The sequence below is a fragment of the Gallinula chloropus genome (genome assembly GCF_964237585.1).
Source record: "Gallinula chloropus genome assembly, chromosome: 2".
Taxonomy (NCBI): domain Eukaryota; kingdom Metazoa; phylum Chordata; class Aves; order Gruiformes; family Rallidae; genus Gallinula; species Gallinula chloropus.
The window spans coordinates 8,611,177-8,755,355 of NC_140086.1; the positions used below are offsets into that span (position 1 = coordinate 8,611,177).

Consider the following 144,179-nt stretch of genomic DNA (forward strand, 5'->3'; position numbering starts at 1 on the left):
TTGATTTTTACACTTAATTGACTATAATTCATTGCTCTTTTGCAATACCACCTAATTAGCAACTGGTTAATCAATTATCATTTGCTTATCCCTAATCTAGTTGTTTAGGTCTGTGCTCAGCATGGTTTATCCTCTGCTTTATAACCTCCTTTTCCAGTCATTCGTCTTAAAATAATATCTGTACCCAGTTATGTTTCCATCGCACCTCTGAGCAAAGCACATGCATCTTCTGCACGTTCTCCTGGTCTTTCTGTGTCTTCACCAGCACCCACACTGCTCTCTGCCACCTGGTCTGATGGTTTCCCATGGCTTTATTACTCTGTGTAAATCCTGAAAGCTTCTCAGAGAAAAACTTAGGAGTTTGTGTGGTCAGTCACTTTAAACAACCAAACACACTCTTGTGGATTCTTCTTGCTTTTCTGCCCCTCTCCAAGTCCTCAGTGGGAGGAGTGAGAGGTAAAGTTGTGGTAGAGTACTTTGTAAAACTGTTGGAGGAAGAGACAGGAGAGACAGAGCAGTGGGCCTGAACGTTTCAGGAAAATACCCAGCAGGTCAGGAAGCAGTGGCAAATAAAACCTCAGAAGTGTCAGTTGAATCCTGGGATTACAGTGTTTGGTGTTAGTTAAATCTTTATGTAGACACTCATAGGTATTGTAATGTGAATCTTAAATCTGCATTTACATTTATAGACAACAGTTGTCATCCTTTAGGTCAGTAACAGGCTTTAATTTGGTTTTTTGGGTATTTTTAAAAAAAAAATAAAAAAGGAAAACATTATAAACATACTGCAGTCAAAATAGAAATGCATTTGTGCTTGAGACAGCAGAATGCCTGAGAATGAACCCTGCTGAGTTCCTAAGGACATGTTGAGTATATTATACATTTCACAGAGCTGCTTATAGATTATATTTCAAACAGCAGTGGTGTTTGTGCTGTTTTTCAGAGGTGTTTTAAAAGAGATGAAGGTGTACTCTGAATTTTAGTTTTGATGCACTTGTATTACTTCTGAAGATGAGGATGCTTTTGTTCAAGTTTCAGGTGCAAGTAAGTGTAAGAGTGAGCCAGCTCTCTGGTTCCTGACACCTTAAGGATGGGTTTTTCTTGATTGAGGTGGACAATATGAACGTGTTATGAAGGAAGGGGAACAATGTTGAATAGGAGGTGTGATCTTTGCTTCGGGTTGTCTTGAAAACAGGTCCCAAAATAGAGCTTTCCTGCTCTCTTCCTCCCCAGATTCATCCCAAAGTTTGTGAAATACCATTTTATTTCTGTACTTAATGCAGCTAATCTGTGGTTTGAGACTGCAATAGCGTTGATTGAGCATATGTCCCTAATTTTCCATAGGGGTGGCAGAGCAGAGAGGAGCATTTGAAACTGATCTCTGGGTCAGGAGTTTATATATGTGGCTGAAGAACAAGCATGCTGTTAAAACTAGTTCCTGGTTGTTGTTAGGCTTCGCAAGATACTGAAGGGAGTGGGGACTGTTGAAAAATGAAACCATTAAGACAAATGACAGTTTTGGAAAGCAAACACACTCTGCCAAATTAACTCCTTTACAAAAGGTTGTGAGCTTTTTTTTTAGGTGGATTTTTTTTTTCTGAATGATTAACTTTTTATTAACCCTTATTTATTGCTACTTATTCTCTCGTGGCTTTGCTTTCTCATCACACCTTGGTACCTGTAAATTAAAAAAAACCAAAACCACCACCAACAAAACAAGCCTCACTCAGGCAGGTTTGTCTAAAAGATTCTGCTGTAAAATCTCTGTTTAGAGCATTGAAGTTTAAATGAAATTTTTCATTTGTTGCTGCTTCAAAGATTTTAATTTGTTGGGGTTATTCGGATTAGTAGGGATTTTTCATAGAACTTGTATGGCAAAGCATATGAAATACTAGACATTTTTGTTAATCTAAAATGTTAATATTTCCTGAGACCAAAATAATATATTTTGTTTTGAGAGCAAGACTTTCCCCCTCCTTAAATTTTCTTCCTTTTCCTGCCCATTTTTCTCCATGTAGATGGGTCAAGATGAGGCCTGATTATTATTTTTTCCAAATACTGGGGTAAATTTTGTTTGTATAGCTCTGAAGTGAGTAACTGGAAAGATAAAGGAAGATGATGTGATTGTGTAGCTGTGACTGTCATAGGATGTAATATTTTGTGGTCAGCGGTGCTGCAGATGTTTTGTTCTTCCTCCCCACTCCTTCATTAGTGGAAGAGCCACATCTAAGGATAATGACCCTGAAACCAAGCACTTGACATTTTTGACTCATGGTGTGTGCTTGTGGTAACATGCAGGCAAAAATAGCATACCAAAGCATACATTTATTATGAACTACATTTATTTTCTAAGAAACATTACTACAGTGAAAGAAAAGTTTCCTTTTATCTTTTATGAGATTTAATCCTTTCTTTTGATGGTTGTTCCTTTTGTTTCCAGTACTTACACAGGTAATTAGAGATTTAATCTTGCTTAGGTGAGGTAAGCAGAAAAATTAAGTACATGTGGGAAGGAACAATGAGGTCCATGAACATAAATCAGTTCCAGAACTGGTCTGACTGGGCCCAGCTTCTCTGTATTTCAGAACTACTTGGAAAAGGATAAGGTCTTTTGCATTTATGCCAATGTGATGAATATGAAACTTGGAAAATGACTTGATTTATGTAATTTCATAATTTGTTTGAAAAAATACGCAACTGTAACATTGAGGCTGGAAGGGGAGAAAAGAGGTCTGAATCTGACCTGCTTCCTTTTGGGTCTTAGAAAACATTGAAGATTTGATACAGAATAAATTTTGTACTTTGTGAGTATCTGGGGAGAATTTTAACTACTTCTTACATTAATCTTTTGGGGGATTTATTATGAATGTCTTAATGGTGTAACAGTCTTCATTTCAGCTTGCTTGTTACTGTCTGTTCAGTGTATGAAGTTAACTGATAGTTACTGTGTAGCTGAACTAAAATGTCAAGAACTAGTGATAATATAAATAACCAACTGAAATTTGGAAATGTTAACTCCTCTTTTAAAACTTATTTTTCAGGGATCAATTCCATCTTCATGTGTAAGCTTTGTAACTTATTTTCACCGAATCAATCTGAACTGTTGTCTCATGTCTCTGAGAAGCATACAGAAGAAGGGACCAATGTGGATGACATCATTATTCCGCTCCAACCTCTAACAGTACCCACAAGCATAAACAAAGATGGAGAAGGTACATTCATAAATTGAGAGGAATGTAATTTTTTTTAAAGTCATTTAGTTGTTTAATAAAACCTGTGGTGTGATGGTTTTGCATTGTGTATAGAAGGGTTATCACAGCTGCTTGTTACAAACAGCTTGTTTTTATAATGGTCACCATACAACCACCAATCTGAATTTCATTCAGTGCTGAATAGATTGATGGACAGATGTGGATAGACTCAGCATCTGATAGGGGATGGTGACATTGGTCCATTAATTTTAGATGCCAAGTGTAGCCAAGTCTGCTTCCTACAGGTTTAATTTGAGCTGTGTGGAGGCAACCGTGACACCGTGGATGGGGGTCTTGAGGCTTAGGAGTGGTGGTGTGCTTTGACTTGTCTAACTTGTTACTTGTTGTGCTTCAGATAATGTTTATAGCTCTATTCCAAAAAGGAAATGGCATGATTCATAATTCATAACTGTACTTCGATATTGGCACTAGTAAATAATGCAATGTAGTAGTTGCAGATTGAATTAGTTACACAGAACGATTTTAATCTGCAGTAGAAGTAGTTGCATTAATTCAATTTTTAACTGATTATAATTGCAGTTCTTTGTAACATCAGCAATAGGTTTGTAATAATTTAGACTTCATAATTGTGTTTTGTGCTTGGGGTTGCCCTGACCTTGCACTTGACTTTGTTGAACTTCATGCAGTTCACATGGGCCCAGCTTTCAAGACTGTCAGGGTCCTTCTGATGGCACCTCTTGCCTCCACCATGTTGACTGCACCACACAGCTTTGTGTCATTGGCGAACTTGCTGTGGGTGCACTCAATCCCACTGTCCATGTTGTGGAACAAGCATGTTAAACAGTGCTGGTCCCAGTTGCAACCCTTGAGGAATGCCATTCATCGCTGGTCTCTGCTTGGACATCGAGCTGTTGACTACAACTCTTTGAGTGTGACTATCCAACCAATTCTTTATCCCCCTGAGTGCTTCATCCATCCAATCCGTGTCTCCAATTTAGAGACAAGGATGTCATGCAGTACAGTGTCAGATGCTTTGCACAGCTTCAGGTAGGTGACATCAGTTGTTCTTCCCTTATCCACCGATGCTGTAAACCAGCCAAAGCAAACAAATTTATTGGGATCAGTTTGGCCTTAGTGAAGCCATGTTGGCTGTCACCAGTCACCTTCTTATGTTCCATTTGCCTGAGCATATTTTCCAGGAGGATCAGCTCCACAGTCTTGCCAGGCACAGAGGTGTAGTTCCCTGAAATTTCTTTCTATTTAAAAATGGGGGTCATGTTTTCCAGTCAATGGGAATTCAGCACAACTTCTCAGACATGATGGAGAGTGGCTTAGCAATTAATCCACCAGTTCAGTCAGTACCCACAGAGGCATCTCATCAGGTCCTAAAACCAAACTGCTGCACCGGACTCTTGTCTGTGCAGGTGTTGGGGGTGGCTGTGGTTGCTCTGGCAGCGCCCCCTGATCTCATCAGCTCTTCCTGCCAGAGCTCCTATCATTCTGTCTGTCTCATTATTTAAAGATTATTTTTTTATCATTAATATAGGCCTGTGGTATTTCTTCATTTATTTATCACTAATAATTCAGTATTTACATTTACTTTATCAACATAAGAAGATAAGTCTAGTGATGGTCATTCAGCTGTAGCTGCTATCTCTTCAGGTGGCTTGGGAAGGAAAACTCACACCAGATTATTATTTCACACAATGTCTAAAATAAACAGTGCATCAAAAGAAGATGAACAAACATCAGATCTACGTCAAGTTTCAAAATGCCATTCTTGTTTGATTTTAATTGTACAGAATTAATTTCTTGGGCATACAGAATGCATCTTTAAGCCCTTGTTTCCTGTAGGCCCTTCACTAAACACTGTTTCTGAGCACAGTGAGACTGCTAGTTGGTAACATTCTTAGTGCTTTCAGTAAAAAGACTCTTCTGCATACTACGTTTTGTACTTGTGTTTGGGGCTGCCTGCGCTTTCTGTATTGTATATTGCTAACCATGCATTGTGCATTTATGAGAATATTAGATAATTACTGCTGTGATCTGAAGCAGCAGAAGTTAGATAGATATAGCTTTTAGGAGGAAACTTTGCACATATAATTGTGTAAAATAAAACATTTGAATGTTAAGTTACATATTCATAAGTTACCTTTTTCATTATTCTTGGTGAATACTTCTTGTCATCTGCTATCATCGTATATTGTGCCAACTCTGCCATCAGCTGTCAGTGAGAATGCCGAGGTAAATGACTCTCAGATAGATTTCAAGTCCTATTACAGACATACTTTAGTATTTCTTCTTGCACAGATTGACTTGGAGAAGAAGGTAGTCTGTTCTGAGGCACTACTCAATTATTTCCTGTGTTCTATTAAAAAAACCCAACAAAACAACAAAATAAAAGTATTTCACAGTCGAATTTAGGAATTTGAAGAGTTTGCCTTTCAAGGCATTTTTTTCCCTCCTGTTATGGAATCTGCAGCAGATAAAACTTCAAAACTTTACAACATACCATTTTTTCCTCAGTGAACCCTTCTTTGTAGTAATTCACTACTGTCACAAAAGAAGTGATTGATGGATGACAGTCTCAGAAATTACGGCTTTCTTTTAGTACTTGTTGGCTGACAGATGGACATCTTTTTGTCTTTTGAAAGCTTAGTTTTTCTTCCAAGCACTGCTAAACACTAACTTCTTCAGAATTGGTACAGACGAGTGAATTCTGTGTTTAACGGACCTCTCTGTTCTGCCTGAGTAATAAATTAATGATTTTATAAATACTCTGAACAAGTAAAATGCTAGGCAAGTAATATGTGTTTATTACTTTAATGTTGTTTTATTGGCAGTGCTTCCTACTGAATTTCATTTAGTCATGCCACTTTCCTGCAGTTAGGTCATGATCTAGTTGAAGTGTTCTAACCACTTTGGTAGAATGATGTTAGACTTATTTTTTTTTTATCAAGTGGAACCGGTGGTAGAGGAAGAGGAAAACAAGGAGCAAGGTAATGAAATGACTGTCATAATCCTCAGAAGATGTGATGATCTATCAGTTTTCCATATGTGTCCTCCTGTTCCTGTGTATGTTGCCACCCAGTCCTTGCCACCAGGTTTTTAAGTCTTTGAGAAGTGCTGTAAATTCTCCTGGTGGTAGGCTCAGTTACAAACAGATGTAAATTTACATATTTGGTGTATCAATCACTTGCTGCATCATTAGCAATCACAGTGGCATGCACTACAGTTTGTAGGCTCAGTTGTTCCAGCAACCTGCTAAAGGAGCAGTTCTCACACTTCCATTGCTACACGAGAGTCTGTTTCCATTTCTTTCTTAATGTGAAAGGGCTGTTCTGGTGTTTAAGCTTATATTAAGACAGTCAAGGGGAAACGTACCTCTCTTATCTGATTCTGCTTCCTGTCCTTTTGGATAACACATTGGGTAATCTGATGTATCCCTGTATCATACACAGGGAATATGGTGCTTGCAGTCACTCTTCAAATCCTAGGATTTAATTATGTTATAGTGACCTGAGTAGTATCCACAGCTGTGTTCCTCATACTGTGTTTGATACATTGGTATGCTGTGCCCTTTTTACAGGTTGACATGAAGATAAATGATGTTTGTTTCTTTGCTTGTTTTAATTGCATGTAATTTCCTTAGCTCAAATCACCAAATACTGATTGCTTCAATTTCTGGTATCAAAATAACATGAATGTAGCAAAGAGAAGTTTGAGGGCATTGATATTGCCCCTCTTTTTGGCTGATAATTGAGAAAACTACTTTCACTGGAGTACAGAAGCACAGAAGTTCAGAACACTGCTGATTGATGGATTGCACAAAGTTATGTAAAAAGGTTGTTTCCTTCCTATTCATACTGAGGCCTTTAGTGCTCTTATTACACTGTGTTTAGACAGGTACTGAAGCAATCCTTTTTAACAAGACAGAATGCTTTATTTTTCTCTTGGTATTATTACTTGTTTAATGCAAAGATACGATCTCTGTTTGTATCTTTTTGTTTGTCTGTAATACTTAGGAAAGCGTTGAACAAATTTTTAATAAGATGCTGTGTGGAGCCAGGAGTTGGACTTGATTATCCTTATGGGTCCCTTCCAACTCAAGATATTCTACAGTTCCACTACCACCTCTGGTTCTCTTGCATCATCCTCCTTTAAGATTCATTGAAGTTGTTTATTTTTCTATATGGTCTAAGCCTTCCATTTTAGTAAGGTCTTCTGGCACATTCAGGTTTCTGTCTAGGGCAAGAGGAAATGACCTCAGGTTATGCCAGGAGAATTTTAGATTGGGTGTTAGGAAAAACTTCTTCACTGAAAGGACTGTTAATCATTGGAAGAGGCTGTCAGGGAAGTAGTTGAGTGACCATCCCTGGCAGTATTTGAAAGAGGAGTAGTGTGATGCTGAGGGACATGGTTTAGTGGTGACCTCAGCAGCACTGGGGTAACAGACTTGATGGTCTTAACGGTCTTTTGCAACCAGAACCGTTCTATGATTTGATGTACTTGAAAATTATTTGGGTTTAAGTTTTTTCATGTATTTTCAGTGTTTTCCATGGTCATTCTCACTTTATCAGGCAGAAGGTAGGCTATGGGTGTGATGAATACTTGATAAAAAGCTTTAGCCAGTTTTTAATCTCTTATTCTTGATGTACACTGGTTTTGGTGAAAGTTTCTGGAATAAGACCAGGAGAAATAGAAGTTTTCCTAAGTGGCACAGTTTGTGTCTTCCTTTTAGCTTGAATAATTTGAGGATATTTTCAAGCCTTTGGAACTGCAAGAGTTAACTTAATCACTGAGCATTTCTCTGATAACCCGGAAGATATATCTCATTCTCCTCCCTTCTGTGCTGTGCAGAAAAAATTCTAACCAAAAAGCCCTGAACTATTGGTAAAAAGTATGAAATTCTGAGGAGAATAATTTTATTTTTCTTTTTGTCCAAGTCTCAAGATTTGGAATTATTTTGGGTTGAGAAAACATCAAGGACTATGCTCTGGCTACCGTAAGCTGAAACATGCATGAGATTTAAATTTGCTTGGTTTTATTGTGGGGTTTTTCTGGTTTGTGGTTGTGTTTGTTGTTTTTTTTGTTTTTTTTTTTTTTTTTCTGAGCACTACAACCAAAGTTCAGGGCAAAATTTTAGCATATGCATGCTAATTTTTATTTCTGTGCAGAGTAGATCCGATGCTTCACCAGATGTCCGCTCAGACTCAAGAAGACAGTTTAAATGCTGCTGTGCTTTGCTGTTTAACTGAGGGTTTCTTGCAGAAAAGCTTCAAAGTAAATAACTAAATGTAAACAATAACAGTTGGGTACTTCATCAAGAAGTAAAGAACTGAAGAAAAAAAAAAAACAACTAAGCAACCCCTGGGATTAACAAGCAAGATGCAGAGTCAGAGAGATCAATTCTTGTATGATTTGTATGGAAATAACTTGTGTCTAGGATGAAATCACATAAAATAACTTGATCACTACCTGGAAAATTCCCCTCTCCCCCCTGAACATCTGCTTTTGTGGACTAGAAGTTTTCATGTGGTCTAATTGGTTTGGTCAGTCTTCAACAGTTACATCTGTGAGCAGGTGATAGCAAGTTGACTTTTGAAGCACTTAGAGCAGCAGTGGAAGAAATCTTAAGCACAAAATATGAGTGTGAAGTTTTTTATGTTGTCATGAGTTTCAATGTTCAGTATGTCCCATTGATTTTTACCAGTTTCCTCTACAGAAATGTGGAAATGTAAAGTTCTGCTGTATTTGTTAAGAACTTTGGATGCCTTCTGATTTCAATTACTTGAAATTTTTATCAAGGAAACATTTTTTTGCACGGTTTCTGGAATTTATTCGTTGCCAACAATGTTTAATAATATTGATCTTTGGCTGGAAATTACCACTGGAAGCGTTAGAAGAGTAATTGTTCAATTTCTTGAAAGGGCAATTAGCTTTTGGTTTTAAAATATACATCTCAATACTTAGGCAGTTCCTTTGAGAGTGATTTTAAAAGGCCTTTTGTAGAAGGTCAGAACACAGCAGAGGAACTTTGTAGAATGTGCATACTGATACAGTTATGTGACAGTCTAAGAGAGTGCTTGCAGTGTAATGTCTGTAAAACTGCAGCACTTTGGTACCTCCTGATCTCAGCAACACAAATGTTGGTGCTTTGCAGCTAGCAGAAATGCCAAATAATACTGTTGCTTAAAATAGGTTTGTGAAGTGACCCTTTTTTTAAGCTTTAGGGACGGAGGATCTTGAACTTCATTTAATATTCTTATTTTTCAAAGATCAGATGGATATTAGCTACTTAGCTGTGGAGTTTATCTATGGCTTCTTTTTAAACTTTCTTTTCTAGAGCTTCTTACAGTGAAGAGGAAAAGGGGCAGACCGAAAGGGTCCACTAAGAAGTTTTGTGTGGATGAAGATGTGGCGGAAAATAACCCTGTTCCCAGCGAAGACACTTCACCCGGGACAGAAGAAGGTTCAGAGCCATCTGAACTCTCACCAGGCAGCTTGGAATGTAGGAAATGCAATCGGAAGTTCTCCAACACACGTCAGCTGAGGAAACATATCTGCATTATTGTTTTGAATGAGGGAGAGGAAGAAGGAGATGGAGGTAAGAAAGTTGCCTTTCTGTCCTGTGGCCTGATTGGTAACAACTCTTAATCCCTAGTGTTAATTTTGAATGGAATGAACTTGTCTGTCTGTTTTAACATAAAAAAACTTATCTTAAACTCCCTGAAATGCTTCCTTTGGGTAAGCAACTGCTCTGTTTCTCAGAGGAAGGATTATAGTTTTCCAGTGACAAGTGATCCACAAGTGGTCCAAACAGGTGAGTCTCACACATAGGTGACGAAAGATGGTCCTGTAGAGGTGTTTCTGTCTTGTGACTTATGAAACCTGAATTCTGTCCTGGTCTTGTGATAGATTTCAATACTGCTTTTTTTGACTGTATAAACAAGAATACCAGATTCACCTTTTTTGTTTTACAAAATGTCATGCAAATTGACTACCTTTGGAGTACAGAGTTAATTGGTTAAATTTAGCTTTAAGTTTGGTTTGAATATATTCAGCCTTTCATAGTTACGGATTAGAGTACCCTCTCATTTGAAAGGGACCTATGAGTATCATTTGGTCCTACTACTTGACCATTACAGGCTAACCAAAAGATAAAGCGTGCTAGTAAAGGTATTGCCCAAATGTCTCAAACATTGACAGGTTTGGGGTATTGATGACCTCTGAGGATACCATGGGCCAGCAAGAGGTTTGCCTGCCATCCCGAGCATGGACTTGCCACTGTTCACATCTTTCCCTTAAGCCACTGCCTTCATCCTGGCCAGGGGAGGACACAGGATCCCCTTGACCTTGGGTTTTGTCTTGTGTCTGTCCCTGTTTCCATCTGAGGCAGGGCAGAGCATGGCTCCACCAGCCTCTGTCTTCCCAGCCTCCCTGATGGTCTTGACCCTTTCTTTGTACTTCATCCTGTGGCTCTGCCAGCAGACTGAAGGGGCAGAATTGCCTCCCTCAGACTGCTGGTTGCACTTCTTTTGCTGCACCCCAGGATACAGTTGACTTTCTGGGCTGCAAGTGAATATTACCAGGTCATGTTGAGCTTATTATCCACCAGTGCCCCTAAGTCCTCCTCCTCAGGGCTGCTGTCAATCCACTCTGCCCAGCCTGTAGTTGTGCTTGGGATTTTCCTGTCCCATGTGCAGGACCTTGCACTTGGCCTTGTTGAACTTCATGCAGTTTGCATGGGCCCACCTGAAGCCTATCAGGGTCCCCCTGGATGGGTCCCATTCCCTCTATTTTGTGAACTGCAGCACAGCCTGGTGTTACTGGCAGCAAGATCTGGGAAATTCAGTCTTCAGCAGTCTTCTGAGTACTGTCCCATGACAGGAAATATTTTCACTTCTAGCTTGAACTTTTCAATTTCTGAATATTTAAATAAAAGCAGTTTGCATATTATTATTTTCCTTCAAGGAAACATGAGTGCATTGCGTAGCTCAAAACTTTGAGGATTAGATAATAATAGGATCTATCTTGAGGGTTTTTTCATACTTATGTTGCTTTGTAGCTCAGAAAACATGTTCTTTAGTTTGAGCTGTTGAATTACTACAGGACTTAAATATAGTTTTGAAGCAGTTTTTGAGGACGATGGATGAACGTTCTAAATGTGAACAAAAACAGTCTAAAATTGAAAAGGCAAGCAATGAATGAAATACAAATGTACTTTTTATAAGCTGATTTAATTTCATGAGGACCTGTTCATAATTCAAAAATAAAAATACTTAGACAATTGCACCAAGATTCTTAGTTGTCAAAATGAGGATTCACACAACTAGTATATGGGTTTCACTCATATCCTTGCCAAGTGAAAGCTGTTAAACTCTTTATTTAACTGGGTTACAAAGCTATCAGGTTTCTGTTTTTCAATATGTTCTGTGTTAATGAGTTTGGGAGCAATATTACATATTTAGTGAAATAGTGGTACTTATGTTTGTTAAACCTGATACTGCTTATTTAATTGGGTATCATCTTGCTCTCTAGTTCCCTGAAGTGGGGGATAATGATTCTGTATAACCTCTTGCACCAGGTTCATAATTTAGAAATCTTTGTATTTACATTTAAATTATTCTTATCCTGCCTAAATCTTAAGTAATAGATGAACTAGACTGTATGGACATTGCTTATGCTACTGAGCAGTCTTACTCTTCTCAGCAGCTCTGGTGTAACTGGTTTGAGTTGAAGGGCCAGAAGTACAAATGGTGTTGCAGGCACAAGAGCATGCCTGGTTTTACAGGATAGCATTTTTTCTGTTCTACTCTTTTTTTTTCTTAATGATCCCTCAGATTGTTTGCTCTTCTGACTACTGCTGAGTATTGAGCTAATGTTTTCAGGGAGCTATTTAGAAAGACAGCCAGATCTTTCCTGTGTTGTAAGAGTCAATTTAGAGCACATTGTTTCATCTGTGGAATGTTTGTTTTTTCTTTGTGCTTTGCATTTATTGCCACTGTAGGTGGGAATCTGTTCCAAACTAGCACCTGCCTGCATATATGAGTTTATGCACTAGGTTTTCAAGCTTTAATTATACTCAGCAAAGAGCAAGTCAGTACTTTAGGGGAGCCTGTAGAGGGACATAAGATTAGCTGAATTGCTTGTAGTGTCCACTGACTGTGTTAATTAGAGTTCTGTCTATAATGGCAATTTAGAAGTGTAGCTTGTGGGTGCCTTAATCTGGTTTAATTCCAGGTTATTCTGTCACCAGTTACTGATTATTCAGAGGCTTTCTGTAGCTTCATTGTCATTGAACAGTGTTGAATCTAAGTATGCCATACAGATAATGGTGTTGCTGTTCAGCACATAGTACTGCAAGTGTAACACCATGTATTTAGTTTTTGAGTGTGTATAATGTTAAAAAGAAATTTCAGTTACTTGAGCAGATGTGGCAGATACCAACATGTTATAGAGTAAACAATCCCTGAGAAATCATACTTATGTTGCTGTTATGTGAGAAAAGGAGTGCTGAAACTTCTCATCTGATCAAATTTCTCTGTTGCTAAAGCCCTTAGAACTAGCTGGAGACCTCTCTTGAGGGACTTTGAGAGTTACAGAGTTGAAGTATCTTCTTTCTCATTTCAGACACATTAGTTCAGAACAGATGGCTGAAAGTCATGGAGCTTTGACTGCAAATTCTTCTCCCTTAGTCTTAGACCTCTTACCTCATACATATAGGTAGTTTTTTTCCCCCTCTTCTTATCTATGTCTTTCCAACTTGAAACTACTTTTATCTGTTTTTCTAATGCTTCCTGCTTTCTCCTATTTTCAGTTTCTTGCAGAGTTTAGCACTGCATGGACGTGATAAATAAACAAGTACATTTTAACTTTGTACTGTGTCTGACTGGGATGGAGTGAACTTTCTTTGTAGGAGCTCATATAATGTGGTGTGTTAGATTTGTGACCAAAGTAACACTGATAACATATTAATGACTTAGCTATTGCTAAAGTATGCTAAGCATATACATATTGAAAGAGTATGTGTTCATATCTTGTGTGATGTTCTTTATTGAGAGAAATGTAATACGTTTTTTGAGCTGAAGTTGAAATACTGGGAAAGGTTTCGGAGTAATGCCATGTTTTGCTGTCTCTTATAGATCCACAAGGGAAGTGTGTTGGAAACCTTGTATTGGATGTTAAAAATGACAGTGAATAAATCACTATAGAACTGTATTGATGCTGCAGTATGCATTGAGCAGAGGAATAATTGGTAGATGTAATAGGCCTCTGCTGTTCTTTGCTTCTGTGCTTAGTGATCCACACTGACGTCTCAGAGATCAGTGTCTCATTGATAGTTCTGCTCGTTCAGGAGTCACCAAGCTTTACTGGCCACTGACATCCTCTGTTCATTGAATTTAATTTTGATGTGTAATGATTCCCTTCTTGTAGGCCCATTCACTAAAATAGCAAGGAAAAAATAGTTACTTTTTTATGTAGAATTAAATAATGTCCATTGTGCTTACAAATCCCCCATATGGATGCTTACTAAATGTATGTATTTAATAAAGGGCTTATTTGCATAAGAAGGTTGCTGTGATTTAAGCAGAGCTGTGTGTATGCCTATTTCTGGTTTTATTTGGTCAAGCCTCATTGAAGGGTTTGGCTAATGATTTGGATCTGGCAGTCATCCATTCTTTCTGTCCGAAGACAAAACCAGAAGAATTGAGAATCTTCCTGAACAGCCATGTGTCTTTACTCTGTCTGCTTCCAGCTGGAAAACAGAACAGCTTCAGCTCCTGCCGCTGGGTTGGGATGGGTTTGGGGATTTTAACTGTTGCTGCATTGAATATTTTGCCCAGCAGTTGCCCCTAAAATCACTTCTGAGAGATAGATAATTATTTTAACCACCATCCCTCTCCCACACTGCAGCATACCTGAATTTCTGGCAGATATAAGAGAGGACACTTGAAGGCTGGGGGATGGGGTTTGGGTAGAAGATGGATTTACAGCAGTGTACAGCCCAGATTCTCTTCTCCAGAGTCAACAATTCATTCCTTCTGATTTAGGAGCCTGCATAATTCTTAAGGATGGCACTTTTGGCCTTAGGTTAAAATGTTTTTGCTATCAGCTGGATTTTGACTGAAATGAATTCTTTCTGTGAGCAGTATGTCAATCTCTGCAGGAAAAGAGTTGCCTGTGTTCATTTTGAATGGCCACTGTACTTTTTTTTTTCCCCAAGCTACTCTCTTGATGCTATAAATGCCAGCATCTTTAAGGGATAAAACCCAATAATTTGACTGAAGAGTATTTTAAAAACATGCCATTTAGGGATGTGTAGCTGTGCCTGGGAAGTGTTGTACATCCAATTATGAATGCAGAGCACAGTGCCTTCAATTAACGACTCAAGTAGAATCACGGGACATGAACAGTCTAGTTGGGCAGGACTCTGAAAGCAGCGATTCTTTCAGCGTTGACAGTAGCTTTGCTTGTCAACACAGACACAAACACTTCTTAAATGTGTTGGAATGCACAGACAATGTTCTTGCACAGACAGAAGCAGGCCTTTAAAATGTCTCTCCTGGTTCATTTGTCTCTTGAATCAAAGTGCCAGTTGATAAAGTGCTAGGCCTTGGCATGTGGCATGGCAGTTTGCATGGGAGGGCACACAGGGTGAGCCCTGCAACCTGCTTATAGGTCTGTAGGCCAGGGAAGTGCCTGGATCCTTCTGGTGAAAAGGTACCTGCACAAGGTGTGTGCAGGCTGATGATCTGTTACCTCAGGTGGCAGAGTTGCAGGAAACCATGAAAAAGCTGCACAGTATTAGAGGAGCGAAGACAGAGGTAGATAGGTGGCTTCATAGTTAATTGCCTGTAACAGACTTGACTGAGAATGAAGCCCACACCCTGGTGATGCACAAAAGCAGGACTCAGCTTCAGTCTCCACCATCTACCTTCACATGGGAAGGAGTGGTCAGCATGGATTCACCAAGGGGAAATCATGCCTGACCAATTTCATAGCCTTCTGTGGTGGCATGACTGGCTGGGTGCATGAGGGAAGAGCAATGGACGTTGTCTACCTTGACTTCAGCACAGCTTTCACACCATCTCTCATCAAATCCTGTGATCAAGCTTAGGAAGTGGGGGTTGGACAGTGAGGTGGTTTGAGAACTGGATGAAGGGCGAGGCCAGAGGTTTGTGATAAGCACTGCAGAGTCTAGTTGGAGGCCTGTAGCAAGCAATATGCCCTAAGGGGTAGTACTGGCTCCAGCATTGTTCAACATATATTCATCAGTAACCTGGATGAGGGGACAGAGTGCAGCTTCAGCAAATACGCTGATGACACAAAACCTAATACCCTAAAAGGGCATGTGTAGGGTCCTGCACCTAGGCAGGAATAAGCCCAGGCATCAGTATGGATTAGGAGATGACCTGCTGGGAAGCAGCTCTGTGGGGAAGGACCTGGGAGTACTGGTCGACATCAAGACCTCTATGAGCGAGCAATGTGGTCAAGAAGGCCAGTGTTATCCTGAAGTGCGTTATGGGTTTGGCCAGCAGGTTGAGGGAGGTTACCCTCCACCCCTACTCTGCCCTGCTGTCTCCACATCTGGATTTCTGTGCCTGGTTCAGGGCTCTCCAGTTCAAGAAAGACAGGGAATTACTGGAGAGAATCCAGTGGAGGGCTACAAGGATGATTAGGAGACCAGGACATCTTCCTTGTGAGGAAAGGCTGAGGGAGCTGGGTCTGTTTAGCCTGGAGAAGATGCTAAGAGGGGATCCCATCAATACTTAAAAATATCTAAAGGGTGGGTGTTTAGAGGATGGGGCCAGACTCTTTTCAGTAGTGCCCAGTGACAGGACAAAGGGCAACAGGTGCAAACAGGAATACAGAAGTTCTATTGCAGTGGGTGGAAGAACTTTACTCTCTGAGGATGACAGAGCACTGGAACAGAGTCTTCTCTAGAGATACTCAAAACCTGCATGTTTACAACTTACTCTAGGTCATCCTGTTGTAGCAGTGGAGTTGGTCAAGCTGATCTCCAGAGGTCCCTTCCACCCTGTCGTGGTTCTACCCCAGCTGAGAGCCGAAATCCACGCAGCTGCCTGCTCTTTAAAGAGGACAGGGCCACCCTCTGCTAGACCAAGCTGCCCAGAGCCCCACCCAACCTGGATGCTTCTAGGAGGGGACACCTACAACTTCTCTAGGCAACCTGTTCCAGTGCCTCACCACCCTCAGTGTAAAGAATTTCTTCTTTACATTTAATCTAAATCTCCTGTCTTTAAAGCCATTACCCCTGTGCCCCTGTAAATAGTCCCTCCCCATCTTTCTTGTAGCTTCTTCAGGTACTGGAAGGCTGCTCTAAGGTCTCCCTGGAGCCTTCTTTTCCCCAGGCTGAACGTGCCCACCTTTCTTAGTGTGTCTTCATAGGAGAGGTGCTCCAGTCCTTTCATCATCTTTGTGGCCCTCCTCTGGACTTGCTCCAACAGCTCTATGTCTGTTTGGTACTGGGGACCTGAGACCTGCACACAGTACTCTGTGGGGTGGGGGTCTCGCCAGAGCAGAGTAGAGGAGCAGAAGGATCCTTATACTTCTGTGCATATGAAATAGCAAGAGTTTATTAAAAAAATACTTTCATACTGCAATTTTGTGTCTTATTTTAAAACTTTTTGAATAGCATTTTGGAAAATTCTGTTTTCAAAGCAGGGAGTAAGCCAGATACACTTCTTGTAGCACATCTTTTCTACGGCTTTTACCTTATTTTGAGCTGCAGGAACTAGCAAACTGGGCTGCCTCCCAGTCATGAAATTTTTGTTGTTTTGTTACTGTGGTAATAGGAGTTCATTGTTCACTACTGTGGATAGAACAAACTCAACTCTGTGATTCCCATTTTTGTTCTTTTTCTATTTTTCAGTAGGATTCCTGTATTTAGCAGTTAATAGAGTTGCTGGTTATCTGTCAGGCACCTGAAAGAACCACACAACTATTTGCTTGCTCCCCTCCCCACAGTGGGATGGGCAAGAGAATGGGCAAAAAGAGTTAAATCTCGTGCATTAGGATAGAGACAGTTTAATATGACAGAAAAGGAAGAGAACATTTCTATGATAATAATAAAATAATTACAAAAAATGTGATGCACAGCACAATTGCTCAGCACCTGCATACTACTGATACCCAGCTGGTCCCAGACTTCAACCATCTTCCCCCAATGTTATATACTGATCATGATGTCATGTGGTGTGGAATATCCCTTCGGCCAGTTTGGGTCAACTATCCTGGCCATGTTCCCTCACAGCTTCTTGTGCACCTGGTAGGGCATCAGAAAGTGAAAAGTTCTTGATGTTGTGTAAACATTGCTCAGCAACAAACAAAACATCATTGTGTTACCAGCGTTGTTCTCATTCCTATACCTGCTACTAGGAAGAAAATTACCTCCACCTCAGAATTTCGTGACTCCATCCCAGCCAACACTGGGACGCAGGTTAAGATGAAAAGGCAATAAAATGTTTTTGTGGTCTGGTTTCAGCCACTTTATTTCCTCATTAAACTGACTGAACTTTTAATTTGTAATGTTTAGGAAGTAGGGTTTAGGAGTATGATGCTTGGACTGTGTTTATAAGCCTGCTAGGAATTCAGTATGTGATGCCAAGCAAAATGAAGGAAATCCTTCTGTCCTAGTCACAGCTTTCCCTTCAGTCTCCCTCTGGATTTCTGTTACCTAAAACATGCAAAAAATTACTTAAAAAGTTTTGACCAGAGGTATATATTTTCTTTTCCCTAAGTCTGTCACTAAATCTTACTATCCACTGAATAAAAGCAGTGTAATTAACTCCAATTAATTTCTGTAATTGTTGTTCAACAGTATGTGGAGTAGCCACAGGGAAATCCAAGTTAATAAGGAGCTCATGTTCTTTGTGTATTCTGATTCTTTCTGAGAAGACTTTCTTCTGTTGGTGGCCTGGTCCTGCTGAGAAATTTGTGACAAGTCATTTTGTTGTTGGTAATAAACTAACAGAGGCTGTTTCACAAAGGAAATGTGGGAAATGCAAGTTTCCTTCCACCCCTGTTCTTCCCACCAAAAGAAGACACTGCACAGGCAGTTTCTGTTTGAAGAACATGTTTCATTATATTCAAATATCCCTTTGAATTATTGCAGAGAAATGCCAGTGTTAGGATTACGTGCTTCCAATAGCAAGCAGTAATTTGCAGCTATATTAGGGAGTTAAATGGGGACATAATGAGAGCCTATATATCTGCCTACCAAACAGCCACAATTTCCAAAATCATAGATATCTAAAGAGAAGAAGGTAGCTCAGGAGATGTATATCAGGGAATTCAGTGAAATTGAAGAAATCATCAGCAGTCACTGTAAAGCTGGGGGCTCTCAGGTCACAGCTTAATTTTCTATCATCTACTGGGAAGCTGGGTCAGAAGCATTTTGCTAACATGACTCCACAGAGAGATGGCTTGCTAATGGTCTTTGAATTCAATTTGCTCTGTGGGTTTTGTTCATTCTAGGTCTTGTAATTTTTAGATTTACAGATTAATGTCAAGTCATTAACAGTTGTCAGTGTATGCATTTCTGCCTTGGTCTGCCTGAGAAATTGAAAGTAGTTCCTACATACCTTGTTTCTTTCTGGTTTTGATTCTAGTAAAGAGCTTGGTTTATCCAGGTTGTAGTTAGGTGATCAGTCCTAACTATGATACTTGAATTCGTGAGTTTGTGCTTGTGTCCTTTATTATTTATGGAACAGCCAGAACTCTTGAACCCTGTGTTCCATTAAGGTTAGACCACAGGAGACAGATTTGTTTGAATCTCAGCTGAATATTAACGAAGTATTACTGAAATTAAAACACAGCCATTTCCATCCAGCATATCTTCCCACTGCTTTTGCTATTTACATGCTGTAAACACCTCTAGACACATTACACCTTTGCCATTACTGGTTTTTATTTATATATTGTTTCCTTATCTCAGTAGAGCAGCTACAGCACGTTATGAATATACATCGAATGCCTTATTCTGGAGATTGTGTCAGCTGCTTTATATTTGGGGAAAAAAAATTATTCCAAAATTCACTAGGCTCATTTATAATTTTCTTTCCTCAATCAGTTTTTGCTTTCCTTATTCATTACTTCTGGAACATTTGCATAATGCCTTAATTTGTCAAGAATGTTTTCTCTAGCCTGCGTTTTCTACCACTTCGTTTAATAAAAAGAAATTCTCTTGGTATAAATATGCAAGACTCTGTTTTTATTCTTTATGCTACTAATTCTTTATGCTGCTAATTCTTTGTATGTAACTTTTATTTAATATTATTTAGAATTTCAGTAAGAATTCCCCATTTGCTTTAGCAAAGAAATAGGTTTAAGGAACGATTTAGCTGATTACAGCTTATTCGTTCATATTTCAGATGAGTGATGTGAATACAATTATTGTTGTTGCCTTCTAGTTAACAGGTCCAAAAGTTGTGCAGTTAAAGAGACTGAAGAAATTGTGAACAGTAAAAAATAAGGATGATTTAGAAGTGCAGGTCTTCAAAATGAAGAGTTACATGTCGGTAGTTAGGTTGAATCAAAGAACTGTTTTGAACCTTAATGCTTGAATCTACGTTGAAAAAGAAAAGTATTTTTCTCATTATTGATTCAGAGTCATAGTGGGGAAAAAAAGCCCCATAACCAGAGAGACTAATGGAAGGCTTTCCACTAAATAAGATGGATAACAAATCCAGTACTAGGAGAGATAATCCTAAAGTCATCAGAACAGTTACATATGATAGGGAGAAAAAGAATTTGTTCGTTAATGGTGAAGTCATAAGGAATTCTCTATTTGTAGAACTTCCACAAAAATCCACAGTGATGTCAGGATAATGTAGAAATGCAATGTTTCTGAGATTCCATTTTTAATTTTTTTAAATTTTTTTCTATTTTCTCTATTTGTACAGGTATCACTCTGGTTCAGTAGAGGGAAAAATGTTCCCCTTTACGGGCTCATGCAGCATGCCTTCCTTTAATAACAGTAGTGTTGATTTTTTCTATTTCTTAGAGCCTTAGTGACTGTTACCTTCATTTCTTTTGTACATAGTTACATTCTTTTTGATGTTTACTCTTTAGGTAATGATTCTGACGTTGACCTTGACAGGAAGGAAGATGAGCGAGAAAAAACTCCAAAGAGGCCCCGACTTCAGAAAACAGAGAAAGCTCCATCAACTAAGGAGACTGAACAGGTTCCAGGAGCTAAAAATCCTATTATAAGTGTGGTTTTGACAGCCCATGAAGCTATTCCAGGTAATAAGAATCACCAGTTTTATAATCAAATTTGATTTTATTAATGCTGACACTGTACCAAGTAGTCATTGGTCTAAGACTGGACTGTTTAGAATATTTATTATCCAAGAAGTATTTAGTAGTAATTGGATATCATAATACAGAATCTCTGCATCTGGGAGCTACATAATTTTTGAACTGCCATTGCATTTCTTCATAGGTAATGGCAAATGTTGGACCTGGGTGTAGTTATCAACATGAATATCAGTTATGTTTAGTCTGTGAATGGTTTTAAAGAAAAAACTGGAAAAAACAGTGACCAAGGAAAAGGGAAGTATTTTGTCCCTTAATATCTTTATTTTAGCTCTTAATTTCTAAGTATATTTATGATAAATGTAAATTTTATTAATAGCTTACTATATATAAGTTAATATTTATGCACCTGAATAGTTTGACAGAAAATATGTATGCATGTTTCAAAATCAAGTAATGTTCCTATGTGATGGATTCTTCATTCATAAATTTCTATAGGCCCTTTTCATGAAAGGATTTTGGAATAATTGCAAACTGATCATTTTAAAACTAGACTTGCATTTGCATATTTGTATAAACCAGTCACCTAATTGACAGAATTGCTTAATAGTTTTCTGTGTTATTTTCAGCCTTACAGCTTTATTGTTCTCCTTTCCATTATCTAACATTTCTGAGTATTTGTTTGGCTTATAGCTCTAAGAACAACTAGAATGTGTTTATTTATTATTGCAGTTTGGAAGCTGGCTGGATTTTCTGTGGTGTTCTGTAGTATTCTTTGATACTGAGATCTGTAATATGCTTGGACTTAGTTTGCTAAAGTCCATTCGTAGTTATGGTAGAGGAAGCTGGATGAACTCAATTACATATATGATGTGTGCTTAGAAGGGAAAACAGAATCACAGAATGGTTGGGATTGGAAGGGACATCTGAAGATACTGTACCCCAATCTCCCTGCTACAGCAGGATTGCACAGGTTGCACAGGATCACATCCAGATTTTGAATATCTCCAGAGAAGATGACTCCACAACACCTCTGGGCAGTCTGTCCCAGTGCTCTGCCACCCTCAAAGTAAAGATGTTTTCCATGTTACTGAGATGGAACTTCCTGTGTTCCAGTTTGTGCCTTTTGCCTCTTGTCCTGTCACTGGGCACCACTGAAAAGTCTGTATCTGCCTTCAGAAATTTGTCAGTATTGATAAGAACTCCTTCTTGTCTTCCCCAGGCTAAATAGACCCAGTGCTCTTAGCCTTTCCTCATAAGAGAGATGTCACAGTTCCCTAATCATCCTTGTAGCCCCCCACATAGACTCTTTCCAGTAGTTCCCTATATTTCTTGAACTGGGGAGCCCAGAACTGGACACAGAAGTCCGGCAGGGCAGAGTAGGGGTGGCTGATAACCTTCCTTGACCTGCTGGCCACACTCTTCTTAATGCACCTCAGGATACTATGGGCCTTCTTGGCCATGAGGGCACACTGCACTTCTCAGCATCACCTTCTTGGAAGAAGCTTAGCTATGGTGTCCTCTCATACAGGCAATTACCTACAACACCTCATGGAGGTGGTTGTGATGCAAGGTTGGGCCTTTCTGACCTTGGCAATAGCTCTGGTGTAGATGGACCATCACCCACATCATCCATTGACTGGCCTTTAACATCCAGAGCCTCATACCTGTTGTACAGAGGCAGCTGGGACATTGGGGTGGGCAAGCAGGAGGTTTGCCTGCAACCCTGAACATGGACTGGCCTCCATTCACTCCTTTCCCTTAAGCTGGTGCCTTGATTCTGGCTGGAGGAGGACACAGGGTCCCCTTGATCTTGGGTTTTGTCTGGTGTCTGTCCCTGTTTCTATCTGAGTCAGGGCAGAGCATGGCTCCACCAGCCTGTGTCTTCTCAGCCTCCCTGACGCTCCTGACCCTTTGTAATTCCTCCCATAGCTCTGCCAGCAGGCTGAGCAGATCATCCCCCTGGTCACCCCTCGCACAGCCATTGTCACTGCTGCCATCCATTCCCAGGGACAGGCTCTGGCACTACCCTGAGGCCCGGGGGGCTGCATGTTCCCCTGTCAGCTCTGTCTGGGTTGCCACAGCCGTTCTGGAGAGCTCAGAGGACAGACAAAGAAAAATTTTTTTCCTAACATCTAACCTGATCCTGCCCTGGCACAGCTTCATGCCATTTCCCCTTGTCCTATCTCCTGTCACCTGGCTGAAGAGACCATCACCCACCTCTCTACAACCTCCTTTCAGGTAGGTAGTGATAAGGTCTGTTAAGGCAGTTATGAATTATAATCCTCCTTTTCAGAATTTGGAAATTATAAAAGATACTATATAAGTAGTTAACTCTTTGAAGATTCAAAGACAAATATTTCATTTAACACAACTATTTTTAATTCATTTTTCATTGCTTTTCCTTGTAGTTTTTCATTAATTTCCATGGTCTAATTATATTTTAGTGTCACTGGCAATTCTTAATCTGTTCCCTTTTCTCAGTAATACTTCTATGTTTGGACTTTTATAAAGATTTTTCATCGAATTTATTCAATTTCTTTTGAGATTTATGATATGCTGCAGAGCTGAGTTACTGCTATAGACTGCTGTTGAAAAACAGAAATAGATAAAACATTTCTCCCCTCTCCACTGCTCTCTCTGTGCTAGATCATCTGTGGAGTGAAGTTGAAAATAAAGTTTAAAGCTGCTTAAGCACTATGAAAACTTGGTCATCTTTTCACAAGCTTTAGTGTTCTTTAGCCACATATTCTCTAGCATTAAAGTTGCCTGGAAATATCCTTTTTCATATCTAGTGTGGTAAAGTCCTGTTGATGATGTCAAGTAAGCATTCTATCAGTTAGAAAAATAGAGAAGGCTGTGAGAAATAGTTGTATTTAGAGGAAATAATCAGACCATGTGTCTCCTTTCTTATATATATATATGAAGGGCTTTTATATATGTATATATATGAAGTATTACATTTTGAGTTTGCTGTATTTTTGCTGTATGCTAATTGAGTTTGGGACACTGGTCTTCATCATGTGTTGAGTAGATTGTGACTAAATTGATCTCCTAAAAATTCCTCTGAACAAACAGATCAGTTAGTTTTTTACATTGCAGAAAGGTGAGTTGGAAAATTGATTTTTCCCCATCTTCCTTTTTGGAAATGTTTACTTGGGATGCATAAGGAAGGTAATAGATTTACAGCTTTAGAAATTGGAAAGCTAATGTTAACCCAGAGAGTAAATACAGTTTGAATAAAAGTAATATGTATTTTTTTCTCTGCAGACATTGAAGTACCATGATAGCCTAGATAGATGGGCCCCTGCGAACCTTGTACAGTCCAGCAAGGCCAGTTGTAAGCTACTGCACCATTATCATAAGACACTACCTGGAGTACTATATACAGCTCTGGGGGCTCCCAGTACAACAAGGACATGGACCTTTTGGAGCCAGTACAGTGGAGAGCCACAAAGATGATGATAGGGCTGGAGTACTTCTCCTGTGAAGACAGGCTGAAAGAGATGGACTTGTTCATCTTGGATGTGCCTCCAGGGAGACTCTTGCAGCCTTCCAGAATCTGAAAGGGCCTACAAGAAAGTTTGTTTACAAAGGATTGTAGTGATAGGATGAGGGGTAACAGGTTAAAGCTAAAAGAGGGTAGATTTAGATGAGATATAAGGAAGAAAGTCTCTCTGAGGGTGGTGAGGCACTGGAACAGGTTGTGCGGAGCAGTTGTGGATGCCCCTGCCCTGGCAGTGTTCAAAGCCAGGTTGGATGCAATTCTGAATAACTTTGTCTAGTGTAAGATGTCCCTGCCCCTGGCAGGGAGGCTGGAACTAGATAGACTTTAAGGTCCCTTCCAGACAAAATCCCTTTATGATTCCATAACTAGAGGCATCCAGAGACCTTTAGGATAGGGAATGTTGTGTGCCTGAACATGCACGTCTTGTGTTATATATAAGTGGAGTACAGTTTTACATAAGCATTGCAATTAAGATTGAGAATTAATAACTACAATTATATGCACATCTAAAAATAGTTGTTTTGAATGGCAGATACTTTTGTTCATAGGCTTTTTAAGAAGCACTGAGTAAACTCTGCCAAATGCTCAATCTTTTTTTGTAACATATTTTATTTCCCATGTTTAAATTCTGTAATATTATCAGGGCTTCTAAAACCAATTTCTTATTAATTCCCGAATACTTTGACTCAGGAGAGATTCTACTTTGAACATTTAAATTGTCATTTTATGTGAGTCCTATAATATTTTAATGACTCTATTTGTTACTAGGAGAATTGTTTTAAGTTCCTATAGAGCTGGTCAGTGGTAGAATTCTTGTTTTCTTTGGTAGAGCTCAAGATGTACAAAAATAGCAGAAAGCATTTATGCTTTTGGTCCTTTTTATTTATTTCTAAAGGAGTTGGATTTTTTTCTCCTACAAATTCTTAATACAACACTCTGCAGGTTTTTCTCTCCCTAATTTGCACTATCCATAAAATGCCAGCTACGTTCTCCTGCTGCTATGCTCTGTGCTGTAATTTATTAACTCTTGCTTCCTCCTTCCATTAAGATTTTTGGTAAGCAGGGAAGAGGTAGAAGAATGTTTTGCTTACTGTTTGGGGACTGACTTAGTTTAACTGATGTCGGTCTTTCCTGTTAACCTGATAACAGTCTTTTCTGTTGAAGATTACTTTTTTTTTTAGTAGCTCACAGAACAATGATTGTGGGTTTATGACATACCTGAATTGATTTAATATCAGACTGTTGCCAAGGGAGCTTTCCTGCTTATCTCTTATTTCCCAGTTGACTTCCTGTTTCTTGCACTGGCAGTAATGGTTTTGTCAGCCTGCAGTAAACTGATTTTTAAAAAGAGGCAAAGAAAGTATACATACATGTGCACAACCACATACTCGTTTTCTTAGCTAGAGGATTTGTTTACTACCAGTTATCCTTACTGAAATGTCTCACACTGGGGACACTCAAGTTTGGAAAGTTGGAAAGTCTTGACAAAATGAGTCTTTCAGGGGAAAGGAGGAGAACTGAGACTGCCCCTTTTCAAAGTGGTGGCTTAAGTCATTAAGCCCAGTACAGACTGCTGTCCCAGGGACAGTGGTGTCTTCCCACCCTACCCCTGGCCACAGATTGCTATCTTTTGGAGCATTGCACATGTTTATGCAGTGATGTGGTAAAACATGCTAGAACAGTGATTGTATTTGCAGAAGGAGACACAGGGTGTAGATTTTAGCCTGATCCATTCTTTGGTCATCATCATAAACTCCTGTGCTGGCACTTTTAAGGCATCACAAACATGTAGTGGAGTTAAAGGCTAGAGAAAACAAGCTAGCCTTATGTTGATTTAAATAAAATGTTGAATTAAGCAAGGTTAGGAAAATTAGAGCTTTCCCTCTGCATATGAGCAGGTATTTATATTACCATGAGAGTACAGATTGATTTAGCTGAGCCAATCTAATGTCCAGCTCGGTTGAAAGAGGTACTAATCTTCATCCCACCATACATAGGTCTGTGTTTCTGTTTCTTTGTCTGAGTTAAAAAAGTGTTTAACCTCCTGGTGAGGTAACCTATAAAAAATGTACAAGGTTCATCATGAGCTGGCAGTGTCTGCCAGCAGCTCAGAAGGCCAACAGTGCCCTGAGCTGCATCAAGAACAGTGTGGTCAGCAGGGCAAGGGAGGTGATTCTGCCCCTCTACTCTGCTCTGGTGAAACCCCACCTGCAGCACTGCATCCAGCTCTGGGGTCCTCAGTACAGACAGAGCTGTTGGAATGAGTCCAGAGGAGGCCACAAAGATGATCAAGGGGCTGAAGCACCTCTCCTATGAAGACTGGCTGGGAGAGTTGGGCTTGTTCAGTCTGAAGAAGAGATGGCTCTGGGGTGACCTAATTGCAGTGTGCCATTACTTAAAGGGGTCCTACAGGAGAGTGGGAGAGGGACTGTTCACCTGGGAGTATAGTGATAGGAGAAGGGGCAATGGCTTTAAGCTGAAAGAGGATAGATTTAGGTGAGACATTAGGAAAAAATTCTTTACTGTGAGGGTATTGAGGCACTGGAACAGGTTTCCCAGAGAGGTTGTGGAAGCCCCACCCCTGGAGGGATGATTCAAAAAGTGATTGCAAGAAACAAAGATTCACATCATACTCTTAACAAACTATTTATCTAAACAGACCAAGGTTCCCACGTTACGAAGTTATTTTGTAATTTGAAAAAAAGCCAACCATAGCTTAAAGATTGATCTGTTGGCTGTCTCTAAAGGCAGCTTGCAGCATCTCTATAGGAGGGAAGAAGCAGCTTATTATGTAACGCCTTGCAGATTTTGATAAACATTCAGCTAATTATTGCATCTGGATCATCATATTTAATTCATATCTACTAATTTGTCTAAATCCCTTCTTGAATACATTTCAGTGTCTTTAACATTGTGCAGTAATTATTCCATAATATAATTAAACAGGGGTGAAAGTGTACATTGCTTTGTTTTGTTTTGAAGCCTGCTGTTTATTGCTTTGAACTGCTCTTTATGGTTTATGAGATAAAGAATATTTATTTACCCTTTTTTCCATGGTATTTCTAATTTGAGAGGTCTTTATGATATTCCTCTGTCAGTTATGTCTCTTCCAAGTTGAAGGTCTCCAAGATATGTATCCCTTTTCCAAACAAAATAGTTCTTATTTTGTCTTTGTTACTGTTTTCTAGTTCTACTATATTCTTATTTTGTCCTTGAAGTTGGAGGAGGTTTAAGGAATTTACTTGAATTTTAGTAGGAATTTGGTTGATGTCTCCTTTTTTATTTCTGATTCACTCCTAATAATTCATTATTTGTGATTAAATATTAGAAGGTAAGTATTGGAGAGCTTTATAGTGAAGGTCAAACAGCTTTTCCAAGGTACAGAGGTTAGAGGCCATCACCGAGTTTGATCCAAACTCAGGCCCATTGGGTAATGCTTATCTGTAGAACTTGCTGTCATAATATCATGAGGAACTCAAATCATATTACTCTTAAAACTGATTTACTTAGAACAGATGGTATTGACTGAAAAGAGGAAAACAAAAGGAGTAAATGAAGTCTAGTAAACTCAAGTCCATTTTGTGCTTAAAATAGAGATACACTACTGCTAGAGGAAGGATTTTTTTCAAAGAAATTATCTGTATCATTAACCTCTTTTCCCACCTGCTACTTGTACACTCTGACTTCTTGAAATGATTGTCCAGGGAAACAGCAAGGAAAACTTTTATCTTCCTTATTGGCATATAATTGTTGGAGCAAGTCCAGGGGAGGGCCACAAAGATGATTAAAGGGCTGAGGGCCACAAAGATGATTAAAGGGCTGGAGCACATCTCCTGTGAAGACTCTCTCTCCTGAAAGAATTGGGCTTGTTCAACTGGAGGAAGAGAAGTCTCCAGGGAGTCTTTATAGTGGCTGGAGAGGAACTGTTTACAATGGCATGGAGAGATAGGACATGGGGCAGTGGCCTTAAGTCAAAGGATGCTAGTTTTAGAGTAAGATAGTAGGAAGAAATCCTTTACTGAGAAGTTGGTGAAGCACTGGAAAAGGCTGTTCTGAGATGCTGAAGATGCCCCCCTCCCTGAAAGTGTTCAAGGCCAGGTTGGATGGGGCTTTGGGTAACCTGGTCATGTGGAGGGTGTCCCTGCCCATGTCAGGGGGCTGGAACTAGATGTTCTTTAAGGTCCCTTAAACCTAAACCATTCTGTGATTCTATATGGTATTTTTAGTGGAAAACCAGACCATCCGTCTATTTGTCACCTTATACTTTTCCCATGCCTGTGAACTGCTCCTAGAGACAGGAATATTAAGGACTTTCTCTTGGGATGTGGGCCATGTCAGTTCACTACCTACCAGGTTGGGTAGAGCGTAGAGACCAGGTTTTTCCATTTCTGGGCATAGGCATCAGTAATTAGTTTATGACATAGCAGTGATTGCTGTGGCTACTGGTCCATTAGTAGCCCATACTTAAGCAGCATCTCAAGTGCATAGAGGCAACTCATATACCTAATGCTTCTATATCTTCTAAGGCTAGGAAGTGATTGCCTGCTGCAAGCAAGTACTCTATGAGTATGTTTGAAGAACTGAATCTCCATCTTTAGAGTTTTAGTGCTTCCCTGTTAACTGCATAGAGAATGTGGGTGGTCGTGCTAGAATGACCTGGAGCATTCTGTCCACGCCAAGTCTGAAAAATACTGGAGAGTTAGGACTTAACCTAGTCCACCTAATTTAGGTCATTAAAATTTTATACTCATAACTCAAAAGTCCATTTAGCAGTTGAACAGTCTTCTCAGGAAATACTTAAACATCCTGAAAGGCAGGAGGTCACAGAGGAGGTTTAGTGCAGAGCATTTAATGAAGATCTTTGTCTCATGTTCAGGAAATGGGAGGCTGGAAGGAGGTAGCCATGCATATAGAGCAGATCAACATCTGTTTTCTTTTAACTGAGTCATTCTATATAGAAGAATCTGCTTATATTTATAAAATAATGAAGCATGGGGACACTGATCTGGTGTCTAATATGTGTTTTTACACAGGAGAAGGCTGAAGTACTCAGTAACTGAACCTGGTCTAGTGGATGCTGTCCCTCTCTCTGGTCAGGTCGGGTTGGAACTAGATGATCTTTAAGGTCCCTTCCAACCCAAACCATTCTGTCATTCTGTGATGCAATTGAAGCACATCTGTACTGTAATGACATGCTGCCACTTCACTGGACTACTTACAGTGCAGTTTGGGAGATGCAATCCTACTCTTCAAGCAGGCATTTGTGGGAGGGGGAGTGACAGGTAGAAGAGGAGTTATAGTGTGCTGGTAACATTTAGGTTGAAAACTCCTAAGTTCACTTCTATCAACTGGCAGAACTGAAAGCAGTATTTAAAAACAGTAGTAAGAAATAGACAGTTTTAGATCCAGCCAGTTCAGTGAGCAAAAGAGCCATTAGAGTATTTATTTACAGAGTTGGCTGATGTCCCATCTGATACAGAAAAGCTTCAATTGCCTTAGATACTCCTAAATGGCCTCTTCTCAAAATATCTTTATTTCCCACTTTAAATCACTCTGAAGGACCTGCAGGATCTCCATCTTTTCCCTTGTCTTGTCAACACCAGTGCTTTCCTCAGCTTAAAGTCCCCGAGTCTGGTGCATTTTTGGGTAACCCCCACTTATTACTGAATTTTCCCATGTATTCAACCTGCCTTTTTCCTGATGCTTTTGCCAGACTGCAGGCTAGAAGTTTTTATATGGCTACTCAATTTACTAATTTGCTAACTAGCTACTTTTCTTTGGATAGTGTACTCTCTGTGGTATAGTTTTATTGCGCTTGTAATTGTTATTTCAGAGACTTTATGCTTATACTGCATATATTTTGTAACTAATCTCTTCAGGAACATGTTATTTGAGTGAAACAAGACTTAATTTTATCCCTTTGTTCAGGGCTCATGAATAATTTTTTGAATGTTCTTTCTATTCAGGCTTTTCATTTTATATATAATTACGTATGTTAAAAATGTGACCAGTATGTTTATTTTGTATTTTGCTTTCTAGGCTCTTTTGAGGCTTTTGTGTCTCAAATTTCTTTGATTTTTATTGTACATTCTCTCTGTCACAGACGTGTTCTGTACCTCCCCCTCCTCAGCTTCTAATCAGGTGAATTGAAATGAGATGAGATGCTAATGTAGTATCCAAGAAAAAGAAAACAAACATAAATTTACCAAATTTCAGTTTTCCCTGAAGTTGTTAAATTCAATATTTAATTCAAAGATATTTTCGTGTGCAAACTCTAGTATCCTTGTTCCCAGTACATGATAGAACAATCTTTAATTATAGGTCCTCTAATACTTTTTTCCTAGGATGGATGGGTATTCATCTATTACTACTACATATTCAATATCTTGTTCTCTTGTTTATATTCAGTATGTGGTCCTTCATTTACTGTAGTCCCTCATTTACTGTACATTTTTCAATATCAGACCAGAAAGCAAAATATTTTTTTCAAAGATTTTTCTGTAGTACTTGTCTGTAGAATATGAAGACTTCACAAATATTTATAGAATTTTAATATATATGTGAATAAATATGCACCTCATAATAGTAGGCAGCAGTCCTGGCATTTTATTTAACCAGATCTGTGGTGTAAATACTAATGTCTTCTGGAATTGTATCCTTCATTTTAGGCACACAAATTTTAACATCTGAAACTAAAATAGTTGGACTACTGAGTTTAGTGTTTTGTTTACACTTGCATATTATAGACAACACATGTTTTAATGTGATATTTTTAATAAGTTTTTTTGTTCTTGCTTGCTTTTAGGAGCCACAAAAATTGTTCCTGTTGAAGCTGCTCCCCAAGAAAGTGAACCCACCACTCCAGAGGCAACAGTGCAGGACCCATCACAGCGAAGAGGATATCAAGAATATGCCATTCAGCAAACCCCATATGAACAGGCAATGAAATCTAGCAGGTAATTTTGAAGTACTTATTTTTATGCTCATGCAAAACATGACTGAAATGCTTCCTTATCCATTCTATGAAATACTTTCTGAGCCTTTTAAGTAAAGAACTGGATGAAAATAATCTATGCATGAGTTGTAGAATTTAAAAGGCCTGTGGGGAATACCTTCTTAAAAAACATTTCTGTTCGTTATGAATATCTAGGGAAATTTTGATGTGTCACTAAATTTCAATATCGTCGATATAACTGGCTTGGTTCCTTTTTTAGGTTGGGTCCAACCCAGCTGAAGATTTTTACATGTGAATACTGTAACAAGGTGTTCAAATTTAAACACTCCCTCCAAGCACATCTGAGGATTCATACAAACGAAAAGCCTTACAAGTGTTCGTACTGCAGTTACGCCAGCGCAATCAAAGCCAACCTGAACGTCCACATGCGGAAACACACAGGGGAGAAGTTCAGCTGTGATTACTGCACCTTCACGTGTCTCAGCAAGGGCCACCTCAAGGTCCACATTGAAAGGGTTCATAAGAAGATCAAGCAGCACTGTCGCTTCTGCAAAAAGAAATACTCGGATGTGAAAAACTTGATCAAGCACATCAAGGAAACGCATGACCTTCAAGATAAAAAAGTGAAAGATGTTTTTGATGAGCTGCGCCTGATGACGCGGGAGGGCAAGAGGCAGCTTCTCTATGACTGCCACATCTGTGAGCGCAAGTTCAAGAACGAACTGGATCGGGACCGTCACATGCTGGTTCACGGTGATGAAAGGCCTTTTGCTTGTGAGCTCTGTGGTCATGGAGCCACTAAATACCAGGCCCTTGAGCTGCACGTGCGAAAACACCCCTTTGTTTATGTGTGTTCTGTGTGCCTGAAGAAGTTTGTCAGTTCTGTCAGACTCCGTGCTCACATCAAAGATGTGCATGCAGATTTGCATGAGACGTCTGTTTTTGACAGTTCTATCAATCAGAGTTTCTGCCTCCTTGAGCCAGGAGGTGATATCCAGCCAGAAGCCCTTGGTGAACAGCTTACACAAAGTGCAGATGAATTGACTATCATGAGTACTGATGCTGCTAACACATCACAACCCCCTGCTTGTAAAGAGCAATCAACAGCTGCAGATGTAAACCAGAATGGTCAACATAATGGTGACTTAAAAATTGATACAGTCCCTTTGTTAGATTTTGAAAACCCTACAGTGGAAAATGTAACAGAGACACTGTGTCAGACAACAGGCATAACAGACCCAAACATTCAATCCTGTGAAGCATCAGATTGCTTTCTTCTGAAAAACAGTACTTCGGGTTCTGATGAGTTAAAAGTCTCTCCTGAAAACGAGGTTAATCACTGCAGCTCTGTAAATGAGCAGGGTGAAGAAATTCAGCTTTTGCTGTCTGAAGACAAAAGTTTAAATCCAAGTCAGGACAATGCAGTGACTGAGAACCTTTCTGTGTCTGAAGAGAAAAATCAATCTGTTCCTTCTAGTGAACCAGAAACAAGCGATCCACCAACTCAAAATCCAGCAGAAACCACAAACCCTTTGCAGGCATCAGAAGCTAATGCAGCCATCAGTCCACAGGCAGCCTCTTCTAATGCAGCTTCAGCAGACAGTGGGAGTGGAGCTGTTGCCTTCATGCAGATCTTGGATAGCTTGCAGAAGAGGCAAATGAACATGGAGTTGTGTGAGAAGATAAGGAAAGTTTATGGAGATTTGGAATGTGAATATTGTGGTAAGGAGTAGTAGTAAAATGATGGGGTTTGTTTGGGTTTGGTTTTTTTAGCATTATATAGAGGGCCATATTTTCCTGGTCTACTGATGTATTTGTGTATCTTTGTAGCAGATTAGTTTTGTAGTTCAGTATGGATTCTGGAGTCCAGTGAGATTTACTTTGGGCTATCTAAATAGTATGAAACAACTCACATCTCCTCCAAAACAAACCCACTAGTAATATATAGCATAGCAGTGCTTTGCTAGAGTCAGTTTTCTGTGGATGTGAAATTTGATAGATTATTTCTTTCTACATGCCTCTCCACACTTTGTAACATTCACTTGAGCCAAGCACAGCAGATTTAGGCATGTGGTCAGCATTAGTCAGTCCATGCTTTAATGCTTAAACTTCATTATTGGCTTAATATAAAATTCAGTCTTTTTCATACAGTATGGAATGATGTATGATAAGATACATTCTGAACAGTAGATACATATATTGGCATTTTTTGTGACTTGCTTTGAACCAGTGTTTTGATATGAAAATTTTCATTACATAATGTCAGATCAAGACTGTTGTGATTGTAATTGTTTTTTTTTTTTTTATGGAAGTGGGAAGAATGTACCATTCCCATTATTCTAACTGAAAATTTTTGTATTTGCATAGCTGGAAAGGAAACATTGTAGATTTTACTTTGTAGCCTTCATGCTTAAGAAGGGAAAGGAATAAAAATTTTAAGAAAAACCCAAAAATGCTCTAGCATTGTACATCAGATGAATTTCTGTGCACCTTTTCTTGGTGCCATTGTGTCAGAAAGGCTTGTGGGAAGGAAAAACGTGATAGTAAATGGAAAAGGGTTTGGCAGCCTCTTTCAGTGTACAGTTGCATTCAGGCTCTTTGTATAGGAGAACACATTAAAGGACTTTCTCATTAGGTAGAAGATCACAGATACGGATTAAAGATGCTCCCATTAGTCTGTTTCAGGACATATGACAGTCTTTTTAGACAGAAGTGTGTTTTGTAACATTCAGTAGTGAACGGTCATTAGAACAAGTTTTCATAAAAGATGAAAAGGATGGGATTCAAACTGTGTTTTGTCCAAATAGAGGGCTGAATATGTGTTGGAATTTTCTCTAGCAGTTGTTTAGAAATTGCTTTCTTCATGTCTATTTTCAGGCAAGCTGTTTTGGTACCAAGTGCACTATGACATGCATGTCCGTACACACACCCGGGAACATTTATATTACTGCTCCCAGTGCAGTTACTCTTCCATCACCAAGAACTGCCTCAAGCGCCACGTCATTCAGAAACACAGCAATATTTTGCTGAAATGTCCCACAGAACATTGTGACTACTCTACTCCAGATAAATACAAGCTCCAGGCACATCTTAAAGTTCACACAGAGCTGGTAAGTAGCAAACAGAACCTTATCTTTGTTTAAATTCAGTGTTGTCATCATAACATTTGGGATCTTGTGGCAGTATTTGAAGACATAGGGAAGAGTTCTTACCTGAGCACTCTTTGTGTACTTTTATACAGGGGATACGTAAATTACAGCAACTAGATACTTGGTCCCTCTCATAGGACTATCCACTAGAGTATGTCTGTATCCATTTTCTGCCTTCACTTTTCCTGGTGTTCTCAGACTCTTTGTATCTGGACAGCTTAAAATGAGTTCTGGTACTGTTGTTACTTTACTTCATTCCTTGGAGCTGAATTCCCTTCTCTCATAAAGAGATGATTGAGGTAAAATGAAAAGATGTTCCTCTCTCAATTACTGTAGACAGAAGAAGTTCTAAGTTGTTGTAAAGGATATTTTTTTTTTCTAAATACATCCAACTAGTTGCAGCCATTCTCTTTGAACATCTGTCACTTTCTGTTGTAGAGACAAAGATGAAGACATCATGTTTTCAAAATTCCTGTCTTATTCACTAAGCCTTCCAGATCTGAATTCCATTGTGTTAAAACCAGGTTTGATCTCATTCTTCAGCGTGCCCTGTCACATGTCTTTGAGACTACGAAAGGAATTGCATGCTTGACTGGAAGCATCTTTGTGATCTTTCTCTGATCCATCATTATCACATGAATAATCTTTTAGAGGAAAAACGGTTTCTATATCAACGCTGCTTGCATGTTTCAAAAGTATATATTTTTAAATATATTTTATTCAGAATAAGAAATATTTTCAAACTGAAGAATGAGATTTTATTCTACATTGTTGATGAAAATGCTTTTTTTAGAAGTCAAATTATTTACATGTCTTTTTTTGAAGAATAAGAAAATAACAATTTAATCTTTCTTGCATTAGTATTGCTGCCCTCTCCTGTCATGTGGTAGGATCCTTTCTGCTTACAAAAGTAAAGCTGATCTGGGACATTCTAGATGTACGTACACCCAGGGAAGTTAGAACCTCTGTACACACACAGAGTGTTATGAGTACAAGAAAGTTCCTTCCCATTTCAAATCAGGATCTAGAAGGGATGTTTGGCAAGTGCCTGCTCCCTGAGAAAAATTAATTTAGTCCTGTTTTGACTGTAGTTTCTACTGGAGGCAATATGGAGTGCTTATATATATTATATATGCATTATTACCTCCTTCATTTTTATGTACAGATAGTGGTATTGAATAAAGTGCAGTTTAGGATCTCACACAATATTTGGCAAGCGTGCTATTTGTAAATAGACTTTCTTGATTGATAGTACCAGAAAATTGGCATGAACTACATACTTGCAATTTGGGTTTTTAATGATTTATGCAGTAAAATACTTGCAAAGAGTGATTTACCCTTCTCTGGAGTTTGTTTTTGTTCCTCTTCCAACAGAGGAGAAAATACCAGCTGCTTAATTGCAGCACATACTCTTCGATCCTTTAAGAACAAGGGAATATTCACACAGATGGGGCTTTCTTCATTTTTTTAAACAAAATTTTGTTTTTTGCTGTCGTTGTCTTGTAAGTAAATCGTGGAATCATAGAATGGTTTGGGTTGAAAGGACCTTAAAAACCATCCAGTTCAAAACCCCCCTGGCAGGAACAGGAATACTCTCCATTAGACTAACTTGCCCAAAGCCCCATCCAGCCTGGCCTTGAACATTGCCAGGGAAGGGACAGCCACAGCTTACCTGGGAAGCCTGTGCCAGGGCCTCACCTCCCTCACAGGGAAGAATTTCTTCCTAATATCTAACTAAATCTACCCTCTTTGAACGTGCCCTGCAGGTATGTGCACATCCCTTGACCCCTCTCCTGTATTCTCCGTGCTGTGCCATGTGTGACATATTCTCCCATATCACATATGAAAGGAACATCGCAACTCAGTCCTGTAATAAATATTGTTGTTACACTTCCTTTAACTAGTGAACTGTGATGCTTGAATTAAGGATTTATGTTAATTTCTCCCCAGACATGGTGGGCTACCCAGTCTACCCAGTTGTGGTGGGCTCTTGGCTGATATTTCCAACTGCTGAAGTTACCTTAAAGGTCTTGTACCAGAGCACACTGCTTCACCTCCTACTCTTGTTAAGTAATAGTCTTTTGTAACTGCAGAAGAGCTTTAAAAAACAAAACAAAGCAGGTGACACAAAAGGAACATTTTTTCCTTGTTTTGTCCCTTGATTCTACAGTATTTTAAACAGAAACTGACTTTGTTATGACATGTGCAGAAAGCTCACTTAGGCTGCTTTTGAATTTATTATGTTGATCATGTTCATCTGATAGCAAAAATCTCTGTAAGTGATATCTGAGACGTCAGAGGAAAGAGCCTGTAAGTTAGATATCATCTATCCTTTTGTAAGTACCTCTTGTTCAAGCGTGACGAATGTCCGACAGCTCCCACCAGGGTCATTTTCATGATACTAAATAGAACTGAGAAAATGAATTTCATAATTAAAAGCAGCGTGACAGTGAGATCTTTCAGAAGTATGCTTACTGGCAGATATATTTGAGTATTTAAATGAAGTGAAAGATGGATGTATTAGAATTTATTCAGTAGCTAAACTTGGCAGTTCTCATATGTGCCTTTGTGCCCATTGCTTGGTGTATTTACTTAATGCATAGCTCACTGAACAGGACCACTCATACCAAAATATAGTGCTTTAACAAACTGTGCCCAGTTTTATGTGGAAAGCTACTTTAATGTTAATTCTAGTTTACAAAATAAATTCTTATTAAATATTAAAAATTCCCTGGATATAGAAGATACCAAAAATCTCAGGTCAGTTCCTTGCATGAATGCATTACCTTTTGTTACCTTGTTACTCACTGCTTTTCAACTGGCTCCCTGTATTATTTGGTGAACAGGATAAATGATGGTTATTAAAAATCAGCTTACATTCATCCCTGTCACTCAGTATGTGTGCCACCCATCTTATTCTCTATGCACCCATCCAAGTCTTGCAGGGAATTTGGGATTGTTTATTCCCTGGGGGATGATGGGGACTGTGTATGTGCTTGCCTGTTGCCTTAGTATTGGCTACACATCATCATTATGGGGGGGGAGTTTACTTTTGAAATCTGGGAATTGAGGCTTGGCTTGATTTAAAAAAAAATAAATTTGCATGTATTGTCTGATTTTCAGTACCCATCTTTTACCTTTAAGGCTTGTGTAGTGGTTTTTTGACCATTCTTGGCATTTATGGAGCTCTGTAGAAGTTCAAACCATAACACATGTGAAATTCTTGCATGTTGTAACACCTAGGAAAGAAGTGGGCAGTTTATAATGACTTGAGAATAATTTATAGTTAGGAATGAACTAGTAGTAACATTAGGGACCAGTTGTGGAACTGAACACTGCTGATGTAGGTACCAGTGTTTGTTTACAACCTCCAGTGGGTTTTACAGTACTTGGTATGCTGAGCAGATGATCATCATGGAGAGGTTTATGTCTGAAATTATTTTAAATCTGTGTCCTTAATTGATACTCCAAGATAAGGACATCTGTAAAACTGGAGTTCAGATCCAGAACTGCCACTTGCTCTTAGGTGCCTATGTCAGCATTTGCATGTGTTTTTGGATGTAAATGATTCTTGTCTCTGGAAGTGTGCTTAGAAATGTCATTAATCTGCTGACCTTTCATGTAATAGGTAGTTAGAGCTTTCAGGAGGAAGTGAGATACTTGAGCTCTGATTGCTTGTTTCCCCTTCCTGAGGAGTGTTAATTTTCAGACCATCACTGGTCTGACTGTAATACCTTTACTTTTGGAACAGTGCCCTGTGTAGTCAAGAATGTGAGGTACTGGAGAGGGAAGGAATTAACCAAAAGATCTGTGATCCAATGATGGGTCATTCAGATAGAAAATGGTTCTTGTTCTTGGTCCTAGCTTCCATAATGAATGTCAACTAGCCATACATTTTTACTAGTGGTTATTTCACAAGAAAAATGCTTAAGCAGAACTGTATGCAGGGGCTTGTTGTGAGTTGTGATTTCTGCTGCTTGCTACAGTTCATAAAAGTCTGCTTAATCATTTGTAAATTTTTCTGTAGCCTCCTTTGCAGGTGTGCCTGTCTGCCTCCTGGGTACGATGGATCCATTTAACTAGTTGCATTTTAATAGGACATCATCTTAATTCAGGAATCTTCTGTGAAAATTTTATTTGAACATAATGACAACTGTGGTGTAGTTTTCTAGACATCTTTACTCCTCAGAATTTTAACTCAGGGACCTAATTCTGGTCTCATAGGCATTAGAAATTAAATTTCTGTTGATCCATCTGACTAGGTGCAGGAGCAGGCTTTAGCTCTCTATTCCTTTATAAATTTACACAATTAAATGCATGTTAATTGTGTTGTAGGAACTTTTTGCTGGAAATGCTCTCAGAGTACCAGTATTTAGTAGAGCTTTGTTTTATTTCCTGTGACAAAATCATGTCACTACTGCTAAAAGGAGGGGAATGGATTGCTGCTTTATATAACATCTTTGTCTTAATTTGGGCTTGGACACTTTATTATGGTTATGGTCTTAATTTTACACTATTTAAATAACGAAGCAGGCCAGGGTTCACACAGTCTTTTGAAAGTAGTGTCAGATTGCCATATAGATCATATAATGATCATATAGATTCTGTGTGAGTTCATAAGAGAATGTATTTCTGTCATCAGAATGTCTCTTACTGATGAGTGCAGTAGAATAGCTGCTAATGTTTCTGATGGTTTGCAGTGTAGGTCGTGTTTAGTACTATTTGGTACTGGAGGCCACTCGTGCTGAGAGGGATTTTGGGGTCTTGGTCGACAGCAAGTTAAGCATGAGCCAGCAGTGTGCCCAGGCAGCCAGGAGGGACAACTGTATCCTGGGGTGCATCAATCATGGCATTGCCAGCCGGTCCAGGGAGGGGATTGTCCCACTCTACACTGCACTGGTGCTGCCTCACCTTGAGCATTGGGTGCAGTTTTGGGTGCCACAGTACAAGAGGGACACAAAACTATTGGAGAGTGTCCAGAGGAGGGCAACGTGAAGGATCTGGAGGGGAAATCTTATGAGAAGATTTATGTTCAGCCTGGAGAAAAGGAGGCTGAGGGGAGACCTCATCATGGTCTGTGGCTTCCTGATGAGGGGCAGCGAAGGGGCAAGTGCTGATCTCCTCTCTTTGGTGACCAGTGATAGAACCTGAGGGAATGGGATGAAGCTGCGACAGGGGAGGTTTAGGTTGGATATTAGGAAGAGGTTCTTTCCTGAGAGGATGGTTGGGCACTGGCACAGGCTCCCCAGGGAAGTGGTCTGAGTTTAAGAAGCATCTGGAGAATGCCCTCAGTCCCATGCTCTGACTTGACTGGCCCTGTGTGGAGTCAGGAGTTGGACTTGATGATCCTTATGGATCCCTTCCAAATCAGGAGATTCTGTGATTCTAAATAAACTTCATCGTAGCCTGTTGGTTTAAATGCTGCATGCATAGAGGCTGTTTTTCTTCTTTTTTTTTTGCTTTTTGTGCCTGTGTGGCAGCACACCTATCCCTTGAATTGTCTTGAAACACTTCCCTTAGAGAAAAAATTTCTCTTCAGAGAGCTATAAGTGGGTAATACAATATAGCTGATGCTGTCTTTGCACAATTCAGATTCATTTATATAAAGAGAAAGGCATTGTGATTGCTATGTAAGCGGCCTTACTTTATAATGAAACTTAGCATAAACTGGATTTAAGAATATTTATGGATCTGATTCATTCCTGATTCATGTAATATGAACAGTACTTTCACTCAGACCACTATCTTTGTCTTGGAATTATTTTAAGTTTCTTATATTTTCTCAAGTTGGCTAATAGGGAGATTCAGCAAATCTCAGGAAATATGGAAGTGACTGAAATTTAAGTAGCGGATTGGACTGTGCATCTAGCCTCTAACAGAGGTTGAGCCAACTTCCTTAACACTTTGTTTCTGTTTGTGTCCTTCAAAAAAACCCCACCAAACACCTCAAAGACATTTCAAAGGCAGACACTCTGACAGGCATAGGATAAATAACTTTTATTCTTACCAGAGGAAAACTTGCATGCTGAGAATATAATGGAAGTATTACTACCACCTCAGTTTAAGTCCTTCAGAGTGCCTCTGTCATCACCTGTGACAAGGGCACTCTGAAGAACTAAAGCTGTGGTGAGAGAGACCTCCTCTGGGGCTCTGTGTTGTGACCTGGGTGCTCTGAAATGCATTGTTTGCAACAGAGCGTTTCTTACAGGCTAGTTTTAAGAGTGATGGGATGACACTGGAGGACAAGCACTGTCACAAGCTCTCAGGGCAGCGATAGAAATACATCTAAACATTGAAAACTAATAATGTAAGCTCCAAAAGTCTCTAGCATGGACCTGGACAAACAACCACGAAAGGTTTGCCTTCAGCAGGGTGCTTTTTGTGAGACTGGAGCTTGACAGATACACTTTGAAGGGACACTGCGCTCAGAAGTGCAGTCTCTTAAACTACAAAGGGGTGCCCCTTTTGAAGATTACTTATTGCAGAACTTGGTATAGATAATTTTCTAACTGCTTGGAGAAGGCTGTATGGATTATTTTATTATTGAATGATTTTGTTGCCATGATGCTCTAGAGCTCTTGCTGCATTACTAATAACCTCTCTCAGGCATAGCCTTGCCTTCTGGAAGAGTAATAGCTAGCATGTAAAATAACTGCAATTACTTAATGCAGTGTGTGTGGATTATTTTTTTCTTATTTAACTTTATGAATCAGCAAGGTGTATTTATCCTACTGCGCTGGGCACACTGAGAAATATTTAACACAGTGAGTGAATATTAGAGACCAGCAAAACCCAACTGGACTGATGCTGATTTTTAATCTCATTTATGTATTTATTTGGTCTATATTTTGAAACTGGTTATATAGCAAGTTTGAGGAACAGACTGTGATCTGCCAGCAAATTTCACCTGGCCCCTCAACAGCCTCTAAATGACACTGTCCTTATGTTTTTTTCATGCACGCTGTATTACAAATGTGATTGTGCAGTATAGTCTTTGAAAAGGTGCAAATGTTGCTATAGAGTTTTATTAGAATTATTCTACCACTTTTCATTTGAATAATGTGGTCTGAAATCACAAGTAGCTAGTATTCTCTGCCATTCCTTCTTCACTTGGGATACTCAGGGCTCAAAACGGTGACTGCTCCAACTCTGTCGTAGTAAGATACTCTTCTTGCTCTACTGAGGATGCTAATCCTTTAGAAGCTTCCTGTCTTGGCTTCCTCTCCCCAGTTCCTCTTGTAGTTTTTCTCACAGGCACAAATGACCTTACAGAAGCTCAGGAAAACTCCTCCTTGTGCCATTGCTACTGTTGTGAAATTATTTATTGTAAGTTTAACCCATGACTAATTCTGGTTTTAACTTACAAATATTTGAACATGCTGATTTCTTTCTCAGGGGTACATGATGCTGCATTGTATTCCAAAGCCTGTTTGCCATGAAAAACCATCGATTTCTTTGCTTTTCTTTTAAGAGATATGTCCACTTATAGATGTATAACTGCATCATATAGACAGTAATAACATCCTTGAAACATTTTTTCTTGCTATTCAGAGATACTGTAGGTCAGAAACTGGTAGAGTCCAGGACCCTTATTCTCCTGTTATCTCCTGCATAACACAGGGCTCACTCTATTTTTGATATAGAAATCTTCCACCTATGGTCTTCAGGAAGTTTTCTATCCTCTTGAAATAAGTGAAATATTTGTTCTGTAGCTTCAGCTTGCCTTTTACAGTGATCTCTTGGTAGTTTGCTAGGTACACATCTCCCACGTGCCAAATTGCCAGGACTAATTAGACTTTCTTCACCCTATCTGTTGTTTTGATAATCCATTTGTATGTTAATATGGTCAGTGCAGATGTGACGGATCTAGTGACTCATTTGATTGAGCATCCACTGTGTTGTGTCAGCAGGTGCTTCTGGAAACTACAATTTCTGTAATTTATATTAGAAGGAACAAAGGTTATTTTAGATTTGGTAATTTATGAATTATTTGAGAAAAATACTACATTTTTATGTGGAATTAGATGCATTTTTAAAAACATTAAAGTAACAATTACACCAAAATGGTGTATAGGAACAAATCACATCAAAACTCACCAGTTCAGTGATGTTAAATATTTTATAACATCAGTGACACTGATAAAAGCTGGAGTAGGCTTTAAGTTTTTAAATCAAAATAGAACGATACTTTATTGGTAATGCCTAAATTACTGAATTTTTCATAGAATCATAGAATAGTTTCAGTTGGAAAGGACCTCAGAGATCATGTGCTTCCAACCCCACTGGCCCTCCAACACCCCCAAGTCCTTCTCTCAAGGAGAATAGGGCTGCTGTTAATCCATTTTCCACCCAGCTTGTAGCTGTGCTTGGGATTGCCCTGACCCATGTGCAGGACCTTGCACTTGACCTGGTTGAATTTCATATGGTTTGCATGGGCCTATTTCTCAAGCCTGTCAGGGTCCCTCTGGATGGTATCCCTTCCCCTCAGTGTGTCAACCACATAACACAGCTCAGTGCTGTCAGCAGGCTCACCAAGGGTACACTTGATCCCACTGTCCATGTGTCCAACAAAGGTATTAAACTCTATGAGTGTGACTGTCCAGCCAATTCCTTGCCCACCATGGGTAGTCCATCCATGAAATCTGTGTCTCTCCAGTTTAGAGTCAAGGAAGTCATGCACAACATCAACTGCTTTGCTCAAATCCAGGTAGATGGTGTCAGTTGCATTTCCTTTATCTATAAACTCTGTAACCCACTTGTAGAAAGCCACCAGATTTCTCAGGCATGATTTGCCCTTATTCCATGTGCCTGAGCATAGTTTACAGGAGGATCTGCTCCAAGCACAGAGGTGAGACTGACCGCCCTGTACTTCCCAGATCTTCCTTTTCTCCCTGTTCTGTTTCCCCTTTTCCAGTCAGTGGGAACATCACTGGACTGCCACAACTTCTGAAATACAATGGAAAGTGGCTTAGCCACTTCATCTGCCAGTTCCTTCAGGACCTGCACATGCATCTCCTCAGGTCCCATAGACTTGGACACCTTCAGGTTCCTTAGATGGTCTCAAACCTGGTCTGCTCCTACAGTGACTGGTTCTTCATTCTCCCAGTCCGTGCCTTTGCCTTCTGCAGCTTGGGCAGTGTGGCTAGATAAGTTGCTGGTGAAGAGTGAGGTAAAAATGTCATTGAGTGCCTCAGCAATCTCCATATCCAGGGTAACCAGATCTCACATTTCCTTCCAGAGAGGGCCCACAATTTCCTACTTCTAAAGTGGCTGGAAATGGAGGCACTGTATAAGCAATGGCATCTGTCAGTGTTATCTGTCCTGCTCAATTTCAGGCCATTAGGTAGTATTATAAATACACATCCTGGTGAATGTCCTCAGAACAATGAGATCTGAACCTTTAGGTTTCAGCAGGGCGGACTGGTGAAAAAATTTTAAAAACCTGAATATTACTGCTTATATCAAATCCCTTTTCTTCTGTTCTTTGACTTCATGTTTCCAGTCTTGATTCTCTAAAGGAGTCAGAAGATTATGCTTACATTTATTGTGCACATTCTCATATGCTTTAACTCAGAGCCCTTCATTCATGAGGGTTAATGCTGTGCTTAGAGTACTTGAATATTTCTGCTTCACTTATTTCACTATAAATACCTTCATTTTTTCCTCAAAAACCGAACCTTCAATTATAACATTGTTGAGAACCATGTTTTACTGAATAATGACTTTATTGATTGCATCAGTGGACTGATAAAGTGATCTCTGTCTTTATTAAGGATAAAAAGAGTTATTCCTGTCCTGTGTGTGAGAAGTCATTTTCTGAAGATCGACTTATAAAATCACACATCAAGACAAATCACCCCGGTAAGAAAAAAATCAAGGAAAGTTTCTCAGTCTGTTGCAATAAATGGATAAAGGTTTAGAATGTGCAGAATAATGTGATTACATTCCAAATAAAAAGAAGAGTCTATGTATAATTTAACTGCTTTAGAGTAAGAATCGTATTGGGTTTGCTGAAGTTAGAATTGAGTGAAAAAAGTTACCATTCCAGCTTGTGCCTTGTGGAGTATGTCAGGTTATCGTGCTAAGAAACCTGTCTTCATCTAGCAAAGAACTCATTTCCAAAAGAGGACCTAAGTGAATTCAAACTAAGTACTGGAAAGTTTGGAATTAGCCATATAGATATCCTGTAACAACCCATGAGACATAAAATCCTCACTGGCCATACATAAGCTTAACAGAAATGTGCTTATTGCCTGTTATCTTCTCTGTAGGTATTTCACCTAAACGCAAAGGGCCCCGTGCTGACTCTATATTCATGCTCAGCTAATGTGTGTCTGGGCTGTCCCTCCAGGGCCAGCTGAAGTCTCCAAGAGGACTCTTACTCAAACCAGCTCTGATACAGTTTGGCCATTATTAAGGTGGAGCTGAATCAAGGCTAACCACTGTAGTCCATTCAAATTCTGTTAATTTCTTCCATTCTAATGCCCTGATTTACCTGTGGAAGCACATCATAAAACGAACCCGGGAAGCTGTGCCAGGGTAAACAAGCCCTGCTTAGATCTTGGGAACTTGATGCCAAATCACCCAAGTGACTGGTGCCAGCACTGATTTAAATCTGACTGATGTGAACTTGGCAGGGCTGCACTGGTGTGTGCACACTTTACTCCTCAGTATCTGAATTGTGTTGGATAGAAAGGATTGGTGCTACTGTGAATGAAGGAGAGTTAGCTGCATTGGCCAACATACTTTAGCTCATTTTACAGTGTTACATAGAACCATAGAATTCCTAGGGTTGGAAGGGACCCCAAAGATCATCACATTCCAAGTCCCCTGCCATGGGCAGGGACACCTCACTAGACCAGGCTGCTCAGGGCCCCATTCAACCTGGCCTTGAACACGTCCAGAGAGGGGGCAGCCACCACCTCCCTGGGCAACCTGTGCCAGTGCCTCAGCTCCCTCACAGGGAAGAATTTATTCCTCATGTCAAATTTAATTCTAACCCTTTCCAATTTAAAACCATTTGGCCTCATCCTATCACTACATGCCCTTCTAAAAAGTCCCTCTCCAGGTTCCTTGTACGCCCCTTCAGGTACTGGAAGGTCGCAATAAGAGCCTTCTCTTCTCTGGGCTGAACAAGGCCAGCTCTCTCAGCCTGTCTTCATAGGAGATCTGTTCCAGCTCTCCGGTCACCTTCCTGCCTCTCCTCTGGACCCATTCCAACGGTTCCATGTCCTTCTTATGTTGGGGGCTCCAGAACTGGACACAGTACTCCAGGTGAGGTCTCATCAGAGCAGAATAGAGGGGCAGAATCACCTCCCTCAACCTTCTGGCCACGTTCCTTTAGATGCAGCCCAGGATAGAATTGGCCTTCTAGGCTGCGAGTGCACATTGTTGGCTCATGTTGAGCTTCTCGTCCACCAACACCCCCAAGTCCTTCTCTGCAGGGCTGCTCTCTATCACTTCATCTCCCAGCCTGTATTGATGATGAGGATTGCTCCTGCAGGGCCTTACACTTGGCCTTGTTGAATCTCATGAGGTTCACATGGGACCACTTCTCCAGTCTGTCCAGGTCCCTCTGGATGACATCCTGTCCTTCTGGCATGTCAACTGCACCACTCAGCTTGGTGTCATCTGGAAACTTGCGGCGGGTGCATTCAACCTCATCGTCAATGTCACTGATGAAAATATTAAATAATACCAGTCCCAGTACAGACCCCTGAGGGACACCACTTGTCACATCTCTCCATCTGGACTTCAAGCCATTGACAACTACTCTCTGGGTGCGACCATTCAACCAATTCCTTATCCACCAAACAGTCCACTCATCAAATCCAGATAGTCCCAATAGATGACATCCATTTTTTTTCCTCTGTCAACTGATGAGGTCACCCCATCATAGGAAGCAGCTAGGTTGTTCAGGCAGGATTTGCCCCTGGTGAAGCCATACTGACGGTCACGAATCACCTCCTCGTCTTCCATGTGCCTTAGCATAGCTTCTAGGAGAAGTTGTTTCATGATCTTCCCAGGCACGGAGGTGAGGCTGACAGGTGGGTAGTTCCCTGAGTTGTCCTTTTTACCCTTTTTAAAAATAGGCACAACTGCCCTTCTTCTAGTCATCAGGGACTTCCCCTGACTGACATGACTTTTCATATACAATGGAGAGTGGCTTTGCAACTGCATCAGCCACTTCCTTGAGGACTCTGGGATGCATCTCATCGGGTCCCATAAAGTTATATATGTTGAAGTTCTTCAGGGGGTCACAAACCATACCTTCCTCTACAGTGGGTGGGGCCATACCCCCTTCTGCCCCATCTTGCTACCCACTGACCCAGGAGGGGCGAGGAGAGCTGTTGCTAGTGAAGTTTGGGGCAGAGAAGTTGTTGAGCACCTCAGCCTTCTCGTCATCTGTTAATATGAGGTCTCCATTTTCATTCATCAGGTTAGGAATGCTTTCTTTCACCTTCCTTTTCCAGCTGACACACCTGTATAAGTCCTTCTTGTTATTCTTTGAATTCCTTGCCAAATTCAGCTCCAGCTGAGCCTTGGTCTTCCTGACCCCATCTCTACACAACCAGGCAGAATCCCTATATTGTCCTCAGGCTACCTGTCCCTGCTTGAACTGCTTGTACAGTTGCCTCTTGTTCTTTAGTTTGAACAGCAGATCTTGACTCATCCATGCTGGTCTCTTCCCTTCCCTCCCCAATTTCCTACATCTGGGAATTGAGAGCTCTTGTGCTGTATGGAAAGGATCCCTAAAGATCCACCAGCTCCGTTCTGCTCCCTAATCCCTAAGGACCATTTCCCAAGGGGTCCTACTGATTAACTTCCTGAAGAGCTGGAAATTTGCTTTCCTGAAATGGAGTGTTTTAACTACACTCCTCGGGTCTCCCAAACCCCTCCAGCCCTTGAACTCTATCAGTGCATGATCGCTGCATCCCAGGCTGCCTCCAATCTTGATGTCACTGACAAGGTCACATGCATTGGTGACTATCAGGTCTAATATGGCATTCCCTCGAGTAGGAATGCCTATCACCTGGGCTAAGAAGTTATGCTCAATGTGTTCTAGGAATCTCCTGGATTGCCTACAGCTTGCCAGGCTACTTTTCCAACAGATGTCAGGATGGTTGAAGTCCCCCAGTAGGACAAGAGCTCGTTTATGTGAAGCCTCCTGTAGCTGGAGGAAGAAGGCTTAATCTAAGGGCTCTACTTGATCAGGTGGCCTGTAGTAGATGTTTTCTTTGTTGCCTCAATCTCTTTATTTTCACCCATAGGCTCTCTACTTCCTTGTGGCTATTCTTCAGGGACAGGTCTTCACACTCCCTCCCTTTCCCTTTTACTTATCACCCGACATAATTTGATGTTAAGAAAGAAAATTCCAACCATCCTCAAACCGAGTTTGGGAAAGGGAAAATCCAATTAAAATTACCTAACTTCTATTGTCTTTGCTGAAATACAACATAATGCATAAAGTAGTAGTTTCTTTCCTCCCTACTGCCACTAGATAGTGCTAGACCCGTGTTTTAAACAAATTCCTTCCCTTTCATTTCAGACTTAATTCCCACATTAGCTCTTTAGTTACCAAACTTTTTATTTGCAGACCACTCTACAACAGTGTGGTTGGTGGAAGGCTTGACATCAGAGGACATGTCTGATGCAACAAACTGAGATGAGGAAAGGCACCTGTGCTATTCTGTATTCAGGACAAATGTCACCCATTGAGAGCAGAAATCGAGTCTCAAGAGCTGTGCCTTTATGCTGTCTCAGCCAGGGAGTATATGAGGTCTCCCTAAATAATATGATCTGTGAACTAGTCGTACATTTCCCAGTACTGTGCCCTTGCAGGCTGGCATTGGTCTGCACTGGTCCGTTGACTGATGAATTATTGGTTTATGCTGTGCCTGTGGTTCAGAAATACCAGTTAACTCCAGAGCCCTGACATGCTTAAGTCATGCATTTATGTACCTTTAAACAATTAATTTGGTATCTGAATCCCTTTAAAAATACAGCATAATTTTTTTTTTATAACCCAGGAAAGCAGATTCTTTGCAACTCTCATTTGTAGTAAAGTTAAAAAAGAAAATCTGCATAACCTATTTCTTTGTGTCCTGTGGTTTTAATTCATATATTTTAGGCAAATAGAAGCAAAATGCGAGATTTATTAGATATATCTTCATGGTACTAAAGAAATAATACATCTAAGATATGCCTATTTAATAGCTATCCAACAACACCATTTTAATATATGGAGGAGAATTAATGCACAATATTTTTTCCTGTGCATTCTGTCCTTGTAATCAGGAGGAAATCCTTTATTCATGCAACATACTTAATTACAAGCCAAATAAATGTAAGGGTATAAACTGATGGTATAAATTGTCAAGGTCTGTGGTGGACTGAATGCAGTTGTTTTTAAAAATGTAAATTGAAAAGAATGAAGATGAAAGGAAAAATGGGTACTGTTAAAAGGAATTTAATTTTTAAATGACATATCAAAAATTAATTTAAACTGAAACCCTTACATATTTATCATTAAAATGCTATTTCTAGAGCGTCTCTCTCCTTCCTTTCTTAATATCATTCGGCGTGACCCCTCTCTTGTCTCTTCTATTTAATCAAGTAGAAAATATGAAATAAAAGAGTACTTTTCTTTTTTTAAGTTTGCAGAGAATAGGAGTTGAATTCTGGTCCCACGAAGGTGGTGGGACAAAAATCTCTCTTGAATTTGGTAGAGCAGTATTTCATACCAAAGAGATCAAGGAGCTTGGCTTTATTGCCAAATGATTCAGATACTCAGCAGTGAAGGAGTCTTGGATACCGGTCCCAGCTCTCAGAATTACCTCTCTTTCCATCCACTGTTTCATTTAGTATGAACATTTATAATAGTCCTGAGACATGAGAGGCATCAGATGTCTTAGATCTCTACTGAGCACACATAACTAGCTTATAGTCATGAATGAAGGATCTAAGCCATAGAAGGCAGGTGAGGATTCAGCCTTGTGTTTGTAATTTTTTTGAGGGGTACTTTAGAACATATTTTTACTCAGTTCATGGGGGTTTGTATTTCCTTTTTGAAGTTGTTTTCCTTGTGCATGTGAATTCAGGCAGGATTTTTGATTGCACACTGGGACCAGTGTGACAGTTCAGATTTGGTAAAAATCTAAGTTTGGATTGCAGCTTTTAAATTTTACAAGATTTTGGACATAAGGAGTCACCAACTTTCATGTCATTATGTTTAGATTGTGTGAGTGCTGTACTTTCAAGTCAAGCCATCGCATTTTGTTCATATGAAATACATGGAGTAATTGGATTTATTTTTTAAAAGCATTTGGCAGTGTTTTCATTATGTGCATTTGGGACATTTTAAATTAAACTTCGTTATTTTAAGCTTTTTCACTGTGACAAGGAAAACATTAGGTCATGTGAAGGAAAAACAGAGAGTTGAGTGCTTTGAATAAGGGAATGACAGGAAAGGAATCTTAATTGCTTTCCTCAGCAATCTACTAGGAGATTAAAAAGAAGACAGATTTTCTTGGTGCTGTACAGTGAAGTGACATGAATTGAAGCAAGGAGATGCTGATTAGAAATTAAGAAAATAATTTTGAATCTGAAGGTGGTCAGACACTGGAATTGGCCAAGATAGGTTGGAGAATCTCCATCCTTGTGTATGTTTAGGACTGGATTTAACCCTGAGGAACTCAATGTAACTTTGAACTTGGCATTCCAAAGTTGTCCGTGCTTGGAGCAGGTGACCTTAAGAGGTTCATTCCAACTGCATTATTCTGTTAGTCTGTTGTTGACATTAAAGTTTCTGATTATCAGGCACTTTGATCATTGTAGCTGTGGATGTAGTGAGTTGTATTCAGATCTTTGACATCTGGAAATCTGAGGTGAAATCTTAAATAAAGTCTTTTGAAATTATTGAGGAAAGAAGGTGCCAAATTGGCTTATTGGGAAGGTTCATAGTTGGAAAATTATTTCTAGGACAGTGGCGCGCCCAGGTGGCTTTGTGGTTTGTATTTCTGTTGGGTTTTTTAAACCAGAGTGGAGACATTGAGTACCCTGATCACGATTAAATAAGACAAAGCATCCTAGGGGCTCTAAAGGGAAAAAAGGTCCTCTTTAAGTAGCAGTAGGGGAAGTAGAGCTCTTTAAAATTTGGGGTGAATCAGAATGTAGCTCTTCAGTGTTACTTATATAATATTGAACAAATTCCCTCATGTCCTTCTGGGTTTTATTACCTTTAACTTTTCTCTTAGAGGTTTCAATGACTACTATTTCTGAGATTCTTGGCAGAAGAGTTCAGCTGAAAGGACTTATTGGAAAACGAGCTGTGAAATGTCCCTACTGTGATTTTTATTTTATGAAGAATGGATCAGATCTTCAGCGTCATATTTGGGCTCATGAAGGTAAAACTCTGGTTTTAAGCTTTTGGGCATAGAATCACTCTCATATTCCACACAAGTTTTGCTGATATAAAAAGGAATTCAAAGTTATCACTATACCTGAATCAAAAACTTTATGCTGCAAGAGAAGTTAAATAATTAGTTTAATAGATTCTGCATCACAAATGGAACTTCACATTCATAACATGAAGAGACAGCTTAGATGTTAAGTAATATTAATAAGTTGATGATTCTGGTTTTTTCCCAAAAGTTTCATAAACCTCCATACTCAAGAAAATATTCTGTAATGAATGTGAGTGTGGAGGAGTGAATTAAATACATGCTCAGTCTCTTAAAACAAGTAATTTTCTATAACTTCTCATGAATAACTGCTGCTCCTTTCACATTTTTCCAGAAATACTTGATCTGGAAAGCTATTAGGAAAACAATTGAAATTCAGTTGCTTTGATGTATGTATATAACTTCTGTGTGTTTTAATTAAATCACGCTGAGCGTGGCAGCTAGCTGACATGGACATAAACAGTTGTGAAAAAGCTGTAAGATGATTCTGATCTTATCTATCTTTTTTTAAAGGAGAAATTTCAGTAATTTGGCAACAGCAGTTTAAAAATCCCTTGGAGCTAAAATCTACACCGAGTAAAATCTTGTGTCTACTGAATCTATTCTTTAGCAGGTGGAAGACCACTCATATGCTCATTAGTCAATTTATGGAACAGATTGCCTATGGCCTTTGAGCATTATTTTTGATTCTTTAGCCCTCTGCATAAAGGGGATTATGGGATTTGTTACTTTCAAACTGCAACTTTGGTTCTAAAGTGATTGTGCCTATGCAGATAGTTTAGACTTTTATACTAGCACTGTGTATTTGTTTGAATGCTTTAACCATGAGCTTACCTGTCTGTGTATTGTCGTGGTCCTCTTCAGTAGCCTCTACTCCTTTAGGGAGTTCAGTAATTCAGAACTGTTGGCTTGGAGCAATTGTTTGTGTATTCCATAGATAACAGTTTTTCCATTCTGCCAAGAACACTTGGAACCCATCTCATCTAACTACCAGGAGAAAGAGGTGAATGGAAATCTATTCCAAAATCAAAGTGTGCTATCAACTCTGCCTAAAGTAGGCTATAATTCCTCACGCTTGTAAATCTAGTTTTAAGGTCATGAATATCAATCTAAAACTGCCAGAGCCTCATGAAACTGTTGAACTACTCTGCCAGTTGAGATTTATTCAAGTTTTCTTTGAGGGATTTAGTTTGTTGATGTAGACCTGCTGCTAGATGATATACTGTGCATCTCTCTATTATGCTTTGGACACTTTGAGAGAAGTGAAATTTAAGTTCTTGTATCTTACCAAGGGAAAAAAAATAAGTATTACTGCATGAGCCATTAGCAATCTGATGCTAATTAACAATAAAAGCCATTGAACTTGTGCTTACATATTAAGTACCTAGTGAACTGTCCTCCTAAAACAGGGTTCTTCATTCTTCATTGTAGTAAATAGAGAATGATAGTTATCTGAAGATGTTTAGAAGGAGATTTGGTACATACACCAGCTAGGCATCAACTTAGTCTGGATTCTACTTTCAAATGAAGGACAGACATACCAAGACCAAAACATTTATACTTGCATGGTTAAAGTCAATACCTGGCTTAAGTAGTGATGTATTTAATTTCTTAAACCTAGATAGATACCCAAAATTTAACATTTTGACCCTTTTCTCTGTGGTGCCCAAATGATCTGAAATTTCTTTCAAGCAAATGTCGACCATGTCATCAAATGATACAGCTTGTTTGATTCATATTGTATTTTTTTTATTTTTAGGTGTCAAACCCTTCAAATGTTCTCTCTGTGAGTATGCCACTCGCAGCAAGAGTAACTTGAAAGCCCATATGAATCGTCACAGCACTGAGAAAACACACCTTTGTGATATGTGTGGGAAAAAATTCAAATCAAAAGGCACTTTGAAGAGCCATAAACTCCTTCATACTGCTGATGGTAAGTGCATGTTTATTAAATCCAGGTTCATTTCAGGGCAATAAATACTGGCTGTACTGTAGGACCTTATTGATAAGCATTTTTAGGTTGACCACTAATTGCTATTACAAATTTTGCTTATCCCTAGGAGACACTAATTGCATAATAATTCAAAACTTTGCAAAATTAAGACAGCTGTCTCTGGAATACTTGATTTTTCTGAAACTTCGGGTTGGTCTTACAGCCCCCTTACAGAGTACCGTTGATCTCAATAGAAATTTGAAAGTAGAAATAGTTCCATGTTTAAGTTTGCTGCTTACTTTTATGACAATATTATTAAGAGCTGCCAAATCCAGTAGCCCAACAGAGCCAGCCCTGTTAAGGGGCAACCCTGGCTACATGTACAGACTGGGGGATAAGACGCCAGAGGCGAGCCGTGCTGAGAGGGATTTGGGGGTCTTGGTCAACAGCAAGTTAAACATGAGCCAGCAGTGTGCTCTGGCAGCCAGGAGGGACAACCATACCCTGGGGTGTATCAGGCATGGCATTGCCAGCCAGTCCAGGGAGGGGATTGTCCCCCTCTACACTGTGCTGGTGTGGCCTCACCTTGAGCACTGGGTGCAGTTTTGGGCTGCACAGTATAAGAGGGACACAAAACTATTGGAGAGTGTCCAGAGGAGTGCAACGAGGATGGTGAAGGGTCTGGAGGGGAAGACTTATGAGGAGACACTGAAGTCCCTTGGTTTGTTCAGCCTGGAGAGGAGGAGACTGAGGGGAGACCTCATCGCGTTCTGCGTCTTCCTGATGAGGGGGGAGCGAAGGGGCAGGTGCTGATCTCTTCGCTTTGATGACCAGCAATAGAACCTGAGGGAATAGGATGAAGCTGAGACAGGGGAGTTTTAGGTTGGATATTAGGAAGAGGTTTTTTCCTGAGAGGGTTGTCGGGCACTGGCACAGGCTCCCCAGGGAAGTGATCACAGCACTGAGCTTGACTGAGTTTAAGAAGCATCTAGACGATGCCCTCAGTCCTGTGCTGTCTGACTTGGTTGGTCCTGAGTGGAGTCAGGAGTTGGACTTGATTTGATGATCCTTATGGGTCCCTTCCTACTCAAGATAACTAACTGTAACTAAGGCTGCTGCACCTGTGTGCCCACAGGTCTAGCCAGTGGCAGGCCTGCTCACATGCTCCCTGTAGGCACTCATGCATGAAGAACATGCGTTTGCTCTGTGATTTTAATATTTCTGTGATGATAACAGAGAAAGAGTGAGATGCAAATGCAAAAAACCCCATCTTTTATTTCAAAATTGGGATCCAGTACTTCATTTCTCTGTGATTATCAGTGAAGTAAATTATTTAGCAAGATAAGTTGTATGGACCTTCATTATGACTTAGTAGCTTGATCTTTGTTACTCATGCAATCTTGTGAAATTTTGTTCTCCTCTTATTGATTATTTAAATTCTTTTTTTAAAAAAAAAACACATTCTTTATCACTGTCCTTTTGCAGATGGCACACATCCTCTGTTCCATCTCGCACATATATGTGGAGTTTTTCTGTCAGACATTTATTATGTACACTTATATCTCTATGTATAATTAATGAAAGAGATGCTCCCTTTCACATTGATGCTTTCCAATATTTATAATAACTTGGTCAATAAGGAGCAGATGTTGTACATACATCTAAACTTCATGTGCAAGAACCAACATTTTTACTTATCAGATGCAATCCTCAGCTGATTCCTGGCTGGGAGAAGGAGGCAGGTTGTATTTGAATTAAAAGGAAAATTGGAACATGATCAAACTACAAAGAGAAAAAAAATGTGCCATAAAAAGTTCCCTGCATGGGGTTTCATTTAAAACCTTTCCGTTTTGTTTTCACCATCTGGCACATTCAAATAGTGAAATTTCACAATGGAAGTTGAATTTGTTTCTACCTTTGAGTTAGTTCTTCCTTGAACAATATGTGTGTGTGTGTAAGTAATTACTGCAATTCAGCTGAGGCTGCTTTGAAAATTTGGCACTGTTAAGAATAGGGCTGTAGTCGTGCAGGAGCTAGCTTTGTCTGGATTTGGTTTAGAAGTGTGAAGTTAGTTTTAAACATTTAATTGCACGCAAGGAACTGTATTCTCTGATCATTTACTCTTAGGTCAGGCTGAAGCCTTGACACTAGAGGCAGTGTTATTACCAGGAGCTGTTTTTATCTGGCTTCTGACTGTCATCATCTTCTGCAATAACTGAGGAAACTACATGTTCCTTGTTGATCCACCTCCATTTTTGACTGATATAAATACACCCAGTATTTAATGTTCTCCTGCCTTGCTTTTTTTACTTCCAGAAGTGTTCCAGGAAATTCCCCATACCTCTGGAAAATGCGTTTTGCCACTGGCTCCAGTGGAACAGAATCTCACTGTCAGTGGAGTCTGACATAATTTCCCTCCCTGAGTCCACCCCAATAAACTCTTCATACATTTCAAACCTTTGTGAAAAATAACATTTGTTAGTAAGGATGTAACATTATGATTTGTCAAGAGACTTTCAGCCTCTTAAATGCTGACAGTTTCTCTTTGCCCAGTGTCCCTTCCTGTAGTGGCATCACTTCAAAAGTTCTTAGTTACACACTTCTAGTGTTCTTCAGCTGTTTCACAAATAAATGAATTTGAAAGATGCTTTGCTGTTTATGAGCCTTGTCTTCCTGACTTCTGAATCCAGGCAGTTTTTGTTCAAATATCAGCCCTGCAAGGTCAATTTAACCAGAGGAATATAAAGTAGTTTTCTATCTGCTCTATTCTTCTCCAGAAGACAGACTTCTCAAGGGTGACATGATAAAAAGCAAATCTGTAGTCCAGGTTTATTACTGATTGTGATTAGAAATAAAACAGAAAACCTGGTTCCATTATTTTAATTAGACATTGGAAATTGTCTTAAGGTTTTTCTTAGGCTTTTTTTATGGAAACTTTCACACACAGTATGAAGTGCTTGTAACTTTTTTTGGAGAAAGATACAGGATCTAAAGAAACTTGATCATAGAGTCATAGAAGGGGTTTGCGTGGAAGACACCTCAGAGGTCATCTAATTCCAACCCTCTTGCCATGGACAGGGACACCCTCCACTAGACCAGGTTGCCCAAAGCCCCATTCAACCTGGCCTGGAACACTGCCAGAGAGGGAGCAGCCATGGTTTCTCTGGACATCCTGTTCCAATGTCTTCTCGCCCTCACAGTGAAGAATTTTTTCTTTATATGTAATCAAAATGTGCTTTTCTTCAGCTTAAGGCCTTTACTCCCTGTCGTATCACTTCATGCTCATGTAAATAGTCCCTCTCTGGCGTTCAATCATGACAAAATATGACCACCTTGCCTTAAGAAGGGCTCAAGACTAATCATTTTAGGGCTGAAGGCAGACTCTTACAGGCACAAAATCTGATCTCTTGCAGAATACAGATCATAACTTAATCTAATAATTTTGCATCACGTTTCCATTGTATTGGAGTATATCTTTTTCAGGAAGTACTAAGCAGATGTGATTTAAAGACTTCATATGTCAGGCCATCCATCTGATTTTCAAATAAATTGTCATAGTCATTAATCATGCCCTCTGTTTAAAGTACAGACTTTATTTAAGACTGCAGGTTCTGAGCAAAGGTTTTCATTAGCTGAAATACCAGTTCTTGTTCTTTGGTTTTATTGTTGCTATTTCAGGTTAGAGGGTTAGTGCCGTCCTTATTGATACCTGACTAGAAAGCTCACAGGCATGTAAAGAAATTGCAAGTATAATGTCTTGTCAGTAGAACTTAAAATAACACTTTTCTTTGGATGACACTTCTGAAGTGCTGTTCTTTTCACAAATAATTATAAATTGCAATGTCTCTGATTCTGTTATGTTGTGTAGCAGACCTGCTTGCAACGCAGACTTTCAGTCTGCCAAGTACTCAGGAGACAAAGACTGTCTCAAATCTTCCGATGACTTCTTAGGTTGGTATCTGGAGCATTACTTGTGCAAATATACACCCATTTTCTTTATGGCTCTTCTGATGTATTCTATGATTTTCTCAAATGATTTATGCGGGAGAAGTCAGACAGTCACTTTAGGTCCATACTTTTTTATAAAATTTGTGGCCAGTTGCAGTAAGGAAATAAGAATCAGCACTCTCCAAGAGCAGGTCACAGAACCTACCCGTTATCCCTAGTGCTGGGAAGCTGCCATCGTGTAAGTCACCACATGTGAAGTACAAACTCATCCCCATATCTCGTCTTGTGTGACAGACTATAGGTGAGACTTTGGGTGACTGCAGATATTTTGATGAGAAAGGACAACATGTCATCATGAACAAGGCAAGCAGGCATCAGTCAATCTGATGTTGATAGAGCAGCTTGTGCCCATTGTTTTAAAATTGTGTAAGGAGAAGTGAAAGGATGAAACACAAAACCTCTGTATTATTTGCCATACTAATCTTACTTTCATGTATAGCATGTGTTATTTCTCCCTGTATCCCGGCTAAAGCCAGTGTAGAAAACCTTTTTATGATAGTTTGAATTATTACTGGAAGAGTAGTGCTAAACACATAACCAGATGCTGTGGTAAAAATAATAGGGTGTGTTGTACCCTGCCAGAAAGACATCAAGAAAACTTACAGTGGAAAACCAACAAAATGTAAATGTATTTGAATCATAACAATTCAGTGCTTGGGACAGAAGTAGGTAAAAACACCTATCAACATGACCAAACATCTATGTTTTAAAGATTTACAAATCTACTTAACAAATGGAAAAATAACCATGCCTGAAGTTGGAAATAATTTATTTCCTTCTTCCATTTAGGCTACACAATAACGATACTTCTTTCCCAAGTGACTGTCCCATTTTTTAGCCAAAATTTTGCTGAACAAGTGCCAGACTTCTAGTATTTTTCATTGTTCATTCTTAGCATTTTGGAAATCATCTTTATGAGGAAATGTAATCAGTAGTTTTCTGAACTTATGTAGAAAAAAGTTATCTTATTCTCTATTCCCATTTCAGGAAAGCAGTTTAAATGTACGGTGTGTGACTACACAGCTGCCCAAAAACCACAGCTCCTACGTCATATGGAACAGCATGTCTCTTTCAAGGTAAGAAAACATAGAAATCATGCTTATTGATAAGTCTTTTCTAACTATATAGTACTTAATACATCATTTTTAAAACTGGCACATCTTCCTGTTTGGTAACAATGATGGTGTCTTGACATCTTAATGTTCTGGGAATTTTGCTTTGTACTCAGACTTCTGAGATAGAGTTATTTGTTTTGTGGATGATTTGTACCTGCCAAAAATGTATGTATAAAACAAACATCATTGGGGTTTTTTTGACTATCATCCCTTGGAAGTACTAATCTAATATGTACCTTAACATGTCCTAGGGAAGTGGGATAGCAAATCCTGTACATCACTGTTCATTGCCCAACTTAAATTTTCTTTGACAGTTTGCAAGTCTAATGTACTATACCTGAAATATGGAAATAATTTTGAAACATCCCATTTATCTGAAATGTATTTTGGAAAGAGTTTTGAAGACTGTCAGTGTTTCTGTGAAGCGTTTAGATTACAGATCTGATTTATTTTAATAAACTCTAGTATGGTTTTATTCCTAAATTTCACATTGTATCTCCGCATGATGAATTGTGAAATTTTATATTCAGTAAATAGAAGTTACACTAATTTATATTCCAGAAAAGTCCAGGATTTTGTGTATATGAAAATGTTTATTTTAATATAACAGTTCATCTTGGCAATGAGTGTATTTCTTACTGAAAACATTGCACGATTTTCATATGCAATATCCTTCATTATCTACCAAACATTTTGCTTCTATAAAGAGTATACTTCAGCAATTCTTAGTAAGTACCAATGCTGCATACCTCCATAAAGGAGAAAGGAAGACAGTCTTTTGATTCATATTTTGAATTTTGGAAGACAAGACGTGTAAGAAAACAAAGCAAGTCATCTAAAGAGATTATATGTTTTGAGTATTTCCTTCTTAAGTGTGTAGTTTTGCTGGGGAATTTTCTTTTTTAAAGGATGTTTTGAAAATGGAAATATACCATTTTCCTTTTAAATGGCTAACAGGATAGATGTACCCATAATGCAGTTCTTGAAATAGAGCTGGTTCTGACCTTGGGATCGGCTTTAGAACTGCTGGCTCAGCACCCCTTTTCAGTCTTCTGTCAGCCTCCAGCCTGGCTGTTCAGTGCATTATCAAGAGAACCTCAAAACACAGAAATAGGTCAGGCAGGAGTGTTGTCAAAACGAGTTCAGAAACTGTTAGTAAGCTCTTGCCTCCTTCAGGGACAGCTGTTTTCATGCATATCAAATTCAGAAGAGTGTCACTAGTTAGGTGACCCAATGATAACTTAATCTGTCGTATTTGCAATCTGCTTGAATTTGCAAATCTGCTGTCCCATAGCACATAGCTTACAGGACATGCAAGTATGTAGAGAGGGATACAAGAACACAGTCCTATGTCTGGATTATTTTGGGGGAAAAAAGAGAGTTTCAAGAATAGAAAAGTAGAGCAGCCACCTCAAAAAAATAATAGCTGAATCATGGAATCATAGTATGGTTTGGGTTGGAAGGAACCTCAAAGATTGTCTAGTTCCAACCCCCTGCCATGGGCAGGGGCACCTTCCACTAGACCAGGTTGCCCAAAGCCCCATCCAACCTGGCCTTAAACACTTCCAGAGATAGCACTTTAACACCCCCTCTGGTCACCCAGTACCAGTGCCTCACCACCCTCATGGTAAAGATTTTCTTCCCAATATCTAATCTAAACCTGTCTTCTTTCAGCTTAAAGCCATTGCCCCTTGTCCTGTCACTACACTCCCTGGTGAACAGTCCCTCCCCATTTTCCTGTAGGACCCCTTTAAGTATTAGTATGCCATAATTAGGTCACTGCTGAGCCTTCTCTACTCCAGGCTGAACAAACCCAACTCTCCCAGCCTGTCTTTGTAGGAGAGGTGCTCCAGCCTCCAGATCATCTTTGTGGCCTCCTCTGGACTTGCTCCAACAGCTCTATGTCTTCCCTGTACTGGGGACCCCAGAGCTGGATGCAGTGCTCCAGGTGAAGTTTCATGAGAGCAGAGGGGCAGAATCATGTCCGTTGACCTGCTGACCACACTGTTCTTGATCCAGCTCTGTTAAATTATGTCTGTACAGTCATATAGTACCTTCAGTTATTTTAGCTCTCTTACTCCCCCTTTTCAGACCAAAGTTTATGGCAGCTGAGTCATTTCCTTGTAGCAGAAAGTCTCTGCGTGATCATGACTTATGAAAACACACAGTTTACCAAATTATGAAAAGTAGGTAATATTCTTACTTGTGAATACTTGGTGTCTTGCACATAATAAAAAGTACCAAATTTGAGGTAAAAATTAGTTCCAACTTCCATTTTTATTTAATTTTGGAAGGTCTCCTTGGACAGTACCTAAACCAGAATTGAAATTGGTTTCTCAGGATCAGAACATTGCAGCATAGACTTGTATCCTGAAGAGATGAGGAAATATGTTCTAAAATTTTCCTTTTTCCTCCTAGCCTTTCCGTTGTGCACATTGCCACTATTCCTGCAATATATCTGGCTCCCTGAAGAGGCATTACAACAGAAAACATCCTAATGAAGAGTATGTCAATGTAGGTTCTGGGGAGCCTGCAGCAGAAGCCCTTATCCAACAAGGTACATCTTCACCATATAACACTTCTGGTTTGTTTTTTTTTTCTGAAGTAAACTTGCTGTGAAGGTAAACTTTTGTGCAGTGTGCATGTAGTTCATTGGGTGTTACATGAGAAATCATTACTACTTTTTAGTAATTTTTAAATGGCTACTTTTTACCCTTTTTCAAGTGTTCTTTGTTCTTGGTTTCTGAGGATGGTTTAACCAAAGTGTTGGCTGACCTTGCTGTGCTATTCATTGTTGCATAGATTTATCATTTTCACTTGTTTGTCTCCTTTTTTAAGTAAAGTATCACTGTCTGTTGAAATGAATGATAAATTTCTGTCATTCTACTGATAAATTCCTCTGACAATTTTGCAAGGTTGAACAAAAGGTAAGGTTGATCAAATGTAAGAAAAGAGACTGGAGAGTAAATGGCAGCAAATTATTCCCCCCACTAGAAAAATGGGGGGAAAAAAGAGAACGAGTAAAACCAGTTATAAATTGTTATGTTCAGAAACTTGTTCATGGACAAAGGAAGTGAAATTTATCTATGTAAGTAAAACTAAGACTTTAATGGAAATGTTAGTACTCTACTTCTGGCATAGATCTAATTATTTTTTAAAAATATATAATTACAATACTTATATATAGAACAAGTCTAAATGGTGGTATTATTGCAATTAAAATGGTAACACAATACTTCCTAGTTTCTACTCCTTTTTCTGGTGTTGTGATCACACTTCCACTGTTTCTCTGAGTCTTAAAATGGGTGATTTCCCTTTGGTATTGATGTTCATCTGGAGGTTTCTGTAAGTTTTCAGCATCTGAAGTTCTGCTCTGGGATGAGTATGATTTTCATCATGGTGGTTTCATCTTCCTCTCCCCTTCCAATTGGGGGCATTGTTACAAGTTTGCTTACACACATTTATCTGTTTCTTTTTCATTGGTCTGTAGCTGCAGCTTAAATTCAAATTTGCAGTTTATGGTCCCCTTCATGTGTGTTAAATACTATCTTTTGTTGTTCCTGGAAGCACCTCAAGTTTTGCACATTCTTCACTAATAATTTCTGAATTGTTTGTAGCTGTGGGTTCTTCAGGGCCAAGCTTTTGCCCCACTTCTTATCACCCCATGACTGCTCTCCTCTGTTCTTTTAATGGGTTGACCCTGGCTGGAGGCCAGGTGCCCACCAAAGCCTCCCTATCACTGCCCTCCTCAGCTGGACAGGGGAGAGAAAATACAGTGAAACAAGTGCTTCTGGGTTGTCACAAGGTGAGATATATCACTTACCAATTATTGTAACAGGTGAAACAGGCTCAACTTGGGGAAAATCAATTTATTATCAATCAAATCCAAGTAGGGAAATGAGAAATAAACTAAAATCCTAGATTGAGAGGAGACCTGTAGTACTGAGAGCAACCCTAAGGAAGATTTAGGGGTGTTGGTTGATTAAAAACTCAACATGACCGAGGAGTATGTACTTGCAGCCCAGAAAATTAACCATAATCTGGGTTGTATCAAAAGAAGTGTGGCCAGCAGGTCGAGGCAGGTGGTTCTCTCTTTCTGCTCTGCTCTGGTGAGACCCCATGTGGAGTACTGCATCCAGCTCTGGGGCCCTCAACATAAGAAGGAGGTCAACTGTTGGAGCGAGTCCAGAGCACCAGGAGGATGATCAGAGGCTGGAGCACCCCTCCTGTGAGGAAGACAGGCTGGGAGAGTTGGCATTATTCAGCCTGGAGAAGAGAGTCTGTGGGGAGACCTTATAGCAGGTTTCCACTACTTGAAGGGACCTACAGGAAAGATAGAGGGGGACCGTTTTCTAAGGCACAGAGTAGCAGGACAAAGGGTAAGAGTTAATGGAATATGTGTGGGAAGAGAAAATCAGATTATAGGAGATTTACCACTTATAGTAGCAGAAAAAAGTTATATTCCTGGCTGTTGGGTTTTTTTATAAATTTCATCCCAGCCTGTATCCTTCTGAAGAGATGGTCAGTGCCACTAGTTCCTTTGTTTCTGCTTGATACAGATGTCCCAAATTCTAACTCATCCTTTGCAGTGTCTGGGTGCTAGCAAAAGATTAGTAGACAAGTTATGTGATCCCCATAAGTAGTTTTGTTACTGCACACTGGGCAGGCAAATCAAAGCAAATCATTGACTCTGCACTCAAATACCTTTTTAGGTTCTTGTGCTTCGTGTGGGGGAATGTGGGGAAGAAGATGTGAAAGCCAAGTAAAATATTCAAATGTGTTTCAAATACCTTAATGCTTGGTAGAGTTTCTTGCTTTGTTTCTGATAATTCTAGAAAGTGTTTTCCCTGCTTTTTCAACAGAAATTTCCATCCTTTTTAAAGTATCTTTTGGGATCTTAAGAATGATTTAAAAAGTTTATCTTTGTCTATAAATTTCAGGGCAGGAAAGTATAGTAGAATTTTACGATTATTTTCACAGACAAAGTTATCAGCAAACTTGCAGTCATTTTAAAGAGGTAGTATTTGCTTGGTCAGTACTTAGAACCTCTGTTCTGAAGCCATGCTGGTGAAGAGCCATGCACTGTGGAGAGCTTTGTTTAACTTTCCAAGTATCTGAGCACTGCAAGAAATGATCTGTCCATAGCCATTCTTGAGAATAGGTATCAGAGATTGAATTCTTGTGCTAATATGAAATTAAGGATCATATTTATAATTTTTGAACAAATAAAGTCAAACATCTAATCATATGCTCATTAAACCTTCCTTGTCCTTTGAGAGCCAGATAAATGAACTTCTGAAAGTAATTCTTTTCCATTCAAACAAAAAAATAGTGAAGTTGCTGAGAATGAGGATGCAGGAGTAGGCTTACCATGAAGACATTAGTGGAGGTGACGGAGAATAGGCTTTGATATTTTCTGTGGTGGACATGCTTTGTCCAACACATTGGAGCATTGGGCAGTGATTAATGGGATGAAATTTAACAAGTCCAAATGCCAGATTCTGCAGCTAGGATGGAATAACACTGGGCACAAATAGAAATCAGTGGTGGCAGAGCAGCCCAGCAGAAAAGGATCTGGGGGTGCCGGTCAGCAGCAGGCTCAGCATGAGCTGGAGGTGTGCCCTGGCAGCCAGGAGAGCAACCCACATCCTGGGGTGTGTTGAGCACAGCATAACCAGCCAGCAAAAAGAAGGGATTGTCCCACTGTATTCAGCAGTGTTGCTTCCTAGAGAGGTGGTCAGTGTCCCAAACCTGCCAGTATTTAAGAGGCATTTGGACAAAGCCCTTAATAACATGCTTTAACTTTTGGTCAGGGATGAAGAGGTCAGGCAGTTGGACTAGATGATTGCTGTAGGTCCCTTCCAACTGATACAGTCTATTAAATTCTTCCCACCTCTGACTTTGCATCCTTCTTTCTCTTCCCTTTTTTACATGGCAGTTGTAGTTCCTGTGCTACCACTCGTGCTGTGCATGTTTCCATCACCTGCTGTGTGGAGTTTCAGATAAGTAAAGGATCTTCAAATCCATGTAGTACCAATGAAGTCAGGGCCTCTTACCAGGACTCTGCCCTGAAGAAAGCATTACTAGCAGGTGTGCTTTTCCCACATGCAACCTCCTTTGCCAGGTTCATTTCCTGCTATATGACTCACCATATGTGTCCTTACACATGGGCTTAAAATAAAACCAGAACACCTGCACATCTTACCATGCTCTAGAAACATCTACTTTTGTCAAATTTTTGTTATCTTATCGGGGAAAGAAAATATTCCTTTGTGGAAGGCTTGAGTTAATTATTATTAGCATTTGGAGTTTGTAAACATGAGTCCTGTTGAAGTTAATAAAACTTTTCCTGGTTTTAGAATCAGAAGATCCTCTGTATTTGGGTCACACAGCCCAAACAGATGACTGTGGATGTATTATGCAGTATGACAAGGTATATGTTCCTGAGCTTCTTGGGCCAGCAGTTGCAACTTGCTGCCTGAATAGTCTCTATCAAGTTTCAATTTACCATATTCATAGATCTGAAAAGCAATTTTGGAATATTATTCATGTATTCATATAAGGGAAGAAGACCCTTCAGACCTGATATTAAACAAGTCCTTTGAAATTAAAGGACTACAGACAAAAAGGAAAAGGCAGGAGAACCAGCAAACAAAAGGGTTTGGAAAAAAAGTGAGAAGGGAAACTAACAAAGATGAGCATCTAATAAAAAATGTCTGTGTCTATTCCTTTGTTTATATTCTCCTTGTTCTAAATTACACACCAAGCTCGGAGTGAATTGCCTCACACCTGCTCATCCTTTCTTCTCTACAGTCAACTGTGTTTTGACTACATTGCAGACATTGCAAATAATCTTAATTGGAAATAGTTATATGAACGTACACTATTGAACTTAAGATTCCTAGAATAAGTTTATAAATAAATGATTCATAAAAGAGGGAACATGCTCATTTGAGCAACTCCATCGCTGGGGATAGTCAGTGGTATTTAATTTCTGGGGTTCTGTTAGAAATAAGGGTCAGCCAGGATCAGAAAAATGCTCAGGTTTTGGGTTTTTTGGTTTGGGGTTTTGGGTTTTTTTTTTGGTTGGTTGGTTGGTTTGTTTAAATAGAAGGCTATGATCTGACATTTATTTTAGTATTTTAAAGGGATAAAGGAATATAAATACTGTAAGAATGTGATGCATTCTGCATAGGGGACAAGAGTATTATGTGTGCATTACCCTCTGTTATTTTTGTGAGATCCTGCCTACTTTTTCATTTGATAGCTACCTTGGTTTAGTTTCATTTGCTTTGTGCTGGGCAGGTCACATATTTTTTTTCCCAAAAATTGTTTCTTTTTTCTTTACTGATATTCCCTGCTATACATTGTTTTATTTTTGTATTATCTGCACTCTGTGAGAAATGGATTTTCTATTTGTGTTTGTGCAGCAAATGTCTGTAGTACATACATGATGATCCAGTTGTGGCCTCTGTGATTCTATTATACCACATGCTTTGTTTTAATAAAATCATAGTTGACTTACAGATATTTAGGCTAGTAAGTAAATTGTTAGGAAATCACATGTCTGTGTCATGATGGAGAAAAGGAAAATTGTGGAGCTTTATCATTTTTGTGTGCATTATTTTGTTGCAAACACCAGTTTTGGTATTGAAAGTTGGTAAGGTGTGTAATTCATTGACTTTCTCTGTATGTTACCCATTACTTTTTAACAATGGTCTATCAATTAATTTTCCTGAACTGTCATACCAAGTCACTGAATTGGAGTTGTCCATTAGCAGTTTAATTCTATGCTTCCATTATTTGTTCTTTAATTAAATTCATAATGACAAAAGGTACAGCTTTAATTAATCTGGTGTATTTTTATAATAGTTTTGATATCAAAGTAAATCACAAAAGTATCCTTTCACAGCAGCAGGTTTTTTGCTAGTACTACAGATTGGTGTGAAATTAATATTTAATTTCATTTTCTGTAACTGATAATATCTTTGTCCTGTCTGAACAAAGGTATGCTTTGGTGAATTTCTGAGTGTCCCTTAATAGGGAAACTATTTCAGTTTTGTCTAGAGATGGAGCATTGAGCATCTGCTGTAACAGTGAAGGTTGGTGAAGACTCACAATGGATTGAGAGCAAAGAGGGAAAATTGTATGGGAATAGTAAGTGTCAGTGAAAGACCCTAGTGACTGGGTGTAGTTACAGCCAGTTTTATCAAAATAAAAAGTTTCTTTCTTTTCACTTGGTAGAATGCCAGATGGTAGATTTCCATTGCTGCAAAACAGAACACTTTTTCTAATCACCTTATTCATAGCAGACTATGTGCAATGAAGACTTGGCTTATAACCAGCTTATGACAATGTATTTGAAGCATTTGAACATGATGGGTAAGAGTCGTCATTTGCCATGGTAATGTGGAGTCAGCCATCTGGTGGCATAGTTCCTAAAGAGTTGTGGTGCACTTCCCTTGCCATTAGATTTGTTACCAGGAGTTCTGGTCACCTCATGCAACGGTTTATCACATGCAGATTATTTTTGTTCTGCTTTAGTCAGTAAGGGGGAAAAAAAAAGAGAAATACTTATTTGCATAATTACAAGCAGCTGAGAGCTGCCATTTGACCTAATGACTTTCCTAAGAAAAAAAGAAGAGCTGTTTAATCTAGTGTAGAAAATTGGGTGCTTGTGATTTCATCATGCTCAGTGTTTTACCTGTGATGCTGCATGCTCAAACAGTAAACACTGTGCTGAATTCATGCAATGCATCATTTTGTACACAGACAAACTTAGGTTTACAGTTTTCTATGTTAGCATCAACAGTAGAAACTCTCAGTGAAAGCAAAGGTGGTTGGGTAACATTGTTACTAACACAATGACATTACATTGTTAACTCTTCCTAGTTTGCTTTAATAATGCTTTTGATAAGCTTGAAACTTGAGAAAACCAGAGCAGGTATCTTAAGAGAAAATTAATTTCTAAAAAAAGAACATTAAATTAAGCTACGACTGTATACATTACATATTAAGATCTCAATGTTTATAAGCACTTTAAAAAATCCCAGCACCTACTGGAAGTGTACAGTGCACTACTGTTTTTCATTGTGTCCTGAAGCCTGGCACATCAGGACTTTACAAGACAACAGGGAACTGATACTGAAAGTTGAAGCTCGTCAGAGACCCCATCCAGTAGATATTTGAATTATACACACGATTTCCATTTGAAACTGCAATGATACTTAGTGGAGTAGTGTCGTGTATCCCCCCTTCTGGGGTGATGGACGCTTTCTCCCAGTAGCTGCAACATCGCTCCATACGGGTTGGGAGTTGGACACATTTTTGTCAAGTCGTTTGACCAGTTTCTCTACCGCTGTGATCACAGAGAGAGAAACATTGTCCTGATATCTCCGGAGTTGGCAGGACACCTCATATACGGTATATGCATCACTCCAGTCCATTGTTGCCAGTGAATTGGTGTGCCCTGCTGGTGCACTTCGTACAACCTTACGCCACATATCTGGAGTGCATAGGACCTCATCAGGATCAGAGGGAAGCTGTGGGTTGTCCAGATCATAATAAATTACCTCCCATCCAGCTAATTCTCTCGGGTGCTGGATAACTGCCTCTATGTTGTTACACTTGGGTGATTGACATGTGATGTATTCCTTTATGGGATACCTTTCCCTCACACTTGACAGTAGTCGCCTCCAGAGGCTGAGGATTTCAGGCTTTTCCCCAATTGCCCTATCAATGCCTCCTTCTCTGGGTAGGGATGCCAACTGCTTGGCCTCCCTGCCATCTAATTCCAGACTACTGGCCCCGTGATCCCAGCATCGGAGCAACCAAGTGATGATGTGCTCACTTGGGTGGCGACTGAAATCTTTTCGAATCTCACGCAGCTCACTCAGGGACAGGGATCGTGTGACAACAACCTCATCCTGAGATGGTTGAGATGGCCCTGCCTTATCCCGGGATGGTTGAGATGGCCCTGCCTTATCCTGAGATGGTTTGGATGGCCCTGCTTCATCCTGACATTCATCAGATGGCCCCGCTTTATCCTGACATTCATCAGATGGCCCCGATTCAATTTCATCCTCATCCTTCACTACAGGAACAACTCTCTTTGTGTATTTCCTCTTTCGTACGGGAGCAACAGACACTGATGTGGGTTGATTTTTTGTTTTACCGGCAGTATCTGCTGTAGGGGCAGCAGTAGCTGCAGCATCGGTTGGACAGGTTGCAGTAGCCACAGTGCTAGTCACAGAAGTTACAGTGGCCTCAGTGTTAGTCCCAGTGGTTACAGTAGCTGCAGTCTCTGCTGGTCTGTTTTCCTTTCCTTCCTTTCCCTCTGACAGTGCTGCCTGCTATCAAACAGTGTTTGGTAAATAGTGGCCAGGGCCCAGCACAGTGCAGTAAGCTGTGCATCTCTGGGAAACTTACGGCAATTTCTTTTCAGATATGCAGTCACTTTATCAGGGTCCTGTAACTGTTCAGGGGTGAAACTCCAAAACATTGGGCGTGAGAATGTGCCTAGGTAGTTGCCCATACTCTGCCACGTACCCTGCCACTCGTGATTATCTGGCCTCGCAGAACACTCTTGAGTGGTATTCATAAACCTTTGCTTAATATTTAACAAAAGCTGAACTATGTGCACCAAACCTAAGAACAGCAAAATGCTAGTTTGAATATCCCAGGGGTATTGGAAATTTTCAAAAACTGTTACCAGAGCTGTTGTATGTAGCCCAAAGGAAGAGAAAGCAGCGTAGATATTTCTTTCTGTACTCCCACCGTACCAGCTGCCGTTATTAACTCCTCTCTGTCTAAAGAATGGACAGGGCAGCAAAATCTCATACAAGTACTGGCACATGTCCACAATCGTCGATATCAGTAAATACCAGAGCATCGTGACCAGAGACTGCTTAAACCAAAGTACTTATCACAACTTTGTCTTAATTACAATCAGGTCAGGGTCAGATCTACCGTTATCCCAACCTTTCGGGCCCCACGTTGGGCGCCAAAAAGACTGTCGTGGTTTCACCCCGTCTGAGAGCCGAGATCCACGCAGCTGCCTGCTCCTTAAAGGAAAAGAGCAGGGAAAAGGGAAGGGGGGGGTGTGAGAAGTAAGGGAAAGGAAAAGGAAGAGGAAGGGGCAAATAACCCCAAAACCAAGAAATAAGAGGCCCGTGGATTGGGATAAGGATAGTTTACTAAGATAACAGAAAGATACAATATAACAGTGCTAACAGGACTTTAGAGCAAAGATATATGAAGCTGTTGATACACAATGCAGTTTCTCACCAAACCACACAACTCAGGCCGTGCCACCAAGAGCCGTCCCAGAACCCGACCATCCCCCAAGAACCGTGTGTCCCGGAGCCGCCCCAGGCCTTCCTCCCGTCAGCCCCCGATATCCTGGGCAGGACGTAACTGGTGTGGAATACTCTCTTTGGCCAGTTGGGTCACCTGTCCTGGCTTCGCCCCTTCTTTCTCATGAAGAGCTGAGAAAGTCCTTGACTGTCTGACAGCAACTAGAAACATCAGGGTGTTATCAGCACTACTCCCATTTTAACTCTCAAACTCAGCATTCCATCCGCTGCTACAAATGAATTTAACTCCATCCTAACCAAAACCAGGACAAGTAGGCATAAAAAATAGTCTCTAGGGAAATTTATGGTTTGAAATAAAGGGGTATTTACAGGACAAAAGCATTAGTTCAGAATTATTTAAAACATATGCCAGGCTTTGCTTTTGGTGGACCTGAAACAGGACATCATTCATAGACACCCTCAGATGTGAAAGAAATTTCACTTAGAAAGTAGGATTAGTCTTCACTGGTGCTGCTAAACTTAATTTTTAACCAGAATCGTGACTCTGAGAGTGATTTGGCAGACTGAAACATACCCTGGGTTTGCCGTATTTTTTTGTGGACAAGCAAAAAAAATGTGGTAGGGTTGGTCTAACTTACTATGTTGTCATTCCTTGAGAAAACTTTTCACTTTCTATTGTACATGCCACTTCTGGCATGGCTTTTGTTAGCAAAGCAAGCACAAGTTCTCACTTGGTAGATAGGTTCTTATTTACTTTGCAGTTTATGTTCTGTTTATACTTTGGCTTATCTCCCTTAAAATCTAGCTCCTGAAAGGAAACCAATGCTTCTTATGTGGACCAGATTGTGGAAATGATGCTGTATCTCAGACTAATGCAAGGGCTTGTCTGTTCCTGCTCTTTCTTTCTAATTGGTCTGGGTTAGGGGTTCCCCAGGAAGGGAGGTGTAGGGCAGGGAAAGGTGGGAACACCATTCCTGCCACTTCACATGTTCAGAAGGGAGGCATGCAGGCACAGAAGCAGGATTGCTGTAGCTTCCCAGATACATAAGTTATCCCAGACTCCTTCCATTATAATTATGCAAAATTTTCCTTTATGCTTTGTGAGAGTTTACCTACTTTGTTACTTTTTTTCCATTTTTTCAATGTTGGACACATGGGTAGAGGAAACCCTTTTAAATTACAGTTATTTGTCTTGATTGAGATGGAGTGAAATTAAATGAGTCCTTACTGCTTTGAAAAATAATTGATATGAGAATATCTCAAGGAAAATGTTTGTGTTTCCTTATAGGTGGCATTAAGTGTCCTGTTTGCAGCTTTGTATATGGTACAAAATGGGAGTTCAACAGACATCTTAAAAACAAGCATGGAATGAAGCTAGTGGAACATGATGGGGAGACCAAGTGGGAGGTAAATCAAAGCTGCCATGGCTTTAGCCCTAAGATTTTAAAGAATTCTAGAGAGAAAATTAAGAATAAAAGTAAGAATCAGAATAAAATAAGAATGATAGAATATGAAGGGAAGATGGAGAGGTCCTTTTTACAAGGGTACGTAGGGATAGGATAAAGGGTACTGTTTTTTTGAACCGAGCGTAAATTTAGATGAGACATTAGGAAGAAATTCCTCACAATAAGACTGGTGAGACACTGGCACAGGTTTCCCAGAGAAGCTGTGGCTGCCCCCTCCTAACCAGTGTTCAAGGCCAGGTTGGATGAGGCTTTGGGCCTCATTCTTTGGGCCTCATTCTTTGGTCTAGTGGGAGGTGTCCCTGCCCATGGTAGGGATGTTGGAACTAGATGAACTTTAGGGGCCCTTCAAACCCAAACCACTCTGACTCTGTGGTTCTGTGATAAGGATAAGAATAAGAACAAGATTGAGAAGTATTTAAAACTGTGTTCTTGACTTTATATTAGATCAGGAGTTTATGTGATGTCACTGCCATTATGAATGCATACATTGCTATAGGTTGTGCTTGACAGCTTTAATATCTGGTAGGATTAACAACCTTATAAGTACTTATTTTTGCATTTTAGGGATCTAGTCCTCTCTTTGCAGCAGAAAGGGTGAAAGTTTTAGCAAACAAATGGAAAAACTTACTGCAAAATATTCGCTGGTGTTAACTGCAAGAATTGCAAAGTTGCAAACTTACATTGAATTAAAGAAAAAAGGTCCAGAAAAGGTTAGAATCTGGAAAATTCAATTTGTAAATTGATTGGCTGCTGAAAAATGGAACTTTTATACAAAGTAAGTTCTGTATTATTTGTTCTTCGTTTTCAGCTTCAATCCAAAGGATTTAGGAAATCACAATATCACTAAGATAAGACCTTTAAAAAAATAAGTTAGTCCTGAGACGATGGGTTAGAAAAAAACAACCACCCTGAATTTTCTTGGTTTGGGTTACAGTAAGGCAGCTACTTTGAGGGGGCTTACCATTAGAGCTTTCCTTTGCTATCATATGTGTTTTCAAATCAAAACTATTCCTCTTACAGAACAGATCTGACCAGATCTGTAGATGAAGAAGCTATGGGAAAATCACAGAGCTATCTGGACACTTTTGTTTAAAAAATTACTTTGTCAAGCTGAGTCTTTTCCATTTTTGAGTAGGCTTTTGGTGTCCAGTGAGATGAAAAAGCCAGAAGTCAACTACAGTTGGCTGACCCCCACAGTTTAATAACCATTCTGCTAAATTACAAGCAGTCTACCCCTTGTTACAAAACTGATGTCTGATTTGGAACAGTGTCCTGCAGTTCTTGTTCAAGAGCTTTTGAATATCCACAGTCAGAATGCCAAGTCCTTGAAAAATATCAAAATAGGTTCTATATGGTCAGTTATCCAAAGAAACATTTCAAAATGTGGCTCTTCAAAGTCTGGGTCCACATGGATTTCACAAATGATTCTCTGTACACTCCCCCAGTAGATGTCCAAACCTGAAAAAGTAAGAGGATGCAAGCATGTCTCTGCTGCTGAAGTAGTGGTAGAAGTCTAATCAGAACAAGAATACATCTTTAAAACTGGTCTTGAAAAAACATAGTAATGCAAAGGATAATTTTTCTAAACCAAAATGCCATTCTCAAGCCTCAGAGGCATTTTACCAGACCTACAAGGACACACATTCTAAATTAATACTACCCAAAAGGTCTTTACTAGACTCTGATACAATAGAAGTCTAGGGTTAGTTCTAAAATAACTGTGCAACAGCAATGAATTAAAGATAATTTAGCATGCTTAAACAACTTTTGAAGTAAAGCTTAGTAGAAAACTAGGGGATCATAACCCAACTCACAAGTAATGTTCTTGAATTCTGTATCACTCGGTATTTCTGTAAGTCTTGTTAAATTATTTGTTGTCCAAAATTCATTCATTTAATCTCAGAACTCTCATTGTTCTCTAAATTGCTAAAATGATGGTGAGATTATTCATGCTTTGACTGGGTTTTGTTTTCAAGTTAACTGCTGAAGTTTCTGAAGAAGCGTCCACTCAGTATCTTCATATCACAGAGGCTGGAGAAGATGTTCAAGGCACTCAGGCTGCTGTTGCTGCATTGCAGAACCTCAGATATACCTCTGAGAATGGTAAGTTACCTTTTTAGGTTGGAACACAAAATACATCTTTTTTCATAACTATCTAATTTTTCTGAGTATATTGGGCAATATATATGAAATGATTAAATATGATTGAATTGGTCATCCAGAACTTACTTCTGGGTGGCTACATTTTTCTTTGAGGATAAATAATGAGAAATGACCATTCTTCATGAATTTCTGTATCCCCAAGTCATTAATACTTATCACACTGTGTTTTGCACTTTATTATTAGGTGTGTGGAATTTCCTGCCTGTGTTATTAAATATATTGTGAAATCAGCTATCTTGGCAGAGTAGATGGTGTGTGTCTAATGGCAATTCTCTAGCTATTATTTTTCTCCCTGCTTAAGTCAGCCAGCCTGCAGAAGTGACACGGTGGAATAGCTCATTTACCACGTTCCCAAGACAGTACTAACAAACTTAATTTTGATGATACACAAAGCAAAGTAAGCTGTTCTGTATCAGACAGAGCAAGAACCAGAGTGGAATGAGATAATGATTGCTAAGTGGGAAATAACAAAAGCTGGAAGCAAAAAATGTTCTGATTTCAGAGAGTTATAACATTGGAAACTAGAGTAGGTGTTCATTCATCTTGAGTTTATATATGTAAATAAATGTGTTGGTTATCAGAAGATATCATTTTACAGTTGTTTACCATTGTCATGGTTGTATTTTTTAATACAGATCCATTTCAAACCCTCCCATTTTAAATGGACTTTCCAAACATGTTGCAATTAAGTTATGTTACTGACAATTTATATATATTTTGTTGTAATGACTGGGAATGCTGATTGAGTGAAAAACTCTTGAGAACTTTTCTTAAGCTTTTAAATATTTAAATTAAAATAAACATAATCATTGCATATGCTGTACATAACAGTTTTGGGTTTAAGCTATAATTTTCAAAGTAGAATGATTTCCTTTAATGCATCCAACTTTGGATACATTCCCTTTCATTACAAAAAGCAATAGTATCTTGTCTAAAGGTAGCTACATAGAGAAAAAATCGAAAGCAAGTGAAAGTATTTCAGTACTCAGATAAACTTGTTTCTCCTGTAGATGACAAAATACATCAGTTTCTGTTGGAAATTAAATTATCTGACCTAGATACCCAGTGCTGTATCGGCCTCAATTTGAAAGTCTGGGGTTAAGAGATTACCTTTGTTCTATTTACCGTCTCTTTCCTGCCTCTTTCCCAGCTTCATCAATGATTAGAGCAAATAAAAGGCAGCTTTAACATGCCCCTCAGAGTTTCTTTCCCTTTCTGACATATCTGTCATACTGACACTGGGCATTGGGGAATGGTGAGCCACAGAAAGGCAATTCATATTCCTGCATAACAAAAAACATTTTCCAGCTTCCAGATCTTCCCTTTTCATGCTTTGGGAGAACAGAGAACCGTGTGTGGTGGCTTTCTGTAAACTTGTTTATCCTTTGGCAGGGCTACACACATCAAGATTTTTTTTTAAAAGGATAAGCATGCTCTGATCCCATGCTTGTAAAATGGTAGGCATAAGCTCTCTGAAGCAATTAACTTCTCCCTTCAGCACATCAGTGATAGCAATACTTCTTTTAGGTTGAGGGATATTGCAGATGGCCAGACAGATGGTGAACACAGGTTTGTAATATACCAAATAACTGTTGCAGTTACAGGTACGGGGTTCAGGTTTTGTTTAAGCTGAATATCTGGCAAATGCACAAAGGGATTTTTAAAATCTTGCAGCTTCCTAATTTACAGTTACAGCTCTGAGTTGTACCTGGTGTTTGTTTATTCAGTGTGGTCTTTTAGATCTCGTTCAAATAGCCAGGGGGATGATCAGTGTGGTGTCACTTGTTGATTAATGCATTCCTCAGGCAAATAAGTTTTGTGAGTGTTTTCCTGACATAGACCTATTATTAAATTGTTGTGTTATTGAGCTATTTGAAATTTATAAACAGCACTGTGAGTCAGGGGTAAGACAAAAGGGAAAGAATGCGGTTAGATTCACATGCCCTTAGAGTTGTTTTACTGTAATGATCTTACAGTTACTGTCTTTCTGATAAGGTGAAAGGCTTGATCCAACAGCTGTAAACATCCTGCAGCAAATCATTGAGTTGGGTTCTGAAACCCATGATGCCACAGCAGTCGCTTCTGTAGTTACCATGGCACCTGGCACTGTGACAGTGGTAAAGCAGGTAAGAGCTCTTTTCTTCTCTAAAACACCTATTTGAATTTTCATGTATTTATTGTGAAATGGGTCTTATTTTTTAAGGGCTAAATTTTGAATGACTGTGTAAAACACATGAACATTTTTCCTAAACTGATGTTTTACTACATGTGGTGTGTATGTGTGTTTATGTGTCCACACACATACATGTTCATACATACAAAAATGTGAACATTTTTGCATGTGTGTAAAATACAAGTGAATAAATGCTCATATATATGTGTCTGTGAAAATGCAGCTTTTTTCTAGCAGGTGTTTTCAGAGGTTTTTTTAATAACATGCCTGCTGTCATCTAAAAGAAACAGAACATCTTTAACACAGCGCTCATCCAGAGACAGAAGAGCACAAAAGGGTGTTGCTTGTGTAGAACTGTGTGCTGCGTGACCACAGTGCTGTGGGAACATGCCCACTGTCATTAACCTGTGCAGTGCTGTCCTGTGGATGAAGCTTGACAGACTGTGGGATCCTTGGGAGACAAATGAACCTTCTCCTCAGTTTGAGTTCTAATGAGGGCTGCATCACAGATCTGCAGGCATGTAACAGAGATCTTCCTTACAGCAGTTGGTTTTGTAAGACAAAAGTCAGTGTGGCCAGCCACATTTGAGATAAATAAAGAACAATGAGCTGTTAGTTGGTTGAAAAGATCTGTTGGTAATTTTGTTGTTACCAGGGAAATTTTGCAAGACCAGAAGATATTGATCAATATGATTATAAATACATATATAAGATTGCCACTTCCTTTCAGGCTTTTACACAAATTCCTTTTCCAGAAAAATAGTGGATTTAACTGATAATTAAGCGACATAATCTGTGCTAAGCAATATAGTTCCTCTTAAAAAGAGGCACACCTTGTAAAATATTAGTAGAAATAACTTTAATGTATATATATTTTTCTTGAAGTTTGGAACTGCACAGTTTTTGCTAAAAACACTTGCAATGTACTTATTTTGCTATAACGCACTTTAGGAATTGAGAATTATAAGATACACAAAAACAGAAAGTAAAAGGAAATAATTTTCAATTTGGGGTGATTTTTGAGTGCAAACATCAAGACTTTTGGTCAGTATTTTTTCCTTACAGGTACCTGCTAGCTTTTTGCTGGCATTTTACATTTCTCCTCACCGTGTTCTCAAAGCTCCATTTGTACCTCTTTATTTTATCATATCTCTCCTCTTATCAGTTGGTCTCTTCTCTTGGTCTCTTCTCCCAAGTTACAAGCATGGGACAAGAGGAAATGGCCTCAGGTTGCACCAGGGGAAGTTTAAATTGAATATTGGGAAAAATTTCTTCTCTGAAAGGGCTGTCAATCATTGGAGGAGGCTGCCCAGGAAAGTGGTTGAGTCACCATCCCTGGAGGTATTTGAAATGTGTATGTCTGTCTGTGGTGCTTAAGGACAAGGTTTAGTGGGTGGACTTGACAGTGCTAGGTTAATGGTTGGACTTGATCTTAAAGGCCTTTTCCAACCTAAATGATTCTGTTGTTCTCATTTTTTTTAAATAGTGATTCTTCCTCCTTCAGGTAGTGATTCTTCCTCCTCCAATCTGATCAATGTTTGATTCATCTTAAAATCTATCATCTTCCTTGTTAGATCGTCTGGATCTGCTGATAGCTTTTTCTAACTAACAGTTTATATTCCAAACTATTTTTTCCTTACTTTTTAATCCCTATTTCTAACCTATTGAGTTTACAAGCAGTGAAGCATCGATCACTTCTTTTCCCCTATCCTTATATACAGCAATGAGTTTTACTGGTCTGATGTCAAACTATTACAAGCCCCATTCATGTATCAAATCATTTATTTAATTCTCAGAGCACAGGATCTCTTTGTCACTTTTCTTACCCTCCCCTTCCAGCTTTAGAGACTTGTTAAGATAAAATTTCTTTATTTCCCTTAACTTGGAAGTTGCACAGAAGCAAAACCAGTGAAGAATTTAAGTACATCTCAAGCTGAGTGATCTAGTGCTTACCTGTGTTTACACTGGACTTGCTAATACCTTACTATGATTCTCAAAGCACTGTTCCTCTATTAATAAGTTTCTTGTATGTACTGAAATGCCTATGCAATTCTCTGTCTGGTAGCCTCAGTGACTTTCCACTTTGCCTGTGCAGAAGTGTGCAGGTCTGTAATTTCCCAGGGGAAGACCAGGAGGCAGTACACCGACTGACAGCTGACTGACTGGTTACCTTTAGTGGGCTTTATAGAAGTAGAGCAAGGACCAACAGAGGTCTGTAGATGATGATTGTGCCAATGATGATTGTTTCTCAATTTTTTCTCTTAATTTTGCTCTTTTTTTCTCCTTAAGTTTTCTGTATAAATCAAAATCTGTTTGATCTGTTATATAGTTTTAGTTTCCAGTTTTTACTGGTTGCTGAATTACAGCCACACCTATTTTAATTTGAGGGAAAGAAGTCTTTAAATATTCTTAACGTGACTGTAATCCTCCTACTCAGCATTGTCAGTTTTTCTTTTTTTCCTTCAATACTGACTTGCTTTTTGTGGGATATCATTCATTTGTACCTACGACTTTGTCAGGTTTTAATTACTCTGAGCTCCTTATTGTTAACCTTGAAGTGATCTTAAGACATGTTCATATTTCACTTTCCTACTGGTAAATTTATTCCACACTTTCTTCTGTGACCTTCAGCTTCTTTTGTGGATTGTGAGACAAAAAATTCATTCAGGGTGTCAGCAATATATCAGCATCATCTGTCACTGAATTTCCACTCTTGTTCTTTAATGGTCTCACCGAGTCCTTGTTTAGCAGCTTGGTTCCATTTTTTTCCTTAATGACATTTATTGTGGTTGTTCTGATATTTTTGCTGTTATGTTGTTTTTTTTCCTTTTCTCTAAGGACATACATTATCCATTTTTTTCATCAGTTCTTACCTTCAGTTCTTATTTTTAGCTAGCCCTTGAAAGTTGTTTTCATGTTTCTGTATTTGCTCCAAGAAATTTCTTCTGAATTCTAAATTATTAGAACATTTAGAAGTATTTTTTGTGGTAGAAGCTACACTATATCATTGCTATATTTGACTCCCATTTCCTGCCTGGAATTTTGTCCCATAGCTGTCCTCTTCCTTACTTTTCACCCAATAAAATGCCATTTACACTTGATCCTTAAAATTATGTGTGAATCCAGATTATCTATCAGTAATGCTTCTCAGACAACTTTGGTGTGCAGTACTTGTAGTGTTTGAGGTTGATGCAAAACTTTTGCCTGCAGAAACAAACTGTCTTTATCCATAAATCCTTTCTAGTATTGCAGGATGTCCAGTGTATTAGCTAGATATCACTGATATGTTTTTAAAATTGTTTTCTGCGAAGTCACAAAATGAAAGGGATACTGTGTTTGAGACTTTCTATTAAATTATTGTCCTGGGTTTTGTCTAGTCTTACTGCAAGTATCTTAAATCATGAGTTCACATTATGATGGAGGTGAATTCAAGATCAGATTGGCTGTTCGAAGTCCCCCAGCTCCTGAATTGGGTGTTGAGAAGATAAAAAACTTCAGTTCTGACTTTGAAAACTTCATATTTTTTATTCATAGGAATTATTTTATAAAAGAAAACATTTTGACAACATGGCAAGAACTAATCCCAGCCTGAATTGTGATTTAGTTTATGATTATAAACCCAAAAATAATACAGAGTTAGCTCTGTTTAGCTTGATTTAGGATTGGAAAATAGGAGTTGTTGTTGGCTGTGATAGTGTCATGTATGAGGCCTTTCGAAGGTTGTGTCTAGAGCCTGAAATTTCAGCTCATTCTTGCCTGAGATTCAGTATACTGATCTGTTAGCAAAGTTAAACCTTTTCCTGGTATCTAATTTGGGAGAAGTCTTACTGTGTGACAAAGTCCACAGCGAAGCTTTAATTACAGCATGGCAGGAGTGTATCTTTGTCACTTTGAGTCCTTTTCTGATACTAGGTAATGAAAAGGAAAACAAAAAAACCCAAACCAAAAATAGAAGGAAAAGAAACCCCAAATAACCCAACTGATGCAAATGGAAAGCAAATGCTCACCACCCACAAAGTGATGCCTGCTCAGTCCCAAGCAGTGATCACCACCCCCTGGAAAACTCCCCCAAGTTTTTATGCTGAGCAAGGTGTCATATGGTATGGAATATCCCTTTGGCCAGTCTGGGTCACCTGTCCTGGCTGTGTCCCCTCCCAACTTCTTTTGCACCCCAGCCTACATCCTGGCAGGGCACAAGAAGCTGAAAAGTCCTTAACTTAATATAAGCTCTGCTCAGCAACAACTAAAAGCTTCAGTGCGTTACAACATTATTCTCATCCTAAATACAAAACAGAGCACCATACCTGCTACTAGGAAAAAACCTAACTCTATCCCAGCTGAAACTAGAACACCGTAGAGTGGAGATGGATTCATTTGCTTTTTTGTTTGTTATGCTAGCAGAGGCTGTTCAGTCCATTATTTGTGTAGCTGGACTGTTTTCCTAGCTCAAATGCTGAATATAAAGACAAATTGCGGGACAAGGAGTCATCCCAATATCTCAACCACCCTTGATTTACAGTATCTGCAGGTCTGTCTTCAAAGACTTGTTTTTCACACAATATATCTGTATGTAGATTAAAAAAGAGAGAGAGACTTTAACTACAAAAGTATTGATGTATCGTTCTTTCTTTCAGTTAGCATATATCAAATATCCTGAAGAAGTTTGTTCAAAAGTTAAACATTGGTTTGATTTAAATACTGAGCTGCTTGTGAAGAAACATTTCTCTGAGAAATAAGCACTTCTGTTACTTTATTTTTTGCAGAGGAGACTGTTTCAGTATGTAGTGTCTGTAAATTATTCTCCAGCAAGACAAGATTCAAAGTGCATTTTCTTGCTTTCACAATATGAGCATTCTTGAAAAATTATTTCCTGAATCCCTCACTGCATTCACTGGAACATCAGAAGAGTTGCCCCTTCTTAACCTGTGTGCATCAGCTCTAGTTTTTGTTACAGTTCTTGGTCATGATTTCCAGTCAGTGCTTGTTAGGAGGGATATGCAATGGATTCCTAGTCTCAACCAAACTTTTAAATCAGTGTGCAATATTAGCCCATTAAATTTGTGTTGTAGTTTTGCTCGGCTGGGGTTGGAGGGGTGGGGAGGGCTGCAGGGGTGGCTTTTGCCCCCCTCCCAGCTAAGAAGGAAATCACCTGCCAAGTAATACACAGACATTTGACTTGCATTGTATTTGCAGAATTACATTACCACTCTAGACAGTCTTCTCCTGTCTCAAGTAAAGATTGCATCTACCCTCTTAAAGTTTTCCTGTTGCTCTAGATTCATCACTTCAAGCTCAGTCTGAAGATAAATCATTTATCATTATTATTTTTCACTAAGATGACTGCATGAGACTTTCTTCACAACTGTTCATTGGTAGTCCACTTCTTCAACCCAATGGGTTGTACATTAATCTTCCATTATTCAAGCCAGAAACTTGGTGTCCTCTTGAGGTAGGATTCTTTGGCCTTGCAAGCTAAACTGTACTGACTTGTACAGTACAAAAGAGACTTTTGTATGGTCTCTTATTTCAGCCACTTAGCTAAGATGGCTGTCGAAGCCATAATTATTTTATGCTACAATTAACTCTGCTGGTCTTTTTTCTGACATTCACAGATTGTTTTGCCTCCTTTGTATTTTTTCAGAAAAAAATCAAAGACTACCTTCTTGAGCCCCTCGTGACATCATCCTCTCTTATTCTCTTCACTTGATGTTCCTTTTTTGCCACATCAAACAAAACCTTGTTTTCATTTCCAAGGTTTTTTCCTCCTTTCTGACTTAGTGTCCCATTTCTCAGTTACTCTAAAGGCTTTGACTCCTACCTTTGCTCAGTCCATGAGAGATCTAATTCCTCTCTGTAACTACCTGAAAGGAAGTTGTGGGGAGGAGGGGGCTGACCTTTTCTCCCTAGTGAGAAGTGATAAGACAAGAGGAAATGGTGACAAGTTACGCCAGGGGAAGTTTAGATTGGGTATTTGGAAAAGCTGCTTACCAGAGAGGGTTGTTAGACATTGGACCAGGCTGCTCAGGGAAGTGCTGGAGTCTCCGTACATGGGGGTATTTAAAAGAGGGTTAGATCTGGTGCTAAGGGACATAGTTTAGTGGTGGTTTTGCCAGGGTAGAGTAATGGTCGGACTTGATGATCTAAACAGTCCCTTCCAAACAAGACAACTCTACGATTCTATGATACTAATGCCTGTCAAACAAAACTCTTAGTCCCATTTATATTGTACTCTCCCACCTCCCTTTTCCTGTGTCTTCCTACTGTCACTTGATTTATATTGAAATTATTGGGGCTTTGGGGCATCAAATACTTCCTGAATGTAGCATACCTGATACGGTCCATGTCCCGGTCCAAGGCACCATGCTAACGTTAACAATAAGGAGCTGTAATTCGCTGCTGAATTATTTCCCTTTTTTCCCCCATTCAGAAGAGACAGGTTTAGGTTTTACTCAATTCCTGGAAAGCATAGTAACCTATTCTCAACTTAGACTTCTATATAATTTGCTCTGATGAGTAAGCATATCAAATGTTTCAATAACTACGCTGATCTTTATCAAGCTTAAACAAACACTGAATTTCCATGCATTTCACCCTTTATTTTAGTTCCTTTCATCCTTTTATTCTGTGATCTCTTCAGTCTCCAGTAAAATCCTACCATGGTAACAGTCACTTTTCTTCAAAGTGATAGCAGTAGCAATGCACAGCAAAGATTGCACATCAGCTTGAAGGTGATCACAGAGCAGAACTGTATAGTGTAACACCTCTTCAGAAATAGCTGTCTAATAATATTAGCATGGCTGTTGTGTCAAAGGCTACTCCACATTGTACTTTGGCAACACACCTAACATTTAATTCTGGTTCTGATTTGTACCTACATGATGCTGGGTGCTAGTGTTCATCTAGAAAATTTCCCAATACGTGTTGTTATATATATCGATTGATTGTCAAGTTTGTGGTGCTTTAGGACATGGAGCAATTTGATGCTTAACATGACAGTACCAGCAAAGGAAAACTTTTAACTGGGACAGATGGCCCTGTTTTCTCAGCCTCTGCAGTATTCCTGTCACCTGCATGGCATGCAGATAAAATCTGATATCAAGATTGCTGTCCTGTCTAGAGCTCCCGAAATGATGACAATGCTGCCATACTTCCTCAGAAGGAAGTCTGGTCATCCAGCATTTTGCCAGATGGCTGAAGTTGCCAGTGACAGTCTGTCAGGATATATTCATTCAGCCAATTGCCTAAACATTTTTTTTAAAACCTACATCACCAGTATGAAGATTTGTTGGACACCTTGCATTGTTTACTTTATGCAAAGCAAGTCTTTCATATTTAAGTCTCTTATTATTATGAAACTGTTGTAAAGCAGATTGGTTTGTAGCTCATTATAGAGGTTCATATGATCAAATTATGGTATTTTCTCCATGTGTCTGTGTTTTTCATGCAATATATCTACATGTAAAGTAGAACCAGGAGAGAGAGAGTTCAAATTATTCAAATGTCACTGAACAAAATGATAGAGACAATCCTGTAGGCACCAATGTAAGCTGGAAAATCATATACCCAGGTGTTCTCTGTGATCTAGAATGCTTATCTTCACTTTTCTGTAGATATTTTGTGTATTTTCTTCCTGTGGTGTCTCATGAAATAAATAGCACTGTCCGTAACCCAGTATAAAGTTTTGAAATCCTGCAAGATCTCTGTGATTAACTTGTCTTCTTTGTGGTAAACTGAAAGGCAGTATTCAATCTGAAATCCAAAGGAGACATTCTGTACAGGATTTTGGTTCAAGCCCAGCAAGACTGTCTTAAACACTGTGGACATGCAACTACTCCTGACTTCAAAGAAAATTGAGGATATTCATTATTTCTTAGGATGAGCTTTAGAATATGAAAGTGGCCCTAGCACCTTACTGTGAATATTATTTTTTACACTTTCTCAGGGAAGAAATATTTTCCTGAGTGGCTTGAATTAATTTCTCTCAAATTAGAAAAGATTTGCTTGTTTTGAGAGGAATAGATTCCTCTAAGAGACAGCCATTTTTGATGTCACTTATATGTGTTTGGATGGTCCTCAGATATTTAAATTAAGAACATTTATAATTTAGAAATGTTGAGCTACTTATGAAGACATGGGGGCAAAAGTCCCATTGGCTTTTGTGAGAGACACATTTAGCTAGTAAAGAATATTTATGCAGGTACTGAATCGATTTAATATGCCAGCTGTGTGTGGCTTCAGCTTCTTGCTGTCATTCTTTAGTGAGGGATAAGCAGCCAGATGCTTTTCAGCTGGCTCTTAAACAGAAAAGAGGTCTTGGATGCTACTCTTCAAAAGATTTCAGATGCCAATAAAAAGAATTGAGTGCAGTGACTTCATTCATTCTGATGGCAGCTGTCCCACTGTTTCATCAATTTGAGGGATGTAAATTAATGTTTTGAGATTATTCCCTGTGGAACAATCCAATAGCAACCAAGCAAAAGCATGTAAACATTGAACTGATTTGAAATGTAAATATCTAAATCGAGTGGGTTGACCGTGGCTGGATGCCAGGTGCCCACCAAAGCTGCTCTGACACTCCCCCCCTCAGCTGAACAGGGGAGAGGAAATAAAACAAAAGGCTCGTGGGTCAGGAGAAGCACAGGGAGAGCTCACTCACTAATTACTGTCATGGGCAAAACAGACTCAACTTGGGAAAATTAATTCTTCCCATGCTCAACTTCACTCCTCATTTTCTCTACCTCGTGTCCCACAGCTGCACAGGGGGGAAGAGAACGGTGTTTGTGGTCAGTTCATCACACATTGTCTCTGCTGCTCCTGCCTCCTCAGAGAAGGACTCCTCACACTCTTCCCCTGCTCCAGCGTGTGGTCCCTCCCACAGTAGACAGTCCCCCAGAAACATACCCAACATGAGTCATAGAGTCACAGAAACATAGGGGTTGGAAGGGACCTTGAGAGTTTGTTGGGTCCAACCCCCTGGACAAAGCAGGTTCCCTAGGACAGGTCACACAGATAGGTGTCCAGACGGTCTTCAATATCTCCAAAGGTGGAGACTGCACAACCCCGCTGGGCAGCCTATTCCAGTGCTCTGTCCTTACCACAGACTGCAGCTCTTCATGAGCTGTCCCAGTGTGGCTTCCTTCCACAGGGTGCAGACCTTCAGGAACAGACTGCTCCTCTCTCCATGGATCCACAGGTCCTGCCAAGAGCCTACTCTTGCTTGGGCTTCCCATGTGGATCTCAACGTCCTTCAAGTGTCTCTACCTGCTTCATTGTGGGGTTCTACATGGGCTGCAGGTGGAATTCTACTCCCACATCATTCTCCATGGGTTACAAGAGGACAGCCTGCCTCACAATGGTCTTCTCTATAGGCTGCAGGGGAATCTCTGCTCTGGCGTCTAAAGCACCTCTTCCCACTCCTCCTTCACTGACCTTGGTATCTACAGAGTTGCTACTCATAATATGCTCTCACTTGTTTTTCTGCTGCTATTTCCCCAGAAGTTCCTCCCCTTCCCCTTCTGAACTGTGTTCGTAGAGTCATAGTATCACAGAATGGTGTTGGAATGGACCTCAGAGGTGTTCTAGTTCCAACCCCCCTGCCATAGGCAGGGCCACACTTCACTAAACCAGCACTCCCAAGGCCCCATCCAACCTGGCCTTAAACACCGCCAGGGAGGGGGCATCCACAGCTTCTCTGGGCAACCTGTGCCAGTGTCTCATCACCTGCATAGCGAAGAATTGCTTCCTAATGTCTAATCTAAATCTACCCTCTTTACAGTTTAAACCCATTACCCCTTGTCTTATAACTACACTCCCCGAGAAAGAGTACCTCTCAGTCTTTCCTGTGGTCCCCCTCAGGTACTGGAAGGATGCAGTAAGGTGTCCCTGGAGCCTTCTCTTCAGCAGGCTGAACAAGCCCAACTCTCTCAGCCTGTCTATATAGAAGAGGTACTCCAGCCCTCTCAGCATCTTCATGCCACTCTGAACTTGCTCCAACAGCTGTGTGTCTTATTCTGAGGACCTCAGAGACACAACACTCCACATGGGATTTCAGAAGAGTGGAGTAAAGGGGCAGAATCACCTCCCTCGACCTCCTGGCCATGCTTCTTTTGATGCAGCCCAGGATACAGTTGGCTTCTGGTCTGCAAGTGTTTGTTGCTGCTCATGTTGAGCTTTTCATCAACTACGACCCCCAAGTTCTTGTCTTTCAGGGCTACTCTCAATCTGTTCTGCACCCATCCTGTCGTCGTGCTTGGGACTGGCCCAACCGAGGTGCAGGACCTTGCACCACCTGTTGAGTTTCATGTGGTTTGCATGGGCCTATCTCTCAAGCCTGTCAGGGTCCCTCTTGAAGGCATGTCTTCCTTCTGACATGCTAACTGCACCACACAGCCTGGTGTCATCTGCAGACTCTCTGAGGGTGCAGTCAATTCTGCACCTGGACAAAGATGGACACTGGACAAAGATGTTAAATGTTAAACAGTACCAGTCCCCAGTACTGGCCCTTGAGGAATGCCAGATTTAATTCTATCAGGGCTTTAGCTTTCCTAACCTGATCCCTGGCTGCTCAGAAATTGTCTCTGTATTCCTTCCAGGCTACTTGCCCTTGCCTACACCCTCTGTAAGCATTCTTTTTTGCACTGAGTTTACCCAGAAGGTCTTTATTCATACTTGATACCCCACGGGGGAAGCTTCTAGCAGCTTCTTACAGAAGTCATCCCTATAGCTCCTTTGCTACCAAACCCTTGCCATGCAAGCCCAATATACCAAAATAATGTGGTCATTTGTCAAACTAAAAGGATTACAGATAGCTGTCCAAAAAAAGATACTGGAAGCTGGAAACACCAGAAATAAGGGCATTGGTCTTCTTTACCCTGCATGACAAGGATAATAAAACCACATCGATAAAGTCAGGTTGGGAGGTTAAATTAACTTACTTTATTGGCCATTTTCATTTCAAAAGCATATAAAACTGAATAAGTATTAGATTGCTGCTGTTGAATTGAATGAGAATCTGGTTTCATTTCATTTTCTTGTCAACTGTGCTTTATTTATTTTCTTTTCTGCGTTATTTATGCACACTCCCCAAACTATATTTAAAATTATTTATGGGTTTTGATTTAGAGGGACTAAAATGAGACTGTACGAGATCCTTCTTGGGCTGTGCTGTGCATTCTTGCAGCTCTTAGCAAATGTAGTGTAATTTCTCTGGCCTCAGCCGTGTTGTCAGAGGATTGTGTATAGTACACCAGCATATAATTAAGGAATGAAATTTTAGACACTCCTATTTGTGTATTTGTTTAAGGGTCTCTAGCATTAAAGGCTGTAATTGTGAGCTGATTCATAATAAGCTGTGAGATTTTAATCATCTAACATTTATAACTGCAGCTTCCTATCTGAATTCACTAGTGATTAGACTTTTGTCTGCCTGTTATGGTCTTCAGTAGTAGGTCTTGTGTATGTCCTTTCCTTTCACACAGGAGCTGGGACACTGGGACAGGTAGGCTCAGAAAAGAGGAGAGGACAGGTAGGAAAAGAGGCTCCTGTGTATGAATCCATGAAATTCCTAGTGGAATTCCTTTCAGTAGGACTTAAGGTTTCCTTACTAATTAAAAAAAAGGGGGTTGGGGGGAGGGGAGCAAAGTTAACATTTCTGTATTTCTCTTCATGATTTAACTCCTTGCTTTTCAAAGAGAAGCTCAGGCATCGATTGCTAAAGGGCACTTCGGTGATAGACGTATTTTGTGACAACATAAATCAGTTTTTTTGAGGTTGGTTGCAAATTTTATTGTGTCAAGACAAGCATCCAGTATCACTCACTTTTGTAGGATGTCAAGCTTCAACTTCAGCAGGAGCTCTTTAAAGTAACTTTCAATTCAAATGTTCAGATACATTTGGTAGAGGAAACAGAATGTGGAAAGGACCAGCCTATTCCTGTAGTTTGATCTCTATAATCTGAATCCTCTGCAGCAAAGCCAGAGTCAGCATCGGTAGGAACGGTTCTGCTGTTGCATTAAGGTCAGTGACAATGTCAGGATTGTCTTTAGATGTTAAATCTTTTGCAGGATAAAATCCATATATATTTCATCAATATATTACAGGCATACTGACTCTGGGACCTGTGAATAATTTAACACCTGATATACTTGTTATTGTTCAAGAAAAAGCTTTGTATAGCCTGATGAATTGAGTGAAAGGTCAAAGTGCTGTGAAGTCCTAAGGGGCTTGTACATTTCTGAAATCTTCTTCATCTGACAGGTATTTTAAACATGGAATAAAAAAGTGAAAAGTCTGTCTACAACAATGGAAATGGTTGCTTGGAGGGGAAATGACATCAGGAAAAGAAACATATAAAACATCTTTTTCTCCTTGCTGGTCTTTAATGTATCAAACATCTTGGAAGGTTCACTGTAGTTCTTCATTCTGTTTCCCCTTCCGTCTTAAGAAACAATACTGATCTTAATTATATTTCATGGAACTTGATTGTTAGAATACTAATCTGTGTTTGGTTTGTGTGGCAAGGTTTTGGTAGCAGGAGGGGCTACAGGGGTGGATTCTCTGAAAAGCTGCTAGAAGGTTCACCCATCTCTGATAGAGCCAATGCCAGCCATCTCCAAGGCATACTCTCTGCTGGCCAAGTCCAAGCCCATTAGGGATTACCTCTTGGATAACATAGTTAAGAAGGGGAAAGATATCTATACAACAGCAAGAGTAACTGCAACCAAGCCCTCTGTGATAGTAGTCAGTGAGTGGTATCTCCTTGTCCTTACCTTGTTGCTTGAACCTTTTGTTATATCTTCCCTCCCCTGTCCAGCTAAGGAGAGGAGTGACAGAGCAGCTTTGGTAGGTACCTCACTCACATCCAGCCAGGGTCAAGACCCTACCTACTGTTTGCAAAGCCATGTCATATACATAAGAATTGGAGAAGGTTTTAATCAGCTTCTAGTTCCAAAAAAAAAAGCCCCTTTGCAATTTACATGATTTAGATTCCACACTTTATGGAACCTACCATGTTTGACCTATTCTTTTCAAAATGGTTTACAAGTTCAGTGCTGCCAAGGGCACACCACATACTGCTCAGAGGTACAAGGGTATAGTGAGATCCAGTAAATTCATATCTATCAATCCTTTGTTCTGTTCTTATTACACTTTGTATGGTTATTGGAAATACAATGGAGTTTTGCTTTCCATCATGAGATGTAGGTGAGCCAGCGATTCTGACTTCATTCCCTGTTGTTTGTGTAAGCAGACAATTTATAGATGCACTTGATGATATGAAAAAAGTATTTGTTGTAGAGAATGTGACCTCCTACAAATTCAGTCAGCTATTTTCTTACAGTGAGAAATAAACATGATTTATCTCTGGAAGCTTACTTCATAAAACATTTGCTAAGCCTAAATGAAAGAGAAATAGGCCTTAACAAAAACAACCCATTTTCAGAAAAGAGAAGGAAGAGAGGATTTGATTAACTGTGTGTTGCATTTGCAAGTGGGTTGGCATTTATGATCCAGCAAATAAAACAGGTCTCTTCAGTGAACACAGGGAGTGGTATTGTACTCAAAACATAGAACAAATGCCTTTGCATATATCTCGAATACAAAAAAATTGCTATTCCATTCTTTCCTCAAAAGTACATTATTTTATCACTAACACTTGAGAGCATGCATTTCCTCCACGTGACACAGAATTTTCTGATATGCTTTTACTAGTCTGGAGTACTTTGCTTAGGAATTTTGTATGGGTCTGGTAAACAATTAAGATCTGTTCTTAAGTACTGTATTTTAATAATTTTACTGTATTTTAATAATCAACAGCTGTTTGAACATTTTGAAATTCAATAAAAAACCCCTTGTTTTTCTTTTTGTGAAGAATGTTGTTTCTGTCACTGTCCTTTAATAATGTAAAAATTGCTGCCTCATATCAGTAGGTCTTAGAATCTATTTCAGTTATATTTGCATTTCACGCTTTTCTAATAAAAGTCCATTATGGGTCACAATGGAATTTTTACTTCTGTGAATAATTGGTTGGCTAGGAGGAAAAAGAAGGGAAGAAATAGGTACAGAAGATGTTTTTTATGTGGTTTTCGATGACTTTTCATCTCAGTGGTACTAGAGGAATTGCTTGACTTCAGATTTATTTAAATAAGAGTGGTTTTGCATGAATGACTGCTGAGAGATTAAAGCTGTCTCCAAAGACCTATGTTCCTGGAACTTTGCAGCTCTCTGTGCATATAACTGAGATGCTGTGTTACTGCTTCGGTATTCTGTCTAGCTATACACTTATTAATCAAAAGTGCTCACAAGAAATTTTCTGTAAAACTGATGTTTTCTTTCAAAACTGTCTGATTTCTAATTTCTGTGCTGTATCCCATTAATCATCACAATACCGGGTACTTACTGGAAAGGTGAAATCTCTGTAACCTCTTCAATTTCTCCTTAGGTAAAAGAAGAGGAGCAATCAGCCAATCACACTTTGATGATTCAAGAGACACTGCAGCAGGCTTCAGTGGAGCTGTCTGAGCAGCATCACCTGGTCGTCTCATCAGATGAAGTGGAGGGAATTGAGACAGTGACTGTCTATACACAGGGTGGAGAGGCTTCAGAATTCATTGTTTACGTTCAGGAAGCTGTGCAGCCTGTAGAAGAACAAACTGTGGAACAATCAGTGCAGGAGCTCTAGAGAACAATGTTCAGAAGAGATGGCTAAGTCATTGCCAAAGCCAAAAGTTTGGTTTTTTTTTTTCCTAACTCAGCCAAAGGCAAGCAAGCTGACAAATCTTCAGTTAATTTGTGAAGCAGGACCTTGTTACTTGATAGTGATTTGGCCACTTGGAATGTATCAGTAACTTGGACATACTGTATTCAAAACCTTCTCAGACTTATTTTTCCTTAAAAAAGATTCATATTTTGAAGAAAAATTATTCCTCCCATTCTAAGATCTCTCACTTGATTCCTGTAAATCCCCCAAAAAGTCAAAACCACCTTACTCAAAATAATAAAACATCACTAACAGTAGGTAGATTTCTAGAAAAGTCCATACATTCTGTTTTATACCTACTTAATATGTGATTGTCTTCACTGAAAGCAGGGTTGGGTTTGCTTTGGTTTTTTTTAATTGTGAGGGGTTTCTTATTTCTGAGTACTTGCTTTGAAGGTGTTTACAAAGTTGTGTATCTAACCTAAACAAAGGCTCAAGACTTTAATTAGATACATGCCACAGATGGACTGTATTTTGTACTTGTGAGATGATCCTTTGACTTTGGGAGGTATTTAAAGCCATATGTGATAATTCTGGGTACCAGTAGGATGACTGTTATTTAGATAAGTCTTTCCATCCCAATGGATAAATACCTGTCCAGTACCATATATTGAAACCAAATCTGTCTAATCAATTAAATAGTCCTTTGTTTTTAAGAAAAAAAAAATATTCAAATTATTTGTAAATGCTATAAAAGATGTATGTTCATATGTTATAAAAAGACATATTTGTAAATATTATTGTGTGAATGAAGTTGTACAAAAAAACCTAAGTAAATATTGATAAGAATCTAGATATTCTTAATTATGCATGTATATAGTTCCAGATTTTTCTTCATGATTCTTGAATTGTTTTGGATTTAATATTTTTTAAAATGAGCTATAAAAGTTATTAATTAATACCAAAGTTGTCATGTTTTCTTCTAATGCTCTAATTTCTTAAGTGTTGGCTTCCCTAACAGCATTAAGTAAAAAATGCTGTTTTGCATTGACTCTGACAAATACTTCCTCTGGTTAGTCATCTCTAATCAAGAAAGTACCATAATGAAATCTAGATGGATGTTTCTATGTGATTGAATTTATTTATGGGCATTCTAGGTAAACAAGTGGAAAAAAGCTTTTGACGTAAGTTGATGTAATGTGGTGAGTTGATTTCCTGACTCTTCTAAGTCTGATGGGTTCTATCTATGCTAAACAAAATCAGAGTGTGAACATTCACTGTGGTGATAGGGAATTAAAATTTGTTAATGGAAAAAACCCTGAAAATCATTCAACTTTGGTGGTAGCTACGTTTTTGTCTGGTTTAATCTTGAGAGTGCACAAGAAGCCTCAGGGATGTTAACACTTGTAAGGTGGAGACCATTTTGCCATTTGGTGTGAAGGACTGGAGCTGGTCACAATCAGACGTGGATAAATTTGACACAAACTGTGAAGTGTTTAGTAACATTTGCGGTGTGATAGAAACTGATGAACCAAGTGCATCAACTTGATTAATCTGCATTTAATCTATTAAAACCACATTTGGAAGAACATCATGATCATTTGTGGTAACAGCTATGATCTTAATGTAAAACCTTTCTGAATCAGTTCAGCAATGTATTTTATTGTCTGACTGGCAGGAATATAGACAAGTATTTTGCTATGCGCCTCTCAAGACTTCTTAAGTAAATTATATCCAGATAGGCTCAGTACTTACGTCCATGGGAGCTGTGAATGCATTTGGAGGAATGATTTGGTTTTGGTTTTCTTTATTTTAATCCTAATATATCACAGCCATGCATACCCACTGTAATTTAAGGCTTGATTGATTATTGAGAATTTATATCATATTTTCATACACTAAACCAGCAATTTTTGGATTAATTTTCTGTATTTTAATTTATTTATTTATTTTAAGAATACTTTTAAATTCTGGTTCCTAAGTTTCAGGTTTTTTCCAACTCTGCTCTGACATGAAACAGTTAGAAACTTCCTGAGGTGCAAGTCAGGAAGGACTTTAAGCTGTGCTGCAGTACTGCACGTTGATTTCTTTCCTACGTAATTAGTACATTTTCTTCCTTCTAGAACATGTGACATCTGTAATGCTATGAGAAGTCCTTCCTCTCTAATATAAGATGTTGTACTTTACAAAGTGAGTGTCCAAGATTTCTGTTTTTTCAGAAGCACAAAGAAAAGGAAGAGAGCTTTGTTTATACCACGCCATGGCTGGTTGTCTTTTCTCTGGATTTGGATCGACCAAAGAGGTAAGAATGAAATCTTTCGCTCGGCAAGCTCTGCTTTTATCACCTAAACAGCACAGATTGTTTTTACTGCAGATTCAACTCCTTTTATCCAATTAATCTCTTCTGAAGGTTGTGACCTTTTCAGTTCAAGGGAGACAAGCACTTACAGTTTTAGGTTGATCAAGTAGCTCCTGTTTCTGAAGATGATACATTCTTCCCACACACGAGTAATTTTCATTAGCATTTACTACAATATATGACACTCTTCTTTTTTCATCTTTCTGTGACACCTGAGGAGTACCCTGGCTTTAGGCTGACACTTGGCAATATTTATTCTTTAAAAGCTTATGCATGCATAAATTGAGAAACTGATAGGCTAAGTGATCTACACAGCTAAGAACACATCAGATGTTTCTGGGAATGTCCTGGGCACAGAGGGGAGATAGGCCTTGGGAGTGTGCAAAAGAAAAGGAAGCTGCAAATAGTTTTAGTGGAATCAGTCTTATTTACTGGAAGGTATGATGCTTCAGGTTGACTTGAGTCACCGAGGGGAGCTGATGGGTACAGGGCCGAACCCTCAGTGAACCTGCAGATCTCAGAGCACAGGGGCTTCCTGAGGAAAGGAAATACCAGGGGAGCAGAGAGACCTGCCAGGAGCCAGCAGCTCTGGTGAAAGGTGCTGACGAGGCATGGGCACTGCCAAAGAAACTGGCCACCCCCACACCTATAAAGCTGCCTGGGAAGAACTGTGACCAGAGTGTGGTGTGGTAGTTTGCATGAGAGGGGGCACAGAAAGGGCCTGGTCACCCTCCCAGCTCAAGTGGTGAGTTCTATCAGTGTCATGAACCCCCTCGGAAGGAGCTGAGCTATGGTATCTGCCCAGCAGAAAGCTCTGTCTGTCCTCTGCACTCTCCAGAATGGCTGTGCCAACCCAGACAGAGCTGACAGGGAAACATGCAGCCCCCCAGGCCTCAGGCTGCTAGAACTGCCACAGCCTGTCCCTGGGAATGGATGGCAGCAGTGACAACGGCTGTGTGAGAGGTGACCAGGGGGATGATCTGCTCAGCCTGCTGGCAGATCCACAGCAAGAAGTACAAAGTGTTGGGAGAATCCGGCCCAACCTTGCATCAGAACCACCTCCACAAGGAAGAAAAGGTAGGTTATAGTTATTAGCAACTCCCTTCTGGGGGAAACGTGGTCTGATATACTGGACAGGCCCTTCTCTTAGGGTTTGCCATCCAAGGAACCTAAGGTGCACAGATCCATGGGATCTGATGAGATCTATGTGCTAAGCCACTCCATCGTATTTCCGAAGTGGTGGCAGTCCAGTTAATTCCCACTGACTGGAAACAAACCCCCCATTTCTAAACAGGGAGAAAACAAAGACAAGCAACTACAGGCTGGTCGGTCTCACTTCTGTGCCGGGGAAGATCATGGAGCAACTATGCTCAGGCATATGGGAAATAAGAAGGTGACTGGACACCCCCTCCTTGGCTGTGTTCAAGGCCAGGGATGGGGCTTTGGACAACATGGTCTAGTGGAGGGTGTCCCTGCTCATGGCAAGGGGGTTGGAACTAGATGATCTTTTAGGTCCCTTCCAACCAAAACCATTCTACAATTCTGATTTTATAACTTATTTGAAAGTTCTTATAGAAATTAACTAGTGATTCTGGTACTGGAAGGACCTCATTGCAGAATGGTATAAGCATCTGTACACAAAGGGGAAAATTTGTACATCTTTGGGCAGAAGGCACAGGAGAGGGTTTGGGAAATCAAAATTACAAAAATTTTTATATCTGCAGAGAGTAATTTATTTTTCCTAGAATAGAGAACAAGGTGGGACATGCCTGCCTTTGTGGTGTGGTTTGGTTTCTGTTGCTCGTCATGGTTCCTCTTAATCACAGCACCATTTCTTGATACGAACAGTTTTAACCAGGTGTTGTAGCATCCTGAATTTCTTGAGAGTTTGGTATGTGACCTTTTGGAGTTTAATTTAGCTGCAGGATCGGGACATGATTTTTTGTTTTGTGCCTGTCTATGGAGGAGGCTTTTCATTAGCTGCTTGTGGAAGCTACAGTAAAGTCAATGGAGATGTGAAAATGTACACAGTGATGAAGTTTTAGGTTCCCAGCCTTTCTGAAAATCAAATTAATGGAATAAAGGCACAGTGAATACTTGAGACTGACCATTTTGGGAGAACTATTTTCCAAAATTGTACGTAATAAAGGGTAGATGAAGTACTTAGGGATGTGGTTTAGCACAGGACAGGAACGGTTAGACTTGATGTTTTTAAAGGTCTTTTCCAACCTTGTGATTCTGTGATAATCTTTTACAGAGTTAGGAGTTCTCTCAACCAATCCTATGCCTTAAAAGACTGCAAGCCTGTCTTTTCTTGTCATGCTTAAAGTTGCATTTCTGTAAGAAGAACAAGGTTCAGCTGAGAACTGTTTAACTAGTATTGAATTGAAAAGCACATTGATTTTTATTTTTTAACCCTTTTAATCTGAAGATAATGATGACTGTTACCTGTCTGCACATCACAAAGCTGAGCAAAACAGACGGTGTGCACAACATCAGAGTATATGGATTGTTACAGTATGTTTTCTATTGTTTTTTCTACACCAGGTTACAGTTTCTGCTCCTTAACACTATGCTTGAGCTGTGTCTGAAAGTTTAAACAGAGAAAGATGTGAACAGACTGCATCATTAGTAAAAATGTCGTTTCACCAGGTGAGGCTAGTAATGCAATCTTTGCTCATAACATGATAAACTGCAGATGTTCTTTTCCCTTTTGTAATCTGATCACAGTCAGGTTACTGAGTTGTACTGCACACAGCTTGACAGCTTCTCAATTTGCATTTCCAGCTTTCCCATCATTAGCAGACATAATTTCCATCAATAGCAGCACTATTCCATTTGTCTTTTTTTTTCCTTCCTTGAAATGAGGACAACTTTTCATCTTGGAAGACTTTCATGTACACTCAGTCACAGAGATGTATTTTGGCACATCCTGAGAGTATCAAACTTGATATTATGACATAAATATGGAGAATCACACTCATCTCTGCTATAATTCCACAAGTTACAGGTAATTGGTTAGGTGATCTTTCATGTGTTCCTGTTTTCAACTTGCCTGTATTGGGCTTTAAGTGATTAAAAGCAGTGCTGCACATTTCAAAGGACATTGCAAATTACAAAGCCCTTGTTGTATGTTCCTAACAAAAAATCCTGTTCAAGTCTGTTGTGTTGCCCTCTGACAATCTTTGAGATGGGTGAGGAAGAGAAAAGAAACCATCATTTCTCAGTAAGTACTAATGGATAAAAAAGCTCTGATTATACATAAACATAATCCCTTTCAGTCCTGTACAAAGCAGATACCAGTTCAAAACTGACCAACTCAGAATGACTTTGTCTTCCTCGGAATGAGTTGCCAGTGACTACCCTGATCATCTTTTCTCAGATTAATTAGCAAAATATTTTTAGAGTACAGAACATGTTGATGCTTGTGGGAATTACACTATGTTGATTAAAATCCCTCAACTAGGACAGATATTTGTCAAGGGGCACAGACTCAACCCTCAGTTGTAGTGGAGAAAACTCAATACAAGAATGCTAGAAAAAAGACCACTGCAGCTGCAACTGCATCTGGTTGGCAATTAACTCCAGACAGGCAGTGGATTCCTGATCTGATAGGACTATGTGCAGGAGGGGACTTCAGCTGAAGAGCTCAAGAGTTCCTTGTTTGTTTTATGAAGCTACCTATTTTCCTCTCTCTAAATTATTTTAACGTACCTAAGAAATACTAAATTACTTTGTAAGCCCTTTGGATGAAGGAAAGGCATGGCAATAGATACCCGAGTTTAAAAAAGCATCTTTCTCTTACATGCTCACATTACTCCCACACTCCCAACTCCTATCCCCTTGGAGACACTCAAGGGTGGAGGTGGGGGTAGCAGTGGGTCCGTGACAGCCCCTCGGGGCCACTCCTCCTGCCTCCACCATCTCCCTGCTCCAGTGTGGGCCCTTCCCTGGGGGTGCAGTCCTTCAGGGGCACCCTGCCTCTGCCTAGGCGCTCCATGGGACATCGTTTCTTCAGGGGAAGGCTAAACTTAGTAGAGCTTGGTAGAGCTGGATTGGCCTTTTTTTCCTTTTATTTAAATCAGTGGAGTTTTTTCTGCTGAGTTCAGCTGGCTCCACAGCAGCCTGCAAGTCCGTAGAAACCAGGACAGGAAGAACTTGGAACAAGGATTACTGAAAAATGTCCTTTCCCCTCTGTCTCTTCAACTGTCTTTATGTAATTTGACCAGGTAATTGATGCCAAAGTGCCCACATGCACAGTGACCATCAATATTTAAGAATTACTTTAACCAGAGGAGACTATACAGGGCTTATAGTGTGACGGAAACACATGAAATGATGGGATGGCATTAGGTGAAAGAAATATCAGGCCAAATAACACTATTAACATACTGTTGAGGAAAACTATTAGCTTGAAAGATAGTACTTGAAATAGTAGAAGTTCCTCTTCTTGAATTGCTCTACTGTTGCACTGAGCAATGAGAAATACAACTTTGACATGGTGAAAAGAACAAAGCAGCTGACCTCAAAGGATTCTCTTACACCTTAAATTTCTGGGCACTTAATAACAACAAAGGAGAACAAAATGACATAATACCTGTTTTATATTCAGAGCCACACCTAACAAAGGTGCTTGTCCAGTACAGATGGTACAGACATTGATGGGGTGTTAAATCAGAGCAAAGTTGACACTTGTTTTTTCTTTTGTCACTTCATGAAAAGTCCAGTGCATAACTTGAAGTGAGTAGTGGTTCCCAGTAAAATACAAAACCAGAAAATAAATACTTCTGATAGTTCTAGAAATGGACTTTTTGTTCTCTATAAAAATGTTTTTTACAGTTTTCTCTGCCGAAGGTGGATGAAGAGGGGAAATTACATCAATACATTGCACAAATATCTGTCTTTTTTTAAATGCTATAAATTTTTCTAAAAAGCTGAAAATAACTTTACCATCTTAGATAAGTTAAAAGGGATCAAAAGGTCTTCAGTATTTTGGAATGAAATCAATTAGTAGGAATTTCTGGAACAAGCTTTGTTAGGTTTATTTCCTCAGTTCAAGGAGTGCAGCCTTTTGGAAAATAAGGAATCATTTTGTGTTGTGCACCCAAATGAAATCCACTGTAAGTAAGGGCCATAAAGATGAAGATAGAGCTGGAGCACCTCTCCTATGAAGACAGGCTGAGAGAATTGGGCTTTTTTTAAAGAGTTCCCCTTTTTTATTAGCCTTGATAGCATTTTTTTTGCTATAGCATTAAGAGTGAATTTACTTTCTGGTAGGTGAAAGCTGAATGGGCTTGGAGTATTAAAATACAGTACAGAGATTTTTGCGCCTAGGTAGCTTGTGAAAATCCATATTCCATGGAATAGGCTGCTCAGGGAGGTGGTGGAGTCTCCTTCTCTGGAGATATTCAAGATCTGTCTGGACAGCTATCTGTGCAATATGAGCTGGGGAGCTGCTTTGGCAGGGGGGTTGGACCTGATGATCTCTGGAGGTCCCTTCCAACCCCTATGATTCTGTGATTCTGTGATTCTATGATTCAAATGGTAATAATCAAATAATTCCTTTATCTAATGGTAGCTGAATTAGTTAAAGAGTTCAAATCCAAGATACATTAGAAAATAGCTAGGTCAAAAAATCACCATGTAATTGGGAATGAAATAGTGTGTCAGTTATTACTGAAACAACAAATCTTCAAACAGCCACATGGACCCTGAATCTAGGTCATCTTCCAGGAAGTTGAAAAACACATTACTAGATCATTGTGAAGGTTTCTGTGGTTGTTGTGGTGCAAGTTCTGCGACACACCTGTTCTTCTCTAAAATACAATGTACAGCTTTGCTGATGACACTTTGTGTCTGAAAGCTAGCATCGAGTACAAATGTATTTTGTGTTAAAGCCAACCAATCAAAGCTGCCAGAACTGGAATTGGAAAAAAAAAAAGAAAAAAAAGATTAAAAGAGAACATGCTGCTGCTGAGAGCAGCCTTTAGCAGTGAGCCTGGAGTCAGGGTGGGAAGTAAACAGTCCTAGGGCAACTGTGAGAACTTCAGGCTAGAAAGAGAATGGAAGACAAATTAAGGACCTGTTTGGGTTTTTTTTCAATTACTATTTTATAAGTGTTCATCATGTAACAAGCTCAAGATTTTTAATGCACACCTGAATTTGAAAAAAACAAATTGATTATTTCACCTCGTGGCTTGTGGTATCTCATTACAGCAGGTGCCAGTTCATGGCTCAGTGGAAATAGGGTACATGCATGATGGTCAGGAATAGCAGTACATTACCATTCTCTAACCAATATAAAAGGTTTGTATGTATGATTTATTCCCTCTCTTTAACTCTGGAGGTAACTTCAAGGGGTAACCTCTCCCCCCTTATATATCCAGCGGAAACAGCTGTTCTTCACTGGCCACAAAGTTAGCCTAGACAGTGACATTCTATTTAATGTTTCATTTCAGCTATTCAGGTTGCATTTTAAATCAAACAATGAATTACATGTGAAGCTTTGTCTATTTAGAGTGCAGTCTAGTGTGGAGTTGCTTTCCTTCTGTTTGGGTGATTCCAATACCTTGAGTGTTGACTTGAACTCCTGGGCAGTGCCACAATGGAAGAACTTTTTATTATAGATCATATAGTACTTGCAAGTTCTTCTGGCATAACTGTGTTGTTCAGTGTGGTCAGAAAACAGCTGGGGAACAGTAACACTTGAAACTGCCAAAATTATTTACTGAAGTGCTAAGCAGTTGTCCACTTCTGAATGTGGAGTTGTTGACTGAAGACTGTGGTACCCAGGTGCTGCTCTCTTCCCTTTGCTAATGTTTACTCAATAGCTTTGCCAGCAGAGAAGGTCATGTAGGAGCACTCTCATCTACTCCAAGGAAACTGGAGCATTAACTTAATTCCATACACTGCTCTTGAAGCATATTAGAGTTTCACTTAAGCCCTCTGCTCACAGAGCTATTGGTCAACCTTAAGGAGTCAGTTGATCATGACCATCTGAGGACTTCACTCTTATCAACTGCTGTGATTAACTGAAGAAAAGGGTGTGGCAATAACTAAGTAAAACTCCTTACACTGGTATAGCTAAGGCTGGGAATATCATTAAAGATGTTTTAGTTTTGCATTGCTTGAACATGTTTCTCATTTAGTCTAAGTTCTTTTCCCATTTGACTGAATAGAATAGGGGGGGTGGTGTTCCTGGTAAAAAGTCTTTGATAGCATAAGAGCATCTGCATCAGAAATGTGACCCACTACAGTTCCCTCTCTTTTAAGGTGTGATTCAAAAAGAAACAACCAACCAACAACAAAACAAGAATGTGGACAAAGCTGTAGATGGTGTACTTTAGCCAGTCTCAGTACTTTAATTTTCCTGGGTCAGAATGGAAAAAGAAAACCAACAAACCAACCAGCTGGCAGAAAATGTGAAATTGTAATTCAGCAGCCAGTAATAGAATGGCTGCTGCAGTGATTGTGCTACCTATACTTTTAGTCATTAGTTTAATACTATTTTTATTAAACTTTTCCTGAAACTACACCAGAAGTTCCAGCTTTCCGTGTGATGTATTTAAATGCAGTGCCTCTCTAGAGCCTTGTCTGAATAGTGGAAAACAAGGGAAACAGGCAATGCTGTTAGACTTTCCTGCAAAGATGGAAGATGTTGGTTTTGAGTAAACAATTGCTTAGTCATACTTCGAAAGAGGAGCCAGGATGAAATCTGCTCCTGATGCTTTATAGAAGCAAGATGCACTGTGTGCAAAGTGTACTGGATTTTTTGATGTTTGGGGTTTTTTTAAACTATTACCTTAAAAATTGTTGCAGCATGAAGCAAAGTGCAGCACAAGATCTGGCAAGAATTGATAAAAAATGAAATATATTACTATGTCTTACATTCTGGACTTAATACAGACCTACTTACATTACCATTGATTTGTACTAGAGCCAAATTCAGCCAGTCATTGATCTTGTGTTAGGTGCTGTAAAATCATACCAAAACCCCTTACCCTAGAATTCTTAATCTTTAAGTAGGCAGGATTGATAGGTGTTCTTAAAATACAGTTTTTCCATGTTTATAAATGGAGAATTACAGAGGGAGTAGCTGTGAATCTGTGGCAGAGCCAAGAGAAGTCAGGTGTCTTTGTGATGTCTTTCTCTTGAGATATAAACCATAAGGAGCTTGCAGAAAAGCCTACAGGCAGGTAGAGGGAAGAACACTGAACCTCTACTGGAAGGAAGCTTTTCTTGCAGCCATAAAGGGTCTTAGCTGACATTCCTCTCTACTATGTCTTTGCACAGTGCAGTGTCTTTATGCAATTTAGTGAGGAGACAGTGCCATACGTAGTTGTATGGGTCTGTAGCTCTGTGAACAAGTGGGAGTTGGAAACTTCTTGAATTCTGGTGACTGGTATTTCCATGGCTGAGGGAGTGGAAGCATGAAAGGACAGATATTGACTGAATGATGGCAGCATGCTTCCAGTCATTATGCTGTTTTTCAAACAGTTCCATTTTTGGGTAGCATTCTCAGCATGGGAATCTAGCTGGGACTAGCCTTGAACATCCATAGATGCATAAAGTGAGTGTATTTTGTCAGAGAGCTACTGTCTCGCCTCCAGGGGTAGATGTTGGTAGATAGCAAGGTAGGACTGTAACCCCAAGGCAAGCATTAGCACAGATTGCAAAAGCACATTTCAGGGATATTCCTGAAAAGCCCAAGTTTGTGGTGTTGCAAGAGAGAAGAGGGTCTGTCTTGATTTAACAATATTAATGTGTTTTGCAGCAAAATTCTGTATTTATACTGCTCTGTAGGTAAGTCACCAGGACTTTTCCCCTGCTCACCCCTCGAAGCAATGGAAGTGTGTTCTCCTAAGCTACCAACTTTGCTTTTCAGGTACCTCTCTCCTGACTGCCTAGTTCTCTAGCTCTTAGCATCCATAATTTATGCTTAAGTTGGTTTACAAAGACTTTAGGGCACTGAGTGCTGCGAAGCATTGGTAAGGTTTCTACACTAGATGTCAGAATGTCCTACATCACAGCTCAGCAAAAAGCCAGATTGTCATTTAATTGCATATTTCCCAGTTGAACCAAGATCCATCTGAATTGGACATTCATGCTTATTCCCTTTTGCTATATACTCAGAAGAATATGCTTTGCCACTTTTGTTCTGCTTTCAGATCTCCTGATGCTCTTTTGTTATGCTGAATGCTTAGGTTGGTCCGTTGTTCAACCTTTCCTCAAGGCAGCTTGCTTTATCCCTAAACTCAGAAATTTAAAAGGATTCTGTGTATTAAAGGATTTTACTTGCTCTGAGATGATAGATCCTGCTTATAAACCCAAAGGCTAAGAGACTTGGATGCTGTGTGCTTTACTGTGAACCCAAACCATTTCACTGAGCCCGACACCACAAGGGTATATGAAATTGTGTTTAAATCACTCTCCCAGTGATTTAGAAGGACTGGTTAAATACCTGATTTAGAAACTAGTAATTGAGCCTATGTGAGCTGGCAATTATGCATGCAGTAATTGCATGTGTTAGGAGCATGTATCATGAAAATGGGAACCAATGGGATTATACCACTACTCAGGAGGTTTTAGAGATTGAGAGGAACAGCTAGCGTGGTTAAAAACAAAATTAGCTATGCATATGTGGAGATTATAAAGCAGCAGCACACAAACAACAGAACTAATTCTCCAAGGCCAATGAGCTTGGGAGCTCCAACACTGAGCATCCAACTGCACGGTGGATTGAGGTAGGAGCTGGGTAGTAACCGCTGCGCTCCTGGCTCAGAGGTGGCTGGGAAACTCACAGAATCACAGAATTGCAAGTTGGAAAAGACCTTTAAGATCAAGTCCAACCATTCCTGTTCTATGTTAACCATATCCCTAAGTATCTGATCTACCTGTCTTTTAAAGACATCCAGGGATGGTGGCTCAACTACCTCCCTGGGCAGCCTGTTCCAGGCCCTGACAACTCTTTCAGTGAAGAATTTTTTACTAACGTCTAATCTGACCCTGCCCTGGCACAGCTTTGTGTCATTTCCCCTTGTCCCATCTCCTGTAACCTGGCTGAAGAGACCATTGCCCACCTCTCTACAACCTCCTTTCAGGTAATTTTAGGTGGTGATGAGGTCTCCCCTCAGCCTCCTCTTCTCCAGGCTAAACATCCCCAGCTCCCTCAGCTGCCCCTCATATGATTTGCCCTCCAGACTCTTGCAATGTCTGGGACACGAGATGAAACTGCTGTAAAATAGATGCAGAAGAGTTGCTCAGGACTCGCTGAAGAGCTGCACAGACACTTTCTTGGTATCCAAAGGTCAAGTCTTATTTGCATAAAACAGAGCAGCACAACAGCTCTCCACACAGGTAGTGGCCGGCAGAGATCCCGACATGCTGCAGTGCAGTTTGAGCCCAGTGCCCTTGCAGTGAATGACTTCTGTCTTCCCTGTGTTCTTGGCAGGGGGTGAGTGCCTAAGAACTCAGTCCAGTAAAAAAAAAACAACATAGTTTTGACTTTTGGCAGGAACACAAACATTATGCAAACAGAAATGCACAATGAATAACAAGGCATTGCTCCCTAGGTGTAACTCTACCTTCAGTTACCCGAAACTGTAAAGCTGAACATAAGATTGTCTGCTGACTGCAAATGATGTCACAATCCTTCTGGGTTATTCTTGCTATCCTTCTTTGTCATTCATAGAATAAAAATAGTAGAGGTTAAAAGAGCATTATTCTTTAGTTAGAGACAGTTAGCTATTACTTAAATAAGGCTGCAACCCCCTTCAACCTCCTTTTTTTAGTAATTTTAAAGAGGACATTCATAGGATGATGATCTTCAAGAACCGCATAGAGGTAGATGCCCAGGACTTGTCATGAGAGGTGAGGAATACTTTGCATGCCTTCTGAAGTATTTGAATATCATGACATTTTTAAAAATCAAGTAGTGTGTAACACAAACTGCACTTTTCAGTCTTAGTTCCTCCTTTCTTACCATGGATATCAGCAGTATTTGTCTCCATCATGACTGGTTGTGGTGCATTAAACCCCAGCAGTAACAGAGCACCATGCAGGGACTTACTTACCCCTTCACAGCCCCAGCAGGATGGGGAGAAGAATGGAAAAAACCCTTGGGGGTTGTGAGAAAGATAATTTAATAGGTTAACAAAGGAAGAGGATTATGATGATGATGGTCTGCATTCTGTTCAAGTGTTTCCTGTGTGATTTAGTCCAGGTGATGCTGCTCTGGTAGGGGGGTTGGACTACATGATCTTTTGAGGTCCCTTCTAACTTTTAACATTCTGTGTTTCTGTGATGATGATAATAAATATTATATATATAAGCTGATGCACAAATGCAAGTGCTCCCCACTGTGAAAAAAATCCCAACTGATGCCCAGTCTGTTTCCAAGCAGCGATCCTGCCTCCTGCCTAGCTTTTCAGTTCTGTCCAGAGCATGATGCTTTATGGCAGGGAATATCCCAGTCTAGGTCAGCTATCCTGGATGTGCTCTGCCAGCTTCTCATGCACTTGGCAGGGTGTGAGAAGCTGAAAAGCCCTTGACTTAGTGTAGACACCACAACCATCCAGCAATAAATTAAAGCTCCAGTGTGTTATCATATTAATATTTTCATATTAAATCCAACACTCAGCACCATACCAGCTACTAGAAAGAAAAGTAACCTTATCCCAGCTGAAACCAAGACGCCAGTATAACAGTATCCTTATAAAGTCTGTGTAACAGAAAACCACCAGATAAAAGAAGTCTTTTGGAAGCTGGAATCACTATTGAAAATATTGTGGATATTTTGGAGATACATCTGGCCTTTTTTTCTAAAAAGATCTTGGTTTTTTGGTAGCTTTTCTCCAGTCCTGTCCATCTTCTGGATTAACCTCAGATTTAGGCTGTAGCTTTACCTGCAGCTATGTCTCCTTCCTACTCTCCTCCAGTTCCTCACAGTGTTCCCTAGGTGAACCCTGGACCCGATTCCTCACCTGGTGTTGTCTGGGACTGCTGATGGGGTCTGTTAAAATCACCTGGCTCTATCCATGCAGTTTTAGGTCTGATTGACAGACTGAAAAAAGTAGTTGGACCTGCATGTGTGGCAGGCTTGTGAGTGCTACTGCAATATAATTATTTGTGAATAATTAGCTTGACCATTTAAGCATGTCTAATGCTCTCTGTGGCCTTTATGTAGCTGCAAAACAAATAGAAGCCAAAGCAAGTACATCTACCCCAATTTGATGATATATATTTGTAAGTCATTTGAACATTGTTTTTCTAAACACTTTTAAAATTTGTAGTATAAAACTAGAAGTTAAATTCTAAATCCCAAATTAAGTTGTTCAAGCATTAAAAAGAAGCATGGAAAATAAATTCATCTCTACATCAAGAACATTAAGCGTTGGAAGATACTTCCACGCTGTCTATGCTAAGGACTGAGATGTTGCTTTAATTCTGAAAGGAAAATGTTGCCTTGATGCAATTCTTTTTCTTCTAATCTGCATATTAATTACTGTCACAAGGCTGATGCAGTGGGATGCAGCTAGATTCATCCTATTTAAATCAGTTTAATGCTTTGCAAGCTTGCAAAAATAATTATTCTGCATTGCCATCTAACACTGCATAATAGAGACTTCAATCTGTCCAGCTCCTGCCACGGAACCTTTGTGACCTTTCTGCTCATACACCAGCAACACTGCAATTAATTTTCTTTTCCCTCTCATTAGCAACCTTCTTCCATTGATTTACTCCTCATAAAGGGTGGTAAACTCTTACCTGCTGGATTACATGTTGAATATAATGCCTCTCTCATTTTGATTAACCACAGCGCTTGGGCCGTGCCTCTCACGGCACAGCTCCTGTGTTCAGCATCCTGACGTTCATTTCTGGTCGTGTTTCCTTGCTTTGGCCAGCACAGCACTCTCTGGGAGTACAGCAGCTACTCTGCATCTGCTCTGTGTTACACTCCTGCCTTGGCAATGATGCATCCTGCGCTGCTTTAATTTGTCCTTTGGCTGAATCCCCCTGCTTTATCAGCTTGATTTAATTGACCATCCCCTGAACCTGCGGTGCGAGCGATTTCGTCTGACTGGGGGGCAGCGTGTTGCACTGGGTAGAGCCAGGCTGTGGTGGCGATGCAGCAGGCATCAGTGTGGCAGAGCTCTCTCCTAAAAGGCCCGAATCCTGTTCTAATTTAGGATTATACAGTCCACATAAAATTGCAGTAAATCACTTCCTCGTGGATTTGGATTTCAGATTCTCCCATTTATTCCTTACCTCTTTTGCAAAATTCATTTCCCATTCAGAACTCACTGAGCTGGAGCCTTTCTTCTGTAGCCGTCATTAGCACAATGATGGTAATCACTCTTTCATCAGTGTTGCTATTAGTTTGCCTGGTTTTCAGAAGTGTTGAGAGAAAACAGCAAAGGCAGCACTTGATGCCAAACATACCTAGATATTTGCACGACTTTCAGAGGAACTGAGCAGAGCCATGACTGCTTCTAGCAAGTGTCCCCAAATACTTGCATCTATCATTACAATATTCTTGTAGCTTTTCTTCTGTGTACAGGTGACAGTTTATTGTGGTGATTCTACTCAGCTCAACAAGAAACAGAAAATACACAGCTCTGTAATGTGGGAATTTCACAACTTCTCAGCCTTCAGAGCTGATTCAGACATTAGTCCACCTTCCATTTTTCTGACATACTATGTCATTTCTATGTGCATGTTTAATTCTTTTACATAAAGCTGTTTTCTTTTTAATCTTTCAAGGAAAGATGGTTACAACTGTTTGGACTGATGTGGAATCTCAGCCATGTTGACAAGGGTGGGGATCCAACAGTAAAGGTGAGCAAGATGGACCTTACTGCAACTGCTATTCCTAGAAATGTAAATATTATTTTATATAGATCATTTCAGAGACAAAAACTCAGTGCACTTTCCCACCTTGGGACTGGGAAACAAAACATAGCAGTCTAGATGAATATGGAAAAATGTAACAAATTCTCAAACACTTAAGCAATAGGTTTCAGTCTGTATAAAGGAGAAACCCATCTGGCGGCTGCCGCTGATTCAAAATGTCAAAGATTACATGTTAATTGACTCTTTAGCTAGAAGTTGCTTATTACCTTTCAGTAAAGTCTGTGCACAAGATGAATTGAGCTTTGAGAAATGCGTGGAACAGCCCTGAAAGTACTCTAATGGGGAAAAACCATCATGTGCAAAGGACATCAAAAGTCTGCCTGTTGCTGTTCTGCCTCATTCTTTCTCCCTTTCTTGTTTCTACTAGTTCCAGCCCCACTGTGCAGCTTTTTAATTAACATCTCTTATTTTATAAAAATGGTGGGAGTAATGCTGCCCCAACCTCCTGTCACTGGGTGTATAGATTGGAAAGATTGGTTTCTCATCACAAACATGAGATGGAGAAGTAACAAAGGAATGAAAAAAATAACAAAACCAAAACCAAACCTGCTTCTAAACCCTTGCATCTCTCTAAGCCTGATCCAAAACCCAATGAAAGAAAGGAGATTCTTTTTCCATTGGCTTCAGCAGGCTTTGGAGAGAGTGCTTTGGTCGAACAAGTGCCAGCTGTTCTCCTTTAGAGATTGTAATTGGTAACAGTGCTGCTGTAGCTATGGATAAAGGCAGCAGCATTCAGTGTCTCCATGGGAAAAAGAATGCTCTTGTAACATCTTGTCCCTGGTGTTTATAATAGCAACATGTAGTGAACGTTTGTCAAGGGTAGGACAGTTGAATGCTGGATATGCCCCATTAAGGCACTGCAGCCTGCTCTAGGGGCATGGTGGATTCAATAGGCTGGTATTGGCATCACTGGCTATGATGACTTAATCCTTGTTTTGCACTTGCCTGCATCCATTTATCTGGGAAGATCAAAGTGCTGGAAATTAGGAAATCCATTAAGGCTCCCAGCCCCTTTCTGGAATTGGCATCCCAAGCAGGTGCTTACACACACTATAATGGATATTGCACAGTGAGTATTTTGTCTGAATGCATCAAGCATGTGCCCACCCCCGTTGCAGGTAGGGAGGGAGGAAGAGGAGGAGGGAGGGAGTCTACAAGTTACCGTCAGAGCCAGAGAGACCCCCCAGAGCACTTTGCACTGTCAAAACCAAACCCACCGCTTCCAAGCCTCTGAGAAAGGAAGCAGGATTGTGTTTTATTATGAACTTCTGCAAAACACTTTGTGATGCTTCAGCACAGAAGGAAATGAGGGTGTGTGACATGTCTTGTCAGCACTGTCCTGTGCAGGTTTTGGGAAGCCTCCAGCACTGCTGCAGGTTACACTGTGCCTTGCCAGCTCATGCTTAAAAGCTCCTTAGCACCGACAGGAAACATACAATCCTTTCCATCTATGGCCTTTTATTATCTGCCCTAACATCTGGCATGGTCTCCTCTCAACTTTTGCTAAAAATGAGAGCCTTCCCACCCCCAGCCCCCTGGAGATACCATTTTCATAGGAGCTTCAACTGGGTGCTGGCCCCAGAGCAGTGTTTAAAGCCTGTGCTTTTTGAAGCGTGCTCAATGCAGATACATAACCTGAGGAAAAGCAACGGGCAGAAGCAGAGCTGCACATCACCAGGCGTCATTAACAGACAGCTGCTTCTTTGGGGGACAAGAGTGCAGACCACACATTGATAAGTGGCAGATTTCTGTTATCAGGGGGGAGGGGTGAAGGGAATGACAGGGCAGGCCAGCATTTGTCACAACTGTGTCAGGGACTGAATGACAAAGGAAGGACAGCGATGTGTCTCTCTCCGGCAGATAGTCAAAGATAGTAGCCTGGAGTCAGAGCCACCGTTGTCACTCAGCCACCGTGAGATGCCACTAAGAAACAGCAGCTGCCCTGCCATTTAGAAGCAGCATGAATTATTAATAGAGCACTTGTAAAAGTAAGTTATATTGAAAAAAAGGGAAAAAAAAATCAGGATGCTATGCTGCAAATACAGTGACAACAATTTCCTCCCCCCTTCTTTTCTCTTTCTAATCAGAAGGTGGAGCATTCTAGGCTAGTTGCTTCTATTTCCACTTAAGAGGGATTGGAGTGATGCAGCCTGGGTTTTGAACAGATTCCACATGGGTTTTTTTCCCCAGTAAATGTTTCAAATCTCTTTCTCCCTTTGCAAAACCCTCTATATAAAACCCTGAATGCAAACAGTAAAGTTTCTCATCCCCCCAGCCCCTTCCAATACCATAACTCCTCTTTTTTTTTCTTATTCCTCTTCTTTTTCTTCTGAGAAGTATGTCACCTTGTGCAAACTGGCAAGATCAGGTCTGGTTTGTTGTTAAATTTTAAGTGGAATAGCATTTTTCCCTCTTCACAAAGTTTAGGAGATTGTGGGGTTAAAGTCATGAATTGGATTTTAAAGTTTAATCACTGCTGGTCTGTTGTCCAGAGAAATTTCTCCTTGAGTGCTCAGCCTGAAAGGCAGCTGCGTGGGCAGGCAGTAAATAACAAACTTGAGATGATTGGCGTAAGTGTTTTTAAGGGAATCAAGGATTTATAACCTAATACTTTGTACCGGTGCTCTTCTGAATCCTGGCTGCAGGATTTCTTTGAATTAGTGATGTGCTTGTGCTAGCCTTTAATTTCTTCTCAAGTGCTCTTAGGTCCCTTCCTTTTATTTCGCCCTCGCAAAGACACACAACTTGAGTCTGACAGCCTGAAAACGGTTTTGATGGGTTAGAATTAGCCCCTTTTTTCGCCTCCTTTGTGTCTGAGGTGCACTTGTAATGCTGCAGATGATTTGTAACTGTGCTGCCAGCAAAGCACGAGGAAATGGAAGTTCTGAGTCATCATTTCCATAAATGTGGCTTGTAGGACACCGTGGGGACCCTTCTGGGATGTGGACGGTTTGGTGCTCTGCTGGGTCGCAGGGAATGTCTGTGTGCCTGTCTTCCAGTTCATGCTGGTTTTCTGTCAAGCGTTTGTTTGCTCCTGGCCCGCTCTAATCCTCAGCTTACAAAATAACTCACATATTCCATTTCCTCCTGACTTGTGTGCTGTACAGCTGCAGGGAGGCAGCTGAGCCCATCCACGGGGTAACAAAGTGTGAGAAAACAGAAAAGGGCACCAGCAGCACCATCAGAGATCACAGTGAATCCCTGGGTACAATATTTTGTTATTAAGTCCATACTCCACAGTCGCCCCGAGGAGTATTTTTACTGGGCTCTGAATACTTTCCCTTAGGAGCAGCAAATATAAACTTCACATGGGTTTAAGGAGAGGCTGTGATAAATCTGAGTGAGGTTAAATGTGATATAAATATCTGCATTAACAAAAGAGCAGCTGGCAGCAGCTGTATCTCACAGGGTGAGGTGAAAGGAGGGAGATACATGTGGTCTCTGTGCGGGAAGAAGTGATGCGCTGCAGCCCTCCTGCTGCCGGTCCCCAGGACTAGAAGTTGAGGAGGAGCAGTCTCTTGAGGACAGAGCACTGCCAGGGCTGCTTTATGGGCAGAAGAACAGAGGATTTGTGTTTTTGGGATTGTCTGGCATCTTTTGACAGCATTATGTACAAACACATTTTAAAAGGAAAAATAAAATCTTCACCTCCCACGAGTAGTGAATAGAAATACGTCCTCTGCTGCTGCAGTGCTGCCTCTAACATAAATAGGACTTCATGCTCCTCTAAAAGTTCTTTCATAGCCATTTAAACAGACACAATAAACTATTCTTGGTAGCAATTAGTAAACCTTTCTTTGCATGATTCTGACTGACAAACAAGCAGGAATTAACTCTGTGGCAAACTATGGAAAAAGAAACAACAGTTTTTCATTTTTTTCAGCTTAGTTTCATCACACTAAATTTTCAGGCACCTTTTGGGTTTTTTTTTCCAAAATAGTTTTAAAATTAAATGAGATCTCAGCCTAGAAAATGCATCTAGAAATACCATCCTGCTTTTCTCAGTCGTGCCCTGTGCCAGTGTAGCCCTGGGTCCCTGGCCTGTTTAACATGGGAATAGTAGAGGAAAACTCAGTCCTGAAGCCTCAGTAACCTCCCCTCTACTCAGGCTGAACAGTTGCATTTTGTGGTTCTAAGGGAAGCTTCATGTGTGAAACACTGTGATAAACAGAAAGCAATTTTCCTTTCAAAATGTTGTCACTATAACATCCAGCTGAGACGTTGCTGCACAGGAATGTATGAAAATGAGAACTTACTTAGGAAGACAAAAAGGGACTTGAACTGAATATCCAGGCTCATTCCAACAAATCAGCATGGCTTTGGCAACACAGGTAGTTTTCCAAATGCTGCCTCACCCACCTCTGCTCACTGGCCTGGTGACTACAAAGAGAGATCATTTTCTCCATAACTTAATTTAACAAGAGGGCTTTTGTAATGGTGTAGTAAGTAAAAGTCATTCTCTGTGGGGAAGATGAAGAAGTTGTTCATTTACCTTGTTTTATATTGTCTTCCAATAATGATTCCCTTACAACTTACCCTGTTGGGCTGATACTGTACACAGGGGAGTTTTCAATCTCTTTGCCATCAATAATACATAAAAAAAGGAATGGGAGGAAAAAAGCCTGTAATAACAAATCTTTTACTCACAGCAACTTTTATGTGCAGCTTGCAAGGACGTCTCACTATAATATGACAGCATGCTTCATCAGTCTGAGGTGGTATATTGGTAGTGGGACAGAAACAGGCCAGCCTTGGGACTGGACAGAATGCCATCTGCCCTTGGGGCAGGCAGTGGTTGCCCACTTGCACTTAAATTAGAAAATATAAACTAGAAAATGCAAATTAGCTTTTTATACAAACTGGATCGAAACTTTGTGTTACTGAGTTACTGAGCTCTCGGCTTTGAATGCTGTAGATCTGAAAGCCCACCTGTATTATATCACCAACTCCCTAGCCTTGTCATTCAACATATAAATAAATATATACATGTATGAATGCTGTGAGTTTTTCTTTCTTCCCCTCCCCCAAGGCACTTTGTCCCTGCATGACAAATGTAGAAGAAAAATCAAATATTATTGTTCCTGCCTGAGATGGCATCATTGAGATTCACAGCAATGAAAAGAACTTTGTTTTCTATTACCTAGTCATGGCTGCTGCTATTTCAAATGAACCAGAAATACTTTTGAGTTTCATCCTTCTAAGTTATCACTCTTTCCCCTGCTGGGCTGAATGTAGCAAAAACTCTATTTGTCAAGAGACCAGAGAAACTTTGACATGAAGCTTTTAAAGAGAATGCTTAAGGAGACGTCGATCACGAGCACATGCACCAGAGGCACCTGGGGCTGTCTCCTCCTCCTGGCTTTATTCCTACAGTGATTTATCTGCAGTTTCTGAACAGGTTTCCAGTCTTCCTTTCATGAAGTGAGTAGGATATTCAAGCTTCTCGTTATGCTCAAGTGAAGACTGGTAGTTTTAGTAGGGGGAATGCTTGGCACCTTCTGAGAAGCAGCGCACATCCCTGTGTGTTTGACTTGGACACTAGATTGGTCTCTTGCAATAACCTCTTATTTTTGAAAAAAAAAGTGCTTTCTTATATATATAAAAAATTGAATATCACCTTCTGGGTGCCACCAAGTGTGCCTGCTATATGGAATTGTGTGACTACTGAGCCTTAAAAAAGTTATTTTTCTTGAATCCCACTTACCTTCTCATAACTTAAGGAAACGTGTTTATCAGGTCAAATTTTCCATTCGGACTTCACTGAAGTTCTGCCTGCTTTTGCTAGCAGAGTATTTGACCTCTTGCCCTTAATTTAAAGGAGATATTTTGCTTAGAGACATTTATCTAACAGGGACCTGTAAAGAAAGAAAAAATTTGGTTTACAGATGACTTGATTCCCTCAAGGTACGTGAATCAATCACGTAAATTGCAGAGTGTCCTGCACTTCAGCTTCAATCAATAGGGGATTAAAACTCTAGTTTCAGCGTGGGGAAAATAGATGCCCATGCTGATGCTATTAATAACACCTGGGATTACTAGAAATGCACCAATGCTTTAAAAACCTTACATTTTAGCACTTACGTGTCTTGTTTGGTATTTCCAGTGTTCCTCTCTGCTGGGAGGGTGAGAATAGAAGCAGAACTTTGACTTACCCTAACTTGCTGCCAGGCATTGCTAAAAAGGCTTATTTCCTGCAGCTCGGTACCCTGTCTGTTGTGTCTGGCTTTGCCTGGCTGCCGTGGAATATTAACATGAAAGTAACTCGTGAGCAAAATTAAGAAGGACCTAGTTTAACACAGAATTTTTAGAGGGTCTCTGCTCTGCCATGCTGGTTCTTGCTTTGCCACACTCCTTCTATGTTACCTTGGGTAAATCACTTAGGTTGCGTGGGTGTAGCACCGCTAATTCAAAAGCAGGTGTTTCCATAGGGCAATTCAGGATGCGTTTGTGTGACAGATTTGGCATAACTCTGCCTTGAATCCAAGTTTCTGGTCTGTCCCCATCTACTATTTTTTTCCCCATCTGCAGTGATTAATCACTTTTAGAATAGTTCGAGACCCATTAAGATCTGTATGGCCAGGGGTCAAGGATTGCTCTGGTGCCTTCACAAAATACAGGCTCCCTCTGTGGCGGGGCATGAAATAGTGACCTGGTAGAGGATAAGGGGTTTTCACACTGACTGGGAGCAGCCCAGAGGCAAAGAAAGCAAATACAAATTCTTCATGCAGGGTTGCATGTTATGCTTATTGTTCTGCTGTGTGGTGAGAGCGTTGGTATCACAGAGATGATACCTGTGTTGTGTTATCATTGTTGAGATGCCTTGATGTTGTATGTTGGTTACCTTCCCCATATTATGTCCACGGTCTGGGAGGCCTCCATTCAATTCCTTCCCCAGGCAGGATGAGAGGACTCAAACTTGTGTCCCCATCACCTGGATGTGGCATTTTCTGTAAAAGTCATTTGGTTCACAACTGAAGCCACGGAGCCACATGGGAAAGCAAACAGCAGGAGGCTTCCCTTTGCGGAGTGGGAAGATTACTGGGTCCTGGTCCCTGGCACAGAGACCCTTTCAGTGTCTGATACCAGACAGGACACTTCAGCACAGGCACCCCTTCATAACACTTAATGGTCTGTCTAACCTCCACAACGTTTGGGTTTTTTGTAAAGGGCTGGAGAGTCCTTTCCAAAACTTGGAGCCTGATCAGTCTGTAATTGTATCAGAAGATGGAATTTAGGAACTTAATACATAAAAACCAGCCTATGTATTGCATACCTCAGAAACACAATTTTACCAATACTTCTGTCTCCAAAACTGCATCTATAATGTCACTTGAGGCTGACACTGAACATTATCTCCTTCTGATATACAAGTTTATAAAAGAGACAGGAATAGGTCTCTATCTTTAAATGCATAAAATACTCTTTAAAGAAAGGACGATTCTTTGTTGGGATTAAGATCTGCTGCCTTAGCATTTACTACATCTTCTGATAGGCTTTTGCAGTCCTAGACAAAATGCCACATTTACTTATAAACAGTTTTTGCAGGTCTACATCTATTATCACATATTTTGTTCTCTTATATTTAGAAATGGAATTGATAGAATATATTATACCACATCAAACGTTATTTCCATATCAGTGTGCTTTTGAGCTAATAAATCCATTGCAGTTTTGAGTTGCAGAGGGATTGCTTCTCTGCTTTAGATGGTTGTCATTGATTCTGAGAAGTGCTTGATGTACACGAAATATGGGTTTTGTAGATTGTGTGGTTTAAACTTTGGAGACTTTTCTGCTTTAATTTACTACAGCTCTCAAATGTTTTTGGCAAAGGAAGCAGCCTGCCTTGTGTAGGTCTGAAACCAGATGTAATTAGGAATGTTTCCCATCAGGATGAGTCTGTCCTGGCTCTTTACATGATTGTTTTTGTATCATAATTTTCTGTGAAAGCTGTTGCAGGGAATTGGTGTCTGTCTTTGCTGCAATCTGTCAGTGACTGAGAATCTTATAAGCTTTTTAGTGAATCTTGACTCATCAAAAACATGATCAGCTTTAGCTAAGTCATCCTGGCAGATGATCTCACCTGCCTTTTGAAATCTCTGAGGAGTATGGGCTTCCCGATTCTCACAGGCTGTGTTCTTGCCTGAAGTTACTGTTAGTCATGCTGAAATTACAACTCCAGCATCCTTTGTCAATCCCTCATTTGTCTTTTCTGAATTAACCAAGCTAGTCTTGAGTGAGGTCTAGAAGACAAAGGAGGCAAGGTGGCTTTTATGGCTATTGTCATCTTATGCTCTCAGTGCACTGTGTCCGTTGACCCATGGGCTTGCTTTTCATGGTGTGACCACGGAATTAGTTTGGTAGCAAAAAATTCGTACAGGTTTATGTGTGTGGTGGGTTAACCCCACCAAAGTCACTCTATCACTCCCATCCTCAGCTGGACTGGGGAGATAAATACAATGAAAGGCTCGCTGGGTCAAGATAAGGACAGGGAGACATCATTCACCAAGTACCTTCCCTCGACTTGGGGAAATCAATTTACAAACAAAGCAGAGGAGGATAATGAGAAATAAAACCAAATCTTAAAACATGTCCCCACCCATCCCTTCTTCCTGTGCTCAACTTTATTCCCAAATTCTCTACCTCCTCCCCTTGAGTGGCGCAGGGGGATGGGGAATGGGGGTTGTGGTCAGTTCATCACACTGTCTCTGCTGCTTCCTCCTTCTGTAGGAGACTCCTCACACTCTTCTGCTCCAGCATGGGGTCCCTTCCACTGGAGTCAGTCCTCCACAAGCTTCCTCAATGTGAGTCCTTCGCCCCAGAATGCAGCTATTTATGACCTGCTCCGGCGTGGGTGCCTTCCACAGGGTGCAGACCTTCAGGAACAGACTGCTCCAGTGTGGGTCCCCCACAGGGTCACAAGTCCCTCAAGAAAACCTGCTCCAGGGTGGGCTTTCTATGGGGTCACAGCTTCCTTTGGGTGCCTCTACCTTCTCCACTCTGGGGTCCTCCATGGCTTGCAGGTGGATTCCCATCATCTTCCGTGGGTTGCAGGAGGTCAGCCTGCCTCACCATGGTCTTCTCTATGGGCTGCAGGAGCACCTCCTCCCCCTCCTGTTCACTGACCTTGGTGTCTGCAGAGTTGTTCCTCTCACATATTCTGGCATCTGTTATGCATCAGGTTTGTCCTCCTTCATAACTATGTTTTCCCAGAGGTGCTACCACTGGCTGATGGGCCCAGCCTTGGCCAGTGGCAGGTCTATCTTGGACCGGGTTGGCATTGGCTGTATCAGAGATGGGGGCAGCTTCTAGCGGCTTCCTACAGCAGCCACCCCTGTAGCCCTCCCACCCCCAACCAAAACCTTGCTGTGCAAACCCAGTACAGGTAGGTTAACCTCAGACAGGCACCAAACTCCCACTCAGCCAGTCGTTCACTCCCAGGGCAGGGGCTGGAGCAGCAGCTCCTATCTCTGACTGGGTTATCAGGGCTCTCTCAGTGCCTTTGTGCCTCTGGGCTCCTCTGTGTGTGGGCAAATGAGCCTTTTATCATATTACCTGATATCATACACTGGTCAAAACAATCCTGGGTGATTTTGTGTGAACTAAAAAAGTGAACATCCCATTCCTTGCAAAGGATGCCACACACTGTTTTTAATAAATTTGTCTCCCTTACCCTGTTCTTACAGAAATGTTCACCTTGTGACACCCTCCTGACCTCCTTAGCATTATCTTAGGCAAACAGTTCATCTATGATCACATCTTTTGTGAGACTTGCTCTCACTACTGTGTCAGCAAAACCTTTATTTGATTACAAATACTAATCAATGTCTACAGCAAAGTCTGCAGCTTCACATCTTCTGTAAACTGCATGCTGCTTTTCATGCATCCCAGGATCATTTTTTTGCTTTTTCACACACCAGGACATTGTTGACTCAGCTCCAATTTGCAACTCACTATATCCCTATCTCCTTTTCTGAATGCCTACTGCCTGGGGAGTTAGTCCATACTGTGTGTTTCTACAGTGAATTCTTCCTGCCTTGCGTGCTTTCATGTTGAATTTCACCCTGCATGTTTCAGATGTCAAGATCATCTGGGAATTTGACCTTGCTCTCAAAAAGGCTCAGCAGTGCCTTCACACCATTTGAAAATTCATCAAGGACTCACTGTTAAACACTGAGCAGAAGGATGACACCCCACCTGATGCATTTTTCTCAAATTGGCAAAGAACTACTGATAAAAGTCCTGACCAACAGTGTGAACAATACTAGTGTGAAACACAGGTATGGTGTCCTCCTATTTCTGCACCTGCTACACAGGATTTTGTTTAGGCCATGCTCTTTCTTATTTCCAATATAATATCTTAGAAAACAGTGCCCAGAACTGTCAAAAAAATGTGCTAATTAAACTGTATGAAATTCAAAACTTCTTCACCGCCATGTGAACTTGTATCTACTTCTGGAAGGAAATCAGATAGGTTCAGTCATGACTTAATTCTTTGCACATTGGTACTTTTTATATCTAACTCCTTATCTTCCAAATTCTTTGCCAGCAAAGTTTCTGGGAATTCTTTCCATCTCTATCTAATCTCTTCTAAGGCTTCTCTGCTGAAAAATAGCAGCATTAAGAAAATTTGCATTTCTAACCTAGTACATCCAGTAGACAACACAGTGCTGTGGGACAGTTATAAACCAAGTTTTTCAAATAAATCATGGAGATGAAGTATGGAAGATCATCAGCATGTAGCAGTTTAGAATTGACTTAAATGACTTAATCATAAAAGAATATCTAAGTAGATCCCATGATTAAACCAAACCAAGTTCTCTGTTCCCACCTGTTCGGCAATGCCAAATGCAAACAGGTTTTCATTATTTCTCCAAAACTGAAAGCATATTCTCCATAAAAAATTACTTGCTTTAACCTGGCTTTGCTCTTAATCATAAGAAATAACTATGTTGGCTGTAGGCCTGTGGCTGTGAAAGCAGCATGGTATTGAAAATCTTCACTGTAGGGTTCTCTTTTGATCATCATCACACTGGCTCCATTAATAACTCTTTAGGTTACTGGAATTTCTGCTTTGAGAATGGAAAGAACGACCTTCCTCTTTAATGACATCCAAACTTTTTGCTTTCTGTTGCTGTTTTGGTAAGCTGTTTCTGTAGAAGGCACTCAGTGATTCTAGTTTCACCAAAATCCTTGGCAAATAAATACTTGTGGACCTTTAAGTGGTTGGTACTGAGGTACTGGTCACGACCTCCTTCGTCTGTGTTAATAGCAGAACATTTCAACAGCATGGGCATGGCACACATGTTTACCACTATACACTTGCAAGCAGGAGGGTAACACAAAACCAGTGCAACTGTCAATGAGAATAAAAACAGAGAGCATGACATACTTTGCCTATTTTTAAGTTTCACATTTTGATGCTATAAAAACTGTTTTTCTGTTAGTTAAGAGAAGGCACCACCAACTTTCTGCTATGAACAATTAAAGCAGCACTGTAGCATTTATGCTGTTATGTGAATCTTAAATTCAGTTTATTTTATGCTTTTTGATATTTTTTTTCTATTAACAATGAAGTTGTTGCATCATGCAAACTAGTTCTTATTAATAAAATACATTAGCCTGCATTTCTTGTTAAAGCTCTGATTCAGTCCAATAGTTACACAGATGTTTGATTCCTGTGTATTTTTCAGGTCATCCACAAAGAAGTTTTCTATTCCTGAGATCTGCTGACCAGGATCTGTCTGAAACGTTCATTCTTCTTGTAAATGTTTACTGGGTGTGATACAGGCTTTCAGTGCTCAGAGATTTGGAGACTCCCTGCTAAGTGTGTGCATGCCAATTTCATTTTCAAGAATCACAGAATCATAGAATCATAGAATGGTCTGGGTTGGAAGGGACCCCAAGGATCATAGAGCTCCAACCCCCCTGCCACAGGCAGGGACACCAACTTCAGCCCTGGATCTACACAAGGCTGCCCAGGGCCCCGTCCAATCTGGCCTTGAACACTTCCAGGGTCGGGGCATCCACTACCTCTCTGGGCAGCCTGTTCCAGCACCTCACCACTCTTTCTGTAAAAAACTTCCCCCTAATATCTAATCTAACCCTTCCTTCCTTTAGCTTTAATCCATTCCCCCTTGTCCTGCCATTGTCTATCCTTTTAAAAAGTCGAATCCCCTCCTGCCTATAAGCTCCCTTCAGGTACTGGAAGGCTGCAATGAGGTCCCCGCTTCAGCCTTCTCTTCTCCAGGCTGAAGAAGCCCAGCTCCCTCTGGAGCTGGATTCCCTCTGGAATCTTTCTTCCTTTTGTCAGGACAGCTTAAGCAACCCCTATGTGCCCAGCTTCCTTTTGCACAGCAGCCCAGCTGCATTCTTGACCTTTTCTTCACTGTGCCCAGCTTGGGTTTTCGAGTGTGGGACCTCACTGGTTCAGGGTACAGCAGGTGAAGCTTTACCAGGAACAAGGACACAAAGATCATGTGAGATAGTGACATTGGTATTTCTCTGGATATACTGGAAAAATATTATATATATATATGTCCTAGGAACAATTTTGCCACTGTCACTCATTGGGGAAGATCTGTGGTACGTGTCCCTTACCACAGAGAGGACCTCATGTCGCAGACCTGCTGCAGGAAGGAGGGCTCCAAATGACAGCAATGACTCTCAGTCTCTCATGATGGGCAACTACAAACCAGGTTTTCTCATCAGTTGTTCCAAGTTATTACTGCCCTATATAAATTATTCCACTAGTTAATTGACTTGACGACTGAAAGTCACCGATCACGTCCAAATTGTGTACGTAAAGTTCCACTTCTTCTGACATTATTGTAACACATTCTCTAAATATTATCACCATATCTGTCAGGTGTCACATTCTCTACAGTATGTCGTAAATTCCTTTCACTTTTTTTTCACATGTCACACCTTGAAACTCTTCTGTTGGACTTGCAGCCCTTGTCTGGCATTATTCCACTTTATCTCAGACTTTTGGATGCCAATGTAGATCCTATTTCTAAATGTCAAAGCATTTATAAGGGCCAGCAGTAAATGTGCTGTGATATAGAATCCTCCTGTCTAGGCAGAGCTTCCATTAGGCAAAAGAAACAGGAGACATTTCTACTTCTTAATATTTTTCCCCCCAAAAAAGGAGTTGCTTCATGTTGCATGAACTCTCTGGGACAGCCCTTGGAAGTAACAAAATTTAACAGAAGCTTTAAAATTCATTGTGCCATTTCACAGAATCGTAGGGGTTGGAAGGGACCTCGAGGGATCATCAGGTCCAACCCCCAAAGTAACTTTGGCTCCTCTGCAGTTCTCAAAGCTTATTTGTTGTTTTTTTCTGAAGCCAAATGTTTTCCTGTCCATGGGAATAATGCACACATTAATGTGCATGTATGTATGCATTAAAAATAAAGCCAAGTGAATAGTAAACCAGTCACTATTAACAATTAGGTTTTTGAAGACTACAATAAGGTACTGTGGAGGGAAAATAGGTGCTCACCCATGTGTCTGTGCAATATTGTGCTCATTCAAATCAATTATCCTTTTACAGATGTGATTTCGTAAAGGGATAATTAGTTCATGTCTGGAATTCATCAGCAAAACCAATCTATTTTAATTGTTTCTGTATCAGTGAACTGCAGCATATTTTTTTTTCTAGCCACAAAACAAATTTAATCAACTCTGCCAAATAAGAAGTCATTTGTCATTTGAAAGATTAAATTGTTTATTTTTACTGTCAGCCAAAAAAAAATTATTTGCCATATATCTGCATGAATTTTATTTTTCATTTATAATTGCACCTGTTTTGGTAGTTGGTAAAAATCCACCTGCACTGGAGAATCATATAGGTGATCCTCCTTTTCTTCTATTACCTTTCACAGAGGTTGTTCTTGAGTATACAAGGACTGTGCATGGCAGAGGTCCTGCTGACTCACATTTGAAGGTTTCTTTAACCAGAGGAAATTAAAAATCTCTGCCTACAAGATCATTTTGGAAGGTCACATATTTCACAGTGACAGAATAAACCCAACAATCACCAGAGATGAAACCAAACTGAATACAGTTTGTTGCAAGAAACAGATGCCCGTATACTTCTCACACAAGTTCAGCCACAGGAGCTGCCTCACACTTTTCTGTAGAACAACAGCAAACCCAAGTATGGGCAGCACTACTACTTTTAGGGTTTAAGGGGAGGAGGGGGAGGATCTGTAGCACCCCTTCACTTAGAGTGAAGGCATCCAGCCTCGAGAAGTACCCATGGTAAGTGTCCCTTGTAACATGAAGGGTGTCATTTCACATACCTGCTGCTTCAAGGAGGGCTCCAAATGGCTTCCAGTAGGACTCTATTTATACCCAAGGTGGATCAGGGCTCATGGTCATACATGGAAACTCACTAGAAACTTCTTTGGAGTGAGATGCCTCACTGGCTGAGAACCTTGTCCACGAACTGGAGGGGTCTCACCTGTGTGCTGAGGGGTGCACATGATGGCTGAGACTAGGGAGGGATGTGATTCAGTTGTTGGTGTCTAGTGGTGTTGGGGCAGGTGAACCTGTCACATGCATGAACAATGAAAAATTACCTTTTGTGTTTCTTAGGACAAATTTCTTAAATGGGCCAAATATAAAGGTGAAGAAGATCAGCAGATAAACAGCATCTGGAGTGAAATTCAGACAGAAGGGAGATATTTTCCCATATACATGAGTATATGAAGTGCACCCCAGAGACTTCGCATGGCCCAGCAGAGTGAGTGGATGTATAGAGGACCTACCTTGCAAAGCTGAGGCTCTGAGTGCAGTGGCTTTGCCTGGTCCTCCACAGTCATCAAGCACCATCAAGTGTCCTGCAGCCAGCACCAGGAGCTGTGAGTCTCCCTATTCAGCCCAGATGTCCAGCACTGAGGAGGGAGCAAAGCACATCACCAGTCCATGCTTTCTGGTCTTCTCTGTGCCATGATTTCTCTATTACATGGTGGACCACGTTTGTGTGTGTAAAGTAGCAAGCCTTAATGGTGACTTTCTTAATCATATTATGAGGGTTGGATGCTAACAGACCCTACCACACACCTTTTCCTACCAGTGAAGAGCCAGTTCTGCATCCATTTACATACCAAAGCTGACTCTATAATTTCCAGCATAGTCCTGGGCACAGGAACGTGGCTCCATGTTCTGTTAAGTACCTAGACAGTCCTCTGACAAGAATTTGTCCTGTTCTAACTTGGGTACTCCCCAGCAGACCCTGGGCACTATTCAGTAGCTGGTCCAGGAATCACTTCCCAAAGCGGTTTGTTTCGCCACCTTGTTTTGGGGACCACCACGGTTGACTAGCGTGGATACAGGCTGATGTGCACCACTTCACTTCAAGTTCCAGGCACATTCATTTTTCATTGTAGGCAGCCAGCATGTCCCTCCATATCATTTTCTCTGCGCCTGTCAGTTACCCTGTGGCACCTGCCATTTCAAATCTCAGTTACTGCAATAGACCCTTATTCCCTCTCAGTCCAAACCATTTTCAAAAGCCTCCTGCAAGTCAAGATCATGTCTGTACTCATATGTGAGCTAATCCCATCACTCAGCAGCAGGCACAAAGCTCCCTGCTCCTACCGAGGCTTATCCCACAAGGCTCAGTCTAATTGTAGAGCAACAGCTCTTGCATCTCTCAGCCTGTCATTGATGTGGTTGCCAACAGAAACATTAACTGCAACAACAAATAGGCAGAATTTTCCCTAGAATATGAACAGTAGGAATCTGTTTCCTGACATGTTTATTTTCCAGGTCTTGAATAATCTGATGAAATTCTTTTTGATACTGATAATAATATATGATCACTGCTTGATGAGACAATTAGAACAGCTGACACAGACCCAAAATATTTTGAATAATTTCTTTCCTGATAAGAGCTTAGACATCTGGAGTAGAGGGCAGAGATTTGCAGCATGACTCTCATGACTCTGCATTGATAGCCGGGTAATTGGGAAAACAAGGGCAATTCAGACTGACTCACATTGGATTTACCTGTGGTGGCTGAAGAGGTCACCAGCCTGGAAGATAAACTCTTCAACTGTTGCAGCTAAATCAGAGATGATTGTGGATCTCAGTTGTCACCCTGCACAATTTACAGCTTGATGTTTTAATGTAAACTGAGATTGATAGCGATTTACATGTACTGGCAACAGCAAAATCAGCGCCACACCTAATCAGTAATCTGGCAGGGACATTTGGGGGTGGCAGGCTTTTAAATCACCCTGGGCTGAAGTGACAACTCTTGTGAAAAAGGTGGTTTTAAGAACAGGACTGTAACGTCTGAGTCTGAATTCACCAATCCCTGTTTTTCAGCCCTGTGGATTTTAATGGACTAATGAAAAATAGCTGACCTGTGGTATTGTGCAAGTATTTTGCCTCGGCACAGTTTCTCTGCACATCTCTTCATCTCATCAGCTATCTTGTCAAGATGATTGGAGTAAACTAAATTAGTGGGATGCCAGTTGTATCTAAGACTTTAGAAGAAATTTTAAGGAAAGATACAGACCTGCATAGAAATTAATTAATAGGCTACAAGACTGTCAAAACCATGTTCCCCAGAATAATTGGAAGTCTTCTTTCATAAGATCTATGATTCCCTAAATTAGTCAACAATGTATTTTTCTTTTGATATGTAAGGAATTCTTACTTAAGATGAAAAAACTGGCTACCAGTGAAGAACTGGGGATGGATCAGGGATTAAATTATAAGAAAATTTACAATAGGTTGTGATGAGGGTTAAAAAATGGCTCTGGCCTTGGAAACTAATATTTAAAAACATGCATTAACAGCCTCTCCAGGAAAAGCTGATAAGAAAAAATAAGCTGCACTTTCCTCTCAGAGCAGGCTAGAGTTATAATTTAGGAAGAATTTGATGACCATAGGGTAGAGGAGGCTAAAAATGTATTTGAATGAAATACAAGTCACACAAGCCTTGACAACATTCATTTTGGTTGTAGCATGTAAGACCGTGAGGTAAAATAGAGGAGACGCACCTGACTATCTATTCTAACCTACTTCTGAAATTAGGATTACCAGGCAAGGTACTTTTACTGGAGCCAAGGAAATATAAAACTGTCATGAGACTTCAGCTGCAATAGCATATGGATTCTTGCTTCCCATACCTGAGAAAACAAAATGTGATCTGAGGCAGGAGAGAAGGGCAACCCATTCATTTATTTTATTGGATGAAACCAAAAAAGCATGATTTATTTCACATGGAAGAATGATACCAGAATACATCTATGACAGGTGTGTGCCTCCATCCATGAAACATGCAACAGTGCTTCATGCCTGGTAGGGAAACACAGTTTGATGCCAAAATGGTCCAAAAGAAAATCCTTACAGCCATTCTGAAGAAGTTTTTCAGTTGTGTAAAGGCCAAAATGTTTCATTACCCTTTGGAAGTTCCTGAGCAAGCACGTGGCATATTAAAATTATAAAACTGGAGGTGAGGGAGATCAAATGGAGAGGTGGGATCTCAGCTCCTCAGTCTCTTACTACATGAGAGTGCAGAGGGATGTGACTGACCCAACGCACTTTGGTTGAAAGCTTTCTTGTACATTTTCTGGCCTGTGCCACCTTCTGCAGATTACCCCAGGCAAAATTTGACTGCCAGCACGGTCCAAGAAACCTTCTCAGAAGCAGTTTTCAGACACGTCCATGACAGTGGAAGCAGATCAGAGGAAGAACAAGGTACTCTGCTCCTGCTTGTGTGTGTCTGGACTGTGCTGCAATGTGCTTAGCTAACACTGAGTGGTAGTAAAACTCATAGGCTGTGGAGTCCAGATCCAGGCTTGTGAGGGAAGGATGAAGTTTCCTATCAGAGTTTGATGTGAAAGAAGGAATTGAATAAAAATATCAATGTTAGTATGTCATTCAAGCTCTAGAAAGAACCCTAAGTACTGTTCATCCATTGGTTAAACAGATGTAACAGACTTTACCTGCTTCAAAGAGGATTCATAAGCAATCAATAAATACTTGTGAAGACTTTTGATGCTTTAAAATGCAAAATACTATTTTCACTAGACTTACACAGTTATCCAATTATTGCTTTGGAGGACCAGAGGGAGAAGAGCCAACAGATTTGATCAAGACTGAAGTTTTTTGCCACAATTACACTGAGACCTAAATTTAAAAAAAAAATAAAAAATGACTGGTTCAAGTAATTCTCTTTCCAGCTTAGAATAAACACAAGATCTAGAAATGCAACAAAAAAAAAAAAGAAGATAGGCAAGGGCCTTTCTGTCAGATCAACTGTTTCTGTGTCAGGACTAATGGAAGCAGTGTATCAGATTAGGAAGGCACAGTCACCAAACTAATGAAAATACAGGGAAATGATAAATGTGTTTTGATACTATCCTAAGATCCATGTGTCCCTGAAGAGCTTACTGTAGAAGTAAGTGCAGGATACAATTCAATTCCGTGTAATTACAGTGAGGGCAAGATTGAAGTCACCTAAATTAAGACTGAATTTAGACTAATATTCTGCAGAATTTGGGTACCGACAGCTCAGACCAGTGTTTTGAAAAGGCAGTTCTCTTGATACGCTCCTTACTGTCCATCATCTAAGTGTCTCTTTGGTCAGCCCCAGAATTCCTTATCCATATAAATGCAAATATTTCACATCTCTGCTCTCACACATTTAGATCAGTTTGGTCCCTGTTTCACCTTCAAGATCCCTTAAATATTCAGTTTTGGTCCCAAAGGCCTAATTCCAAAGGAGAGCTTCTGGACCCTGGTGCTGTACTTGCAGAAACCTTCTTCCTTGCAAACACCCATATGGCTGACAGACCACAGATGTTCAAACCCTTAACAGTGAAAAATTCAATACCTCAAAAGAAGGAATTTAACCTTCCATGATGGGAGGGTTTTGAGTGCCTGTCTTACGTCCCCAGCCATCCAAGGACACGCACTTCACACCACCGGATGTACATCTAGGAGTTCAAGATTTGTAACACCAGGAGAAGAATACAGAAAAAACAACCTGACTATACTCTGAGAAAAGCAGGTGAAGTTTCTCTTCAGGCTAATAAACCTTGTTGAAGGAGAGAGCAAAGGTAAGTTTTGTTGGTCCTCAGCAGTACTGTAGTAACTGTCAGCAGTTGGAAAGCTCTGCTCTGCACACTGTGTGTGTGAAAAGGACCTGCTAGACTGACCTTTCTTGTCATTGAAGTTTGCTTCTGTTGTGCAGACTTGTTTAAAAATGCCTCTCTATGCATTTGTTATGTGCTTTTCCATCTGTCTCAAAAAAGGGAAACCAATGTCATTTGAATATAATGGAAAACCTCCTTCCATGATCAAATGTGATGAAAAAACCATTGAATACAATGATTTTCCACCAGGAGACTCATACATCTTTAAATCAATAGAGTTGCATTTTCTTGCTGTGATGAGCCAATGGCCCACCTGTGGCTGGCAGAGGCTGGGTCAGCTGGCCAGCTGCAGGACTCCTGGATGTATTATAAAACTGTGGAAAAAAAGCAGCTACCAGAAAATCTGTCCTTTCAGCTGTTTTGACAATAAATTATGTGCTGGGCAGTACACTAAGGCTGGACTGCAATCAATCTCCTGCCTAACATTTCAGTGTGTCTCTTGTAAATCTTCTGTGCATGTGTAGTCTCAGTGTAACCCTGAATCCAAGTCCTGATTCCACCCTCTTGCCTGCCCTATCTCTTGGATTCATTACTTGGATGATGATATCTACCTGCCTTTTCATCATAACATGAGCATCTTCCCTTTCCCCTCTCCTGCCCATTCAAAACGCTGCTGCTCATGATATCCTTTCTCTCTTCCCACTTCTTATGCTGTGTGCTGTCCTACAGTGTGTCCAGGAGAAACTAGTTGTTTTCACTAGAAAATATTCACAGCTGACAATTTCTACCCTCTTTTCCTCAACTTCCACATCTTCCTGTCCTCCTTTGGGCCTTGACATCAGCTCAGTTGCATGCCTTGTGTTTTCAAGTGAGCTCCTGCCTTCTTTGAAGTTTCCCCTTGCATTAGGCAAGAAAACCCCACAGACAGCTCTGAAAAAATCTTCTATGACCCTCTTCTAATATCCCTCCCTAAAACACCTCTTTGCTGTGTGAGCAGTGCTTAGGTCCTCCCTCTCATGAAGCAGGTAGCCTTGTCACCTTGACCAATACTGTGTGTTTGTTTCCTTGTATCTTCCTTGCTTGCCTCTCAGTCTTCTATTTACCCCGTGAGCTCCAGGAGGCAGAGAGCTCCCCTTCTCCTTGTTTTCAGAGAGTTTAGGAAGAGGACTAGGACAGAGGTAGACTCCAATGAAATTAATGTCCTTTCTCTTTTTGTTAAGGCAGGATCCATTTTCTTCTGTCGCCTGCCCGTATTATTTTTCATGCTCAGAACTCTCTTCATTGCTGTATGGCACGTACTTTTCCTCACCCTACCCCCTAAAAGAGGCCTACATTTTTACAACAGCTCTCTCAGACTTCTGGATCTCCAGGCTTTGTGCTTCTTTTTCTGTGTGTATGTTATTTTTAAGTGCAGAAAGGATTCCTGTTAGCCTGACCTTTGCTGCAACCCACGCCAAGATAGCAATATTCCACCCTGCTTTGCTGAATGTCATCAAGGCCACTGAGATGTTGGGAAACACACTCAGATTGGTCTGAACAGCCCAGAGAGGGAGTTGTCAGCTATTTCTCTTGGCTCCAGCAGAAATTTCTGCAGCTGTTGTTTTAAAAAATATAATAATAATTCCAGGCTGGATTTTTAAGTTTCAGCTTTCAGCCCTCTTCTCCCAATTATGTCTTCATTAAGCACATGAAAGAACTCCTTAAAACCCAATATATTCCGCAAGTGCAGTCTGGTCACTTTTCACCCCTACCCTGTGCCTTCCAGAGTATAATAAATACAGTAATGAAAATAATAACTAATCATGATGATAGAATCCATTATTTGCAAAAGAGACAAAACACACACAGTGCAAAACTCATGGAATCAAAAGTGAAGGCTTGAGAACAGCCCAAGACATTTCATAAACTGAAAAATTAAGGCTTGAAGCATAACCCAAGACATTTCATAGGCTGGAACATAATTGGTCCTGATTTCTGTGTATTGGCTTTTTATCTCAAAGAAACCAGATGACAGATTGCCAACTGATTTATCATAAGCCATTTGTACACAGTTTCTCTCCCTCATTTCTCCTTCTCATGTCATCCTCCTTTGCCTTTGGGTTCTTTCCTTTTCATATTTGTAAGTTTACACAATTTGGAAAGACTAAAAAATGCAGCCAGCTGATCTCCCTCTTACTATTGATACACTGCATTTGCACTCAGGGAACTCAGTCATCTTTGGTGTTAGACAAACCCATTTGAGAAGGTGCTCCTGCTCTATAAGATTTGCACTGAATAGATGAAGCATCTAAGAGAAAAGGGATAAACACAGTGACTCATCCTGAGTCAGCAGGCAGGAAAAGGACAGGCCTGGGAAGGAATTTACACCTCAGTGATGCCTTTAGCACTGCTTTTCCATGACGTAGTGTCTCATTGTGGCTGAGAAACTGTGGGTGTCTCTAACCTGTGAATGGCCAGCCAGTCCATAAGGACCACTGGGGTGGTCCAATGCAGTTTAATCATCTTGCACTATGCCTGTATCCCCAGAGAGTAAACCAGCATTTTTGAGCTGATGGTCAGATCTAGGTTTCCTGGGAAAGATTTCAGCACCCCTTCTTCCCCCTGCCCCAACAGACCCCACTGCTATTCCTCCATCACAGCACTAAGTTCTCCAACACTGTGGATGTTGGGGCCCTTTTGATCCTGACTGTTGGTTATGGGCAGCTGCAGACAGCCTGCAACACTAGCAGCTTCAACATACACATTTTTCATTCTTCCTGTGATAGGAATGGAGGTGAGGAGTTCAGCACCCTCCTTACCTCCGCTGACATCAGTGCTGTGTCAGCCCTGATGGTATTAGCACAATCTTTTAAAAGCAGTTCAGCCTATTACCATGGTGTGCAGTCCCTGAAGGCCATGGACAAATGTTAAAAGTCTGCAAGTGCATGTGATGTCATGGAAGAAATATGAAACAGCAGCTGAAGTGCTAGCTGCTACAAGGGCAAATTTTGGTTAATGTTTCCTATTAACTCCCAGCTCCTTCTGTCATCCTGCTATCGTAGTAGGGGGAGACTAAGGGAAATAGCTCTCTCATCTTCTGCTTGAAATTGCCATTTGCCAAGGATTTGCTAGAGGTCTAATTAAAGCAGAATAAATGTATTTTGCATTTCTCACCCAAGAGGGTAGTTTAGATCATAATCAGCTCAATGAATACAGCATGTTTCTGACTGAATTTCCAAGGCTAATGAAAAGGGATACTCAGAAAGATGAAGACAAATGTACTTCAAATGAAGAATTAATACTTCTCATAACAGCACAAATATGGAAATCTATATTCTTAGAACAAATGCTTTTAATACTATTAGGCACTTACATGTCTAAATCTCTGTTAGAATCTACAGCTGGAATAGACAAATATTTATGCTGATATTTAGTACATGGTACTAATGTGACCGCAATTTATATTCCCCCATAATCATGTCAGAATGCCACTTTGTGTGTTCTGTGCTGTGCCATTTCCACTTTCAATTTTAATGTCCCTGAAGCAACTCTTCATGGGGAAACCCATTCTTCCAGCCAAAGAACAACTGTTCTCAAATCTCTGCGGTGCTCTCTGAAATACAAATAATAACACTAATAAGGCCCAGAAGCTTCTGCAGCGAACAACACACAACTAGCTTGTGAGAAATGTTTTCGTCACAGGGGACCTTATGCTCTTAAACAAGATGCATCAAGTGATCTTTGCAAACAAGCAGTTACGGAGGAAAACCGTAGCTAGCCAAGGGACATGGTTATGAAAGCTATCTACAAATGTGAGTTGCAAGAAAGTCTTGTTTTTACAGACAGAAACAAGCAAAAAATATGCTCATGAAATAATAGGCCTTACTAAACAACAACCTGGCTTGCTCCTGCTCCAGGATCACTCAAAGCCACGTGTTTTCTTGACAGCTTTCACTCCAGATTAGCCTCTGCAAATGGATGCAGGCTTACATCTTCAGAGGTTCTTGAAGACAGATGAGATGTTTAACCAGATTGTGCTCTTCCATACTTTCTTCAACTTCCTGTAGCCTCCCCTTCATCACATACTTGGAACATACTAATCCTTGACACTGTGAGCTCACTACCCCTGATGCTAGCACACCAAAGGGGTGAGCAAAGTACACATCTCCAGTGACATGAAGGAGCACATCTCATCCCCTCTCTGGGAAAGTCTGAGCATTAGTGCAGAAAGCTTTCACACAAAATGAAATTGAAACCCAGTTTCAAAATTTAACATATGTTGCTGAAGACGTTGCATGAAGAGTGGTGCAGATTGCTTAAAGGTTGCAATTGGTGGAGAATTAGGACACCAAGATCAGAAATGTATTGTAAAATCTATGATATATTTTCTTGCCAGGTCCTTCTACTGCATGGGCATCTGCTATCACTATTTTGCAGTGAAATTTCAGTAGTGCTATACTGTCAGTTGGTTGGTCTGTAACCTGGAAAGTTTCCTCTGTTCAAATATCATTTTGTAGATATAAGGGCTTTGTGGTGCAGAAGTCTTTTAAGCAGCCTTTTGGCTCACAGCTGCATTTAATGATAATTCCTTATGATGAACTCCATACTGTAATTTGTCTTAGTGTCTCAGTCTTCTTTTAGAAACAAAAATAGCAATCAGCTTTGCAGAACTATTATGTCATCCTACAGAAAATTGTAGTATTTTAACCATGGCTATTAGTATTACCTTAAATGTATTACTCAAGGCTTGCCTCATCTTTGCCTTACAAACTGTATCAGTCTGCCAGACTATCTCCACTTGTTCTCATTTAACAGTGTTGTAATTGTTTCTCCGAATACATTTTTTTGCAGATTTTCAATGAACCATTGCTCATTGCTGTTTACTCATGAGAAAAGTCATTGGAGGTATCTTTGTTCCTTGCCATAATGAAGAAATTGGCTTACACAGTGAATAACTGTTCCTTTGCTATTGAGTTTGTTAGCATTCACGGTATCAAATAAACAACATTTGAGGATCAAATATATGACAATAACTGGAGGGGATGAAATAATTGCAAAGGTTAGGTCATGGTGATTAAGCTTCCACATGCATTTTACAGACTGCTTGTGTGAAATCTGCAAGTTATTCCTTCTTCCTTCAGGTGTCAGAACTCATTTAGGCTTTAGACACTTCCATAAAAGGCAATCAGATCTTCCTTTCCAATCTCCAAAATCATTTTAACACAAGTAATATCAACAGAATCACATCATTTAAAGCCTTCTCCTACCGCCGTACAGCTGCTCAGGCAGTTAATTACAATATGTTCCCAGGATGAGAGGCTGAATAGGCAGTCACATTTCTGTGCTTCATTAAAATGAGCTTAGCAAAATTAGGCTGATAGGATAATGGGGATACCTTGTGCAGTTTCCACTATTTCCAGCAGCAAGGATTGTGCCAGATGTTGCTCTTTTTCTGTAAATTATATACCTTGTATTTGTTGAGTAGAGGTAAGTAATGTGCACGTGCTTTCATCTTACCTCAAGCTGCTAAACAGAATTATTTTAAAGTCATATAAATGAATGCAGCTTCTACTCTTTCAAAATAACTATATCTACTATCAAGCTTATCATTTAGTGCTGAGGAGACATAGGAGATTGAAATATTTTTGTTTGGGAAGTACAGGAAACGAGCTACTCCAGGAGAACAGGTGCCTTACATGAAATACATCCGTTTTGCTGCTTCAACATTTCAAGTAGAAGTGTTCTCTCTAAGTTTATGAAGCTCTTCTCTCTCACCTGTAAGAGTTCTTAAGAGAGGAAATTAAAATTATTTCAACAGCATTGATTTGACCATTGCTGATTCATTTCAAGTGGGTCAGGATCTGAAAGGTGGGATTCATCTCATCTGTCTTTCTGTCTGAAAAATTGTCATCTGGTTATCTACATTCAGTGTAAAATCTTAAAGGAGGAAACTGCCCTTCAGGGAAACCTGTTTTAGGAGAGGAAAAGCCTTTGATTACAGGAAGAGCCCCAAAACCAACCTGACACAGACCAGGTAGATGTGAGGCACCTAATGTCAGACAGGGTGAGTTCAGGCCAAAGAGGCCCATCCATTAATAAGATTTACTTGGTTAACAGAAAGACATCAGATTGAGATTTTTTTGTTCTTCACCTCAGGTTTTGGGTAGGTTTTCTTTACCTCTCAGTTACTATTTTTGCTTTTCATGGTGGCAGTGTGGTACTTTGGCACTCCCTAGAACCTGTCTCTTGGTTTAGCACAGAGCAGAACAAATATAGAGGCAGAGATTATGCTTTACCTTTTAGCCTCTTTAGCCATTTCTCTGAACTGATAATGAGGGTCCAGTGTGTGTGGATTTCATGTGTGAGGTTAGGGAAAGAAAATTCTATATTCTGTCCCAGAAGCTTGTTTTAGTACTCATCTCTGGGACAAGTGCAACGAGCTAAGGAGACTCTCAATTGGAGATTTCCAAGATCCAAACTGTGAACAAGACTATTACATTTGGCTTGAGGTGACTTATTCATCCTGAGGTGTAGCCCATCTGATGCTGCAGACCAGGTCCCTTAGCAAAGGTATATTCTGCTGGATACTTCAAACATTGCACCTGCAATTTTGGAGTTTCAAGGTCAAATGCCAAGTCAGAAATAAGCCTCCGGTATCTGTTCCTTTACTGAGCGCACTGCAATGAAGATGACAAATAGTGCGAGACTATTACTTTTAAATGGCCATGGGGGGAAGTAGATGTCCTTTTCTTTGCTGTTAGTAAGAGCTGTATTCTAAAGATGAGTGAAGAAATTGCTGAGAAAAGTAAGACATTATTCCATACACCATCCGTCACATACATGCCTATTATTTATGATATATGGATAAAATGGGAGGGATTTTTATTTCTTTTCTTTTCTTTCTTTTTTTTAGTGCCTGTGGTTCTATAGCAGAGGAATATGAGTTTGTATGAAAAGACATATGTGTAATTCCAGTGTGTGCAGTTTTATAGTACTCAGAATTGCTGAAAATAATTAACCACATCACCAATTTCCCTTCTGGAGCTTAAGAAGCAAGTTGAGAGCAATAGTGTTATTAAGAATAATTTCAGAGTAGTAAATATAGCTATCTAATTTTGTGTAATGGCAGGCTAGACATCTACATTTGACTGAAATGAATAAATATATCACTGCACGTTCTATTTCAGTGAAAATATACATACATCAATCCTGCATGCAGCAAATGTCAAATACAGAAAACATTTTTCAAAACACATAATTCCTTCAGTGATCAGCTCCTAACCCTCCCTCTTGCCTCCAAAGTATTAAAAACCCCACTACATAAAATATTGCATCGATTATGTTATGCATCTTGATCTACTAAAAAGTCAGAATACTTTAAATATATTTTATATAGATATGAAAACCACTTTGGTTGAAAGCCTACGTTCTGGAAGACAATGAGGCTCTTACTGATGGTTCAGTGGTTAAATTTATAAGGCCCTGGAGATCTTGTTGAAATTCAGTTGTGGGTCCACATCAAAAATACAAGTCAGTAGTTGTGGACCTACATTAGCAGATGGGACTGTGCTCTCACCTATGGAGCATGCACTGTACACACTCCCTGACAGCCAAGCATATGGTCTAATAAACATAAATGATGGTCAACATTTAACTGCTCTGGAGGTATTTAGTATTCACCCTTCTGACAGAAAACCTGATGGGACACATGTGGCCAACGCTTCTCATACAGGTTAAGCACAACCAATCCTATTGTGCTTGGCATATACTATTTTTACTTCATATTTTTAGTTTCTGAAGTCTGGAGCATTTAATAGCTTTAATGATACTACATTTAGAGGTGAGACCAGTAATATAGAGAGGTGGCTGAAGCTGAGCTTGTCACATTTTTTTTTGCCTTTGGAGAATCTTGGTGATACAAAATGTGACTATTACCTGGGCTCTGTGTGTTCAGCACCATGCACTGACATTTATGTCTCAGGACAGACGCTGCAAGGCAGAGCTTGCCCTCATGGGAGGAGAACTGGGTGGACTGAACCTGCAGACTACACCTGGTTTTGCTAAGGTATTTTAGTAGATTACTTTTTCTGAGGCATTTTATTAGATTCATACACATTCAAAGAAAAATTAAACTATCAATCAGATTCAGTAGTATGACTTCTGCAGTAAACACCATGTTAGATGAAATTCCCTAGTGCTGGTTTTTTGTTTCCAAGTGAAATCACCTCTCCACTCACCTTCACTAGTCATCTCCAATCTGCTTACAGGTTGACTTCTACTTGGCATTGCACCAAGGTTCATGGTGTATTGCTCTTTCCCAAATCATTCTGAAGGAATGGATTGTGTTAAGTGCTTCCAGGTCTTTTATCACATGGGCCTGATTGATTAAGTGGAGTAGGTGACTCTATGTGACTGATCTGGCTTATCAATATCTGGTATTTCATTGGCTTTGGATGTGGTTTACAAACTTTATCAGGGTCAGTGCAGGTGCACTTATTGATGAACCTCATCAGAAAGATACCAGGTGGCTGACAAAGATGTCATCTGGGGATCAGGTAGCCCATTATTAAAGTTTTTAAGTATGACCACTGTATTTACTTATTCACTTTTCTGATAATCGTAAGACGGGAATTCATAGCTCAGAGGACCTTCACTACACAGGGTATGCAGTGAAAAAGGTGAGGAGTGAACAGCTTAGGCTTGCTACTATAAGCAGATTTCACCCTCTCACGTGACATTTAATGCCCTCTCCATATAAAAACAGGCCAAGGGTGTTAGACCTCCATGGCATTTCTGAACTTGGAAAGTCTTTGGGTACTACTTTCCATCTGACAAGAAAGAGAGGTAGGAAAACATGTCTCTATCCAGAAAATCAGCATCAGGCACAAGTTTTCAGTGTGGTTTTACTTTTCTGCCTTAAACACTTGCAAGGTTGTATCACCAGACACATTAAATAGTAAATGTGCTATAAGAAGATATTTAGCACAGGGAATGCTAGGGGCAAATCTGCTACTGATTTAAAAAAAAATGTAAAAAGCCCCAACCAAAATCCCACCTCACAATGATTAGAGCTGTTTTCTTACATAATTAAAGCAACCAGCTGATTAGCATTAACCATACTAAACATTCTAATGACCCAGTTTATTTAAAACTGCAGATCTAAGCAGATCTGATAAGGCCAGAGTATCCTAATTCTAAAAAAAAAGAATCCCAATTTAAAGCAGCATTCTAGGCAATGGCTGCCACATCAAACCATGTCCCTTTGCAATTCAACTTAGTGGACCAGTCCAGTTCATCATGAAGGAATTGAGAGAGAGAACTTCCAAGCTTTTGATGCTACATGTTCTTTATGGGCATTTGCTGAATTTGTTTTAATTTCAATGGATCTAAGGACTAAAATGCAAAACTAGTATGGAAAGAGAACTCTTTCCTTTACGTTACAGATTCTTCTCCCTCCCAAGGGCAGCATCTGGCAGATGGTATGATAGGTCATGCTGGAATGCTGCTCATATGTATTTAAGAAGCAAGATGTAATTACAAAGAAAAAACTTAGAGGTAATTTTCTTCGACATAGCATTTTAGTCCCAAACACCAGCCAGATTTCTTGGTCCTCCTTGGCTTTAGCACTTCAGATAAGGAACCACAGATGGATTCCCAGTAGTTTTATAATGTGTCCAGAAAGTCATCATGCTTACAGAATGGTGACTACCTCAGAGTCACAATGGTGACTACCTCAGAGTAATGAACTGCCTGTGTTCTCCCAAGATCCAACCCGAGTGCCATGCAAAATCTGCATGACTCCATCAACATAAGACATGGCCAGACCTCCTTCTGCTTGGTGCCACCCTGACGCATCCAAGGGGTTTTGGAAACTTCAGAGCACAGACAGAGGTTGTTCGTGTCTTCACATAGCATACTGTGTAGCTACATCATATACATCGAGTGGGGTCACTGGCTGCCACACGAGGGTCTTTCCTTCCAGGCAACCTCAGTGTTCATCCTTGTTAGGAGAGGATTTCAAGTTTAAATCCAATAATCTCAAGTTATCAAAGAGGAAGAGTTGCTGTGATCAGATGAGATGACAGACAATTGCCTTTCAGAGGAGCTCCATTAAATGAAAAAATAAACCTCTCATTTGTGAGGAATTTAGCTCAAGATGCCAAAAAAAATCTACATCCTGGTATTGATTCTGGACACACTTGGTAGACAGATTAATTTTAATGTTTACTGTATCTAATCTTTCATTACATGCATCTGGATGTTTCATAAACCAATTTACCTTAGCTATGGAAAGATCAAGCAATAAAGATGCAAACTATATATAACTTCTATGCAAGAGCATCAGGACATGACATTAATCTCCTTTCTAATTTCCTACGTTCCCATTTTTGTCATACAAGGTGACATCCCTCACAGCAACTGGGTGATTTATACTGTGGAGGGTAATTCTTAACTATCTTTAATATTGGTGCATTAGCTCATCCATCTTAAAGCAAATGATATATGCAAGATTATTTATTCAGGACAGGCATTGAATCATTTTTTAAAAAGTCTTATTTCTGAATAAATACAACATATCTGTGTTTGTCCCTCTGGAATCAAGTAAACTACATGTGTCAACAACAAGTGTATGTAATCCACCCCAAATAAGGGACTCTAAAATCTTATTGTGAAATACCTCTCTGAAACAGAATAAGAACTTGAAAAATAAAACTAAGGGGAATTTGCCATCAATCAGTGCAAGTGCCATGACATGATGTCAGAAAAACAGAACCATCAAAATAACTGCATGTAGTTTATCCTCATCCAACAGAGTATCAAGGTTCTTTATGTGTACTGCATGAAGAGCAGAAGTATGGTTTATCCTTATCCATGTATCAACATCTTCATAGTCAATAATTAACTTCCTCAATAGCACTGTATATTTGATAGATATGAAACTTTCTTTGTTATTTCTCCCCAATTTGATAAAGGCTTCCAACTGTAATTGCCATAAGTTTCTTCTTATTTACGTCTGTGAATGAATGAGATTGGTCTCCTGCGCTAGAATCTGGTAACCACAAGTTTTGTAGGATCTGTTGGGTTAACCACTTTCCACTGAGAAAGCATGTAAGAAATCTAACCTCTTAGGGCTGCATGTTGTGTGTGGAGAGGGGAAAGATGGAAGTCTACTATTCCTTGCCTCTAAATTGACAAATGCTCTCTTTTACTAACCAGGAACACCTTGTAACAGAGTTACAGGGGTGTGAGAGGAAAATGAAGGGATTCCAGTGGAATACTTGGGGTGTTGGGAATAAGATACTTTCCCCCAGTTAAACATTGAGCTACTGTTTAATGCTGTAGGTCTTCTGAGGCCCACATTAGAAGGGGTAATTCAGGGCTGTGCTTCCCTAACTAACTTCAGAACAAAAAATGATTTATAAAACACCTTGTAAAGGCTGGATATACGGTGCCTGCTTTGTCTTCCCCAGCTCAGACCTCTTGGTCTTTCACAGACATTAGATTGCTCTGAAGTGACATGGCAAATCCATGTTTGTAGTTACCTGCCACTTCATTCTTTTCTACATGTTCACTGAGTGTTTCACAATTTCTAATGCTGTTTTTCTTCCTCCTATCATGTGCTTGCATCAAGGGCTGCCCATGGTATAACAGCCTCTGTGCTTTCAATTCCTCCATAGTGAGAGTAACAAAGATAGCAGCTGCTAGCATTGTGACGTTCAGGGCAGTCTTGATCATTTTTTTTTAACTTTGATTCATTTATTCTCATGACAATATTGCTCTCCTTATTTCCCTCCCTAGTAATTGCCTCCTTGTAGGTAAGCTGCCTCATCTCCTCCAAGATTTCACTTTGTTACACAAGAAGTCACTTCTCTACAGGGGTGGCTGAGTTAAGTATTGCCCACATCTACTAAAATCAGAGATAAGACAGAGGTAGAGAGAAGTTTCAGAACAGACTAGGTAATTAGGGGACAGCATTGGAGGATTTTCAAACACAAGCTGAACCAAGCAGTTGGTCTTTGTTTTCAATTGAAATGTTCATAGTCAATTGTCTGCCTCACATTAAATGTACATCCACTGAAAGAGGAGGGTTCCTCATTTTTGAAGCACATCTAGATACCTTAATTTAGGAAAGCAGAAACCAGCAGTCTTAGAACCCAGGCAAACCTCAGCTTGGCCTGATTCAAAACTCATGGAAGTCAGAGGTGAGATTGTCACAGTCTTCAGTGAATTTTGATTCAGTTCTCCTTGAGAGTAGTCATCACCAATCCCTACTGTGAGGACAGAGAAAAAAACCAAAGACAATTGGAATAAAAATCCAACCCTTTACTGAAAAAAACCCATAGTCTTTATTTAAGTGTTAAATGTAGAAGAACAAATTACTGCAATTTTTTTCTTCCATGGGAATTACTGAAATAAATTTTTGTTTTGAAAAGTTGGGGTTCATGTTTTGTGGCATCAATTTTCTTTCTTTTACAGGAATTGCCTCAAATATAAAATTCATGCCTGAAGAAAGAAAAATCAATCAAAGCATAATAACTTATTCAATAGTATAGACTAGTGCTGCCAGTGAAAATTGATAAAGAAATAATCAGAGTGCATTAGACCCCATCCTTTCCTGAATTACATGAATGCAGCTCTTGATGTAGCAGAGGCAGCTCTGATACTTCAGAATCCAGACAAAAAGCATGTGCCCAAATCTCCTCCCATTAATTTTATGCCAGGGTAATTTCATACATTTTAATGAGATCACTTTGCATTTACACCAGTGAGAGAGACACAAGAAAAAGCTTCCAAAAACACTGTCCTTTTATATTTTTTTTGATAGGGGCAAAAGCTATAATTTGGACATAGTAATTTTCAGACATGTGATTCTTTTCCTTTGTGGAAGGATGATCTACAATAACATAAACACAAATAATGGCCATTGAGCAAGGTTCATATATTAAACTGTCAAGAAAATACTGACCTGAAAACCAAAAAAAGAAAAGAAAAATAAAATCCTAATAAAATACTGATTCTAACATGGGGTCAAGTAAATAATTTTTGGGTATAAGAGAAGCCATCTAAAAGGGGGAGTTTCATCCTGAGGTATTTAGCTATTTTTGCTGTTGTAGCAAACATTTTTCTTTAACCTTCATTCAGTCTGCATCCTGGAAAAGGTCTCTCTGCTAATGAAGTTACTTGTTCAGCCCTTCTCACCTCCTGTAATTTGCCTAAATTACGGAAAGCAAATTAAGCCAGCTCAAAACAATATTACCAGACTGGTGCTACCATCATAATTAAATCACAGCAGATGCAAAGGGACGATGGAGACTTGGTTGCAAATATATCAAGTAGTTCTGATGACAGTAATGCATTTTATTAGTGAAAACTATCATAATTTTTATGATCTAATGCATATTTACCCTTTTCTTGCCCTTCAGTCAACAGGTAGGTCATAAAGTAAATTGGATTCCTGTATGTTAATGTTTTTTTCCTAGTTAACTGGTATTAATATTCTACATTATTTAGTGGCTGCTCTTGCACCTACAGTAGGTGTTGTCAATAAGGAAGAATTACTTTTTTTTGAGAGGTATTAGTGTCTTGTGCATCAAAGAGGAAGGAATGTGTCTCCTTGATAGCTTAATTGTTATTATAGTTTCATATGATGTGCTGTGCATATGGGGTTAACGGCATCTTAGGATGGACTTGGGTACCTCAAATCCCTAGGACAAAGAGAAATGTGGTGACTTCTTAGTGCCCTGCTCTTTTAGACTCTCCCTCTGCTTGCAGGGCAGGTGCCTCAGGGTTAGGGCTGGACTTGAGCACTGCTATGGTCCAAATCCTGACCAGGATAAACACAATTATGGTGTTTATACTTCCAACATGCTATAGGGTTGTCACACATAGCCCATCTCTTTGGGTATTTATCAGACCACCAGTGTGGGTGACCAACCTTGAAATGATGCTTTTCTTGTTCACACAGGACTGTGGAGTGTACTCAGTACTAATGTCCTTCATTTAATTGTAGCCTGTTTGCTTCCTGTGCAACCCAGTCTCCACATCTCTGCTTGTATACAGTTGAGAAAGAAAATCAGATCAGAAAAAACAAGGCTCTTTTCCTTAGCTTGTAGCATCAATCAAACCAAGCAAGGGGAAATGAAGTGGAAATGGAGTGTGACATCTGGGGAAAAGCCTTACTTTGATCTTTCTTGATATTGTTGGCTACAGCTAAAGGGGAAAACACTTTAGAATTCCTTCATTACTTTCTGGTATGTGAAGTAATTTTTTTTGAATAAAGGTAGTGGTTGAATGTCTACATCTTGCAGCCTACCCTGGGGAACAATATTGTGATGTTAATGTAGTACAAACCACCAAGGACAGCTTATCTGATGGGAAAACCTAATTAATAGGCTTGTGTTCATCCAGACTTAATATTACCTATAAATTGTCCAACAAATTGTAATTGTGTCAGAGGGGTTTCAAGATAAAGATGTGATTGAAATAGTGTAGGGACCTTCCATTGCACTCCTCCTCATATTACAATGCTGTATGTGCTTCCTAACTTGCCTCTATATCATATCTTTTTACTGATTTTCACCCTGCTAATTAGCCCTTTATTGTTATCCATACTTAATTGCAGTCCAGGAGAAAGATGGCTGTATGGACCTCTCAGGTGTCAAGGTCTGGATGGCTTGGAGTTGTAGAATAGAAGACATCCTAGATTATAGTGTACCTTTTATTATAACACGTTTTCCTGGCACTAGGCAGTAGTAACTTAAATCAGAAGATGACATTTATCCTAATCAGAATTAAGGTGTTTTGATCATAGATGACATCTGAACTCTCAATTCAGCAATTATGAACCTTAGTGACATACAAAGCATTTATATTTTTTCCCTTTCAATGCCAAACAAAGCAAATTTTCCCCTGGAAAAAATTGTGGGTTTGCCAGTTTAAATTAGGGGTTTATAGGAATTAAGCTAACATTTGGCAGGTTGTCCTTTTTGCAAACTCTTTATGGTCAAATCCTCTCTCCATATAGTCAGAAAATTCAGATGCATCCATGCCTTGGATAGTGTTTTCAGACAAAAATCCAAACATTCAACATTACAGAGAGTGACAATCTGTTTTTTTATCTAGAGGATCCCTATATGACAATTAGAAACAACAGCAGAAGGCAGCTTCCCATTTCTGGAGGAACATATTACACCTTGCAAGGTATGTTACTCTCAGGCCTGTCACTGGTGTTAGTTTCCAGAGTATCTTGACTGGCTGAAAGACTTCATCCTTCCCTAACATATGATGATTTGAAATCCACACTTACATTGCCTTCCATTTACCACTGTCTTCACCAGTGGAAACTCCTGTTGACCTAAGACATCACAGTGTCCCTGCAGTAAGGTAGGCTACCTCGGCTTTCTCAGATTTCTAGACTCTCTAACTTCTGAGTGTTGGTCCTCATCATCAAGGAACCCAGCAGACTGGGACAAGCATTTCTAAGTGGTGCCCTTACAGTTTTAAATCATTCTTTTTCTAAAAATGTCATTAACAGTGCTGCCTCTCAGGCATAAGAGAGCCCAAAAAGCACATAGTGCTCCCAAGACTCAAGAGGATATTTTCAACACCTGTTTCTCCCTTTTTTCTAACTTCTTCAGTTTTCATAACTCTTTATAAGAACAATAGACATTAAAAACATGAAAACACAGCACTTAGACTCTCACGTTGGCCTTTTATGGAAGCCAAGAGAAAAATGAGCTATGCATGACAAAAACAAGGTGCATCAGTGCAGTCCCAAGAGGTGAGGAGATGCTCATATATACGTGGTTGTATGAGTAGAATAAGACACCTCTGCAGAAGAGAACAAAACTGAAGTTCCATTGACAATTCACTGTTATGGTTTTAAGTAATTAAACCAGAAAGGCTTTCAGCCCCAGCAGTTTGTGAGGTCCTCTTTCATCACGAGCTTTACACTTCTGCTGGTTAAACAGGGGATGAAGCCTATTTACTGTTCTAAACAATCTGGGTTAATATAGAACATTCATTCACATAAATATACTTTTATTCATTGAATGTGCAATAACATCTACAACAAGTTTCTTGTTCTGTGGCCTTGGCATGATAAATGGAAACCCAAAACATAACAGAGTACTATGCCATCACTGCAAGAGTCTGCCTCCAATCTTGTCAGTCTGACACACATAGAATAAGCAGTTCAAAAAGGGGTTTTATTAGATTGGTTGGGTGGGTTTTTTTGTGTGTCACACCAGCAAAAATGAGATATTGCTTAACCACTGATCTGAACAATTCAGAATCTGAAGATACAAAGACTATCAATGGTATCACTAGTAAATGATCAATTAAAATCAGGCATCTAATTTTTAAGTTTGTGTCTGGCCAAACTTCAATGTGTCGTATCAAAACCATGCAGTAGAACCCCTTACATCTCTGGTTTCAGGTCTCTCCTCCTTTCAGAAGAAGGTTGGGGTTTTTTGTTATCAAATTAAAGCAAAATTCAATAGTCACCAGAGTGCCCTGAAAAACTGGAAAACAAAGTGATTATTACTAGTTTCTCTGCAATAGCAAATTGCTTCTGTTTTAAATATTTCCCAGGAAGAACATTTTTTTTTTCCAGGTCCCTCACATAAAGCCAACAATTCCAGAGAGGGTGGCAGTACTTAAATTTATTATCTGACAAACCTTATGTAGCAAAAGATTACATCCGTCTATATTTTTCGCTGTTTTGTGGGAGCTGATGCCATCAGAAATGAAATAACCAACTTCTGAGAAAGCTTCCTTTTGCTTTATTGCCTCATTTTGTTTTATGAATGCAGCCTCCATAGCCTTTTGTTTTTATTCTGGCTTTCCATGTTGCTGTGCCTGGTGCTCTAGCTAGTTGTGTCATCAATTAAATTATAAAACCCAGGGGCTCTATCTGGACATAAAAATAACCTCATAGGAAATTTTTTAACCTCTACAAATGAATTTGAAATAACAAAAATAATAAAAAACTTCATGCATTTAGAAACAAATAAGCTTGTCCTTTCTGTAACGCAAAAAAAAAACCCCAACCCAAGTCTTTAAAATGAAAGAGGATAAAATCCTGCCTTTGCCTGCATTGCAAGCCCTCTCTCTAACCAGCAAAGCAGTATTTCTCCAGCAAAAGAAAACCTATTAAAACTTCTGCTCCAGCCAAAACCACCCCTTCAATGTAAGTATGACACTGCAAGAGAAAAGGGCTGGGGAACCGACCTCTTATGCCAATTACTATTCAGTGTATAATTTTACAGGCCAGGAGGAATGAATGCATGTGGGGTTAGGGAGAAAGAGGAATGAGGAGAGAAAAAGATAATGTTCCCTGGGTAAAATGCAAGTTTCTACAATATGTATCTCCCTCCCCTCCTCCCAGAGCACAAATTTGTATCAGGTCTCTCCTGAAACTCATTTGATTCCCAGCAGTCCTTCATGCCTTTTCCTCTGGAGGCCTTGCACGTATGCACATATTCCAGTTTTTGTTTTCTGTGTCTGTGCCTTCTATTTTTCAAAAGTAATAGACAAGTCTGATGCTTTCTGCTATTTTATATTCTGGAGAAGTTTTCCAGCAAAAATCTTGTGAAAAATGGCAATGTGCAGCTTTAACTCACAGGCTGCATGTTGCTCCGTGGATTTGGAGCCCTGAGATTTTCTTCATTTGCCCAAGAAAACTATGATCCATGTAAGGCAGAGATGTTAAACAAACTCAGAGAAATACACAATTACAATTTTTAGCCATGTCCTGCACTCTTCCTCTGCAAAGACTGAGCCTCATATTACTCTCCACAAACAGCCTCTCTTTAGACTAAGTATAGACCACTTGCTTGTGCAAATTACATTACCCTGAGTGGAGCATACCATTACAGTAATTGCATTTACAAATGATGTGAGCATGCCTAAGCCTTTTGGGAAAAGGTTTTTTCCTCTGCCACATCAATCTTAAGATACAAGGCTCCACTGAGATGAAGGGCTTATTCACACCTCAGGCTCCCTGTGACAGCCCTCCATCAATTCAGGTTGGAGAGCTGCCCTGGGAAGGAGGAAGAGGAGTGGACTTTCACCTAGGATTCTCCAGACAGTGCTCCCAGTGTGGCCATTCACATCTGAGTGCTAAGTGAATATAAAATGCCCTCAAGTGAAATGGGAACATTTTACACCTCCTTTGTTCTGAAAGTAATTGTGTAAGAAGAATGACAGATATGAAGCTATACCTAAAGAAAGAAGTTAAAAAAAAGAGTTGTAATTCTCAGGAAGGAGGTGAATAAGGCTATGAAGAAACCAGAGGTTAGGACTGTCCCCACCACTTTTCCACTAGTATTTATTTTTGAGAATTAAAAATCTCCTTGCAAATAGAAGCAGTTACATAGAAAAAAAGTCACCTCATATACCATTTACTGCCTTCAAGTCTTTGTGAAAACCAGCAACCAACTAGTAAAACTAGGCTCAGACGAGGAAAATACACATCAACAAGAAGGTATATTTGGTGCCTAAAATATAATGTGGTATATGGGATTTAGATGTGATTTCAGCACTTTGACTCCATGGCTTATTCCAAAGCTGTGATGAAGATGTGATGGCCCAAAAAAGGCAGATCTAGGAAGACCTGTCTCATCTTAGAGATAAAACTGTAATTCCAGTAAATGGTGTCTTAGATAACAGAGAAACTCAGGAAAAAGGATAGTTGCAGTTGAATAACCTACAACAGAGTGACATAACTGAACTTGTTTCTGAGAGGTTCTGCTGAGGCACCTTTAGCAGAAAAAAGAACAGTTGGATCTGAAAGGAATTCCCTTGCCCTCATGTGAGGAGCAAAACTTCCAACAAAGGGAACATGACCACACCCAAGCAGCTCTGCAGCCCCCTCTGCTCCTGCTGCTGAGTCAGAGGGAGCACAGGGCATTCGGTAGGTAGAAGAAACCATTAAGGCCAAGACCAAACTTGCAGATGTTCAAAAGGATCAAATGATGGTGGTTGCAAGGAAAGCCAAACAGATCCTAAGCAATCTGCAGCTTGATGGCACGTTGTCTGAGTGATGTGAGGCACTAAGGGACCTTGGAGGAAGTAAGGACAGAAGGAAGAGATGTCTGCAATTAATGCATCTCTCCTTGTGGGGCACATGAGCAAATCATATCAATTGTGGTGGCAAATGCTCACTGGCAGTAAGTAGATGGAACAGTAAGCAGGGAGGAAAACCATCTCTCAGGTGCTTGCAATGAGCTGTGCTGGGCTGTCAGGGCAGCATCATCCTGGCTGTGGCATTGTTAGCAACCACAAAAGGATAAAGGAAGAGGCTGGTCTTCTGCTGGGCTGGTGGGACCAGCCATGGTAAAAGGGGATGGGATGTTTCCCAGCTGCACTTGGCAG

At 40.0% G+C, this 144,179-nt stretch overlaps 1 protein-coding gene across 1 annotated transcript; it reads left to right on the plus strand.

Annotated features, from left to right (window-relative positions):
- Positions 1-3,042: 3,042 nt before the first annotated feature.
- ZFAT (zinc finger and AT-hook domain containing) lies at positions 3,043-89,420 on the plus strand (the record flags this gene model as incomplete). Its single annotated transcript, XM_084260419.1, has 15 exons — positions 3,043-3,212; positions 9,559-9,819; positions 20,310-20,483; positions 30,809-30,959; positions 31,218-32,680; positions 33,836-34,068; positions 43,881-43,968; positions 50,364-50,513; positions 52,330-52,503; positions 57,499-57,587; positions 60,045-60,183; positions 70,230-70,348; positions 72,384-72,510; positions 74,566-74,696; positions 89,181-89,420. Exons 1-15 carry the CDS (start codon positions 3,059-3,061, stop codon positions 89,418-89,420), a joined length of 3,693 nt encoding a protein of 1,230 aa, XP_084116545.1. The 5' UTR covers positions 3,043-3,058.
- Between the last annotated feature and the right edge of the window lie 54,759 nt (positions 89,421-144,179).